This window comes from Acinonyx jubatus, chromosome E2 (assembly GCF_027475565.1).
Source record: "Acinonyx jubatus isolate Ajub_Pintada_27869175 chromosome E2, VMU_Ajub_asm_v1.0, whole genome shotgun sequence".
Taxonomy (NCBI): Eukaryota; Metazoa; Chordata; class Mammalia; order Carnivora; family Felidae; genus Acinonyx; species Acinonyx jubatus.
This window is the reverse complement of record NC_069396.1, coordinates 42,221,473-42,351,118: the sequence shown is the minus strand read 5'-3', so window position 1 is coordinate 42,351,118 and position 129,646 is coordinate 42,221,473. Positions and strand designations below refer to the sequence as shown.

Here is a 129,646-nt window from a genome sequence, read left to right as displayed (position 1 = left end):
GCACATACCACTATTTGTTCTATTGTTGCTAAATATTGGAATTATTTCCAGGTTTTGGCTATTAGGATTACTATGAACATTCCTGTCTGTTGGACATAAGCCAATCACTGCTATTGGGAAAATACCCAACAATGAAACTGATGGATCATAACTACATATAATATATACATATGGCTTTAGTAGACACTATACATTAGTTTTGTGGTTGTACCAATTTACACTCCCACCATTAAAGCGTGTCCATCCTACCTCCTCCACTTCCTCACCAACACTTGACATTATGGTCTTCAAAAAGTTTGTCAGTTTTGTGGGAGTAGAATGGTATCTCACTACAGTTTTAATTTGCATTTCTTTGATGACAAAATGTCAAGAATGTTTTCACATGTTCATTAGATCTGAATATTCTTACTGTCTGTTCAAAATGTTAAAAATTGAATTGTTGGGTTTAAAGAAAAATTTTTTTTAATGTTTAGTTTTGAGAGAGACAGAGACAGAGTGTGAGTGGGGGAGGGGCAGAGAGAGGAAGACACAGAATCCGAAGCAGGCTCCAGGCTCCAAGCTGCCAGCGCAGACTGATGCGGGGCTCGAACCCACGAACCACAAGATCATGACCTGAGCCAAAGTCAGACGTTCAACAACTGAGCCACCCAGGTGCCCTGAATTGTTGGTTTTTAAAAAATAAAACTGACTTGTACTTCTTCATATATTCTGGATTATGAGCCCTTTGATGGCTAATATTACATAATGTTAAGTATCTTCTCCCAGGCTGTGGCCCCCATTTTCACACTCTTTCAGTAGTTTTTACTCTTAATGAAGTCGTTTATCAACATCTTTTATTTTCATTTTTTGTTTGGTATCTTCTTTGCCTACCCAGTTCAAGGTCTTAAAGATATGATCCTATTTTTTTCTCAGAAATATTTTGTAGTTTTCAGTGTAGAGGTCTTACACATCTTTCGTCAGATTGTTAGGTATTTAGTTGTTTTGGTAGGGTACTATTATAAATGGTAATATTTTAACTTATTTTATAATTAGTTGGTGATTGTTTATAAAAACAAATGATTTTTGTATATGTTAATAATAATTTTTTTAAGTTTCTTTTTTTTTTTTAAAGTAATCGCTATACCCAACATGGGGCTTGAACTCACAACCCGAGATTTAGAGTTCCATGCTCTTCCTACTGAGCCAGCTAGGTACCCTGATAATTCACTTATTAATTGTAGTAGTTTGTATACAGGTTTGTTATATCCCATCATGTCATGTTACAAATGATAGTTTTTTCTTTTTCCCAATCTTTCTACCTTTATTTCTTTTTCATGCCTTATTGCACTAGCCAGGATGGCCAACACAATGCTAAATGTAAGTGGTATTTGATACCAGTCTTAAGATGAGAGTGCAATATTTCACCATTATGTGTGATATTGCCTAACATTTTTGGTAAATATCCTTTATTAGATTAAGTAACTTTCTATCTATTCCTAATTTGCTGAGTAAAAAAAAAAATCTTTCTTTTTGAAAGGCCAAAGACCATGTGCACATCCAATTTATTCATGGTGGAAGAGTGGGGAATCAAATGTGAAAAGATGTCAGCCTGTTCCAGAAGGCACCCTGGGTCTCTTGCCAGCAATTGTTGGGGGGTACTGCCAGTCTTTCCACCAACAGTGTGGGCTCATCATTGCCAGGTCATCTGTAGCTGGCTGTCGTTTTTTGGTAGTTGGCTGTGAAAGACATTACTTGTACTAATATGTGGTTCTATATTTCCCTACCTCCTTAAGTTAAGTGAGATCAAGGTAAGTTCAAGTTGGGATACTGCAAAAATGAACATTTCTGACAGCTCCTTTCCATTCCCTGGAAAAGAAAAAGCAGCCATCTTTTGATTGCTAGGGATAGACAGTGGACCATCTCAGTTCTGGGGAAGTCTGAAGTCTACAGGATTTCCAGATTTAAATCAAGTAGCAGCTGGAAGAGAAAAATTAAGTCAGCCCAGACTAGGTATGTTTTGAGCATAAGTCATCATCTGGATTGATGAAAGCTGCAGAGCAAACCCACTGACTCTGGAAACCAAACAGGCATCTGACACAGGGACACATCCAGGGAGATGTTAAAGTATGGGCTAGCCTGGCATTTTGTCAACCATCCCTTTAAATAATTATATGTATATATATATACATATAATATATGTATTATATAAATATATAAAAATATATAAATATAATATAAATATATTATAATAAATATATATAATAAATGTAAATATATATAAAATATATATATTTTTAAAATGTTTAATTATTTCAAGAGACAGAGCATGAACAGGGGAGGGGCAGAGAGACAGAGACACAGAATCTGAAGCAGGCTCCAGGCTCTGAGCTCTCAGCACAGGGCCTGATGCAGGACTCGAACTCACAAACCGTGAGATCACGACCTGAGCCGAAGTCAGATGCTTTAACCGACTAAGCCACCCGCGTGCCCCAAGAATCCCTTTAGACACTTGCAGACAATAGGCACGAGGTTCTGATCACTTACAACTTCAAGATAAGCCCAGTGCCAGGTTATGGGCAGCTTGAGGCCTAGTCCCTGGGGGAGCTGAGCCGGATCTCCAGGCTGTTTGGAGCAGTAGCAGAGTTGGACATAGGGACGTGCTGCTGAACACCAGCTAGTCACAGAACAGAGGTGTGCAGATGCCCTGCTAGCTCACAGCCTTGTGCCTTATTTTTAGATCTGTGATTCAGAGTCCTAAACCAGGACAGAGGCCTTGGGGAGAGAAGAGGCCCCGCTCAGGGGCTGGCTCTGGTGAGTAGTGTGGGCCTGTCTGTGTGACATGACAACCACATCCATATCAGACCATCACTGCAGTGACAGAATTTCCTCTAGGACACAATCTCTTGAGGTCTCTATATTAGATGTGTTCTCGAAGACACGTGATATAATTTGACGATCAGATTTGAGTTCCCTAAAATTCATTCCGGTTGCTGCATAGAAAATGAACTGGAGGAGTGCAGTACGGATGGAGGGGGACCAGTGAAGAAGTTACTGCGGTAACACATGCAAGAGTTAACGGTGCTTCACACTAGAGTAGAGGCAAACGGATTTCTGGTTCAAGATAGTAAACCAACTATAAATGTTTTTCCTTTGAGATGACACTAAAATGCCATTAAATGGATAAAAAACGATTTCTAATATAAATAGAACTGGGCGGAAAGGAATCTGTGAGGTATTTTTCAACAAATCTCTAGACTGAGTAGAACATATGGGGGGTGCCTGGGTGGCTCAGTCGGTTGAGCGTCCGACTTCGCTCAGGTCACGATCTCACGGTCCGTGAGTTCGAGCCCCGCATCAGGCTCTGTGCTGACAGCTCAGAGCCTGGAGCCTGCTTCAGATTCTGTGTCTCCCTCTCTCTCTGGCCCTCCCCCCATTCATGCTCTGTCTCTCTCTGTCTCAAAAAATAAATAAATGTTAAAAAAAAAAAAAAAAAAAAAGAACATATGGAATAAGTCTGGTGGCCCAGGGCACAGCAGAGGGGTGCTGCCACCTGGACCATGCCTGGTGGTGCTGCTGTGCAGGAGGAGCCAACTGTCTGAACTCTGAAATGCTTCAGACTCTGAGGCAGCAGGTATGACAGACGGCAAGAGTGAGAAGGAGGTCTGAAAACAGAAAAACTAACTTCAGGTCTGTCTGCACAATAAGCAGGGGGAATAATCCTCTGCTGCAATGAGAATGACCTATAATTAGGCAACAAATTGCTAGGAAAAACATACAAATAAAAGGAAGATTCTTCTCTGCAGCTATCCATGGGATCTGTGAATATCAACACCTCTGAACAAAGCCTTCTGGAATTCAGAGATCTGAGGATAAAGAGCACTACCTTAAAGCAAACCCTACCAGATGACAATTCTGGCTACAAAAAGAGCTCCTGGCAACAATTCTGCCTCCTATTCTAATGAGACACAGCCAAGAATCCTCAGATATTTGAAGAAAGTATGTTATAGGAAGGAAACCAAGACTGACAATCAAGATAAGGAAAGAATATATAAGAAAAAAATCGATGACACACGATCAATCTGAAGCTCTTATATCTGAATAAGAGAGAGATTTAGTGAAAGAGGTGGCATTAAAGAAATTACCTAAGAAGTAATAAGAAAAAGAATTAAAGGAAAAGCACAAATCTTTAAATCAAGAGTCTACTGTTCAGCATAATGATGGGCTAAAACAAAAAAGACCCAGAGAAGTCCTCATACGATTTCTTAACACAAAGGTCACTGCTAAGTTTCCAGAGTTTTTTGGAAAAAACCCACCATCTACAAAGAAAATGAATCAGATTCGCATTGGACTTAACACCACTGCACATTAGATCAAGGGTCAGCAATTGAGCTAAGAATGGTTTTTATATTTTTAAAGGGCTGTTAGATTTTAAAAAGATGATGTGACAGAGACCGTACTATCTGGCCCTTTGTATACACTTTCTTAGAAAGCTCTCTAAGGAAGAATTATAGCAAATAAGGGAATGGAAAACATGGCATCCATGAAACTCTCTCACCTAGGAGAGCAATGAAGAAAAATCCCACAATCATCACTTTGCTGAAGATCTCGAAAGCAATGCTGGGATTTTAGCAGGACAGCAGAAAGCTATAGAACAACCTCTAGGAAAAAAGACGAGTTCACAGACCAAATCAAAAAGATAGTACGGCCGAGGGCTTAGAAAAACTTTATATGGAAAAGCAACAAATACAGGCTAAGAAGAACATTCACCAACTCCAGCAAAAACAAATAGCTGTAGAGAAAGTAATCATCCAAGGAAAAACTGTCTAAATTATATTAGAAGACTGGTGGACTCAGGAATGAAGTAGATTCCAAGTAATAGAGAATACAAGAGAAGAGAAAACTAGGTAAGAGACAGAGAGCGAGTGTGTGTGTGCAAACATGTGCAAAAGCCAACCAAAAATGTTAGAGATAAACATTGTAAACATAACCCAAACCAAGATAATACATATAAAATTCAGAACAGTGATTTCCTTTTGTGTGAAGCACAAATGGAATAGGGGAACTGTAATACATAGATGCAGGTTGTTGATAACACTAGTTCTTGGGCCAAATAACAGATTCACGGTTCCTCATCATATCATGGTGACATATTCCTTTGTAGATCTTAAATGTGACAAGGGAAAAAGATAAAGGAAAAACAATTAGAAAAAGTTTTCTTAATATTTATTTATTTTTGAGAAGGGGGGTAGGGGAGGGGCAGAGAGAGAGGGAGACACAGAATCCAAAGCAGGCTCCAGGCTCTGAGCTGTCAGTACAGAGCTCAATGTAGAGCTCAAACCCATGAATGAAGATCATGACCTGAGCCAAAGTCAGATGCTCAACCGACTGGGCCACCCAGGTGCCCCAGAAAAACAATTAAAAAAAATGTTTTTTAAATGTTTTTGAGAGTGCATGCACGTGCACACACACATACACACGTGCAAGTGCACACATGGGAGAAGAGCATAGAGAGGGAGACAGAGAATCTCAAACAGGCTCTCTGCTGACAGCAGAAAGCCCAATGGGGGGCTTGAACTCATGAACCGTGAGATCATGACCTAAGCTGAAGTCGGACATTTAACCGACAGAGCCACTCAGGTGGAAAAACAATTTAAAAATTGGAGGAAGGCAAAGTCCAATCATGAAGCAAAATTAAAATGTGGATGATTTTAAGAAATTGGTGGAATCGAAGAAAAGACAACCTATTTAATCTTGATCATAGTAATACATTTTTTTGAAAGGTACAGTATTTATGAAACTAGAATGGTGGTAGGGAAGGCATACCACCCACTTGGCTCTGTGCTGAGAAATTCTTATGAAATCATACCAGGACACTGTTTATTCATTTTTAGCTTTTAAAGTCAACCAACGGGGCACCCGAATGGTTCAGTCGGTTAAGCACCTGACTTTGGCTCAGGTCATGATCTCATGGTCTGTGAGTTTGAGTCCTGTGTGGGGTGAGCTTGAGCCCCACTTCTCTCTCTCTCTGCCCCTCATGGGATTCTGTCTCTGCCCTTGTTCACTTGCACCCTCTCTCTCTCAAAAAAATAAAATAAAATAAAGTCAACCAATATGTGAAAATAAGGCAATTTTTAGTGCCAGGAGGAATAAAGCATTTCTACGAAAAGAAATACAGATGAGGTTCATACACTTGGCTCATTCATGAATGATATTTACTTAGTTGTTGTATTATGTATTAGTCTTTATCAAGTATTATGATAAATATATTCAAGGTACTGAGCAAGGATGCGTGAATCTCTGCGTGAAGGGTTAAATCTTCCTATCAGGAGGTCTGCAGTTGGTAAAAAAGGTGAAAAAAAAAACCAGTAAAAAATAGTTAACGTAGGCTTTTCCTACTGATATATTAATAAAAGGGGGGACGTGGGTAGTGTGTACACACACATATACATACACACAAATTTGAAGAGGGACACTATTTAGAAGAAAACAGATAAACAGTATTTGCCTTTAAGGAAGAAAAGTAGACTTCTTATATACTGTTTTGTTTCTTTTGTAGTAAATACATACAGGTATACAAAGAATCTTTTTTTAAAGAATAACCTCTTTTTTCCTAGTAAAAAAGAACTCCTGGGGTGCCTGGGCGGCTTAGTCGGTTGAGCACCCAACTCCTCATTTTGCCTCGGGTCATGATCTCACGGTTTGTGGGCTCCAGACCCCAAGTTGGGCTCTGTGCTCACAATGCTGAGCCTACTTGGGAATCTCTCTGCCCCTCCCCCACTCATATTCACTCTTTCATAATAAACATTAAAAAAAAAAAGAGCTCCTGTAAATAAAAAAAAGCCTAACATCTGAAGAGAAAAATAATTAAACAGTTCACTGAAAAGGAAGTACTAATAACTTACTTATGACAAAATATCCAACCACACTCCAAATAAAATGCATGGGGTACTGGGATAACATTTTTCACTTATCAGGCAAAGATTTCCAACGTGTGGCAAAGACTGGCAAAGATTTCCAAAAGTGTGGTAACACTGTACTGGTGACCATATGGGTAACAGGCAGCCTCAAAAACTGGTTGACGTGTAAACTGCAATAATCTCATATTGAGAGAGGATGCAGGAATATTTATTAGAATTACAAAGCTATGTCTCCTATTATCCAGAATTTCCAGTTACGGATTTACCTTACAGATAAATTCACCTATTTATGAAATAATTCATGGAGGTCCTTCATTGCAGGACTATCTGCAAAAACTGGAAACAACCTAGCTCCTTGTGGAGAGATGGTAAGTTTTAAGTCAGAGACAACAGAAGAGGAAAACTTCTGACTGTAAATCCTCTTAATCTGTTTTTGAACTGTGCGAATATGTACATTAAAGCCTTGGTCAGAGAAACAATCTGCTGAGGATACCATGCTGGCCACATGGCCTCTGCAGCAGATTCAGGGCTGGAAGTCTAGGCTGCAGGTTCCGAATGCCCAGGAGCAGGGAGAACACCCGGTCCGCCCTGGCCTCCTAACTGGTCTTCCTGCTTCTTACCCCACTAAGTTTATTCTGAACACAGTAGCCAGAGGTTCTCTTTAACTGTAAGTCAGATTGCCACTCTTTTTTTAAATTTTAAAATTTTATTTTTTTAAATTTTATTGTACTTAAAAAATTTGTTTTCAATTTTTAAAAATTTACATCCAAGTTAGCATATAGTGCAATAATGATTTCAGGAGTAGAATCCAGTGGTTCATTACATACATATAACACTCAGTGCCCATCCCAACAAGTGCCCTCCTCAATGCCCCTTGCCCATTTTGTTTAGCATACTACACTCTAGTTCCATCCACATTGTTGCAAATGGCAAGATTCCATTCTTTTTTATTGCCGAGTAATATTCCATTGTGCGCGTGCACGCATGTGTGTGTATATATATATACGTATATACATATGTATATATATATATACATATATATACATATGTATATACGTATATATATATACACACACACACACCACATCTTCTTTATCCACTCATTTGGGCTCTTTCCATACTTTGGCTATTGTTGATAGCGCTGCTATAAACATTGGGGTGGACGTGCCCCTTCAAAACAGCACTGCTGTATTCTTTGGATAAATACTTTGTAGTCCAATTGCTGGGTTGTAGTGTAGTTCTATTTTTATTGTGAGGAACCTCCATACTGTTTTCCAGAGTGGCTGCACCAGTTTGTATTTCCACAGATTGTTTCTTCTGTTCAAAACCCTACAACTGCTTCTACCTCACAATAAATGACAATCATTACACCACACTCTGCTGCTTCTTCTCTACCTGGCCTCCACTTACTCTCTATCATATTCTACTACTCTCCTCCTTTGCTCCACCCCAGTCATACAAGGTTCACTCCTGCTTCAGGGTCTTTGCAGCTACAATTTCTTCTCCTTGAGTATCTAATCACCTTCTTGACTCATCTCTCAAATGTCAGCTTCCCTAACCTATTTATTTACTTAAAAGATTTTTTTTTTTTTTGAGACAGAGACAGAGTGTGAGTGGGGGAGGTGCAGAGAGAGAGAGGGAGACACAGAATCCGAAGCAGGCTCCAGGCTCCGAGCTGTCAGCACGGAGCCTGATGTGGGGCTCGAACCCACGGACAGTGAGATCATGACCCGAGCCAAAGTTGGACACCCAACCGACTGAGCCATCCAGGCGCCCCTTAAAAGATTTTTTTTAAAGTTTATTCATTTTGAGAGAGAGAGAGAGAGAATGAGTGCGTGGAGGAGAAGAGAGAGAGAAGCCTAAGCAGGTTCTGCGCCATCACCATGGAGCCTGATGCAGGGCTTGAACTCATGATCTGTGAGACCATGACCTGAGCTGAAGTCGGATGCTTAACTGGCCAGGGGCCCCATATCTACTTAAAAGACTTTTAATTAATCTCTACACCCAATGTGGGGCTCAAACTCACAACCCTGATATCAAGAGTTGCATGTTCCATTGACTAGGCCAGCCAGGCACCCCCCCCCCCCCAACCTATTTTAAATTGGAAGCAGCAATGCCTCCTCTAGTCCATGTACCTTTTCTTAGCTCTTTTCTTCATAGCACTTAATCATCTTAACATATTACATATTTTATTCATTTATTCTGTCTTTTCACAATAGAAAACAAGCCCCAATAAGGGCCAGGTTTGTTTTGTTCACTGCTGCTTACTCTGCAATTGCAACTGTATCTCTTCCACAGTAAGGACTCAATAAATATTTGTTGAATAAACAAATTCTTTCCCATTTTCCATAGAAAATCAGCAAAACTAAAAACAGAAGACCAGAGGTAGGAAGGCATAAGACTGTGAGCATGATTACTGCCTTTCATTAAAATCCTTTCTGATTTAAACCAAAACACATACGTGTGCACGCGCATGCACACACACCCATACCTCTTATCAAAACAATTTTTTTTTTAAAGAGGTATTAGGAAGTAGAGTTGACAGGACTTGGTAATGGGTGTGATGGTGGTACAGAACTGAAGGAAAATGGGAGTGTCAAAGATGACTGCCAGATTTCTGGCATGCAGGTTAGTAGCTGGCACTGCTACATACTGGGATCAAGAACACTGGAAGAAAAGTAGAGGGGAGATCACTTCGGTTTGGGGACACTGAATGTGACAGGCTATTATTAAGACCTTCAAGTACAGGTAACAAGAAGTCTGATCTAGACTCAGAAAAGAGATCTATACCAGGTATGTGAATCTGAGAATAACTTCATATAAAGGCCATAGAAGCTGAGGCCAGAGAGAATGCAGCTTAAAAAACAGAAAAAAGGCAAAGTAAAACTCTAAGGAGCACTGTTATTTCAAAATGGGGTGGTGGAGGATCCGGTAAGAGACTGAGGAGTAGCCACTGAAGAAGGTAGGAGGAGCAGATAATATGGCAGCCAGGAAGATAAGAATACTTCAAGAAGGAAGAGTTCAGGTGTACACAACACTTCTGTAAAGCAAGTATGAAAGGAAAACTGGAAAGGCTCACTAGAGATCAATGGTGATCTTACCAAAAACTGTTTTAGTGGAGTAGATCAAGTGGGTTAAGTGAAAGGGAGATTGGGCATCTTGTCAGTTAAAGAAGTAGGTAGGGGCTGGGTGGATGTAGAATTCAAGTATAAATTTATTTTCTTTCTTTCTATTTATTTTTATTTTTTAATATAATTTATTGTCAAGTTGGCTAACATAGTGCATACAGTGTGCTCTTGGTTTTGGGGGTAGAGTCCTGTGATTCATCGCTTACATACAACACCCAGTACTCATCCCCACAAGTGCCCTCCTCAATGCCCATCACCCATTCCCCTCACCCCCACCCCCCCCAACTCTGTTTATTCTCTGTATTTAAGATTCTCTTATTGTCTGCCTCCCTCCCTCTCTGTTTGTAACTATTTCCCCCCTTCCTTTCCCCCATGGTCTTCTGTTAAGTTCCTCAAGTTCCACGTGAGTGAAAACATGTATCTGTCTTTCTCTGACTTATTTCACTTAGCATAATACCCTTCAGTTCCATCCACGTTCAAGCATCAATTTCTTTAAAAAAAGGAGTAACAATAAATATGCTACATATTCACAATTATATATTAATATATATGAATATTAACACATTAATAGGATATAGTATGCTAATACAATTAAATACAAATGAAAGGAGCCCTTATCAAGAAAGATGTTGAAGATACAGGCAGAGAAAGAAGTAAGGTAAATCAATATTTTATGTCTGGAATGATAGGAGTTAGGGAGCCAGAGCACATGCAGTTTGTTGATAGGTGTTTTTTGTTTTTTCTTTTTTTATAGGGCCGCCAGGAAAAGACTGGATACAGATGGAGTTGGTTGAGAGTGTGGTAAGTATCTGGAGTAGTTTCCATCATGTCCTCTAATTTCTCTTTGAAATAGATGGCAAGGCCTTTTGTTGACTGTAAAAAGGTGATTAAAGAAAAGTACCCCGTTTTGCTGGCAATGCTGAGAGCCCAGTAGAAAGTGGTAATGAGATTTACAGTGGCACTAATTTACTCAATTGTGATTCTCTTCCGCAGGACTCAACCCTCTGGGTGAATACTAACAATGTTAAAGATGGATGCTTTCAGAGTAGAAGTTCCTTTAGGCAGGACCATAAGAAGCTCAGGAAAGGAGGAGGGAAATTTAGGGTATTTGCAAGATAAATGATGGATCGTGGAGTCTAGGCTGGCTGGAGATGGTGGTGGGGAAAGCAAAAGAAAGGAGGGAGCTATATGAATCCAAAGTAGAAAGATCTTGGACCTGGACATTTGCACCAGCCTAAGAACAGTTACTGAGCAAGGGAGTGGTTAGGTCACTGTATATATATTTTTTAATTTTTTATTAAATATTTTATTTTTTTAAGTAATCTCTACACCCCATGTGGGGCTCTAACTCACAACTCTGAGATCAACAGTCACATGATGGCTGACTGAACCAGCCAGGTGCCCCTACAGTTATTTCCTGACTAAGCCAGTTGGAAGATCAGTGTGGTTGTCTAAATCCATGATTCAGAAGTGACGCAACTGATGTTGATGTACAAGGTCCGGGTTTGTCCACAGCTTTGGGTGGGAGATGGAGGATAAGAGGAAAAGGTCACAGGTCAAGGAACAGGAACCAGCGTGTGGGATGGGCCCAGGAGAGTTAACATAGCAGGCCTGACTGCTATCCTTTATAAGGCCTGCTTACAAGTTGGCCCTTCACTGATACATGGAAACTGGAAACTTGGATTTCAGGAGGGTTTCCACCATTCCCAGAACTGGTAAGAGTAGCTCACCGTGCCTAAACTGTGTGGACAATCAATATGGTTTAATTGTGCTTTACTTCTGGCATTCTGGGACTTGGGTATGTGCCAAGCAGATGGTGCTTACATAGCCAGTCCCCAATCAAAATCATGGACACCAAGTCTCTAATGAGCTTCCCTGATACATTCCTCACGTGTTCTAACAACTTGTTGCTGGGGGAATGAAATACATCCTGTGTGATTTCAGTTCAAAATCCCCTCTGAAAGTTTGAGCCTGGTTTCCTCCAGACTTTGCCTATGTGTCTTTTCCCTTTGCTAATTTTGCTTTGCATCCTTTTGATGTTAAGAAATCACAGCCATGATTATGATTATCCTGGGGTCTCTCAATACAGATGGGTAAACCACACTGAAGCTGGTCACTTGGAAGGAGAGAAATGTAGAGGAAGGGGAAGACAAGTGACAGATTTTTCAAGAGAATGGGTAGTAATCAGACGGTGAGATGATCACATAAGCCTCAATAAAATAAGGAGGGGTTTCAACCAGGAGTGGAAGAACAAGGACACCAAGATCACATCCTGAACACTGGTTTGCAGGGCAAGAAATACTCTAGTGTCCCCATGGGAAGGTTGCTTTGGGAAGCAGTGTCCTTAACGGACAAAGGCTATGCACAGAGGAGGATAAACCCTGCATCTGCTCTAATATAAACATCTATCTATGTCTACATCTATAGTACATCAGGGTTTTCTGGTACTTTATGGTTAGTAACAAATCAGTGTGCTGGTGTGGAGTGGCACCATAGCTGGGCACTACCATCTTTCATCATACTCTAAGTCCACTAGAAGGTAAATCAGTGCTCCACTCACCTACTCCAGCTCTGCCTTCTCTTGCAGAGGAAAAGCAGTGCTAGCATTATTTTAACAATCAAAAGCTAGAAATCACCCAAATGTAGTATCAATGGTAGAATGGCTAAACAGTGGTCTGTTAACACAATGGAGTATCATGCTGCAATGAAAACCTCACAGCCAAATGCAACAATATGGACTAATCCCACAATGTTGAGCAAAGAAGCTAAGCACAAAAAGAGTATACATACTGTATAATTCCATTTATATAAAGAACACAAAAAAGCAAAAGCCATCTATGCTGGTAGAAGTCAGGATAGTAGTTACTCCTGAGGGGGCAAGGGGCTACTGGAAGGGAGCTGTAGGGGGGCTTATGGGGAAATATTAATACTCTGAATCTTGAGCTGGGTGCAATTTACAATTACTGATACATATACTATTCTGTGTGTATATTATACTTCAAAACTAAAACAGTACTGCTCAATATATTAAGTGACAACAGCAAGTTTCACCATAGTACGTACACTATGAATCCATTTTTGCTGAAAAGCACATGGCTGTAGAATAATGCCAGGCAGAACATGCCCAAATAGTGTTGATGATGGTTAGCTCTGGGTGGTGGGACTGTAAATTTTCTTTTCTTCTTTTCCTTTACCTATTTTTAGAAACCATTTCCATACTGCCTGCATTCTTTCTTTTTTTATTTTTTTAAGTAAGCCCAGCACGGGGCTTGAACTCACAACCCCAAGTTCAAGAGTTGCATGCTCTACCAACTGAGCCAGCCAGGTGCCCCATACTGCCTACAATCTTTTTAAATGTATTACTTTTATAGACATAAAACAAAACAACACCTAATTCCATTTTATAAACTGCAACCTGCAAGGTTCCACATACCCACCCTGGACAAAGCAATGCTACTAAACACTGGGGAGGGAGCAAGTGATAACCAACACCCAACTAACCCATAAAGAAAAAAATTTACAAAACAATTTCGGCACAAGCAAAACCCTGAACTGCAATGTTGGGATCTGCATTCTCATCAGCAATCCTATGTGAGGCTAGCACTGGAGGATTACCCGGATTAGGTGAGCACTAGGATTACAGGGGCACACTCCAGACATCTAGTAAACATGTTCCTGTCCTCTGTACCGGGAGGACTGAAAACCATTCACTGGAATTCATCACAATGTCGCCTGGGCCCAAGTTTCTCACACTCCCTCAAGACTGGTATTCTTTGCTCTTTCCTTGCACTCTCAGACTACTCTTCAGTCTGGGGGCAAAAGCAAGACTTCCTAAACGGGAGAGTCACTTTAAGAAAGCCTTATTATTGAACTGAAATATGCTTTTGCCTCATAGTGCTACTTTGTTTCTTTATAAACCACAACATGGACATCAGTGCACATTAAAGCATTTCCTTAAAATCAACATTCATTATGAACTAGAATTAGATTCAGGTCTATTCTGATCCGTTTGTGAGCTAAACCTGAAAACATTTTAATCAGTCAGCCAAGTTCGTTAAATATGAACCGACCTGAAATTTAAAGGACACCCACACCACTGGCTCATAGCTCTGCACCATCACTGAGAACAGAAACCACATTAGATTCATAGTCTCACCACGTGCTCCTGAAGCCAGATTTATAAATGTCTCAAAACCACAAACTTGCTTTTACTAACACTGGCTCTGAAAAATACAGGAAGAACCTTTGCCATCACACCTCCTCAGAAGTTTGGGATTACCCCAAGAGCAATGCCTGGGACCTGCACCTCTAGCTACCCAGTGCACACACTACCTGGCTGCCTGGCTGCCACGGGCCGCCAAGCCCCTGCTGCTCAAAGCTACACCTCCCTTGCTTCCCTAACTTGACCAACTCCTTGCTAGTCAGGGAATACCTCTTCCAAGAAGTTATCCCTGTGTCTCCATCTTGGGAGAAGCTAGGGCAGTCTGCTCTGAGCAAAGCCTGATTTAGTATCTTAGATTCACAGATTAATGGTGCTACTTTACTTCCCTATTGGCTTCCAATGTACAAATAAAACCTGTTGTCTTTTAAAAACACAGTCAAGGGGCTCCTGGGTGGTTCAGTTGGTTAAGCATCCAACTTCAGCTCAGGTCATGATCTCACGGCTCATGAGTTCGAGCCCTGCGTCGGGCTCTGTGCTGACAGCTCAGAGCCTGGAGCCTGCTTCGGATTCTGTTTCTCTCTCTCTCTGCTCTTCCCCCACTCCTGCGTGTGTTCTCTCTCTCTCTCAAAAATAATTAAAAAACAAAAAACAAACCCACAGTCAAAATGGTTTAAGTAAGCAAATTGGTGACACGTAAGGCCCTAAAGAGAGATCACTCACCTTGCTTACTCTATCCTGTGACCTCTCCCCACAGTCACAAATTAAACCAGCTCTGAACTAATAATAGGGCAGGGGGATCCTAGAATCTGGACATAATTAGATCTGAGTGATTAGCATGGCCTTGCGAAAGGTGCAGCTTCTCTTTCAGACAGATAACCCACAGAGACAGGGACAACAGCCATGTAAAACTGAGACACAGAAACAACCCACACCCTTTTCCTGTATGCTAGGAATAAAAAACCAAGTCTCAGCACTCAAATCAGCCAAACCCATAGGAAACTTGAGTCTCTGTCTCCCTGTTTTTCCCTGGATTCTGTCCTGCAGAAATGCTCCCTCCTGACTCTTAGTCCTTCCCCCCTCTTCCTGCCCCAGTTACAACCAAGATGTACTAGATTTGAGAGGATGGAGAAATGGTAAAATAATCCTACTGTGAAAACTTTACCAAGGCCCTTTAAGGAGGGGGCTGGATTAGATGAGCTGTGCTGTGTGCATATGTGTGTGAGTATGTGTGCGAGTAAATATATATATATATTTGTTTGTTTGTTTGTTTGGTTTTTTAATTAAGTAGGCTCCACACCCAGTGCAAAAGCCCAACATGGGGCTTGAACTTATGACCCTGAGATCAAGACCTGAACCAAGATCAAGACTTGGACACTCAACTGAATGAGCTACCCAGGTAGGTGCCTCTGGCTGTGCTGTTTTAAAGCTGTTTTTCTAATCCTGTGATCAGAACTACCTGGGGGACATAGCCTGATGCCCAGGCTCCTCTGTAGAACTTCGGACTCAGACTCTCCAGATGTGGGCATGGGAATTTGTACTTTAAAATGTTCCTCAGCTGATTTGGAGAAGAGATTTGTGAACATTTCTTGAAAGAGACCAGGATGAAGTGGTAATTCCTGTGATAATGGGTTTCCAAAACATTGTGCCACTGGAAGTAAGGTCCCTTTATACCTCGATCTTTCATAGTCCATGTGAAGACCATGTTTTCAGTAAACGTTTTTAAAGATTTTGGGGAAGGGAGAAGAATGAATTCCCTACTCACTGTCTTTTCATGTGGAGGGAACTCAGCCAGTGTTTCTCAGAATGGAAGGGTCACCGTTGGACTTTGGGCTGGATAGCTGACTATGTGGCATTGTCCAGTATGGTGTAGGATTTTGCAATCCTTGGCCCTTGCTCTTAAATGCCAGTGGTGGTCCCTGGTCACTGTGACAACCAAAACACATCCCCTCATACTCCTCTAAATGCTCTCTGGTTATCAGTTCAATCCGTGATTAAGAGCCACTGAGCTGGATTAACATTCCTGACCTCTCTCCCTACCCCCTACAATAAGTCCTGCTTTTCGGGGGGAAGAAATGGTCTATCCAACAAATGAGTTTAGGAGTCAGCCTTCCCTCTCTTCTCTTTCACACTTGCCTGCCCACAGAGGAAGCATTTTAGCCTGAGGCTTCCAGCCTGGCCTGTGCCTGGCTGGCTTAGTCTTCTCAAGATAGGGACTGTAACTCAAGAACACTCCACACTCTAGTGGGGGAGAACAGAGCTTCTAGCTTTACCTATAACAATAAATTAGTCTTAGGAAAAGTGTTGGAAATTAATTTAGTTATTTTAGAGAATATAAACATAACCATAACTCCATTCTTATACTTAAAAGATGTCTTTCATTGTTTCTCTCTATTATGACATTATTATTTTAAGAGAAAGAACTTTGACGAACATTTTTTATTTACCAGTTTTATTCTGTCTTAGAATAAAAACCTTGCTTTAATATTGTGAGGTGCACTGCAGGTATGCCATGCGGCCAGTTTTTACTGGGGCAAAAAATGCCTTAGTCAGTGACCCAGAGGCCTTGGAAAACACACGAATGCATACTTTCAAAGCATGTAGAGCTGGTATTTACAGCTTTTCTTGGAATTGGCCCGGGACATCTCAAACAATCTACATAGGTACTGTCATAGCATTTGCTTTGATGTTCAGAATGCTTCAGAAATGTGTTCAATATCATGATTTGTGGGTCCTCCAAAAGGTTTTGTTGTTAACATGCAAGCAAACAGTATTAAGCAATATTACCTAAACTATGGCTGGCAAGAACTGGACCTCAGTAACGAAACCAAATTACAAAACATTTCCGTGTAGCTATACAAAAGATATAAAATTAAAATTAAAAATATCAACCATCTTTAATATTCCAATTCCCCTACAGTGCAGTTTTCCACATCTTTATCACTATTGAATACTTTAAGGACAAAGTTAACAAAAATCAAAATAGATAAAAATATTTAAATCTTTGGATCCCTTTATTCTATGGCCTTCATAAAAACACAAAAATGGCCATATTTTTTCCCCCACTATAGCTTAAAATATCAAAAAGATTTACTAGTGATTTATAATTAGCAATGAACTCTATTACTGAGTCATTTGTGGGCCACGGGCCCAAGGACCAGTGTTAGGATATCTTACAGGTTGCCAAAATAATATCTAACACTCTGAATCCTCTTGAAATATAATGGAATGAATCAAGGTATTACAATAAAATTCCAGGCATATCTGGAAGAACAGGTTAATTGATGCCCAGTTTTATTGTCTTAAAAAAGGGGAGGGTGCTTATTTGAAAATACAGCTAAGTACATTCTTATCTATGATTATTTACATTCATATACTGAAAATATTTATTATTTGGACAAATCCTGTGATATGCCATTTGTTATAAAATGAAGTTCTTACAATGAGTATGAGCAATTTATCCTTTTCAGGTAATGGAAGAAATGTATCAAATCTTCATTTGTGTTCCAAACATTAAAAAAAAAAAAAAAAAAATCAAAATCAGAAATCTCAAGCCTGGAAAACTATGAAAAAAGACCCACCACCCATAGCTCTGCTCCTCAGCACATCAACTTCTGCAAGGACACAGTATGTTTGCTGACTTTAAAATGTTTATTCTTTAAAAAATTAGTTGCTTTTTATACAGCTATACAAAGTTCTTAATGTTTCTTTGGCAATGGAATATAATGGAATTTTACAACTATATAAAAAAGTTACCTTTGCCTAAGAAACAGTATTTACTGTGTTTACATAGTTGACTGACAAAATTCTCTACCATCCAGCACCCTAATTAATTGACGAAATAAGCTACCTCAAAAGGGATATTACAGGATTTCCAAAAAGAAAGAAACAAAGAGAGAAAGATACACACACACACACACACACACACACACACACACACACACACACACAACCTTCTGTGGCTCAAAACACAGTATCACGGCCCTATCTGCAGGCAACTTACAATCATTGCCAAATACAATTTAGTGATAAGAAAAATCCTTTCAGTGATGAAAAAATACTTATAAGTCCCACTGAAGTACTGTTGTAGTTTAACTATACATAAGAAATTACTTAACCTTCTGCTATTCCAAATATATTTAATGCTCATTTTTTAAGATGAGCCTTCCCGCCCCCTCCCTCCCCCCCAAAGTAAATGCATTGGATCTTTGAAATTAAGCAGAAAAAAACACACAAACAAACACCCAGTGCTGGTGACAAATATACAGCGGATTCACCTCTTCCTTCTTCTCAAAGACCGGAACCAATTCTCAGGACCATGAAGAGCTAGAAATTCACCTACTTTCAAAGACTTGTCTGTAGACTATGCAGCAACTTTGTTGTCTTTCTAAAAAGGAAAAAAAAAATTAGCTCATGTTTCACATGATTGGTTTATTAGTATTTCTTTCTAATTTACTTAAGTATATTTCCCATTACTTTTAAATATACCCTCCTTTTCCTTTCATGTATAAATCTTTTCACTAATTTCCAGAAAACATTTTATAACTTCCACACACCCAGCAGTAGCTCATTATTTGTTAACTGCATTTTCCAGTTAGTGGAGGTTAAAGCAGTCATGGTGTGGGCTGGTTCCAGCAAGAAGGCCCCCTAAGATATAGGCATACCTTACTATCTTTGTTTGCATCCTAATTATTTTTAAACACAATGATAGAACTTAAACTTTCAACACAGTTAGCCAAGGTCATCGAATATAACTGACAACGTACTCTGGAAAAAGATTAATAAAATCCCTAAGTCTCTGATGTCCTTACTAAGCAATAAAATATCCAGACAGTAAAATAACATTTCTCTCCAAAGTTTCATGCAAGGAGAAAGCAATGATTTAGAAATTCATTTTAAAACGGTAACTTTTAAATTTCAAATAAGTTCTGCAAATCAGCAAGCTGACAGGGTAATTTTTAAAAAGTAACCATGGAAAAAACAAAAATGTCAGTCTCTAGCTTCCTAGTGAGACGAATCCTAATCTAAAGTCTTGTATATAACATCAGAGCCAGGGGTCTGTTTTCCTCAGGACTAGTTGTTACCACATACCTGATTTTAACTGCTGATTTTCATCCTGTTAGAAATACACTATTTCCTATGTTAAAGATTTAACTTTATCTGTGTATACGGGCACCAAACCATTTGTACAACGTCATTAAACTGGAATACATATGGCATGGTGTAAACTGGTACAGAAAGAAATAAACTGAAGATAATCCCACCCCACTGTCCCCCACCAAAGCCAACCTTCACACGCCCCCATTTTTTTTTTTTACCTTTCAGAAAGCTGTACGATCAATCCAGACCTATTTTAGGGTCCAAAAGCTGTGGTTTTCTGAAAGGTAAAAAAAAAAGAAAGCAAAAGAGAGAGAGAGAGAGAGAGAAGGGAAGAGGAGGGGGATACAGAGAAATAGAGGGAGGGAGGGGAGAAAATAAAAGGGGGGAAGGGAGAGAGAGTACCATGCTGAGTCATTTTGGTTACCTCTTTGTCTCTGGACCCTATCTGAAAAAACAGACTCAAACGGAAAGTAATCTGTCTTACCTGCCATGGTGGCTTAACCATCTTAGAAGCAGCATATAAAATAAGAGCAGACTATACTCTTATTACACCCAACCTGATCTCCTTGCCCTCCACCCCCACAAAGCATCAAAGGACCAAGCTCAGCACAAGTTTATGTTTCTAACATTATCCTTGAGGAAAACTGGGCTAGAAGTCAACGAGAGGAAGTTTTGGCTTTATTAGCTTGTATCCATATCAAGAGAGTTAACCTTGGGGCGCCTGGGTGGCTCAGTCCGTTAAGCGACTGACTTCAGCTCAGGTCATGATCTTACAGTTTGTGAGTTCGAGCTCCGTGTCGGGCTCTGTGCTGACAGCTCGGAGCCTGGAGCCAGCTTCAGATTCTGTGTCTCCCTCTCTCTCTGCCCCTCTCCAACTTGTCCTCTGTCTCTCAAAAATAAACATTAAAAACATAAAAAAAAAAAAAAAAGTTAACCTCTCTGGGTCCTTGGTTTCCTAACTATCTGTTGGGGGTAGGGTGAGAGAGAGCCTACAGTTCAGCTGATACTTTAAGGGAGTTCTAAAAATCTACAATTCTGCTTTGCCCATGTTTTCATTAAACAACCACTTGCTTATGTACACCTCAAAACTAATGATTCATGCCAATAGAGCACAAAGAACAAAGCCAACCCATTACATAAAGGCTGCTGCAAATGCCACTGACATCCATTTATGAGAAGTATTAGATGTTGTTTTAGAAACAAGTTTAATCCTTGAAAGTAAATCTCCTTTATGTAATAGTGATCACTATTTCTGCCACGTGATATGATTTAGAAGGCATAGAATGCAGAGAAGGTCACTGCTCTAGTGGCAGACATAAGGGTCATGCAACTTTGGAATGGGCAATCAAGGGCTAGCCACACTGATGGACCTTCTACCTTACTGAAGGCTGAAATAGTGTATTCCTAACCAGCATGCTGAGCATTTACTTCAAGCCCACTATGGTTCCATGTCCATTGGTGGAAATGAAAGTAAAATACATATTCACTAATTGCCAAGAGACTCCCATCTAGCTGGCGATGCAGAACAAAACACATGAAATATGGAAAATGAGTGTTAAAATGTGTGCCAATGAAAGCAGATACCACAAGAGGTCAGAAAAGGAAGAAATCTGTGGAGGAAGGAAGAGAAGTTTCCGAAGACAGAGCATACCTTGGACAAGACTGTGAAGGGTGTGAAAGGGACCCCTTGACTTTCAGCTGTGTCTATCTCTACATTGGACTAAAACACAAGAAGGCTAGGGCTGCATCTGTTTTGCTTACACTAACATCCAGGCTAGTGCACGGCATATATGAATTCAATGTATTTGGTCAAGGAATGAGGTCAGTGTTGGAATCAAGGACAGTGTATACAAGTGATGACCACGAGTCAAACTGCTTGAACCAGACAGCTTGAAGGGTAATGAGAAATGGGGCTGGATACATTAGCAGGATCCTCACAGAGTACGAAGAGCAGACAGTACAAGGTCACATTTGAACCTTCTTGTCATCAGGGCAATACCTAGGGTCCGGTCAATCTATCACCCCTTGAAACACTCAAGCAGAGGCTGGACTATTTGTCAAGGATACACTAATGTGGATAAAGACTCATGCAGATAACTTCTACAGTGCATTCTAATTCTGCAATGTATGTGACAGGGGATTTAACTGAAGGCTCAAAGTGACCAAAGAGTGAGACAGAGCTTCAAAAAATGTTTGTATTCATAAATGTATGTACTGTGCACCCAGCAGTTAATCAACAGTTTATGGATGACTGTTCAGATAAAGGGAAATAATAGTTCAATCTTACAGACAACATGACAGCTCTTTTTTCAAATATCTGCCAAATTATTAGGACAATTATGTATATTCTGTACTTTTACAAGGGTAGAGTTAAACTAACAGGGTGAGGATACAGGGGAAAAAAATCTTCACTCACATTGTAAAATTGTAACAATTAAGACCATTCCTGAGGTAGGATGGATGCTCTTAGAAAAAGTAAGCTGCCAGCTCCTTAACAGGGATACTTCAGGACTCATGGCTTGGCCAAGAGCTCAGACCTCTCAAATCTTTTCCAACTCTGAAACTTTAATGATCTTTAGAAGGTGTATAGGAGATAAAACTGTGTTAACTCTCTTTCCACAATGTGAAAACTGAGGGCCTGAAAGGTTTGACGACTCAACTGAGGTCACACTAGCAACAATCACTAAAATCCTCATTGGGATCCAAGTTTAATTTAAATGTACTTTTTCTCAAACCAAGCTGACTCAATGTGGTCTTCAACAAGAAGGTGTCATAGGTTCTTCAACAGGTAACTGACATGCCTGAAGTGAGGTAAAGAAGAGACTGAATGTCTGAAGACCAATCAGTGAGTTGTTATGGTAGCTGGCAGGGACAGCTCACAGGAATGAATGTGGTAATGCGGACATGGGCTATACTGCCTGGGAGATGAAAAGAGTGACACACCATTAGCCAATGCAGACACTGGGAGGAGGCTGTGCGGAGACGATGGAAAGGCTAGAAGATGATAAGGGCATTTGAGGAAGGTTAAGTTTAAGTTGGTCACAGGACATAAAGCACATAAAGACAGAGAAATGCAGGTAGAAGCACAGAAAGTCCTAGGTGAAAAACCAATTAAAAGCGATGAATCAACACGTTCACAAAGGAGAGGAGGAAAGAAAGGGGAAGGGAGAGGAAAAAGAAAGAAGGGAGAGGAAGCAGGAGCCCAAGCATGAGCACAAATGCTTACAAGGAGCAAACTGAACATTCTGGGCAGAAGGAATGGGTGAAAAGGTCCTGAGATAGTTGTAAGTTTGGCACTGAACAAGAGCAAGAAGGTCCACATATCTGCAGCAGAGTGAATAAAGAAAAGGTGAGTCCCACTGGCAAAAAAGACCAGAGCCAGTATAAGACTTATGACCTGAAGAAGCAGTCAGATCATGAAGTGCCTGGCTGTGGTGAGGAACACGTTATTATTATTTTCTAAAGATTTTATTAAATAATATTTTATTTTTAAGTAATAGCTACACTTGGGGTGCCTGGGTGGCTCAGTCGGTTAAGCGTCCGACTTCAGCTCAGGTCATGATCTCCCGGTTCGTGAGTTCGAGCTCCACGTCAGGCCGTGTGCTGCCAGATCAGAGCCTGGAGCCTGCTTCAGATTCTGTGTCTCCTTCTCTCTGCCCCTTCCCCGCTCATGCTCTGTCTCTGTCTCTCTCTCTGTCTCTTTCTCAAAAAATAAACATTAAAAAAATTTTTTTTTACATTGTATTCCATTTTAAAACGAAAACTTGCCTCAATGCTTATAATCTTTTCTGAGTAAGATATTGAAAAGCAAAAAAAAAAAAAAAAAAAATTGTTTTTAAAGATTAAAACAAAAAGAAAAAAGTAGTATCTACACTCGATGTAGGGCTTAAATTCACAACCCCGAGGTCAAGACTCATACTCCACTGACTGACCAGCCAGGTGCCCTGGAATATGTGTTATTTTTTAAAAAGAAAAAAAACAAATCAAAAAGACCCCAAATAACAGTATTTAAAAAAAAAACTAGGAAGAAAGTTTCTAAGTTGGGTCAGTGGTTGTCAGTGTCAAATATTGCAGAGGAGTTCAGGGCAAATATTTGTGAAAAGGCTACTGACCTCTGTAAGCAAAAGGTCACTGGCAAGAACCTTAATAGTGACAAGCAAATGGCATTCTATAACTCCTAAGACACAGTCTCCCCAGCCAGAACGGCAACTTTCCAAGTTACAAGTCCTGTAGCTGCACCAGGTTACCAGTGCTGGATAGCCTGAGCTAATGAACTGAGGCTAATTTTCAGCAGTCTTGGCTGGATGATACAGTATCAGAGGTGTCAAAGTTAACAGACCAGACCCAAAAGCCACTAACACTGATCCTTCAAGAAGGATCTCAACAATGTCCAGTTCAAATAATGGACAGTGAAACTCCTGCCAGTAAGTCTTTTTGTTTCCAGCTGTCCTGTGCAACTCTTAGATCTCTTTATAAGGTGATTTTGATCCCTTCTGTGATTATATAAAGTTCCTCTCTACTAAACCTAAAAATCAATAAACTAGGAAGCGACACTGACTTAATTGACAGACTCCTTTAAATAAATTAATTATATATATAAACAATACTATACAGAGCTATATAGTTTTCTAGCAGCAGTTTGCAAATACCAACATATCACAGTATTTTCAAGACCAAGGTAAAATAAGAAAACCAGGGAAAACATAGTTGAATTTTCCACAAAACTAAATTAAGGGTACTGACTCAGAAACAAACTTACAAGGCTTGAGACCCTGAAGCATCACTTACTAGCTGAACTTGGACAAGGTATTTACTATCTCAATACCTATTTCTTCATCTGTAAAATGGCGGTAAGAATAGTACTATCTTACAGAGTTCATGTGAGGTTTAAGTGAGTTAATACACAAAAAACATTTAGAACAATGCCTAGTACATGTAAAATTCTATATAAATGTTGGCTGCTATGAATGCTTTCCACTCTGGAGTATGTGCTTCCTAGACTCTTTTGATGTTAAAGCACACTCCATAATATGAAATTAAGGTGACATTATACAGTCTTTTTTTGGTATAATTTCTTTAGCAATCCCCCATGCCTCCAAAAAAAAAAAAAAAAAAATCCTAAGCCTATCTCTAATACATTTTTTATTTTGGGGGGGAAATTTTACTATCCATGAAATCTAAAACCATGGTTCTATAATAAAAAAGACCCCTCCACCCCAATCTCATTTCTATCTTTTGCTTCCTCCAAATGGAAACAGTTAAAAAAAACTTGGACTCATTAGCCAAGAAATTACTGCTCCTTATAATTATATAAACAACCTCATCCCCCACTGAAGAGTCAAAATGGAAGTATACAATGTCTTAAAAATATTCACCCAATATAAAGTAAAAACATTCCAAATTTCATAAAACTGCCTGCCAACCCCAAAGCAGACAATACTTACTCTGTATTCAAAATCTGCAAACTCCCTGCCCCCACGACCTCCTCTGAATCCACCACGAAATCCTCGAGGGGTAGTGAAGGTACCACCTCTGCCACCACCACGCCCTCGGCCACCACGGAAACCAAGACCTCCTCTGCCTCTGTAACCGCCACGGCCACGGTTTGGACGAAGTGGGATTCCAAATGTTTCGGCATTTAATCTTCTTTCCTCAGCCCAGGTTGGTCTCCGTTCTCTGTTATAAGAATAAACTCTACTGTATCAGGTCGTAAGAGCATTTTCCGGCAAAACTATGTGACACTAATTCCCAAATTACGGATAAGTAATTCCTAAAGATCAAATAAAAATAAGCACCTTATCTGCGCTGACAGTGTGGAGTCTGCTTGGGATTCTGTCTCCTCTCTCTGCCCCTCCCCTGTGCACTCTCAAAAATAAACATTAAAAAAATAAAAAATAAAAAACCAAGCACCTTATCTAAGTCATCACAAGCCATCCATGGCAAAATGTCCTCATGATATTCTCTTAAATTTCATGTGCAAATATGACCAGTATTAGTTTTTTCCAAATACAGTATATAAAACAAACATGGTAATAGCCCCCAATATAATGGGAATTCAAATATAGGATTGGCAACTGACTCCACTCTCCCTTTGGCCCAATGCAAGAGAGGGCAAAGCCAGGAAAGGGGACTCTGTCTCAGGAAGCTGGAAGAAGGAAGCTAAGTCCCCAAGTTCCTAGTATGCTCCTGGCCCAGTCCCTGGACCTGGTGTCTGAAGCAAGTGTTTAAATTGCTACTGCTGCAGGGGTGCCTGGGTGGCTCAGTCAGTTAAGTGTCCAACTCTTGGCGTCAGCTCAGGTCATGATCTCATGGTTCGTGGGATCGAGCCCTGCATCAGGCTCTGCTCCGACAGTGTGGAACCTGCTTGGGATTCTCTCTCCCTCTCTCTGTCCCTCCTCTGCTCATGCTCGCTCTCTGTCTCACTCTCAAAATAAATAAATAAACAAAAAAAATTAAATTGCTACTGCTGTTGTAGTAAATTGCTCCAGCCCAGACAATCGCAGGACTTTGATCACAACATCTCCATCCGTGTTTACACTGAAGTAGACAACTGCCACCAGGTGGCACCAAACTATAGTCAGGAGAATGAAAATGTGGCTTGGGTAGCAGAAACTCTGGAACTAGTGATGCTGGATCTTTCAATTAACCTGACAATTTTCTGGATCCACATTTGCTGTGATATGACAAAGTTTTACTGTATCAACAAACTTCAAAGTAACATTAGTGCTTTTGGCCCTGGCTTCATTTGAACCACACTGAAGAGGAGTAAAATAAAAGGTCTTACTTCGATGTCAGATGTTAGCTTTTGGTTTAATTACCAATTTTCAAATGTGAATGCATCCCTAAACAAAAGTATATGGTTATTTCTTCTTCACAAGAGGTAATATCACTGAAAATTTTAGTATGGATTATTTTCTTCTAGCAAAATAAAACATTAAAAAATTATAGTCATTAGATATCTTTAAGTATTCATTAAAGTTTGTGAATTTCTAAGAAATCATTTCATATTTCAAGCTAAGAATATAAGAGCAGCTTAAAAGACTGTACCTATTATCATCACAAGAAATATTATCAAAGAAGGATTTGGTTTTATCATAGTAGCAATTAGGTCCAAGTGGATCTTCTTCATCTGCATTTCCTTCACTGTTTTGGGTATCAACTCCTGAGTCTCCTTTATCTTCACCATTTACAGGCTTTTCCTGCTTCTCAAGTTTATCTTCTAAAGAAAAACAAGCACATACCAGAAAGTCAAGACTTCTATTAAACATCCATGATTCACAAGTCAAATCAGAACATTTTCTGAATAGAAAAACGAAAACTCACCTTTCAATTTAAGTTTATTATGAAACTCTCTGTCAATTTCCTCCTTGTTAAATTGTGCATTCGCACTTTCAAAGTCAAAGTCTTTCTCAAACTTCATTGGACCATCTCGTCGGATACCAAATCGTCCCCTGCCACCTCGATGACCCCCACGTCCTCTTCTTGGAGCTGAAGGAGCACCTGGAACTAGGTCAATAAAGAAAGAATAAGCTGGTTTAGGACAGAAACTATTATTATAGTCAACAACAAAAATGCTTACAAGTCTCTATATACTTCACTGTACTTGTAGTTTTTATCTATAAAAAAAAGGAGTTTCACTAACACTTAATATATAGTAGGCTGAGAACCACGCACATGAAATTTATTTTTATGGGGTCCACACTCATATATGTTATTTACAGAGTGTACAACCAAACAATTTTGGAGGCTCCTGTACCAAATTACTCTAATACTCTTTGAGGGAGGGGCTTTGCTCTGCTTATAGTTTTAATTCCTACGATGTGCCAAACGTATAGTGAATTCTCAAAATTTAGGAAGTCTTCTATGAAAGGATCATAAGAATCAACATTTAGAATGAGAAAAATAAATGAACACTAATAAACACAAATTGCAAGGTAGGAGGTATTCTTTCCACATCACAGATCACAAAAGAAGCACCAGGTCTCAACCACTCCAACCACTTCCTCTTTCACCTTTCTTTTCTCCCTCTAAATGTCTTCATATTATTCAAGTCTTCTAGCACCTATTCTTTCTCTATTATAACAGGATTTATGAGATATGATAATGAAATACCAAAGTAGCATAAATGACAGTGAAAAGTTGAGAACCCAAATATACAACACAAGAGGAAAAGTTAAGAAAAAATAAAAGAGGAATATGGAGCAGTAATTGATGTGAGTTAACAGAAACAACATAAAGCAGTATGAATTCAATGATTATAATTATGTGAAATGTTTAATACTGACAAAGATCAGAAAGTGGCTGCACAGTAATAGGTTTGTGATCAGTGTTTGCTGAAGTTTGGCAAATTGCCCATGTTTGAGAAAACAAACCACAAAAAGCCACAGCGGCATATCCAGACACTTAGATCTAGATAAGCAGGATGTTTAAAACATTCAACTTCACTATTAAAAACACTTTGGCCACAAGCCAGGAAGTAAGTATAGCACAATCTTTCTGTGTTAAAAAAAGTTTAAGTGTAGTCTGTTTGTAAAACCGTAAGAAAAACAATCTGAAAGAATATTCACTGTTCTGTTAATGAACCTTTGAGGGATGAATTTAAGGGCAGTAAAAGGTCCTTTTATTTATTACTTTATATGATTTTTAAATGATGGTAGTGTGGCAATTATCTTCTTTTTTTCTTTTATTTAGATTTATTTATTTATTTTTGAGAAAGAGAACACATGAGTGGGGGAGGGACAGAGCAAGAATCCCAAGCAGACCCTGCACTGTCAGTGCAGAGCCCAGAGCCCGACGCAGGTCTCAAACTCACAAACTATGAATTTATGACCTGACCCGAAGTTGCACCGTGGCATTTATCTTATTTTGAGAGAGAAGTTCTCTCTCTTTCAAGATAAAAAAAAAAGTGAAATGTAGTAAATCAAACCAAAACTTCTGTATTCTATGGCACATAGCACATACAAAAATACATACAGCAACGTACAAGAGAAATACAGTATACGTTTTCTGAAGTGAAAAATCACTTTCTTATTATTATCTAAACAAGGTGGTTAAAACTTGCCTTTTATTTTTTAATTTGGACATTTAAAATAATACTTTATCTTCTAATAGTATATTTGAAAGTATTAATAAAATGAATGAATCTGGGGTAAATGTTATAGATTACAAAACAGAAGAGTACAATCATATGAAGTCAAAAATCATGAAAGAAAATTAAAGTTCTTCAACAATTATAGAAAAAAAGCTCAGGGCTTAAATAATTATATTAAGAAAGCCTCAAACCTTCAAGGTACAGATAATTTTACTCCTAACAGCATAGAAAACACTGAAAATAATTTTATAATGCTAATGTGAAACTGACACAAAAATGTAAAAAAAGAATACAAAAGTACAAATGAGGAAACCATACAACAATGTAAGTATACAAATCTTACTGACTGATAAAGTCAATATACTTTAAGACAACTGCCTACCATCCAGTAGAGTTTATTCCAGAAATATAATGGTCATTAAAAAAAAAAACAACTTGTAATTTAAAACAATTAGACACAAAAAAATTGAAAATATAGTCTCCCATCTAATGGTAAAATCTTATTTAACTATTTTACTTTACAAAAACCAGGAAACTGACCCTGGCACAATATAATTATACTACCAATCTCACTCCGATTTCAACAGTTTTTTGTGCATACTCACTTTTTGGTGTATCTTTATAATTCTATAACATTCTGCTACATGAATACATCTGCACAACTAGTGCCCTAATCAAGATTAAGAAATGTTTTGTTTCCCCAATAAAACTCCCCAGTGCTACTCCTTCATAGTCACCAACTCAGGCTTTCATTTTTTAAAAGTAATTATGCATCAAATGTTCCTTCTAACTGAGCAGCACAGAATATGGCTTTCAGAATAAAGTAACTTACCGATTTGTCTCTTGCTATCATTTCTGAGTTGCTCATTTTCTGGTCTTGAAACTTTGTGTACTTCAGCTACAAAAGATATACAAAGTCACAAATCAGCTCAGTACACAAAATCAAACACTTCTGTAAAGTTCAAAAATGGGAAAAACAAAGAAACCCAAAACAAAAAGCAAAAAATCTATACCCCCACCACCATCACTACTTTGAGTCAAATTTGAAAGACTGAACATCTATCAAGTTCAGTTTAAACCTTCTAGGATCATTTGTATAAAGTAAATCTTTTTAATGAAAAATAAGGTGAATGGAAAATGTGGATCAGTCAATTAATGAATAGTAAATAGCTAAAGTTCTACCTCGCCTGTGCTCTTGATTCTCTATTGCTTTTTGGCTGGTAGATGGTAAAGGCCTGGTTGATACAGGGCTCCTCCTCCCAACAGGTGCTGGAGCAGGTAAGTGGGCCGAGGCGGTCTGTACTGCTTGTTCCATGGTTGGGCTTTTTCTCAAAGGGTCTAACTGAGGGCTTGAACGACCTAAAACGTAACCAAAAGATAAGAAACTACCCTATCCTCTGGGGATTTCAAAATAATCTAGACCCTCAACAAAAATGTCTACAGTTTTATTTCTACCAATTTAAATCTTTAGCACAAATTTGAATTCACCTACTTATTAGACCAGAGTTTAAACCTGGTTATCTTTAGTGGGCTGGTCACTAGGCTAGTAAAGAAACATTGAAAAAACAAAACAAAACAAAAAAACAAAACCACCCAACGACCGACCAACCAACCAACCTTTGGAACTTTATTTGTATTTTAACTGGTGGAGTAAGATTTAAGTAAGTTTTTAAAAAAGTACTGCCTGGGCAAGATTTCTGAAGAATACTATCAAAGATCATGTTGTAGGCAGTCAGATGCAGGCTTTCCCGAGTAATGACAGCCACAAGATTATACTGACACCTCAGCCATTATTTCCAAAGGCTGTAACCTAAGGTTTTATATCTCCATTACAATCCATTATAAAGGAAGTAAAGGATTAGAAAATTAGACAGGTCAAGTCCTCTAATACCTTAGGTAAATTATACATCAATACTCAGGCCAGCAACAGATACAACCTTCAGATAATTACACAGCAGCTGTATTCATTTCTGGTCATTTGAAACATCTCTTGGAAGTTTTTGTTTAATATGGGTTTTATACTTACAACTTCCATTTTTCCTTTTATGAGGTCAGAGTCTGGTCACAGTATGAACAGAAGACTTTAACATCAGATGCTCCCACCATGCTTTTTGTCCCTATAATGTTGTCTATAAATCTCTGCTCCAGGTGCCCTCATATCCCATGATATTGCACCAAAATGTTCTAAGGAAATTATGCTCATTTCATGTAAAAAAAAAAAAAATTCCAAGTATGCTGCACATGTTACTACCCACCTGTGCATATCTGCATAGGCTCCAACCACTGGTAAACTGCGGTGAGTGCTGACAATGCACTGGTTACTGTGTACCAGATACTTCAGGGACCGTTTATTAGTAACACTTCCCAAGTTTATGGTTATCTAAAGTATGCATTCACAAATATGTATCACCATTTCCAGCCATTAATGCCAAAGTTTACCATTAAGAGGAACAGTACAATGTTCCCACTGATTATAATGGGAAACCATGGCAGTCTGTGTAAGTTTTGGCCTGTGAGAAAACATTCTATAATCACTTACCACCTTACAAAGGGCTTTATTTACAAAACAAGTGCTAAGGTTTTTTTGAAAAGCCTATTGTTTAATTTTACAATACTAAATTAAATAATCTTATAAATATACAAGACTTGTCTCATCAAGGCTTTTGAGAAAAAAATCCTGTGACTCCCAAGTGTTACAGAACTACAAGTGATGGGGCAATCAAAGCAATCAAGTCTAGTCTTCTAGTCACAGCAATTTCGTTATCGGAGGGAAAGACACGTAATGCTGGACATACCATGAGGAATAAGATCAGAAGGTGGTTTTAGCATAGTAAAAACACACCCCTTCACCTAGCGTCACATTCTTATCAGTTCAAAGAATATTCTTGGTATTTTAATTTTGTAAAATTCAGAAGTTTTAATTGATGAAACTTAATAATGCAGAATCCCAGGCTTTCTCCATCACTGCTTTATAGAAATACATCCCTCTCTTCTAATAAATATGTACTTGAAAAAAATCTTAAAATACATTAATCTATTTAAAATTTATTTTCTAAGCATGCAAGAAAGAATCTAGATTTATTTCTCCCAAATGATCAGGCAGTTGTCTCTCCCAACATCACTTACTGGATAGCCAGTTTTCCTCTACTAATTAAAAAATATTTTTATCATATATTAATCACTTATTTATATTTAGAACAGTATCTTTTTTTTTTTAAATGTTAATTCCTTTTTTTTTTTTTGAGGGAGAGAGACAGAGCATGAGTGGGGGAGGGACAGAGAGAGCGGGAGACACAGAATCTGAAGCAGGCTCTAGGCTCTGAACTGTCAGCACAGAGCCCGACACAGGGCTCGAACCCATGAACCATAAGATCATGACCTGAGCCGAAGTCGGACGTCCAACTGCCTGAGCCACCCAGGTGCCCCAATATTTGGAACTATTTCTGACTTTTATTCCTGCATTGCTTTATTTTAGGTGTACTATTATCAATTAGGTAAGCCCATGTCATTACTTTTATTCTAAAAATATGTCTAATTATACTTCCATGTTTATTTTAAGACTGTGTATGTTTTATTAAGTTCTACTATTTTATTTAGATTTATTAGAAGTATCATAAATTTAATTATATGAGACATAAAGTCTTTCTAATACTACATCTTTCTATCTAGGAACAAGATCTGTTTCTTCAATTATATGTACATTTTATATTTTCTACAGAAATTGGCCATATTTATTATGTATTTTATATATAATTTTTATTTCTCATTATTGTGAACACCTTTTATCTCCATTACATAATCAGTGGGTAGGTTTTAGGACCACTGTTCGTTTTTCACACGTCTGACTTTACAGCTGACCTCGAATTTAGTCCTTTATTAGTTCTAGGTTTTTCAGTGAATTCTCAATTCCAAGTACAAAGTCACAACACTGTCAAATAATACTAATTCTCATCATTTATGCTTATTTCTTTTTCATGTGTTCCTGATTTGGCTAAAGCTTCTAGAACAATGCTGAGTAGCAGTGGTAACAGGCTTCCTTATTTATGATTTTAATAAATGCTTCAATATTAAGGTTAATGTTCGCTATTAAGATCTTTAACATCTAAGCACACTATGTGTTAGGCACTATGCTAAAGGCACTGCACACGTTTTAAGAAATGTAATTCTCATGATAAATGTTAGTTACCAAGGAAGTCCATTTTAATTTTTTTTAAACTTTATTTCTGACAGAGAAAGAGTGAATGGGGGAGAGACACAGAGAGAGGGAGAGAGAAAGAATCCCAAACAGGCTCTGCACTGTCACTGTGGGAGCCTGAAGTGGGGATCAAATCCACAAACTGAGATCATGATATGAGCCGAAATCAAGAGCCAGATGCTTAACGGTCTGAGTCACGCAGGTGCCCATTTTAAATTTTTAAAAAGATTTTATTTTTAAGTAATTAATGTCTACACCCCATGGGGGGCTTGAATTCACAATCCGGAGATCAAGAGTTGCATCTTCTACTGACTGAGCCAGCCACGTGCCCCCTAAAGTCCCATTTTATAGTTTAGAAAACTAATGCTTAAAAACATGAAGTATTTTATCTAAGAAAGAATTCTTAAAAACAACCATTTTAGCTACAGATAAAAATAGATACAGAATCTTGGGACCACCGAAGATTTTAAGACTGGCTGGTGGCAAAACAGATTAAATGGGAATGCAAGCTGGTGCAGCCATTCTGGAAAACAGTATGGAGGTTCCTCAAAAAACTAAAAATAGAACTACCCTATGACCCAGCAATTGCACTACTAGGCATTTATCCACAGGATACAGGTGTGCTGTTTCGAAGGGACACGTGCACCCCCATGTTTATAGCAGCACTATCAACAATAGACAAAGTATGGAAAGAGCCCAAATGTCCATCGATGGATGAATGGATAAAGAAGATGTGGTATATATATACAATGGAGTATTACTCGGCAATCAAAAAGAAGGAAATCTTGCCATTTGCAACTATGTGGATGGAACTGGAGGGTATTATGCTAAGTGAAATTAGTCAGAGAAAGACAAAAATCGTATGACTTCACTCATATGAAGACTTTAAGAGACAAAACAGATGAACATAAGGGAAGGGAAACAAAAATAATATAAAAAACAGGGAGGGGGACAAAACAGAAGAGACTCATAAATATGGAGAACAAACTGAGGGTTACTGGAAGGGTTGTGGGAGGGGGGATGGGCTAAATGGGTAAGGGGCACTAAGGTATCTACTCCTGAAATCACTGTTGCACTATATGCTAATTTGGATGTAAATTGAAAAAAATAAAAAGCAAAATAAAAAGATAAAGATTAAAAACAATAGATTAAAAAAAAATTAAAAGATCTTTTAAGATGCTAATTAGAATGCACATCCCCAAACTCCAAGGAGTCTAATACAGCAGTTTTCAGGATCTACATATACTTTTTAAAGTTATTCTTTTCTTTCTCTTTTTTTTTTCAGGATCTACATTTTTTTAAGTTTTTAAAATTTATTTATTTAGAGAGAGAGAGAGAGAGCGAGTGCATGCAAATGTGGGCAGAGGAGGGGTATGAGAGAGAGACAGAGAATCTCAAGCAGGCTTCATGCTATCAGTGCAGAGCCCAGCAGGGGGCCACCCAGGCGTCCCTTAGCATCTACATCTTCAAGAAGCACTCCAGGGGTGCCTGGGTGGCTCTGTCGTTGTCCGTTAGGTGTCCAATTTCAGCTCAGGTCATGATCTCACGATATGTGGGTTCAAGCCCCACATCAGGATCTGTGCTGACAGCTCAAAGCTTGGAGCCTGCTTTAGATTCTGTGTTTCCTCTTCTCTCTGCCCCTCCCCTACTCGTGCTGTCTCACTAGGTCTCTCAAAAATAAATAAATGTTAAAAAAAAAAAAAAAAAAAAAAGCACTCCAGATGATTTGGTTGTGTGTGGTCTACACTGAGAACCACTGCTTTAGATCCTGTGAGGATGCTAAGACCCAACAGCATAAAGCAAAGCTTGCCTTTTTTTTTTTTTTTAAGGTATTTCTTTTTGTTGTTGTTAATGTTTATTATTTTTGAGAGAGTGCAGGCGGGGGAGGGGTAAAGAGAGAGAGGGGGACAGAGGATCCTAAGCAGGCTCTGTAATGACAGCAGAGAGCCCGACACAGGGCTCGAACTCACGAACCGTGAGATCATGACCTGAGCCAAAGTCATATGTTCAACTGACTGAGGCAACCCAGGCTTCCCTTAGCTGCTATTTCAAATTCATTAAGAATAGTTCATCTTCAATGGTGAGTCCGGGACTAATTTAATATATTTAAGTATTATATACAAGTTATATAATTGCCTTGCAAAAAAAAGTGTCAAATTTAGAGAGTGTTCACTGGTTCACAGTTTTATGATCTAAGAATTGTAGAGTATAAATGGTGGATGCCATTCAATAATACACCTATTGCAAGAGCAAGCAGGAGAAAAATTAAAAAAAAAAATTACACATGTGATTTGCAAGCTGCAAAAGCTCTTACATTCAGAGAAAGACAAAAACCACTATAGATGTTAGGAATGGAAACATATGAAGAAAAAAAACCCCAGCTTACCTTGAGATAACTGTGTTTTTAGAGATCTTGTATCCTGTGTAAAGGCAGAACCAACTGCACTACTTTGGGATAGGGTACCACTGTTTGATGTTTCTGTTCCAAAGGATGTCAAAGAGCTTCCAGCTTTAAGAGATTTTTTTAATGACAAAAAAAAAAAAAATGTATTAATTTAAACTTTTCAATTATATAAAGCAATATTCCATTTTAATGATGATAACTGTTGCCACCCTTCCCCTTTTAGAACACTTGTGCAAATTAATAATCGTGAAAAATTAATGGAAGTGCATCAAAAATAATTTGAGAAATCTTTCACACTATATGAAAAAAGCAAGCCAACACATACATACTCCAGCATCCTTGGATGCAAACAATTTTTATTTTTATTTTTAAAGTTTTATTTTAAGAGAGAGAGTGTGAGCAGGGGAGGGACAGAGAGAAGGAGAGAGAATCTCAGGTAGGCCCCCCATTGCCAGTGCAGAGCCTGACACAGGACTTGAACTCACAAACCATGAGATCATGACATGAGCTGAAACCAAGAGTGGGACACTCAACCAACTCAAGCCACACAGGCGCCCCCAAACAATTTTTGTAACAGCAACACTGTCCTAGGCAGTTACATGTATGGGACAGCAAGGACCCATGTCAGACAGAGGAGTAGCAGGAAAAGGCACATTCTACACCAATATTAAGATTTAATTACTTTAATACCAAGTATCTGCACAAATAGCCAAACGGGCAGTCAGGTCTATGAAGAGCTTGTCCAGCATTTCTAAGGCAACAGCCAGTTGGCTCCTGATTTTAATGCTTTCCCCCAGGATGGCACTGAGGGGCTGCATTCTGCCTAAAGCAACCACAAAAAGTTCTGCTTTTGTGATGTGAATAACAAAATCCTAGAAAGAACCCAAATTCTTTGCTATACAAGGTTATATAAGTTTCTACAGCACTTGTGGATCATTTAATTTTCACATGCTATGTTCTCTTCTGGTAGTGCCCCCAATCTGTCTGATATTAATTTGTCTAACATAGTTTTGTTATTAGTGTTTGTATGGTACATCATGCTGTTTCTTATTCTTTTACCTCTTTCAGGATATTTCTTATAGACATCATATAGTTGGATCTTGCTTTTTTTTTTTAAATTCATTTTGATGCTCTCTGCTTTTTAACTGGAATGTTTAATTCCTTTCACTTTACCGAAGTGGATCCTTAACAATCCTTACTTAGCCTGTCAGTCCCAACGTATGAAATGCTCACTATAAAGTTCATAAGCATGCCTTCTAATGTTCATCAAACTCAGTGATTAAAAATTAATCTGTATGAAACACTGGAGACATAAGAGAATCATTGTCTAATATGGTTTGACTACTTAACCAGCTAAAATGTATCCATTTGTCTGTCTCTTCAGCCAGTACCCCTCCATCCTCTCCACAAAGGTACTGTGAGACTTAGCTTGCCATGGCTGTTCTGCTGCTTCCTTTATCGTGGGATCATTATTTTTTCCTAAGGATCCACTCATTAAAGTGAATAAAGACTGAAAATCTTTGCACATAAGAATTACTTTAGCATCAGTTTAAAAAAAAGAGTGCTTTAATTCTGTCTGGTGCATCACCCCTTTCAATGTTATCTGTTTCCCCACTATCTTATAAAGATAGTATAGATATACTCAAACTTTTGGGTTTTTGCCAAATTGATAGTGAGAAACGATGCCTCAGTGCAGATTTAACTTTTATATCTATTATAAGCAAAATTTAAGCATTTTCCCATGTTTAGGGGACATTCGTATTCCTTTTTGAAAAAGGCAAAGTAGTTCCTAACACCTGCCTCTTTTTCTGTAGGGTTGTAGGTCCTCATTTCTGGAAGCCCTATAGATGTTATGGATATTAATTCTTCATGATATAAATTCCAAATAAAACTGTAGACTATAATATATAAAAATTAAAAATGAAAAAATTTCCCCAAAATAGCAATAGTGTTTTCCTGATTTATTTAAACCTTTTTTTTTTTTTTTTAAAGTAGGCTTCATGCCCAGTGCGGAGCCTAACGTGAGGCTTGAACTCATGACCCTGAGATCAAGACCCAGGCTGAAATCAATAGTCCAATAATTAACTGACTGAACCACCTAGGCATCCCTAACCTTCCTTTTTAAGTCAGAATACTGTACTATATTCTGACAATAAGCTGGAGAAAAGAAAATGTTATTAACAAAATCACATGGTAGAAAAAATACATTTAGTACTGTATTTATCAGGAAAAAACCCACGTTTAAGTGGACTTATGCAGTTCAAACCCATATTGTTCAAGGGTCAATTGCACTAGGAATTGAAAATGAAAACAAGAGGTTTAGATTAAAATGACTTCGTTGGTGCCAACACAAACCATATTTGAGTTAATTCTTTTTCCAAAAAATGCCTGCCACCTTAATCAATGCTACAATTTTCCTCTTCCTCATTTTACAACTTCTAAACATTATTATAACTCTCTAGCCACTCCATAAATTATCCTACAAATACAGAAATCAAAAAATCAAAAATAATCTGCAAAAATTACTCAACTGACATAGAAAATACAAACAACACCCTCTACCTTCGTGACACCCAAAGAACATTGAACTAGCAACTCCCAGTAATATTAAAGCTAGACAAAAGCATTTATAAGGAAGAGATATTTCACCACCACAAAATATTTCTTGGTTAGAAGACCAGGCTCTGAAGAATGGTAGAAGCAGTATTTACTATGTAACACCATGTGCTAGACCCTATTCAAATGCTTTATACATATTAAATCATACAAACATCACAGTAATGTAGGAGGTAAGTACAATAAAAATCTGTGTTAGCCAACTATTCAATTTAATCAAAGGAATCTCAAAAGGCTAATTTGCAACCGTCCCTTATTTAAAACCTCAGAATAGGATTCTAACAGTTATAGCTAACAGAGTAAATCTTGATTTACCTCCTCCCTATATCATCACATTAGGAGACATTTAATTAGTTAACTATGGCAATGCCAAACTATATGACTTGATTAAAATGGTGAGCATCAGATCTCTCCCTTACAAAGGCACGATGTCTTCCCTCTGTAATTAATAAGTTAACTCTGAGATGATACTTTAGGACCATTTTAATATTCTGCCCAGCACTGTTCACCCAATGATTTTAGCATCCACTAATAATCCTTGCTAATTAGTATACTGGAGATTACAAAAATGATGATTTTCTACATCTACCATTCCTTCTATTTATTAGCTAGCATTTTTTGGTAAAAAAAAAAAAAAGTAAATAAAATAAAGAACTTTTATTTTATTTACTGTTGGGGTGCCTAGCTGGCTCAGTTGGAAGCATATGCAACTCTTGATCTTGGGGTCATTAGTTCAAGCCCCATGCTGGGTGTAGAGATTACTTAAACAAACAAACAAACAAACAAACTTAAAAAGAAAAAAGAGCATTGTTTCCCCATCTTCTTTTTTCAAGGGTTCCAGTTCCTTTTAGTGGGGAACAGTATTTAGAAACCAATTTCAGGTGTACCTTGAAACTCACTAATCTACACATATTCTCTGCCACTGGGCATCATTGCTTCTAGGCCCTTTCTATGAACAGAATCAAGAAATAACCAGTTTAAAAAAAATAAGTTCACATTCATACTTCCAATTCATATTCAACACCACAGGGTTCTGCATCATCCCTATATTTCTATCTCCCTTCTCCATGGAAAGAACAGCATTTGCCAACAATATTAATATACTAGTCATTTGCCCTATCCTGTAATACATACAAAATAGTTTAAAAATTAACATCAATACCACTACCAATTACAAACCCTAAGTCAAGGTTTTTTTACATTGCTATTTATTCTTACAATATATCCCTACTACAAGTGTAAAAGTTACTTGAATTCTTGTTTTTCTCTGTGGTTATATTATCAATTTGATATACACTTAGCACCAGTTGTGGATACCAGTTGTATCCATTCAACTTTAGGATTTATTTTTTCCCATCCTTTTTGATTTTGTGAAAGCCAAACATTCAACATACTTGAAATCACAACTATATAAAAAAGTATATTTATAAAAAGAAATTAATTTTAATAAAACCTGTTAACATACTGATGAGTTTTAAGATACATCTGAAACTGGATTTGTGATTCAGAGAAACAAGGTAAACTGATAAATGGTTATTTCAATTGAACGAACAAAAATTAAGGGCTAGAATTTGAGATTTAAAAAGTTATTCCTTACTGTGGGAATTTCAGTAAAGGTGTAGAGCTAAACAGCTATAAAAACAAAACAACACTGAGCTGATCTGATTATATCTAGCTTTCTCCTTACAGTGTTAATGTTTCTAAAACATTGTTACAATAAACAAAGCACCACACCCTCGAAACATGCTATATAGGAGTATCTTTTCACATTCTGCATAATATAAATACTCCTTACTGGCATTATCATTCCCTAATAATTACAGCATTATCTCTAATCCCTTTCTGAAAACCCAACCTGCTGGGAATAAATGGTTATTTTACTATTATTTTTATTTTTTAAAGTTTATTTATTTAATTTTAGTAATCTCCACATCCAACGTGGGGCTCGAACATACAACCCTGAGATCAAGAGTCACATATTCTTCTGACTGAGCCAGCCAGGCACCCCAGAAAAAAAATGCTTATTTTAAACGGATATAGCTTATATAAATTTAAAATAACATTCAATGAAAATTGGTACTTGGATATATGTAGGTTTAAAAACAAATGTGACTATTCTGGGCGATGACCTTCACAGAACCACTAGTCAGTCATCGAGGGCATTAAATAAAGCCTTTAAAATAACAGGTTACAGAAAGAACAACAAACAACATGTCTGCAAATTTGTGGTAAAGGCAGGTAAATTAAAAAAAAGAAAGAAAGAAACAAAAGAAAGAAAGAAAAGAAAGAAAAGAAAAGAAAAGAAAGAGAAAGGAAGAAAGAAAAAGCAAAAGCACAACATACCAACACCAACAGCACCAAACTGCTGCCCCACTAATGAACTTGGACTGAACTGACTGTATGTCGACATCCTGCCAAAAGGTCCATAGGAACCCACTGACTGGAATGAAGAAGTAGATGAGCCTAGTGAAGACTGAAGAAAGACCGGGGTTATTTTTCCAGGCTCTACACAACATGTATAGAATGAAAAAATTTGAGTATTTACACTTTTAAGAAAACTTTAATTATAATTACTAGATACAAAACCAATTATAACAACTTACAACATGCATTTAATATCAAAACAGTTTAATACCCTTCTGATTTCAATATTTGCAGATAATGTGCCAATTACACTGGATGTGATTTATAAATAATTTTTTTCTGCAATAAACTCCTACTTTGAGTTAAGAGTTTTATAGCAGATTTAGGAAAGAAAAGTTACTTGAGTAAGTAACTCTGCTTGAAGAAAAAAATATGGGAAAAATTACATTTGGTTATACTGTGTTTCAGTCTGGTGCTGACAAAAATAAGACAACTCACTTTTGATTTTGCTCATATTTTCAATCATTCGAGATGCACTATTAAATTTACAGGAAAGAGATGAAGAAACAAACTATCTCGCATAAGACCATTTACATTTTTAAATATATTTATCATTACGTTAAAGGTCATTTTCTAAAAACTTTAACTTACTAAACCTAAAATAATTATAATATGTAAGTATGCATGCTATACAGTAATTTATCTTAATATATAAAATATCTCATAATACAAATATGAAGTGTACTAATGACCAAAAGAATATAAGCTCACTGATGGCAGGACTTTGTGTGTTTACTGCTACTATGAGGAACATGGCAGGTACTCTCTAAATACTACTGAATATTTCAATCAAAAGATCAAAAGTGAAAATTTATGGTGGCTGGAAGAAATTCAACACCAGTTTAACTTGTGTTCTTTTGGTTCTTCTTATTCCATAAAGCTGATTACTTAAGTAACTATTTCCCTGGAGAATTATCAGAAGATATATATACAAAAGACAATCAGCTAACACCACTATTTGGTGAGGGCTAGCTCTATTAAAATGTGTCTCTTCTCCCTCCATTAAAAAAAATCACATTTTTGGGGTGTCTGGCTGGCCTAGTCAATAGAGTTTGTAACTCAATCTCAGGGCCATGAGTTCAAGCCCTGCACTGGGAGTGGAGCCTACTTAAAAGAAAAAAAAATTTCTTTTAAGGATTTTCTCAGGATTCCTTCAGACTACTTCCTCAAAAGTTAAGACTTAAAAAGGAGCGGGGGGTGGAAGGGGAGATGAGAGTAGAGAATTTCTCCAGTTTATGTATATTACAAGAATAAATTTAACTATTTCTTATTAAAAAGCTTATACTCAGGGGTGCCTAGTAGCTTGGTCAATTGAACATCCGACTTTTGATTTAGGCTCAGGTCATATCCCAGGGTCATGGGACTGAGCCCTGTGTCAGGCTTCATGATGGAGCCTGCTTAACATTCTCTCAAAACAAAAACAAAAACAAACAAACAAAAAAAAACAGAGAGAGATTCTCTCTCTCTCCCCCATGCTTGCATATGCTTTCTCTCTAAAATAAAAAAAAATTGTTTTAAAGCTTATATTCAGGAAAAATAAATACTAAATAAATGTTAAAAGGTACTTTCTCTATTTTCCTTTTTTTTTTTTTAACTAATTTCTATACCCAATGCGGGGCTTGAACCTACAACCCTGAGATCATACACCCCATCCACTGAGCAAGACAGGCACCCCTCTTTTTTTTCCATTTTAATTTTATATACCACTTACTATTTTCTTCAGAAGAGTTTATCAGGTATTTTCTTTTAATAGCTGGAAGACAAACCTTATGCAAGATAATATTTATTCTAAGAATCTGTTTTGTGGAAAACTAAGATTTTATCACGTACAGCATTAAAAAGGGGAAGTTAATTTTTAAAAATCTAAAAGTATAACCTTAAAAAAAGTCAACAAGCATATTTTAGTGCAAATGACCAAAAATTCTGACAAGAAAAAAGGCTGAGAAGAAAATGGGTCCAGGAGAAAAACCTAGGGGGTCATAAACTTTTAATCAGCTATGCCCTAAAATGAAAATATTCCTATATGAAATCTGCTTCCTCTGCTGTTATAACTAAATTCAGGCAGTTTCTATACACGTCCAATTAACATGGAAACAAGTACTGAAAGGAACAACCTTTTTAATTCATAATTTACAATCTCTTAGATATGTTATATCTATTTCTAATAAATTACAAATTTTTTATTTCTTTTACTGAGAATACTTAGGGTCTTCTTTTTTCATACCTTTTTAGAAGTATACATAAAATCCTTTTATGTTTTTGTGCTATCTTATTATATAACACTGCATGCATATTATGTAATATACATATATAAAGTACCAATGTGATTTATCACTTTTTTTCACTGAACTTAATTATCTTAACCTAAGAGTAGCCATTACCACCCTGGTTTATAATATGAACCAAATGTGAATAATACAGTGAGTGGCATGGATTCTGGATTCCAGAGCCAGACTGCTTGGTCTGTCCAAATTGTGCCTCTATATTAATTTATTCACTTGTAAAAATGAGAAATATAAAAACAAGATTATAGTACCAAGCTCAGAGAGTATTGTGAGGATTGATTTATTCTATGTGCAGTGGTTTGAATAGTGCTTCTCATACAGTTAGACTTCAATAAATATAAGCTATTTTAACTATTGCTGAAATTAGAAAATATTTTATGATAAAAATAAATTCCTCTGCTATCGCTTACTTTATTTAGTCCCAACTTATGATCTAAAGAATAAAACCTGGGTGAAAACATTATCCAGGTATTTTAGGTATCTAGGTGACCAGGAAATGGTAAGTACACGAACATTCAACTGAGAAAATTAAAAAAAAAAAAAAAAAAAAGCCAAAATCCAAGAGATGTACAAGCTAAGGCTAGCCGTGTACTTGCAGTTTTCTTGCACTCTTAAGACAAATTTACTATCCGTTACCTGAACGATAGCTGGGTCCTGAGGCAAAGAACATTGTGGTTTTGGTGGCTCACAAACAGTGAGGTCTTTAATATCACTCCCACGGAATATGATGTATTCAAAGACTTCATCACGAGGTGGTATTGGACGATCTGTTGGTCTGTCTTCTGTACCAAAGGATCGAACTGGTGAGAAAAGAGAGGATATGAGATATATGTCTACTCATCATATTCAGGTAGGGACTGTCAGAAGTATACTCTTCCAAGTACAGTTCCAATAAACTGCTGTTCCAATACAGCAGTTCTTAAATGTCAGCTGTGAGAAAATATCTATTAATCTGTAACTAAAGAAATTTTGTTTAAAAAAAGAGGAAAACAGAGTGGGCTTTGCCTAGAGCTCAATGTACTCAATTTAAAAAACAATCTGTATCATGAGGTCGTGTTCTTCCTACATCTTTATTTATTTATATCTTTGGTGATTATGGTGAGAGGAGGTGTTAAAAATGTCCTTTCATTGTTGATTTATTTTGAATGTCATCATTCAGCAACATAGAAAACTGGCAAGCCTACGTGAGATTTCTTGTTGGGAGTGGCAAGTGAAGACGTCCCTGTCCACAAAATACCAAATTGAACTTTTGGATTAAAAGAAGACAATGAAGGGAACATCTATCCTGGTGAGTAGTAGGTCCTCTAGAAGCCAAGCCAAGCGGCTGTCAGGTATTCACCCCAGGGGACAGCCTGAAATGACCTAGTTACCTAAAATATTTTTCTCATTAATTAAATATGATTTCAACACTTAAGACAGCATGACTCAAAGTTAAACTGTAGACCACCTGCACAATGGTAAGCTGGCTAAAAAGATTTCTGGAATCCTATTCAAATCCATTGAATCAGACTTTGAGGAGAGTCTAGAAATCTATATTTTAAACCAATTCCTTAAGAGTTTCTTATGAACACTAAAGTTTCAGGTTTACTGTCTTACACCGCTGAAAATATCTGCATCCATACGTAAGTTCCAAATAAGAAAGTTTGAAAGATCATATATTATCCACTTAAAGACTAACCTAAAGGGAGTAAACGCTTTAACACTGTGCAATATTTTGAATGTATGCATTTTTCTGCAAAACTGATTCAGGGCTAGATTAAATATGAATGCTATTTCCTTTTAAATAATGACCCACCCATCCTAAAAATTCTATTACTTATGCTGCTTCCAGGAAAGATGGTGGCATAGATGTAGGCTTGCAGAAGAATATCCCTCCCTAAAATTAAAGAAAATGAAAAGTTAAAATACCCCTATTGAGAAGATCTCAAATTCATACCATAACTTTTATTAAAAAGTATCACTCAGCTACTGAATTTGTTAGTCCAAACTGGAAGGCGAGTCTGAGAATCCACATGCGGCATGCCCTGAGAAATTTTCACTGGCACCTCCATATTGGTAGATGGGGACAGAAACACTGATGTGGTAAGGGCAAAGATGCAGAATGCCCTAGTTGAAGTTCTTCTTTCCCTAATGGCCAAAGAATACTTTATAAGGAGAGGAGTAAGTGACAAGGTTCTATATTTTGTCCTGTATCCAAAAGGAAGGGTAAAGAGTTAGAAAAATCAGGATTAAGAAAATTGCATATAAATCAGTATCATCCCTAACCTCAGTAACAGCAGCACCACCACAACCACCACACAATGTATAAAGTCCCAGGCCTCAGAAGTAATAGACTAGTTCATCTGAAGCAGAGGGAGGAAAAGTTCAAAGTCTTCCTTAGACAAAAATGACGGACAAGCCCCATCAGCTTTTCCAAGGCCTAACAAAACCATTCAAACTATACCCACGTAGCCATCAGACAGATGAAAAATCCATGCAGGATTAATATTTGTCCCAGGAAATAGAAGAAAATTTCAGGAACATACTGCTTTACCTTTTGAAAAAATTAAAACTCTTATGATCAAAATGATACTGAGGGGCGGCTGGGTGGCTAGGTCGGTTAAGCGTCTGACTCTTGATTTTGGCTCTGGTCATGATCTGTTTGTATGTTCAAGCTCCTTGTTGGGCTCTGCATTGACAGCTCAAAGCCTGCTTGGGATTCTTTCTCTCTCCCCCTCTCTCTCTGCTCCTCCCCTGCTCACGCACACACGCTCTCTCAAAATAAATAAACTTAAAAAAAAAAAAAAAGATGCTGAAAAGGTAGCATACAGAGTTAAAGAAAAAATAGATAAGACAAATATAATATAGAACATAATATAGAGTTATTAGCAGAATAATTACATCAACAGATCAAAGCAGTAAAGCCAAGTCATTAATAGAGAATAATTTTGAGAAAAAGCAAGTAAAGAAAAACTACAGCAATAAAATGGTTGGAGGTGATTATTCTTGCAGACCCAACAGTTAACTGATGCTGGTTAGAAAGACAACAAAATGAGGGGCGCCTGCGTGGCGCAGTCGGTTAAGCGTCCGACTTCAGCCAGGTCATGATCTTGCGGCACGTGAGTTCGAGCACCGCGTCGGGCTCTGGGCTGATGGCTCAGAGCCTGGAGCCTGTTTCCGATTCTGTGTCTCCCTCTCTCTCTGCCCCTCCCCCGTTCATGCTCTGTCTCTCTCTGTCCCAAAAATAAATAAACGTTGAAAAAAATAAATTTAAAAAAAAATTTAAAAAAAGAAAGACAACAAAATGAGAAAATATACTTAAATATATAACAGAAATTTCGTGAATGAAGCTCTAAATTTGATCAAAAGGTTCCACTGTATTTCCAGAAAAAGACTTAGTGCTCTATAAGCCATAGCGACTTATCCTTTGCTGTATCAAAATAAGGAACTCACAGAAAAGTGGTATCAAATAAAAGACAAGAGATGAAAAATAAATTCATTTAAGCACATAAATGTGTATGACAATTTACTATGGTCTTAGAACAGAATGTGTTGAATAGTTGTCAAAAAAGCTACAAAGTTACACACTGACAAAATCAGTCAGGACAGTGTATCACATAGTATTCTAACAAAAATTGGAAGATGAAGATGAGTGGAAACAGGAAAACACAAAAGGAAACACATAAATTAATACTCTCCCTTTTTATAACAGGGAATCACTTGACAAAATTTTGGAGAAAGTTGATAAATTAATATATGTAGGCTTAAAATTGTGTTATTTGAGGTTCTAAAGGTAGCCAATAATACAGTTTAAAGCTTAGGGCATATTTTCCAAAATGTGGTGTGAAGAAAATCTCTTATCATAGAGGAAAATGAAAATAGAGACCATGGAGAATGAATTGCACACACCAAGAGTATGGGAAACACGCTCTAATGATAGAAACTGATTTGATTAGATTTAATGTTTCTAACAGACAACTCTTGTACCATTATAAAGAACAAATTAAAAGACATCAGAAGGACACACATGGCTGGAAGATGATACAAATAACCTGGGCACTGTGAGTGGAAAGAAAGGAACGGTAAGCACAGAAAAGGTAGAATGTCACCACTGCCATTCAGCTGCAACACAATTCAACACATGAATTAGCTCATGTACACGTACAACTTGTAAGCAGGGGAATTACGTCAATGCACTAAGAAATCACACTGGTTCACCCCAGTTTATCCTGTTATTTAATTTTTGCACTTGGAGGTAACAGCAGCTAAACACAACAAACCATGGAAGAATAGTATATGATACCCACTCACCCCAAGTTTCCTCTTGGCTCAATCTGGTTATGCAAAGAAGACTTAAAAGTGCTTATTGTATGGTTCTCCCTGATCTTTATGCACTCGTCTCCAGCAACAAGCCTGAATTCTTTATCTTCTTCTATTAGGCTTTCAATTTTTTCTTTAAAGCTGACAACTTTATTAGGTATACGTCACCAGCATTTTTGTTAATGCTATCATTTTGATTTTTTTAAAAACTGCAGTAAGAACACATGAAATCTACCCTCTTAACAAAATTTTAAGCATACAGTACAGTATCTGCATAACAAAATGTTGTAGAGATCTAGAACTCTATCATCTTTTTTTTTTAATTTTAATGTTTATTTTTTATTTTTGAGAGAGAGAGAGAGAGAGAGCGCGAGCGAGTGAGCACGAGCGGGGAAGGGGCAGGGACAGAGAGGGAGACAGACTCTGAAAGAGGCTCCAGGCTCTGAGCTGTCAGCACAGAGCATGACGTGGGGCTCGAACTCAGAAACGTTGAGATCATGACCTGAGTCGAAGTCAGACGCTTAGGCCACCCAGGTGGCCCTAGAACTCTATCATCTTGCTGAACTAAAACTTTATACTCACAGAACCACGATTCTTCATTTCCCCTGCTCTTAGCCCCTGGCAACCACTATTATATGTCCTTCTGTGACCGTGAAAACAAAGTGAAAATAGAAACAAGACCAGTTTGGAATTTACCAGGCAAGTAATGGTGAACAGGAACTTAAAAGAAAGGGGCCAGTCTTAAAGAGACTCAAGCTTGGGGTGCCTGGGTGACTCAGTGAGTTAAGCATCCAGCTCTTAATCTCGGCTCAGGTCTAGGTCATGATCTGCTGTGCTGCCGGCGGGGAGCTTTTGGGATTCTCTCTCTGACCCTCCCCTGCTCACACATGCTCTCTCTCAAAATAAATAAATATACTTAAAAAAAAGAGAGACTCAAACTCACCAAAATAATATGATTTGTTGAATGCAATTTCTTAGAATTCTACAATTCTGATCATTATTTTTTTCAAAATAGATAGGTATATTATTTGTAGCATTAAAAAATCAGGTAAATATATAGTAACATTAAACATCTTATATAGGCAGATTATAAAACTGTAATTTTCAAGAGATTACAACTACCTAAAATAAAAACACAGATGCAACTGCTATAATGAAAGATGGCAAAGTAGGAAGATCCAGGATTCAGTCCCTACACCAAAACAACTATTTAGTTGGCACATAACATCTGAATAAACCATTTTGGAACTGTGACGTCTACTCATACACTTGTAGCATCTGTGGGAGTACCTGATGAAGAAAGAGGCTGTTAACTTGAGGTAAATTTTAGCATTTTGTGTAGTGGCTGGCTGTACCATTCATTAACTCCCAACTCCACAAAAGGCAGCTACGGGGATGGCGGCTCATGTTCCTGGTGCAGCTTTGCTAGTGATAGAGGGACAACAGGAAGCATATCCTATAAAAATTGGGGTTGTATGATTTGAAACTACCTGGCAATTCATTGAGAGACCACTGTTTCAACCCTCAAGGGCCAAAAGCACTTCCCCATAGTGTCTTTAAAGTATTTAAAAGCAACAGATTATGCCCCTACGCCCCACCACCAACAGCAGAATACACATTATTCTCAATTGCACATGGAACATTCTTCAGGAAAGACCACATGTTAGGTCAAATTCAACTCTCAATAGATTGAAAAAAATTGAGATTTACAAAATATCTTCTCTGACCACAGTGGAATAAAGCTGGAAACAATAATAAAAAGAAAACTGGAAAGGTCACAAGTACCTGGAAATCAAATAACACACTCTTAACCAATGAGTCAAAGAAATCACTAAGGAAATTAAGAAAAATTGAGACAAATGAAAAAGAAAAAACAACATGCCAAAACTAAGGGATATAAAGAATGATGAACTCAAAAGGGAAATTTATAGCTATAATCACACTAAAAAAAATCTCGTATCAATTTTACATCTTAAAAATCTAGAATAAGAGCAAACTAAACCCAAATCCAGCAGAAAGAAGGAAATAAGAGAGATTAGAGCTGAGATTAAAAACACAGAACAAAAAAATAGAACTAACAAAACCAAAAGTAGGTTCTTGGAGAAGACCAACAAAATTGACAAGATTTTAGCTAGAATGACTAACGGAAAAAGGTGAGAAGATGCAAATAACTAAAATCAAAAAGGAAAGCAAGGACACTGCTACCAACCTTATGGAACTTAAAAGGCTTATAAGAAAAAACTACAATTGTATGCCAACTAACTAGAAAATCTGGATGAAATAGAAAAATCTCCAGAAATACCAAATTACCAAAACTGACTCAGGCAGGAACAGAAAATCTTAACAAACCTATATAACAAGCAAAGAGACTGGACCAGTAATCAAAAACCTCCAAAGAATTAGGACCAGATGGTTAAAATTCACTGGTGAATTTTACCAAACATTTAAAGAAGAAACAACACCAATCCTACTCAAACTCCTCCAAAAAAGAGAAAAGGGAACACTTCCTAATAGACTCTTTGAGGCCAATGTTACTCAAGTAATACTAAAGTCAGACAAAGATACCATAAGAAAACTAAAGACCAGTATCTCTTATGAATACAGATATGTAAGTCCTCAACAAAAAAACAGTAAAGAGAATCCAAAAGTATATTAAGAGGATTATATATCACAACCAATGGGGATTTTATTCTAAGAAGGTATGGGTAGTTGAACAACAACAAAAAAAAGTCCGGGGTGCTTGGGTGACTCAGTTTAAGTGTCCAACTCTTGATTTCAGCTCAGGTCACAATCTCACGGTTTGAGGGATCCAGCCCCATGTTGGGCTCCACACTGTCAGCATGGAGCCTGCTTAGGATTCTCTCTCTCCCTCTCCCTGCTCGCACACATGCTCTCTCTCTCTCTCTTTCAAAGTAAATAAACTTAAAAAAATCCAATGTAATACACATTAATAAATCAAAGGGGAAAAATACCCCACACGATCATTTCAATATATGCAAAAAAACCAAAACAAAACAAAACCACATGTGATAAAATTTAACACCCTTTCCTGATAAAAACACTTAGCAAACAAGGAATAGAAGTTATTTCCCCAACAGGATAAATGGCATATATGAAAAACCAAGAGCTAACATCATATTTACTGGTAAAAGACTGAAAACTTTCCCTTAAGAAACAAGACAAAGATGTACACTTTCACCACTGCTATTCAATGTACTAGAAGTTCCAGACAGTACAATTAGCAAGAAAAAGAAATAAAAGGCATCCAAACTGGAGAAGAAGTAACTCTTTTCTTGCAGATGATATGATTCCATATGGGAATTCTACATATACAGAATCCATTAAAAAACTAGTGTTAATAAATGAATTAAGCAAAATTACAGGTACAATATCAAAATACAAAAATCTGGGGGTGCCTGAGTGGCTCAGTTGGTTGAGCATCTGATTTCAGCTCAGGTCATGGTCTTGCGGTTTGTGAGTTCAAGCCCTGTATCAGGCTCTGCTGACAGCTCGGAGCCTGGAGATTGCTTCAGATTCTGTGTCCCCCTCTCTCTCCGCCCCTCCCCTGGGTGCACTCTGGCTCTCTCTCTCTCAAAGATAAATAAACATTAAAAAATTTTTTTAAAAAGTAAAAACAAAACAAAACAAACAAAAAAAAAACAATCTCACTTACAGTACCATCCAAATGAATAAAGTACCTAAGAATAAATTTAACAAAGGAGGTAAATGAATTGTACACTGACAAACTACAAAACATTGCTGAAATAAATTAAAAAGCAGCTGAATAAATGGAAAGTCATCCCATGTTCATGGACTGGAAGACTTAAGTATTAAGATTACAGTGCTCCCCAGAGTGAGCTAAGATTCAGTGCAATCCCTATTGAAAATGCAATTCCCCCACCCTGCAAAAAAGGTAAAGCCAAACTTCAAATTGATAGGAAACTTCGAGGGAACGTGAATAGCCTGAAAAGGTTGGAAGACTCATACTTCCCAATTTCAAAAGTTACTACTAAGTTACAGTAGTCAAAACAACGTGGTAGACCTATAAGGGGAGACATATAGATTTATGGAATGGAACAGAGTCCAGAAATAAACCCAAACATCTCTGGCCAATTGATTTTAGATAAGGGTCCAAGGATATCCAACAGGGAAAAAGAATGGTCTCTTCAAACAATGGTTTTGGGACAACTGAATGACCATACACAAAAGAATGAGACTAGAACTCCATCTTTTTTTTTTTTTTTTAATTTTTTTTTCAACATTTATTTATTTTTGGGACAGAGAGAGACAGAGCATGAACGGGGGAGGGGCAGAGAGAGAGGGAGACACAGAATCGGAAACAGGCTCCAGGCTCTGAGCCATCAGCCCAGAGCCCGACGCGGGGCTCAAACCCACGGACCGCGAGATCGTGACCTGGCTGAAGTCGGACGCTTAACCGACTGTGCCACCCAGGCGCCCCTAGAACTCCATCTTATTCCAAAACAAAATTTAACTCAAAGCAGGTATGATGCTGTAATATAATAAACAATATATATTTGGTCTCTGTCTGCAGCTCCCGGCCAGAACTCCTAAAACCTTTGCATCTCCTAAGAGATAAAGGTACTAAGAGCATCTTTTTTTTTTTTCTTAAAGATTTACTCTTAAGTAATCTCTATACCCAACATGGCGCTTGAACTCACAACTCCAAGATCAAGAGTCTCACGCTCTTCCGACTGAACCAGCAAGGCGCACCGATCATCTTTTGTTCTAATATTTGGTTCCTAATACAGAGCTCCCAAATCTCTTGGAATTTCCTGGGCAGTAAGAGCATCTTTTGTTCTAATAAAGAGACTCTTGGTGGGCTCCTGGACAGCTTCAGAAAAGGGGCTGGTCACCAGAAAGCCCATCCTCTGGGGAGGAGAAAGGGCTGGAGACTGAGTTGATAACCATGCCCACGTGATGAAACGTCCAAAAAAATCCCTGAACTATGGGGTTTAGAGAGCTCCTGGGTTGGTGAACACGTGGAGGTGCTGGGAGATCGACTCACCTGGAAAAAACACAGGATCTCTGTATTCCTTCCCACATATCTTGCCCTATATATCTGTTCTATCTGGATGTTCCTGAGTTGTATTCCGTTATAATAAACCAATAATCTAATAAGTAAGCTGATTTCCTGAGTTTTGTAAGCTATTCTATCAAATGACCAAACCAAAGAGGGGGTCATGGGAACCCCCAAATTATAGCCAGGTGGTTAGAAATACAGTTCACAAGTTGTGACTGGAGACTGGCATGTGAAGTAGGCGGGATGGGTCATCTTGTAGGACTGAGCCCTTAACCTATGGGTTCTGACATCAACTTCAGACAGTATCAGAAAACGAATTAAATTGTAGGATACCCAGTTGGTGTCTAGGGAGTTGGGAAAATTGGTTGATGACTTGACACATGTGGTGGTAGCCAGAACTACTGAGTAAACTGGTAAGTAGAGGAAAAGCAGTTTTTCTTTTAGTGAGTCAACAATATAAACCAAAACTATAAAACTATTAAGAGAATACAGGAGTAGGGGTGCCCGGGTGGCTCAGTTGGTTAAGTGTCCAACTATTTCGGCTCAAGTCATGATCTCACAGTTCATCAGAGCCCTGCATCTGCACTGTCAGTGCAGAGCCTGTTCGGGATTCTCTCTCTCAAAATAAATAAATAACTTAAAAAAAAAAAAAAAGAATGTAATCAATTCCCTATTTCTGGCTACAAATGATTTATTCAGAAATATGTGTCGGGGAGCCTGGGTGGCTCAGTCGGTTGAGCGTCTGACTTTGGCTCAGGTCATGATCTTGCAGTCTGTGAGTTCGAGCCCCGTGTCGGGTTCTGTGCTGACAGCTTGGAGCATGGAGCCTGCTTCGGATTCTGTGTCTCCCTCTCTCTCTGCCCCTCCCCTGGCTCATGCTCTGCCTCTCTCTCTGTCAAAAATAAATAAACATTAAAAAAAAAAAAAAGAAATATGTGTCCCATGATTGTCTTTAAAAAAAAAAAAATAATAGAAGTGACCAGGTGGCTCAGTTGGTTGAGTGTCCAATTTTGGCTCACGTCATGATCTCACGGTTTTTGAGTTTGAGCCCCTCATTGAGCTCACTACTGTCAGCACGGAGCCCACTTTGGATCCTCTGTATCTGTCTCTCTGCCTCTCCCTGACTTGTCTGCACTCTCTCTCTCTCTCTCAAAAATAAACAAACATTAAAACAAAAAACATAAATAGCGTCAAGGTTCTGTCAAAATCACTTACCTAAAAAAAAAAAATCTCTATTTCTAATAGATCAAGTTCAAACATCACACTAATGTCAAATCTAGTTACCAGTATATTAATACCTCCACATACAGTCATAGTACATGCATAGAGGGAAGAGCTATAGTGACCGACTTCCCAATACAATATCTCTATTATAAAATACCAAAGCTTGATAAACATATACATAGTTAAATATAGTCAATATGCCAAAATGACATCATTAGTATTTTCCAAAGACTTCATCTTTGGATACAAACTAAAAATTATAAATTAGGCTCTAATACCAATTTGATAAGGAAGAAACACAAGTCTGTTGAATACCAAAATGTGAGAGCAATAAACAAAAGACTGAATTATTCAAGTTAAGTTAGAAATCTAAGACTAAGTTCAAATGGAAGTCTAGAATAAGATTTCTCATGTAGTCTCAAAGTTAAAACTGTAGTCAAGTATCAGTTGAAGATCTGGTCCCAACCCACTTACAGAATCTTAAGTTCCAACCAAGCTCATTATTCTCAATGCACAGAGCAGTTCTGTACTCTACCACAGCTTCTCCCCACATTCAACCCATCCTAAATTTCAGCTTATATACTACTTGTATTCATCAGGTTTCTCAGAGAAACAGAACCAACAGGATGTGTTTGTGTGTGTGCATGCACACACACATTTATTTACATTAAGGAACTGGTTCATGTGAAAATCCAAAATCTTCAGAGTAGGTTGGCAGGCTGAAATTGAGGGAAGAGCCACAATCTGAAGTCCAAAAGTGGTCTGGTGGTAAAATTCCTTCTTGCTCAAAGTCACTCTTTGTTCTACTAAGGCCTTCATATGATTGGATGAGGCCCACTCACATCATGGAAGGTAATCTGCTTTACTTAAAGTCTACTGATCTAAAAATTAATATCATCGAAAAAACATCTTCACAGAAACATCCAGAATATGTTACCAAATATCTGGGCACCTGGCCCAGCCAAAGTGACACAACTCTATCCGTAGTATTTCCAGGTGGAAGTAACAAATTCTCCCTCTAAAAATGACAGTGCATTCTACCCCTGTCTATAGCTCCCCCTTCCTAGAATTGAAAGATCTTCAGAAAGATCTGTATTAAAGTAATCTTTGCAACTCCCCCAGTATCCAACGCAGTGCCTTACATACTGCTGACATCTGAATACTTCCTGAATAAATTCCACAGTGGAAAAAGCTATTAAGTAGGCAATTTCCAAAATTACTGGATGACTACATCAAAAAGAAATGACAATTAGAAATCAATAGGATGGGAAAACAGAAAAACAGCATTATTTAAAAAACAGCATATATGGAAAAGCATCGAACCAAGGGAAAAAAAGTGAAAAGTTGCACTTGGTATTTTTCTCCTCTGATAGTTATCCAGAAGTACAGTTCTTGTTGCACATCCAGTATCATACACTAACTCTTGTCAAAAGCATATGAAATACTGAATATTTATTACCTGTTATATATGGTTTAATTATTTAAAATACTAAAAGAGTAGTGTAGAAGAGAAGCCATCTCTTCTACAATGTAGTATCCTTGTACAAACACTGAAAACATGCTCTTCATTTTTTATTTGGGAGGGACACAGGCCTGCTTGTGAATCCCATCACAAACTGCCTCCACAAAGCTTCACTTTCCACATATCTGCACTTTGGCCCCTTCTTCATTCTCGCCCACACTACTTTGTGTCAGCAAGTATTACTACACTGAGTGAAAACATCAGTCTCTGGCCTCTATCATCTCTCTCCTGTATGTATATGCAGCTATAGACATGTCACTCCTAATAGACTTTACTACCAATCTTTGTCTGCAATATTCTGAAATCTCCTCAGCACTTATCACATGCCAATCACTGGTGATCCGAAGACAAAAAAAACCCACCTCCACCTCCAGAGTTCACAACCCAGATGACTTTCCCCTCACCTTTCAAACATTCTTAGAACCAACTCCTTACTACTTTACCTCTAAAGGATGGGGAGCCTGTATGGCTCAGTTGGTTAAGTGCCCGACTCGATTTCAGCTCAGGTCATGGTCTCACGGCTTGTGAGTTTGAGCCCCTCATCGGGCTCCACAGTAGCAGTGTGGAGCCTTCTTGGGATTCTATCTCCCTTTCTCCCTCTCTCTCAAAATACATAAACTTAAGAAAAAAATAGGGGTACTTTGGGTGGCTCAGCTGATTAAGCATCTGACTCTGGGTTTTGGCTCAGGTCATGATCTCGCAGTTCCTGAGTTCAAGTCCCACATCAGGCTCCTCTGCACTGACAGCGTGAAGCCTGCTTGGGCTTCTCTCTCTCTCTCCCTCTCTCAAAATAAAAGACTTTTGAAAAAAGAAATTTTAAATAAATAAATAACTGCTAAAGTAAAAAAACTTGTCCTTTTCATCAATACATTTCATCATCTTCACTGATTTTCTTCCCTCTTGCTTGCACACTTGGGGGGGAAGAAAGACCCTTACATTTCCTTTAACCTAAAGTCATCTCCCACAGTTACAGGTTTGAGACCTTGCTCAGTTAACTAGCTCCTCTCATTTGCAACTTCACTTCTTATGCAAGACTCTTTCCCTCAAATTACTAATATATGCAGATTTACTCAGATGCATCTTTCCTCAAACATAATTTCAGACTAAGCGTAAGGGAAGAATGACTTGTGAGAATAAGAATTTGGGGAGAGTGGCATGCAGAGAGAATGGTAAAACCAAAAAGCAATTAAAAAATTTAGATGGTGAGGCAATAACAAGACAACAGTAATAACACTAAACGCATTTACGAGGACCTTTTTGAAACTGTAAATAGGAGACTCTGAAACATTTCTATCAGGCACAGGATGGCAAAAGAAATGAGTTATACTCATTAACCTGAGAGTAAAATATCTTTAATAGTGTCTTCATTTATCACACTGTCTTTTCCTATTAAATATCAAGCTGTTCAACTACACGTTTTCCAACGAAGGAAAATTTTCAGATTAATAACCCTTCATATGACCAACAAAGAGTTAATAGTTAATTTGCTATGTACGAGGGACATAAGGGGGACAAGATGCTGAGGTCTAGTAGTGAAATATAATAAGAAAGGCGCAATAAGCACAAGAAAATAAAAGACAAAAAGAGAACACAGAAGGTACACCTAACATTTCCTGACTTATGGGAATTAGGGAAGGCTTTGCGGGGTGATGACACTCAAGCAGAATCTAGAAGGATATACCTGATTCCCTCCTGATCCACTCCTAATTTGTTGACAGAAACCACTATATGTACTATCACTTAATTCCTCCCTGCTCCTTGCCCAGTCAACTTTTGAAAAGCCACGTCATTCTTCTCATTTCTCATGTATCTGTTCCTCCTTCTCTATTTTAACTAGTTTAGGTCTGTATTTCCTCTTTTCCAAACTCTTAAAAATACTCCAACTGACCTCACTACTATCAGCCTCTCCTCTCACCCCCCATCAATCTTTGCACAGAGTTGCAGCATAAGCTTCCTAAAGCTGGACTCGGACATGCCACTTTACTGGTTAAAAAACTCTCAATGGCTCCCTACAATCTACCAACAAAATTCAGACTTGTCAGCCTGTCATTCAGATGACAAACTGAATATATTAAGATAAATTTAGCAGTGGAAGCAAAATAAAAGGGGAGGGGAGAGTGCCTGAGCCTGTTATTTGACACATCTTCGCTGTCACTTAAGCTTCCAGAGCTGTTAGTTCTTTTCTTTCCACTGTGACTTCTTAATCTGGTGCGTTGTTCATTTCTTCAACAACAGCCATATAAGGGGAGTAGGGAAAGAGAATTCCAATTCAAGGGAAGCTTGTGAAAAGGCCCCAAATCTGAAGGAACTTGACTGAGTTGAGGACCTGAATGACCCCTAGTATAATCCTTAGTGAGCTGCAAGGTGTTATAAGTCAGGATGAAAGTTTCAGACTCTAGTTGCTTTTGTGTTTGCTTCCCTGGTAGACTGCAAACTCCCTGTGGCTTGGAACCAGACACTTACTTCCTCCCAGATATCCTCTTCCTGTGGCTAACTGTGATTATCTGTCAGGCTGCACCTTAAGACACTGTGTTCTCAAGAATCTTGTCTGTAAGCTCTCTTTTGTTTCCTAGCACCTAGTATACTACCTAGTAAGCACTCAGTAATTCTCCTGAATGAAATAATAAGCACCAGGGGTGCCTGGGTGGCTCAGTCGATTGAGCGTCTGAGTCTTGATTTCGGGTCAGGTCATGATCCCAGGGTCATGGGATGGAACCCCGTGTTGAGCTCTGCTCTGAGCACGGAGCCTGCTTAAGATTCATTCTCTCTCTCTCTCTCTCTCTCTCTGCCCCTCTCCCCTGCACTTGTTCTCTCTCTCATAAATGAATGAATGAATGAATGAATGAATGAATACACCAGGCATATGCAAGCTTCTTCTATGCCCCATTTGCTCCAAACTGTTCTTAGTGTGGTAGTAGGTACCTATGTTCCCAACTGTGCCTGGGTTTCCCCAGAAGCTCTATTTTACCCTCTCCAGAGAGTACCAGGGTTGGAGAAGAGTACCTATCCAGGTTGTGTGAAATGCAAAAGGGGATTTGGAAATCTGACCACTGCTGAAACAAATTATGAGTTACTCTTCTAGTTTTTAGCTCCATCTTCACTCCTAATTACTTCATAGCCTTCTAGTTTCCCTGCACCTGGTGATGGTCAACTGCTGAGCCTTTTAGGAGTTTGGGTGTAAATCAGGCTTTACCTACTGTCTACTTAGGTTGCAGCTTTCTCAATTCTTCTAAGTCATTTAAATTCACCCATTTGCTTTTCAGACTGTTGCTGTTGTCTCCTTTCCAAATCTACCTTGTCCTTTATGGGTTTATGCCTAAAACAATAAAAAAGTCCCTCTCACACAGTTTTAGTAGGATTTATCAGCAGGAAGTAAAAGTAAAAGCTTGTCCAATTTGCAGTCTAAATTTAATCTTCACCCTGTAAGCTGCTTTCAGTTGTGCATTCTTCGTTATAGTTAGTTTTATATCTTAATCTCCCAAACTATCAAACCAAGAGACAGAGATATGAAAATATAAGAACAAATACACACACACACACACACAAAATTGCATCCAAAAGGAATTAAAACAAAACAAAAAACAAACAAAACAAAACAAAACATGGATGAGGAAGGGAGGAACAGAAACAAAACTGTCTAATCTGAGATAGACACAGAATTTATTAGGTTAAAGAGACTTTGAGTCTTCAGATTTGTAAGGTCTACAGAGAAACCATTCAGGAATCAGTGTGGTAACATTTCTCAACTCTTAAGAACAAAAGCTTCCAGAGAGAAAAGTGACTGAGAATCAGACTGACATCAGTAATCAGAATGTTAGAACACAACAAACCCATACCCTCAAAGTTCTACAGAAAAAGATTCTAAATTTAGAATCATACAGTCAAGTGATTAAGAAAAACATAGGCTCACTAAAAAAACTTGCTACCCACACATTCCATGTTGTTTTAATGGTAAAGATACACTCAAACAGTACTGAGGGTGAAAAGAGAATCAAATAAGAGGCCGACACTGAAATAGGAACCCCTGAGTGTCTCTGAATAATCTAGTGAAAGATAATAAACCAAAGTAGAGCAGTAGAGGCAGTAAGAGGTCAAATTTTGGATATATTTTCAAAATAGAGGTGATAGGATCCAAAACGCATATGAGGTGTGCAAGAACAGAGGAATTAAGGATGACTCAAAGGTTTTTGGTCTTACCAACTAAAAGAATGAATTGTCATTCAAATAGATGGAGAAGGCTGAATGAGAAATAGGTATATGCAAGATCCCTACTAGATATCCCTCCAGGTGGCAGTGTTAGGGAGGCAGGTGGTATATACATCAGGAGTTCAAAGAGGTCCAGGATGGAGACAGGAGTCAGTAATGTACAGAGAGTATTCAAAGGTAGGTATTGCAGGAGATTATCAAGAGAAAAGTGCAGATGGTAAAATAAAGTAAATTTTTAAAAGACAGAAACAGTGGGGAGCTTGGGTGGCTCAGTTGGTTGAGCTTTGGACTTTGGCTCAGGTCATGATCTTGCAGTTCGTGAGTTCAAGCCCCACACTGGACACACTGATGTCAGTGCAGAACCCACTTCGGATCCTCTGTCCCCCTGCTCCTTGCCCCTTACCAGCTTGTGCTCTCTCTCAAAAATAACTAAACATTAAAAAAATAAATAAATAAAGAGTGAAAGACACATACACACAGAAACAAGAGAGAATGAGACCCTGGAGCTGGCCAACATATGGAGGTTTGTAGAAGAATCAACAAAAGAGACTGAGATGCAACCCATGAGGTATGAGAGAAAACCAGGATAAGTCAAGTGAAGAAAGTATTTCAAGGAGAACAGACCAACTATGCCATATATTGGTGATGGGTCAAGTAGACTGAGGATAAGCACCAACCACTAGATTCAGCAACATGGAAGTTTTTGGGGACCTTGATTAGTTTGTCATCTGTGCAAATAAAAAACCTAAATAAAATGGGTTCAAAAATTAACAGATAAGTGATGTAGACAATTCCTTCAAGGGGTTTTGGTGTAAAGGAAAGGACAGAAACGGGGTGATAGAAAAGAGGAAACAGTTAAGAGTAGTAGTGTTTTCTTGTTGCTGTTTTTAAGATGGGTGAAATAGCATCATATCTCTTAGACAGGAAAGATCTGGTAGAGAAGGAAAAACTGAATACACAGAAGAGAGAGTACAGAATCACTAAAAGAAATACCTTCAAATCAAGAGAAGATGAAATCTGCACAAGGGGAAGGGTGGTCTGACAGAGAAGAAAGAACACTTTATCTACACTGACCAGAGAAATGGTAGAGGTGTGGAACACAGATGTGAGGAACTGGGTACATGTGGGATACGTTAATCAAAAATTTCTATTTGCTATTCTTTCCTCAATTAAATAGGAAGCAAGGCTCACAGGCTAAAAGTGAAGATGGGAAGGAGGTGTTGGAGGTTGGAGGAAAACAAGGAATAAAAGAGTCATTAGGAAAAATGGAACAAATAGACTATGGAAATGCATTAAGACTGCTGGGAAGTAACTATGACTGATGAGGTTAGTGAATGAAGATTTAGAGTGAAACTGGTCACCATGTCTGTGTTAATATAATCGGGACGGTGGTTTCTCTAAGCTTGTGCAAGAAAGCAGAAGGGCAGGGGGGGTTAGAGTTTATGCTAAGTACTGATTGTAACAACTGCTCATGGAATTTAAACAGGATAAAGAAGGAAGTAAAGTCATGAGGGGGATGTGGGACAGTGAAAGGTAGTAAGATCAACAGACTGTAGAATACAGGAGGTCTGAATGACTTATGGAGTTCAGGTACTAGAGAGACACAGATGGAGATGGTAGCTAGAAATAACAACGAGATAGTTACTCTCTATTAAGCACCTACAGTAAACTAGTTACGTTTGACATTATCTCATTTAATTTTCAGAATGACTGAAAGATGGGCATTATTATCTATATTTAAAAGATGCAGAAGTTAAAAGCTAAGGGTTCAATAACTTGTCCAAGGTGAAAGAGCTCCTAGGCATTCCAACTGGCCTTTTGGGTCACATTTTCTTCCAGAAACAAACACCTCACAAAACTAGAATAAGATCCCTGTGAATAAAATATTTTACAAATGAACTCACACTTTATTCATTAAAAAACTTACCTCAGTGATACCTAGCTTTTAATACAGCTAAGTAAAGTATCGTAGAGAAAGTAAAAGGTAAACTGTTCCTGTAGAAGGCATCTTCTACCACGGAGTAATAAATTGAAGCTAAACCATCTGCAGTTACTGCTATTATTACTTTGGCACTGAGTTTATTATTATAAAAACTCTTGCTATGTGTCAAGAACAGATAATATTTCTTTATTCTTCCTACTTCCGTCTTTCTACTACTACTATTATTATTATTATTTCGGGGGGGGGGCTTTCTGCTGTTTTCTCTACTTCTGATTCAGAAGGCCACAGCTTATCTCACTCTGCTGGAAAGTGCAGTTGGTTTCTGGCATCTGACTTCAGACTCCCAAAATTACTAAATATTTCTGTGGACTGTACAGCAACAATACCCAGTTCTGGCAACCTCACTAAACAGAGGAACCAAAAGAAACTACTGCTTTAAGTGTTACTAGATCCTTGACATTCTAAGTAGTGACTTTGTGAACTGCTAGATTTAGGTCCCCAACTCATGTGAGAATGGAAGAAATCAATAAAGTACTTTACAAGTATTTCATCCACCATACAAAGCTCTCCTACTTGCTCACTAGAGTCTATGAGTACTTCGCTAATTAACAATCAAGAAGTGGGTAAGATACACCAATGGGCAAGACTTAGCAGATGATTTAAGGAAATAATTCATTACCAACTTTTATATTCCCTCTACCAAAGCCCTGATTTTAAGGACAAATCATTTTAAAAGCAGCTAGCTTGGGGCGCCTAAGTGGCTCAGTTGGTTAAGCATCTGACTTTGGCTTAGGCCATGATCTTGCCCTTCCTGAGTTCGAGTCCCGGGTGGGGCTCTGTGCTAACAGCTCAGAGCCTGGAGCCTGCTTCCGATTCTGTGTCTCCCTCTCTCCCTGCCCCTCCCCTGCTCGCACTGTCTCTCTCTTTCTCTCTCTCAAAAATAAATAAACATTAAAAAAATTTTTTTAATCAATAAAAGCAGCTGGCTTATCATTCTTCTTTACAAAGTCTCTTTTCCTAATGCAGCAGCAACCTGGTTTTCATTAGAGTAGTGTATTATCCAGGTAATATGACTTAATATGTTAGATAAGAATTTTGCTCTTTTTAGGGGCACCTGGGTGGCTTAGTCGGTTAAATGTCTAACTCTTGATTTCAGCTGGGGTCTTGATCTCACAGTTCCAGGGATCAAGCTCACTAAGCAATCTGCGCTGGAGCCTATCTGGGACTCTTTCCCTCCCCCTCTCTCTAACCCTCCTCCGCACTCCCTCTCAAAAATAAACAAAAAAGAACTTTACTTATTTTAGCCCATTTTATTTAAATAGTGTAAAAGTCTACATATATGATGCTTATAGTAAATGTGTACTTTCTCCAACTTTGAAATTCCCATAATTAGAAACCTTCAGTAACTACAAGTATCCTTTCATTTATTCAAATATTTACCAAGGGCGTGCTATGTGCCAGGCACTGTTCTAGGCACTGAGGATACAGCAGTGAAGGAGGCAAAAATCCTGCATTCACGAAACTTCCATAATGTGGGCAATCTCTTGGCATCCAGGATCTAGTATGTGCTTGAGCATCATGTTCACAAGACACAGGTGTGAATATACAGTAAACTGAAAACATGCCACCACTTTGTAATTCTCTCAAACATCTTGAACTAATTCTTCCCTTAAATTTTAAATGAAAATTATAATTGAGCTTGAGTCATAAGGTAAAACTCTGTCTTCCTAACAGTGTCAATTGTGTTATAAGATTTTTTTTATCCTCTTGTATCCCTATTCTCCAAAATCTCTCACTGTTGGGGGGGGGGGGCGGGGGACGACAACATATCTTAGGCATTGTAACTTTAGGGAGATATACAATTGTGAACATGGAAAGCATTATTTGGAGATACCCCAAGAAACTTCTACAAGATTAATAAACAAAAATGCTAAATCATTTTCACTTATTCATTAAATAAACATTCGTTCTTCCAGGAGCTCAGACTATGGTGGGGAGGGAAGGTGACAATAAACACATGCAAATAAAGCAAAGCAGATTACGTGCAGATCATAATCAGTGTTAGGAAGAAAAACTCAGAGATGTGACAAAGACTCCAAGAGACAAACTACAGACAGATGATCTATTAGCATACTTAGGAAACTGACATCAAGGTTGCCTTTATGACTTCTTGACATTCATACAGAAGATCCTGTGTATCAAAGCCCATCAAACTTACTTCTATTTTACCTTCACGGAACTAGAGCTAATCTGTGAAATCTCTAGTAGAAAATAAAGGACATCACTCACTTAGTTATGATCTCTGAGATTGGGCTTTTGATTATATTTAGTGTGACCATATAATTTATTACCCAAACTGGAACATTTTCAAGAAAATAAAGGGATACTTTAATAATCATGCCAGAACAACAGGCACAAACAAGGACCTTCCATCAGGGCAAAACAAGCCATACGGTCACCCTAATTATATACCACATCAAACATAACGAATCCAAAATTTTAAGAGCATTGTATAATTCCACATGAATTTAAATTATAAGTAACATCCAAGTAAGGGACATAAATTTTAATCTGGACCATATAAACCAAGTGAATCTCTTACTAAACTTAAGTGAAAAGTGAAACAAAAAGTTTTGTAAAAGTAATCAAAGTACCTCCATGACCTTGGGGTAGGGAAAAATTCCTTAAAAAAAAAAAAAGAAAAGAAAAACACTAGCCATAAATAAAAGTGATAAACATGTCTACATTAAAATGAACTTCTGTTCACCAAAAGAAACCATTAAATGGAGAAAGATGTTTACAACATATATTCCCAGCAAAGGATTCATACTCAAAATGCTGAACTCTAGAAAGAGACATGCATTTCAGTAGTAAAATGGGCACAAGATTTCAAAGGCATTTCATGAAAGATGAAATCCAAATGAGTAAGATATGAAAAAGTGTTCACCTCATTAGCAATCAGGAAGATTAAAGCCAGGTACAATCACACTCACCAGATTGGAGAGAATTAAAATATCTGATACTAAGTATTACTGTTAGTAAAGGATGTGGAACTACAATTCTCATATACTAGTAACTGAAATCAAAACTAGTAAACAACCACTTTGGAAACTGCTTGGCATTTCCTAATAAAGACGAACTTTCCCCATGATCCTCCAATTCAAGTATATACCCTCAAGAGAGGTACACAGGCCATCAGTGTACTTAAACACAAATATTTATAAAGGCATTGTTCGTAATAGCAAAAAACTGTAAACAATTTAATAAACACTAACTGTAGAATATCAAAAACAAATGCAGAATAAAGCTGTGTTATACTCATGATGGAATACTATGCCACAACAAAAGCCAAAATCAAAAATATACAAGATGGTTCCATTTATATAAAGTTCAAAAAAGGACAAACATAAACACTATTACTTAGGGATGTAAACTTAAGTGATAAATCTACAAATGTGAGAATAATGTTTCTATCTAGCTTAAGAGTGTAGTAGTGATAATGGGAAGATGCAGGGGGTGGGAAGCTTCTGAGATTCTGCAATGTCTTTCTTGCCCTGGGTGGTAGTTACACGGAGGTTTGTTTATAAATATTTCATTTCTATGCACGCATCTTTTCAAATGTGTGATTATTTCACAATAACAAACGGGGAAAAAACTCTTCCCAGAGGGGAAAAAATTAACATCCAAAAGAGAATTCTAAGAATGTCACTTGAAGAGATTAACTCAATTGATAGTTTACAAAGATAAGGGATCTCTAAATCCAAAAAATATTGTATTCTAAACTCCATAAATAAACTTTAGGCTTTTATCTGTTAGACTGCCATTCTTCAACCAAATTTTCAAAAAGGTGGAAGTGGAATATCAGATATCAAATTACTCACAAGGCATGTAAATTGTAAAATCTGAAGACCAAACACCCCACTTCTAATTTTAAAATTTGAATTAAGTGCCCAGGGTTGACTAGACAGCTATATAGTAGTTCTAGATTAGATACTGCTAAGTAGAAGAAGCTACCAAAATTTGATAACTTCAGTTTTTACAAACACAATTAACTTCCCAAACCTGTCACACATTAAATAACTCCTACTGCTTAAGAAAAAGCATATATTTTGTGTCGTGAGATTATCAAAGCCGTAAGTACAGATATAAATTCAATGATTAAAAAAATCTTTTCACTGTTGTACTATTTATGAAGTCATGACTGATACAAGGAACAAACTGGCATATGAATTATTACAGAATAATAAAATTTTAGTTTATGGACTCTAGAAGCTGTTGAAAATAAAAGTTTTTTAAAATGTTGGTCATTAACAAAATAAAGATTTTTTAGTTTTCCTGCATAAAAGAACATATTCAAAGATTTTTAAAAGACTTTTTGAAATCTTACGTATGTACGTATTTTTTTTCACTGTGAAGAATAAAGGCACAGCCAATTCAACAATAAGTCACTAGGCTGGCAACACACCTTAAATAAAAAATTATTAAACGCCCTTAATGAAAAGTACTGTATAAGGCTCTCATTGAGAACTTTAGGAAGCCTTTTTTATAATTTCATAAAGCCGTAAAAACTAAGACAACATACAGCTAAATATCCATGGGGGGAGAGCGGGGTGGCAAGGAACCTAAGATAAAAAAATTTAAGACCTCTTACTCAGGTAATAAAATTTGTTCCAACCCAAGTGTTATTAAAAAGGACACAAAAAACGTCACTAAAACGTTTGCTTGATATTGTGAAACGACTCTCCTGTAAGTTATACGTTAATTTTCTTTTATTTTCCTTTTACAGATTTAGATGATTTCTTCCTAGCCCTTGGCCCTCTGTCTCTACCACGGTATTCATTCTGTAACTCCACCAGATGTGCTGGGAAAGCTACCTTGGTTATCTTGCTACCCTCTCCTAAGTATTCTTAACTTGCGAGATTTCTTTCTAGAGAATGAGCTAGTTTATTTTCTTCCTGGTTTTCTGGCGGAGCGAAGGCACAGGACGTGTGAACGGAAAGAAAACCCACTCAGCCTGTGCGACCCTTTAATTACATACTCTACTACGGGTAGGGCACTATCCTCAACACCCAGAATCCGCCGGCCCAGGGAGGCTGCCCGACGATCGGTCAGCGCCCAATGACCACTCCGGTTAAGGGTACTCCGCACCGGCTTTCCAGAAACAGGGTCGATGCGACAACAGCAAGCAGCTTTAAAGAGGTGGTTGCACAACAGCCTTGGAGAAGGATTCCGGTTTAACAGGTAAACACCACGTATGAGACAAGTGGGATGCGATCTGCTGGATGGTACCGATGGCACTTCGAGAACGTCTGCGTCGCTGAGCAAACCCAAAGTTTTGCACATTACTTACAGTTCACCTGATGAATTCCGTAACGAATTGAAATTAAGAACGTGAGAAAATAGGTGCCTCAGATTCAACAAATCAGCACTAAACTCAAGCTAGGCGGAAAAATTCTTTGAATACTTAGGCTTTGTTTTGCGGTAAGACGACAGAACCACCGAATTTCGGAGTTGGAAGACACGTCTCTCCGTGTTCTCCGGCCCGTTCTCGGACTTCAGGGCCGCCCCGCCCGCCCCGCTCACCGTCCTGTAGTTCCCGGATTGAAGGCGCGGACCTTCGGGGTGGGAGCCGGGAAGCCCGGGGAGGCCGCGGCCCAGCCCGAGACGCCGGGGCCCGGAGGGAGGGAAGGGAGCGGCCTCGACGACGGAGGGGGCAGGGAGGGAGCGAGGAGGCCGCGGGCCGAGAGCGGGGCGCAGCACCCCACCCCGAGGCCCGCCCCGGCGTACCTTTGGCGAGAGCTACGGTGGAGTTCTCGGTGTCGATGGTGTAGAGGATGCCCTCGTAGCGGATCTCCGCCTTGGAGATAAGGCTGATCTTGCTGCCGATGTAAGGGGTGCCCCCGCTCATGGCGCCGCCGCCGCCGCCGCTCCCGGCCGCTCGCAGAGAGGCAGATCCCACGTCGCTGTCGCCGCTCCTCAAGTCCGCTCGCTCCGTCGGCGCCTACAGCAGCCGCCTCAGACCCAACATGGCGGCGGCGCCGGCTCCGCTACCCTCCCCCAGCCTCCCGCCCTCAAGCCGCGGCGCGGCGGCGGCGGCGGCGGCAGCGGCGGCGGCGCGGGGCATGCTGGGCTGGCGAGGCCGCGCTCTCGCGAGAGTCGGCCGGTTTCGAGCGGCTCAGCTCTCCGCGGCGTGCGGCCTCGGTGGTCCAGACAGCGCCGCTTGGCGAAGCCCAGGGCTGCCGTGTCCGCGCGGGCGGAGAGGCGACTCAGGGAGAGACGAAGTACCTCGTGGCTCTCGGACGCCGTGGGCTGGAGTGGAAGTGCGCGCGGCGCTCTTAACCTCACCTGCGGCCTCCGCCATTTCCAGACCCGTCGTGTCTTGTCCTAACTCCTGTGTCTTTGCTAATGCGGATACCTCAGCCTGGAAATCCGCCTCCAAGCTGCTGGCGAGCCCCTCTATGACCGGGTCCTTTCCCCTTTGAGACTATTATGCCCCTTTTGAAGCTCTCAAGGCCCCATTACAGCATCCATTAGCCAACTATCCCGCCCCCCCGTTCTCTCTTTCGCAGCTGCTGGAGCTGGGACTCTGTCCAATACTTTCAGATGGTCTCATCTAGACTCATGGCTTTCAATACCACTGTACACAGACCAATCCCAAGCATTTGTCTGCAGCTTTGACCGGTTCTGTGAACTCTGGATTCATATAAGCCATAGTCTTCTCAACCTCTCTAGTTGGATGTCTAATCAGCATCTAATTAACTTTGTGTATCCAAAGCAATACTCCCGATTTTCCCTCTAAAGTTAACCTTTGCTCATTATTTACCGCTGAGGTAACTGGTATCATTAATTCACCTGCTCATCCTTGGAGTCATCCTTGACTTCTCTCTCACCCCCACATCTGTTCTCACTGCAAATCCTGTCCATTCCACCTATAAAATATACCCTGATCACTTCTCGCCATTTCCATCCCTACTCTTAGCACAACAAACCCCACTTACCCTGCCCAGCATTATTGTAATAGCCTCCTAAAACATCCCTCTACCTCTCTTCTTGCCCCTGGTAGTTAATTGTGGACACAGCAGCCAGAGGGAACATGTCAAAACCTAAGTCAGATCATGTCCTTCCTGTACTCAAAACTCTCCACGGTTATCCCGTCACACAGGAGTGAAAGCCAGACTCCTTACTTAGGCTTATAAAAAATATATGATTTAGCTTCTTGTTACCTCATTTCACCATTCTGTTCTAGCCCCCCTTTCTTCACCCAGAACTTTTGCACTTCATTCAGATCTCAAATGTGACTTCTAGAGATGACTTTCCTTATTGTCTTCATTAAAATAGGACAGCCCCATCACTATATGCTCTATATGCTTACTTTTTCTTCATAGCATTTATCTCTCCCCTGTGTGTCTTTTTAATTGTGTGTGTGTGTATGTCTCCTTCGCTAGAATGTAAACATTTTGAGGCAGGGATGTTTTGGTCACTGCAGTATGGTCAGGACCTAACATAGCTCCTGGCACAGGGTGGCTTCTCAGTAAATTTGCTATGTGAACGAGCAGTTGGATGAGGGCCGGGCACAGACACGATGTCTGGTGAGCTAAGTGAACAAATGGCGAGAAGCTTGACAATGCAGAGAGGGAAAGGCAGGAGACAAGACTAGAGGTTGTTTTGGGTCTGATGCACAATGGCTTCAAAGGAAGGCTATGAAATACCTGCTTCAGTACAAGCTTCCTGCCGGGGAGTTGAGCTCTTACTCCTGTTCATTCCTTTCCCTTTGAACCCTGGAACCTAGCTTGGCTTCTCATGCTTCCTGAGTGAGCTCATCTTTTTTCCATCTCAAAGCTGATGATTCCCAAATTTACATCTTCATTCCTGATCTCCTGACTTCCAGGTCATACAAACTATGTACTTTCTAGATGCAATTGCTTGGGGCGTATCTCACAGGCACTTCCAACTCAACATGTTCAAAATTATCTGCATCTATACCCTTCCTTCCCCAAAATAAAACTGCCCTTTATCCATGCTCCTCATTCCCATCACTGGCAGGACTCCCCCAGGTATCCCATACTGAAACCAAGAGTACTCATCTAGCTAGGCCCAATCAATCACCAATCTTTGTTGCTTTTACTTAATGTTTTGCAACTCATGGTTTCCTGTACTCTGTGGCATTATCAACTATGCTGATCAGTGTGATAGCCCATAGTATATTATGCACATGAATTTCCAACTTATGTGCTAGAAAATGGTTGAGAACTGTGACACATTTCATTACTGTGGCTTCCAAAAACCCAAATCCCATGTTGCTCCCCTGCTTAAGAGCTACAAGATCCCGATTCTTTTTTTCTTTTTTAAATTTTTTTTATGTTTATTTATTTTTGAGAGAGAGACAGAGTGCGAGCAGGAGAGGGGCAGAGAGATGGGGCGCCTGGGTGGCTCAGTCGGTTAAGCGACCGACTTCGGCTCAGGTCATGATCTTGCGGTCCGTGAGTTCGAGCCCCGCGTCGGGCTCTGTGCTGACAGCTCAGAGCCTGGAGCCCGTTTCAGATTCTGTGTCTCCCTCTCTCTGACCCTCCCCCATTCATGCTCTGTCTCTCTCTGTCTCAAAAATAAATAAACATTAAAAAAAAAAAATTTAAAAAAAAAAAAGGAGAGGGGCAGAGAGGGAGACACAGAATCCAAAGCAGGCTCCAGGCTCTGAGCTGTCAGCACAGAGCCTGATGCAGGGCTGCGAACCACAAGGCGTGAGATCGTGACCTGAGCTAACGTTGGACACTCAAACAACTGAGCCACCCAGGTGCCCCAACAAGATCCCAATTCTAATGTGTGTGGGGAGATTCCCATGTAATCCCTGGACACCAGCTGTGGTGTCCTACAATTCAACTTAATTTTGACACTGTTTACCCAGATTCCACAGGTTGAGGGCTCAGTCCTACAAGACTGCCCTACCCCCTTCAGATGCCAATCATAAGCCCAGGTTATTACCAGTGCCTCTGACCAACCAACTACAGACTGGGGGGCTCCAGTGATTCCCTCCTTGGACATCAGACCCAGTCCCAAGTACAGGTTACCATACTTCTGACAAACTGACTATATCAGAGGTTCCTACAACCCCCTTTCTTGGGTTCAATTAATTTGCTAGAGCAGCTCACAGAACCCAGAGAAATATTTTACCTACTAGATCACTGGATTATTATAAAAGGATAGAACTCAAGGGTGAGTGGGTGGCTCAAGGGGTTAAGCGTCGGACTTCGGCTCAGGTCATGATCTCACAGCTCGTGAGTTCGAGCCCCGCGTCGGGCTCTATGCTGACAGCTCAGAGCCTGGAGCCTGCTTCAGATTCTGTGTCTCCCTCTCTCTCTGCCCCTAACCCACTCGTATCCTGTCTCTGTCTCTCTCAAAAATAAATAAACATTAAAAAAAAAAAAAAAAAACCTCAGGAACAGCCAGAGGGAAGAGATGCACAGGACAAGCTATGTTGAAAGGGGTGTGGAGCTCCTATGCTCTCTCTAGGTGTGCTGCCATCCCCAAATCTCCACATCTTCACCAGCCTGGAAATTCTCAGAACCCCTTCATTTTGGATTTTTATATAAGTTTCATTACACGGACATGATTGGCCATTGGCAATTGATTCAATCTCCAGCCCCTCTTGACTCCCAGAAGTTGGGAGTGGGGGTTGTAGAGGGTGAGAGAGTGGGACTGAAAGTTCTAACCTGTAATTACCCTGTCCACTGCACTGGCAACCAGCCGCAATTCTTAGGTACTTTCTAAAAGTTACCCCATTAACAACAACAAAAAAAGCAAGAATAAACAAACAAGGTTCCTTTATCACTATCATTACTTAGGAAAGTTCAAGGATTTTAAGAGCGCTCTTCCAGAAACAGGATGAAGACCAAACATGTATTTTTTTATTATAAATGACAATATAACAAGTTCACCTGGGCTTCAAATGCCTTGAGGGCAAGATATGATCTATGTGTCTTACAGGCTTCCCCTTCTATTAGGACTTGGGCCCCAAACTTTGGGAGATGATGGAACTGTCTTTCAGTTCAGGCCCCAGCCTTCTGCACTGTCACACATTTAACCCAAGAGGAGGATTGGCTCTGTGTTCTGAATGTTCATGTATTCTTGTCTGTTGCTTTAGCCCATAGGGATGTTTAAAGTATCACTGGTTTCTTCTTGGCCAAGCAAAGCCCTCTGACTGGTGGCAGGCCCCATCATTTGCCTGCCCCCATGGCAAATGGCCACTAATCTCTTCTCATCTATAAAGTCTTGTTCCCCTTCTCCACAATGTACTTTCTGTAGACTACTTTGTGATATCTGTAAAAATATTTTTACTTTACTCATTTCCCCCTAACCCCCCCCCCGTTAATACAGGGGAAATGGTCATCCATTGTGACCTTTTCAACCTCATTGGAAGTGGAATTTGGAAGATTTTTTTTTTTTGCCATATGTACCCATTAGGGATATGCCCATTTTATCCCTAGAGAGGCCCTCCCCGTCAGTGTTTCCTCTAGATTTGGGATAGACTGTTGTTACTTCAGTTAAATAACCTATGACATTGTTGGCCTGCATTTAAGGCCTGTGTTTTGGGAAAATATGTTCCTTCAGACATCAGAACCACTCTCAGTGCAGTGAGATGCTCATTCTATGAGACATGCAATAAACAGATTAATTGATGGTGCTGTGGAGGTGCTATGTCCCGTGTTTGCTCTGTGGTGCAGACACAAAGTGAAATTGTTACTTATTTCTCTCTTACTCTTTCCTTTCAGAGCATGATCACTGAATTTACGTAGGTAAATGCACAGATGATACAATTTCATTGTTTGCTGCCTTTCGATGAATAGTAGCTCTGAGTAACATGTTTTTATTTCTAATTTTTAAATGAGGAAACTGAGGCTCAGAGATGTCAAGTAACTTAGATCCAACATTAAGGTGGGAAATCACGAATTTCAACCACATCTGTATGATTCCATTAATGTGTGTGCTTTATACCATTCTAGGATGGCAAATTGAACTTTTCATCAAGTGACAACTGAAGTAGATAGCACTGTTTGCCTGGAGGTTTGTGTTGCAAGTTCTGAGGATGTGTCTGAAACCATCAGGACCTTGTGCCATGATCGATTATCAGTATCTTCCATGGACAGGAGGTGGAAGAATGGTGATGCCAGGAAATCTCCGCCTATACCACCTTCTGTGAGAGTGCATATGATAAAGTGCTTTGTAAACTTAATAGCACTCTGTAATTAGTTACAATATTCTTATCATCATGCAAATATCTGTCCAAAGACCTTAACAACAAACAACAGAAATGGGTAAGAAGTGTGTGATTGGAAAGTAAACAAAGCAATAAAAATCAGTCTATAATGAATTTATCTGAGGAAAAGCTTTCTCTTTTTTAAAAATTTACTTATTTGAAAGAGAGCAAGTGCGAGGGGGAGGGGCAGAGAGAGAGACAGAGAGACAGAGAGACAGAGAGAGAATGAGAAGCAGCTGACAGTGCACGGAGCCAGATGTGGGGCTCGATCTCACGAACCTCAAGATCATGACCTGAGCTGAAATCAAGAGTATGACGCTTAACCACACCCCAAGGAAAAAATTTATAAAATGCAAATCTTAGGGTGTGAGATCTGGCCCTCAAACCTTACCTCAAAAAACCTTCAATGACTCCTGTGGCTCTGTGACCTTAGAATAACCTGGGGTCTGTTTACAAAACCCTGTGTGAACTGGCTCTTGAAGTCTCCTGTCTCAACTTTTTTTTTTTTTTTTAATATTTAGTTATTTTTTATTTTAAGAGAGAAGGACAGAGTGTGAGCAGGGGAGGAGCAGAGAGAGAGACACACAGAATCCGAAGCAGGCTCCAAGCCATCAGCACAGAGCCCGATGCAGGGCTCGAACTCACTAATGGTGAGATCATGACTTGAGCCAAAGTCAGACGCTCAACTGACAGAGCCACCCAGGTGCCCCTCCTGTCTCAACTCTTATTACTCCCCTTTACTGTCCCACATTCTTGTTGCTGGGTACAGTTGGTGCAGCAGCACCGGCGAGGGGCAGGGGTGGGGGTGGGGCGGTGGGGTGGAGTGTGGCAAGTCCCCAACAGATCAAGTCGAGCCGCTTGCTGCTGACAAAATCCAAAGGCAGAGAAATGAGTGGAGGTGAAACAAGAAAGGAATTTATTTCAGGGAGGCCAACACCAGGAAGACAGTAGACTGGTGTCTCAATGGTCTCCAAAGTGTAGAAAATACTTCCAGGTTTTTAAAAGAAAGTGTGGTCTGTGCACCTGGGCAGTAAAGATCAGGTCAATCCATGTCTCGGACTCAATCACTGGCAGGGTCTTGCTGGCTCAGAGCAGTCCTTGTTGCTTGAGGGGGTAGGTTCAGGTCCCATCACGGGATGCTTTGCCCTCAGGGTCTTCATCTGAGCCACGAACCAAGCTGGAAAAAGGAACCCAACTAGGAAGTTTGAGATCAAAATTGGAAGCAGCCCAAGTCCTCTTTCATTCTCACCACCCTCCAGGCTTTGTCCTCCATTCCAGAAGCCACGTAAATCTTCTCTCTGAATCCCCCTCTGGAGCCTTCTCACTGCAGCTCTAAGTCTAGATATCACTCCAGTCCAAGGGCCTTCTCATTGCTGTCCTGAGAGCAGCTGTTGAGATAGTTGCTCTGTCCAAGCGATCCTATCCAACCTTCCTATCCAACCTGTGCTAACTCTGCCGTTGAGCTAATCACATTGTGGTGAATTGCCTGTATATGTATCCATTTTCAACATTAGTTCACAAGTTGTGCCGAGAGCAGGGACTGTATATGTGCCTTTTCACCACTGCATTCTCAAGTACTGACTCAGGACCATGTGCAGACCTGCAAAATATCGGTCGGTCTCTCTCTGTCAAGAGACCAATGATTTTTTGGCATTTTGTAAACTTTCAAGAAAGATACAGTGAAGGTGACCTTTTTTATTTTATTTTTTATTTTTTTATTTTTAGGAGACAGAGCATGAGGGGCAGAGGGAGAGAGAATCTTTAACCAGGCTCCATGCTCAGCATGGAGCCCAAATCGTGGCTCGATCCCATGCCCCTGGGATCATGACCCGAGCCAAAATCAAGAGTCGGATGCTTAACCCACTGAACCACCCAGGTGCCCCAGAAGGTGACCTTTTTAAAAAATAGGAGATACAGAAGGGACGACTTCCAGCTTTACAGATTCTATTTTAATACGTGAGGCCTTAAAATGAGTGGTGTAGGAGCTTCATTATGGCACCTGTGTTCTATGTTTGGTTTTTTTTTTTTTAAAGTGAAATGTTTTGCCTCCAATCCAGGCATTTTTATTCATTTCTTGTTGTGTACTAAGTTAACATGCAAATTTCAATTGCCAGTTGAGTAGTTCTGGGTGATGTTTTCTTGTTACTATATGGCAGACACCCATGGCTTTCTCATTCACCCCATCTGGGCCTCCAGTGTGGTCTAATTATCCTGAAAAGCCAAGATGTGTTAGAGCTGAGCTTGATTACTCTAATGGCACACAGTGTTTTTACAAACCTCCCGATTCCTGAATAATTATCATTATCATATGTATGTGTTTAGCCAAAAGCTTAATTGGAAAATTCCAGAATGAAACAATGCTACATGAGGAAAAAAAAAACAACAAAACTTCCAGTCATTTTCTTAAAAAAAAAAAAATTAAAAAAATCAAAGTACTGCTAATACATGCACAAGGTTAAACCATCAAATCATGCAGACGGGTTTCTATCGCAGGGCAATTATTCCCAGCCTATGTCTCCCCCGCCGTGGTCCTACGGAGGCAGCCACTTTTAACTCATTCGGCTGTTTCTCTTGGTGGTTTCTCTAAATAATATGCTTACATCACCAGTTCTTGATTCATCCATTTTAGACATTATCTTAATTTCTAGCTATGTTAAATGAAGGTTTATCTTACAGGGGTAGTACTTAGGGATATTTTAAAGTTCTTTTCCATTCCCTAGTTGCCTTTATTTCCTTCATGCGGGACTGAGGTCCAGGCTGTATGCATTGTAAGGTGGGCTTGTCATGTCTGGGTGGTGCCTGTTCTGACCATGCACAGCCTTTGCCCTACCCATAGTTCCATGGTATGAGGATGGCCCTCGCCTCTTGGTGCTATGTTTTGTTTTGCTTATCTTAGTGTGACTCTTCCTTTTGGAGGCTTTCCTCAAAGTCTGGTGACTATTGGAGCACATATGAGAACAGGATCATAGGGAATCTCTGGATGGGACCTCTGGGCTTGCAGGGGGCTCACAAATTGAAGGAATTCACTTAGGGTGATCAGGTGGGAAGCCACTCTCTTAATTAGCTGGTGAACCTCTAGATGACAGATTGTGGAAGTTTGGGGATGTTCGATTCTCTTTTAGAGAAGAACCTTTGCCCTATTTCTGGGGATGGTGTATGTCAAGCCAGCACGTGGCTGCTCGTTCCGAGTGGTGGGGAGTGGGCAAGGTTCAGCCCCTTGTCTTACTCCTACCCTTTGTTATACTGGGTATTTATATGACACAAGCCACTTGGGAGTCCAAAGGGATGATTTGCTCTCTGCTTGGCTGCTGTTTCCTTCCCCGCCATGTGCATTCCAGTCCTTGGCCTCCTGTACTTGCCTTTACCAGTTGCCTCCATTCTCGGTTTTTGTGTGTATGTCTGGCAAAATAGACATAAAATTGATCATTTTCACCATTTTTGCGTGTAAGGTTTGATGGCATTAACTACAATCACAGTGTTGTGCAACCATCACCACCATCTACCTTCAGAACTTTCCCATCTACTCAAACTGAAACTCTGTACCTGGTAAACAATACCCCCCTGTTCTCCCCTCCCCGCAGCCCCTGGCAACCACTATTCTACCCTCGGTCTCTATGATTTGACTACTCCAGGAACCTCATATCAGGGGAATCATACAATATATGTTCTTTGTGTCCACCCTCCATTTTACATCAGTAAGGCTGTTGAAATTTCTTATCTCCGATTTCTACTGAAGTTCCCAGCTCTGGTTGTGGATTTGCACCTTTTACCTCTTTTACTGTTCTTTCAGTAGGGTAGTGGGAAGGCACGGAGATAAAAATGTGAGGTTAAACAGCCATTTAACCAGAGTTTACTTATTTGGAAGAGGGGGGCATTCCAACAAAAGGACAGATATTGTTTGATTGCACTTGTATGAGGTACCTGGAATAGCCAAATTCACAGAGACAGAAAGTAGCATGGTGGTTACCAGGGGCTGGTGGCAGGGGTCGTGGGGAGTTATTGTTTAATGAGTACAGAGTTTTCAGTTTGGGGAGAGGTGGTGGTGATGGTTGTACAACAGTCTGAATACACTCAAAGCCACCAAACTATACATTTAAAAATGGTGAAATTGGTCAATTTTATGTTATGTATACTTTATCACAACAAAAGCTTTTTTAAAGAAAGGAAATAATTGAGACTTCTATCTTCACTGCATTTAATTCTATTACAATTGAGCGTCAGAGGAAAGGTAGCTCCTTTAAAATGTGACAGAAGGGGGGGGTGCCTGGGTGGCTCGGTCCGTTAAGCGTCCCACTTCGGCTTCGGCCATAATCTCTCGGTTTGTGAGTTCAAGCCCTACATGGAGCTTGCTTCGGGCTCTCTGCTGTCAGTGCAGAGCCTGCTTTGGATCCTCTGCCTCCTCCCCACTTGCCTTCTCTCTCTCTCTCTCTCTCAAAAATAATACATAAACATTTTTTTAAAAAAAATGCTATGGAAGGTGGGGTTTTAATTCTGGAAATGACAGTATCTTGTATTGGACCCACTTACTTGTTTATAACGATTACTAACCCTAGAAGAAAAACATTTTTTAATGTTATTGCTTGAAGGCACTGGTAAACAATCTAGAGCAGGCAGGAATTGAAGGGAACATGAGTCTTGTAAGAAGGGAAGGAAATAGGTTTAGTGCCAATTTATTAGGCTTTTCCTCTGAGGACATTCCGCCTTTCAGCAACACACGGCACCTTGTAGAGTAGGGTTAAGATATAAAGAGGTGGTTTTAGTAGCTGAAGAGACTGAGCTTAGATTTTGGGGCTGCCAAAACAGTTGGGAATTGAGGGGTGACCTCCCAGGAAGGAGTCATACCACAAAATGTGCATATAAATTCCCGCAAATCTCTGGCTGACTCCTAAAGGGAACATGCACAGGGCAGGACCTCAGGGACCCCAGTGAAAGTTTTAGGTAGAATTTTAGGCAGATATTTCTGTACTAGTTTGAAGTTCAAGTCCTGACAAGTAGGAAGGGCTCGAGGAACTCCCAAATCTTTTTATAGAAAACCAAAAGTAAGCCCAGAGTTGAATTTATCAGAAATCAAAGACATCCTTGGGGTGGCCTAATGGCAGACTGGATACAAGAGAGTCAAGTTGAAGACAAGTCAGTAGAAATTATTCAAATGAAGATTTGAATAGGGAGAAAATGATGGAAGATGAGTAAGAGTCTCTGTGACTTTTGGGAAAATATCAAAATGGTCTATTAGATGTGCATTTGGAGTCCCAAAAGGAGAGGAAAAAAAGAATGGGGTAGAAAAAAATATTCCAAATACCAGTGTTCAAAATTCCCCAAATCTGGTGAGGTACATCAACCCCAGGTCCAAGACTGAAAAGAGAATCTGTAACACAGCTTCATAGCTGCTTTTGTTTTGTTTTGTTTTGTTTTCTTTTGTTTTCCTGAAGTGTATGTATAGATGTAAAGTTTGATGAGAGGGGAGACTTAGTCCATGGGCAGCCACAAGATGGGACATGAAGTTAAAATCCAATGACTTCTAGGCCCACGGTTAGCTTGATGTAAAGGAATGCAGAAGGCCAGCCCCTCTGTGATGGAGCTTCAATAACCAGGGCACAATAGGCCAGGAAACAATGACAATGCTTATTCCTGTATCTGTGGGCTTTGTAAGTATCTCTCCCAGGGTACCAGGGCCACGGCAAGGGTGAAGCAAGGCAGGTACCTAACATGCAAAATTTAAGAAGGCCCTCATTCCCAAGATAGAGTTCCAATAAAGAGACAGAGGGCTGCTCCAGCACATGATCTGTTCGGATGACATCTGTCAAAGGAACACAATGCCACCACAGCATTAGGGATCATGATCCCATGAACAGCCTTGGCATGCCGTGAAATGATACCGACCAGCCCATTAAGGTACTGCTAATAAAGCATTTATCATTTGATCTTCCTATGACTTGCATTGCAGAGCAGAGAACCAGCATTATCATGCTCCTCTCTTTACACTGGGAAGAAAACTAAGGGCCAGAGAAGGTGGTGGCTTTGACCTCAGGGGGTCAATGGCTGAGCCAAAACCAGCACTTGAGGCTTTTCAGTCCAAACCTCAGCTTTTTCTATTGCAGCTAGAAGAGAAGGGAATCCACTCAATAACTGATTCAGCCCTATATGTTTGTGTGCAAAATTCCCGTGTTTGTTCTGTCTCATATCTTGCCTAATTATGTGTTTTGACAGTGACTTGAGTTATTGAGGGTATAAATAAGTAAATTATGATAAGTATAGGCATAACTATTGGCAAATAAAAATGATAGAGTAACTCATCAATATAGTATTGCAAAGCACTTTCATAAAAATGGCCTTCTCCCGGTGATTCAAAGCATCATAAAGAGAAAACAAATTACAGTGGAACAACTTTTAGAGTTTATAGAACACGATTTTAGGACAAAAGTAAAAAAATAGAGCAAAATAATGAAAAGAAGAGTAAACTATATAACAGCAAATTATATGTTACTAGAGTCTAGTAATTATGTAAATTACATAGCAGTATATTCTTAGATTTAGATGTTATTGGATGCCTTGCCAAAAGTATTACTTTATTGAAAATGATATTTAGACCAATACTCATCACTTACCTCTAAAAAAGTTAGAAGTACTTCATGGGGTAACATTTTAGAGAATCGATCGTCTTTCCCAATACACTGCACTGCTTACAAGATCTGGGCACCATACTGGTGTTTGCGTAGGTAGCTAGTTGGAGTTTCAAAGTCTCTTGGACACGAGTATGCACTAGTGTTGGCAAGATGGCGACCCCCTACAACGTCTTCTGGGTTTGGAGTGTTCTGAGTGACGGAAATGTGACTTATAGGCTCTGCGGTGAGCACAGAGGAAGTGGTGGCAGTGTGGTGATGGCAGAGGTGGCGGTAGTCATGGTGATGGTGGCAGTCATGGCGGTGGCAGCGGGGGTCATGATGAGGGTGACAGTGGTGGCGGTGATGATCGTGGTGATGGTGATGGTGGTGGCAGCGGTGGTGACGACAGAGGTGGTAGTCATCATGGTAGGGATAGTATGTTAAATGAATGATAAAGGAGACAAAAAGCAACCTTCAGAGGTCTTACATCTGCCACAAAGGAATGTGTTGTTCAAACATCAAGAGGTTCAAAGAAAGTAGTTAGATAAACTAGAAAGAAAAGACGTTCCAGAAGTATCTGATAGGAGGAATGAGGAACTGGCCAGTTGGTGTCATCCTTGTTCTGTCACTGAGAACATGAGCACTGAGCGTGGGGCCTGCAGCCAAGCCGAGGAGCTGAAGGCGAGGGAGGCTGCGCGGCTTGCCACAGGTCTCTCCAGACTCTCCCGGAGCGATGTGGAGATAGGAGCCAGCTCGCAGATTCCCTTTGCAGATGAGCGCCTGTGGGGACCCGTTCAGCTGGCTGAGGCTGTTCTGAGAAGTGTTTGTGCTTTTGCACAGGTTGCCCTTTGCATTCTGGGGCAAGGGCAAAATATAAATGGAGACCACATACCATATGTCTGAATGTTTAAAAGTTATAATTCAAGCAACAAATGGTTGAATAAAATATGCTAAGTGCTTTTTTCTCTGGACAAAGTATACCTTCAGACCAAGCTGAAGGCCAGGTTCAAATGTAGACTTTTAGACTCCTTGGAGTCCCACACTGGAACGTGGGAAGTGGAAGAGAGGCCCACACAGGCCAGTCCTGTGTAGGGGGCATGAGGCTGTTGGGGCATGGCATTGTGGATCTTTGGGTAGCCACGGCATGGATTAGAAAATTGGTTAGTAAGCTATGCTCCTGGGCCAAATCGAGGCCCTCTGTCTGATTTTGTAAATAAAATGCTATTGGAATCCCAGCCACACTTCTTCATTTACATATCATCTGTGGCTGCTTTCTTGTTACACAATGGCACAGCTGAGGAGTTAGAGCAGACATCTTCAGGGCTACAAAGCCTAAAATATTTATTCTCTGTTCCTTTATTAGTTTTTTTCTAATGCTTATTTATTTGTTTTTGAGAAAGAGAGAGTGCACAAGCAGGGAAGGGACAGAAAGAGAGAGAGACACACAGAATCTGAAGCAGACTCCAGGCTCCGAGCTGTCAGCTCAGAGCCTGATGCGGGGCTTGAGCCCACAAACTGTGAGATCACGACCTGAGTTGAAGTCGGTTGCCTAACTGACTGAGCCATCCAGGTGCCCCTATCTTCTGTTCCTTTAAAGAAAAAGTTTGCTGACCTTTGGTCTGGAAGGAAGTGGGCAGGTTCCCATGGGCTTGCCTTCTTGAATCTAGACTTGGGAGATGCAGGTAGAGGAGGGCCAGAGTGGATTTCCCGAAAGTGTGGGGCCCCAAACCTGGATCTGAGCATGAGGGAGCAAGACCTATACTCTTCAAACTTCCTGTGCCATGAAAGACAAACAAACAAACAAACAAACGAACAAACAAAAAAGGGGCTAAGGAGCTATTCCCAGCTAAAGAGGAATAGAAGTACAAGACAAACACAAGCAATGGGATGACTAAAAGATGGGATCTGGGACCAGGAAAACATATGCTCTAAAGTACAATATTGGAAAAATCGGTGAAATTTTCATAGGTCTGTCAATTAGGTAATAGCTTTGTATTAATGTGATTTCCCACCTTGAGTGTTATACTGTGGTTATGCAAGTAGATGTCTTATTTTTAGAATATTCACAATAAAGTATTTAAGAGTAAAGGGATATGATGGCTGCAACTTGCTCCCAAATGATAATAATAATAATAATAATAATAATAATAATAATAAAATAATAGTAATAATAAATGTAGAGGGAAAATAAAAATAAAATAAAGCAAACGTGGCAAAATGTTAGCAGTGAATCCCTGTGAAGTCTTTCTAGGAGTTCTTCAGCCACTGAACCCCTTTCCCTCACTATTATATTCATTATAATTCAACAAATTATAACAAATTACAAATGAAAAGGAAATGAATACGGTTAAGGAAAGGAAACGGAAAAAAAAGTCATTTGGGTGGCTGATGTAATTACCTATGCAAGGCCCATCAGGGGTGATGTTAGGCTGACTCAGGCTCACAAGGTGACCATGGGCCACACTCAACTTATTAAGAAGGATACAGGGCAAGAACTGCAGCAGTCAGCAGGGAAGATCTGGAACTCTTTCCAGTGAGTGTGCCTGTCATAGTTCACTCAGTAGGTGCAAGGAGGTGAGGGGCACATCTGGCCTTTACCAGAGCAGCTCTGATTTCAATGTGCATGCCTCCCGGGAGGCAATCTCACAGTAATTCTGGAGGCATAGCTTCCAGGGCCTCTGCAAGGGACATGCGCAGTTACAAGGGTTCCACACTCAGGAAACCCAAAACAGTGGTTTCCTTATCAGGTATTTATAAGTCTGTCAGTCCAGATGCAATTTACCAATGATCATTTTTACTGTAAGCAACGTTGTCTAGCAACATAGTTGACGCATACTCTCAGGGAAAGAAACCTAGGATCAGATTCTCATGCAGAAGTGTTTTGTTAAACCTTTGCCAGTCATTTACCCCCATGAGTTTGTTGAACACTTTTAACAAAGAAAAGGACAAGTAGGCACATCTTTTGATCACCAGAATTTATATTACCCAGGGGGGTAAGGATGTCCCCTCCATATCTTATGCAACTGGACTGGTCTTTGGCCATCTGTCCTTACAGGACCTACAGTACCCTTTTTATTCTGGGAATTCTAGGAATTTTACATCAGACAATATTACATGCTAGTTTGTAACAAACAACATACTACAGTGAAATTTATTTAAACTTTTTAGAAAAATCATCTCCCCACACCATATGCTGTTAAATCAAGAATTTTATCTAGTCTGAAAGTACAGCGTGGGTCCTTAAAATAACCAATTGTGGCTTTAAAAAAATGTCTGAACTGTAGAAAATCTTTTCATTCCCATCTATTTTCACTAGGTGGCAGCAGAGGACACTGGTCGGGCTCTAGTGTGGCACTAAATTCACTCAAGGCCTCAGTCCATAGTTTTTGTCAGACTTTGGGGTTGACCTGGGGTTACCCCTTTCGACACACAGACAACTTTCTTTCATTGGTGACCCCAGTCCTGTTGTTACTGTAGTCCTGCTTGCTCCTGCTGGACACCACTCAGCCATGTGTCTTTCGCTCTTTGCTCCCTTGTGTGCTCTCGAACATTCCTCCATGCAGATAAAAGTTTGAATGGAGTTGGAGTCAACTTGGAGGTAACACCTAGTTTATCACAAGTATGGGGTCTTCAAGTTCATTCTCTTGTCTTCGTGGTCCCCCTCAACACCCACCCAGCCAGACATGAATCCATCCCCGTAGCCGCCCTTTCTGGCCAGGTTTCCGGGTTTCTGGCCAGGTCCCTTTTGTGGACAATGAACAGTTTCTCCTCTCTGTATGAATTTGGTTTTACTCCAACCTGCAACTGCCCCACAGGGATTTGTCTTCTGTCATATGTCTCAGAGTTTTCTACATCAGAGAAGGGGTAAAAGTACTTTTTCACCCAGACACTCAGTGCTTTGTTAGCATTTCCTTTCCAATTCCTTTATCTTGTAGTCCATCGGTTGAAGTAAATTGAGCATTTGAGGGTCTTAGCCTACTGTTGCCATTACCCTGTGATGCCCATGGGTAGGTCTTCTTAGATTCCGCCTAACTTTCAGACTCCTAAGGCTAATGGAGGTCACACACGACACTATTCAGAAAATATAGGAGACTATTCAGAAAATATAGGACAGGAACCTCACATGCCACCAAGGCAGTGTCAGATATTTCCAGCCGTGGGAATCTTTGAAGCAGTTCACTCAGCAGATGGCTCAGGAGCAAGAAGACAAGATCTACATTGGGCAGGTGTACAAGTTGCCCTGATTTCATGCCCCCTAGCAAACAATATCTCTGGAAACAACTTTAAGGCATGGCCTTCAGGGTCCCCACAGGGGACTTGCAGGTTAGAAAAGGACCCCCAAGGCTACAGTGACTCCAAGTCCAGATAAAAGTTACAAACCAAGCAATGTTGCCAAGTAACATAGTTGACACATACCATCTTTACCTGTTTCCAAGAAAACGTAGAAAATTAACCAAAAATCAGACTCTCATATAATGTAGAAAAGATTTGATACTTTATACCTGGAAGTTAAAAAAGTCCAATGAAGAAAAACTATAATACTTTGTTCAATGAAAATGAAGAAGCTCATCAAAGTGGCCAGATCTATCTATCCATCATCCATCCATCCATCCATCCATCCATCTATTATCTATCTATCTAGCTGGATATTTTTTATTTGAGAGAGAAAAAGGGAATGGAGGGGCAGAGGGAGGGAGAGAGAATCCCAAGCAGGCTCCCCCGAGTATGGAGCCTGACGTAGGGCCCAATCCCATGACCCCGGGACCATGACCTGAGCTGAAATCAAGAGTCAGATGCTCTATCACTTAGCCACCCAGGTGCCCCAGATACATAATTTTTAAAAGCCTTTTCATGTACCATCAATGATTACAGAATGTAATAGGATAAATATTTCTTGTATAATAGCAGCAGAAATAATAATTACTTAATACATATCATGTACATAATAATATACCAAAAATATTCAAGCATTACCTGAAAAATACCTTAAAACTTGACTGAATTCCTGAATAAATGAACCATGTTAATTGGATGGAAAGAGTCAATATTGTAGAGATTTAAGTGCTCTCCAAATAAAGTACAGATATGGCATAATTCCAATGAAAATCCTAACAGGTTTTTTCTGAGGAATTTGAAAAATTGATCCCAAAGTTCACCTGGAAGCATACATGTGCAGGAAATTTTTGAAAGAAAAACAGGCTTATTTTTCAGACATCAAACCTCCTAGGAAGTTATAGCATTAAGAGTGCAACTTTGGCTCAGAAATAGATACATATCAGTAGAATTGCATTATGTTCAGAAACCAATACTTTATTTAGTTGTCTTTTATGTTAATAAAACTTATGTACATAAAACAAATACATCTTATGTGTAGAGCACAGTGTATTTTCACATGTGTATATCTCTGTTTAGCCACCACACAAAGATACAGATCATTTCCGGTACCCCAATAAGTTTGCTTGTACTTGTCCCAGTGGTTATCAGTCCCCACCCCCAACAAAAATAACCATGGGTTAGTCTGGCCTCTTTGTGAACTTCATATAAATAGAATCATACAGATGTAATATTTTGTGGCTAGGTTGTTTTGATTGGCATTATATTTGTGATATTCATCCATATGCTTGCATGCAGCAGTGGTTTGTTCTTCTTCATTATTGTATTCCACAGCATACGGTAGTATTTCAATTTATGAGTAAAACAAAATGTGGTTGCGCATTCTACTGTTGATGGAATTGGGCTTGTTTCTAGTTTCAGCCATTAGAAATAAAGCTTCCATGAACATTCCTCTACATGTCTTTCTCTGGACATAAGCATTCATTTGTATTGGGCATATATCCAGAAATGGAGCTACTAGGTCATAGGGCATATATGTATATTTAGCTTTAATAATGCTTCCAGGGGCGCCTGGGTGGCGCAGTCGGTTAAGCGTCCGACTTCAGCCAGGTCACGATCTCGCGGTCCGTGAGTTCGAGCCCCACGTCAGGCTCTGGGCTGATGGCTCAGAGCCTGGAGCCTGTTTCCGATTCTGTGTCTCCCTCTCTCTCTGCCCCTCCCCCGTTCATGCTCTGTCTCTCTCTGTCCCAAAAATAAATAAACGTTGAAAAAAAAAATAATGCTTCCAGTTTTCCAGACTGGTTGCAGTATGGTGGGAGGTTGAGAGTTTTGATTTATAGTGGTAAATCAATTGTGGTTTTAATTTGCATTTCCTTGTTGACCTAATGATGTTGAATGCCTTTTCATCTGCTTGGATCTTCATCCATTTGTATCTTCTTCTTTGTGAAGGTCAGTGCAAGTCTTCTGCCTTTCCCCTTCCCTAAAATTAATCCAGAGATTTTCTTATTAATTTATAGGAGCGCTTTGTCAGATATATGTTTTACAAACGTCTCCTGCTGGCCTGTCACTTACCTTTTCACTCTCTTAATGGTGTCTTTTGATGAGTAGAAATTTTATTAACTGATGTAGAAGTTAAGCTTATTTAATTTATAAATTAAATTGAATTAGTGTATCAGTCTTCTATGGTTACAGCTATTTGTGTCCCATGAAGGAAATATTTGCCCGCTGTTACCCATTAACATGGTCTCTTATCTTTCATCTCTTACCTTTCATATGCTTCTCAAATTGATTTTTGTGTATGGTGTGTGGTGGAGGCCAAGGTTCATGTTTTTTTTTATTAAAATTTTTTTATATGTATTGATTTTTTGAGAGAGAGAGAGCGAGAGAGCACATGCACACGAACAAGAAGGGGACAGAGGATCTGAAGAGGGCTCTGTGCTGACAGCAGATGGCCTGATGTAGGCTCTAACCCACAAACTTCGAGATCATGACCTGGACCGAAGTTGGATGCTTAACCGACTGAGCCACCCAGGTACCCCTCATGTTTCCTTATATAAATATTCAACTGACCTAGCCATATTTACATTGAAAAGACTACCCATTCCCCATTAAATGCTACTGGAGGTTCTAGCTAGTGCAGTAAGGTACGAAAAAGAAGTAAAAGTCATCCAGGTTAGAAAGGAAGAACAAAATGGTCATTATTCATTGATGAAATGACTGTCTATACAGAAAATCTTTTGGTATGTATAAAAAACTACCTAAACTAATAAGTGAGTGTACTAAGTTTTCAGGATACAAGATAAGTATACAAAAATCATTTGTATTTCTATATATTAGCAATAAACTATTAAAAATATAAAAATAATACCATTTATAATAACACTAGAACTATGAAAACTTAGACATAAATCTGTCAAAAGATACGCAAGGCCTATACACTGAAAAATACAAACATTTCTGAGAGAAATTACAGAATACCTGTGTACATGGAGATGTATACCATATTCATAGATTGGAAGACTCAATATTTTTAAGGTTTGATGTAGATTGATCTATAGATCCCTTACAATTCCAGTCAAAATCTCAGCAGGCTTTGTTTTTTGTTTTTGTTGAAATTGACAAACTGATTCTAAAATTCATTTGGAAATGCAAAGCATATAGCAAAGACCACTTTGAGAAAAAAGAACAAAGTTGGAGGATTTAAATTATCTGATTTTAAGCTTATTATAAAGCTATGGTAATCAGGACTATGTGGTATCAATGTCATGATAGATAAATCAATGAATAGAATAGATTCCATAAATAAGCCCACATTTATATAATCAACTGATTTCCCACTAAGTGGCAAAGGCAGTTCAATGGAGAAAATATAATCTTTTCAACAAATGGCTGAAAAAAATGGATAGCTATAGCAAAAAATTAACTTTAACTCATCGCTTGCAATATATATAAAAATTAATGTAGCATAGATCATCATCATAAGTTTAAATTTTAGAACTATGAAACTTATAGAGAAAAAGTAGACAAAATCTGTAGGACCTTGGGTTAGGCAAAGATTTCTTAGATATGACACTAAAAACAAATAAAAATAGCTAAGTTAAACTTTGTCAAAAATAAGAATCTCTGCTTTTGAAACATGCTTTTAAGTCAATGAAAAGATTCCAGCCACAGATTGGAAGAAAATATTCACAAATCACATATCTGAAAAGACACATCCAAAGTATGTAAAAAACTTGAAACACTTATTAGTAAGAGAATGAGAAACCCAATTTTTAAAAATGGGCAAAAGATTTGAATTGACACTTTACTAAAAAAATACATGGATGACATATGCTTATGAAAGGATGTTCAACTTCATTAGTCATTAGACAAAAGCAAATTAACCTACATGAGATCTTTTAGATCTCTAGAATGTCTTTTAGATATTTAGAATGTCCAATAAGTTTTGGTGAGAATATGGAGAATCTAGAACTTTCACTCACTGTTGGTGGGAATGTAAAGTGGAACAACCACTTTGAAAAACAATTTGTCAGTTTTCTTAAAAAGTTAAATATAGATCTATCATAATGAGAGCCATTTGCTCGTAGGTATTAATCGAAACAAAAGCGTATGCCCATACAAAGGCTTGCACAACTATGTCGATAGCTTCGATATAGCCAGAAACTGGAAACAACCTAAAAGTCCAACAACGTGTGAATGGATAAACACATGGTGCAATATCCACATAATGGACTACTACTCAGTAATAAAAAAGGAATGAACTATTGATACACTCAGCAACATGGATGAATCCAGAAATGATTAAGCTGGATTTCTAACCCCCTCCAAAGCACATAGTATATGATTACGTTTATATACAACTCCATAAAGTGCAAACTAATCTATAGTGACCAAAAGCAGATCTATGGTTATGTAAGGAATAGTTACAGTAGACTGCCTGTCAAGAGGGATTACCAACGGGCCGAAGGAAATTTTTGGGGGTGAGGGCTATGTTCACTCTTGATTGGGGTTTGAGGACTGAGAAGGCCGGACACTCAGATGGCCGGCACAGGTGATGAGGACGTGGCTAAGGCTAGAGCAGCGCAACAAGCAACTTGCCAGCGCACCAACCACCAGGCCATCGCTACCTCTCAGCCTGCCCCGCGTTATCAGGCGCAGGCGCAGAGAGGTGGGCGGAGGAAGGGTCTGGCCCCAAGGGCCTGTGGGTGTGATTTGGCTCTCAACCCCGCCCCGGCCGTGGCCACACCCCTCTCCCCGCCTCCTGGCTCGGGACGCCCCAGGCGAGGTGCTGCTGCGGTCTGTTGGGCCGCTTTTTGGTGGCAGGTGAGTGAGGTGCAGCGTCGGCGCCCGGCGTTATTTGCACCGGCTTGTCTGCCGGAGGGGAAGGCGGGAAGTTGTGGGTACCGAGTGGGTTGATCTTCCCCCGTTCCTCTGCTCTCTTAGGACAAGAGTCCTGTCGGGAGTGGGACGACTACCCAGGGGACGCTCCCTGCATCCTCGCGTGGGCTTCAGGGGCACTGTTGCAAAACAGATGCAGCACCTGAGTGGTTTTCTTCCTGGGAGGGGAGTTTTCGGTTTAAATACGGCTTCCTTCCCGAGCTTTCTTTAAAAATAAAAAGAAAGTCCTCAGCCCCGTCTAGTAATGAGAGTTCTTAGGGGCGGCCCCATTAGATGGCCAAAATAAAGGTGTGTTTTCGAAGTTTTTCGTGATGCAAAACAAAATAAAATATATTTTTATAAAAATATTGTTCTACTCAGTTTCATTCGTGAAGACCTCCTTAAAATGTAATATATGCGTGCCAATATAGTATGTGAGTGCTTGAGGCAACTGAGGCACAGATAGGCAATTTTGCCTCCTAAAGATTTCACACCTATTACTTGGCAGAGTCAAGATCAGAATCTCATTATTCTGGCTTCAGAGCTTGTGCTCTTGACTATATGATATTGCCCCCTGGCCACTTTCTTGTCAAACTGTGGGTAGGTATTTACTTCAATTGCCTTTTTCTTTTCTATTTTTTTTTTTTTTTAAAGAATAAAATGGCTAGATCCTGGATACTGATTTGCCTCACTAATAAGTGGGGCAAAAGTTACCCAGGGAGGGGTGCCTGGGTGGCTCAGTCTGTTAAGCCTCTGACTCTTGGTTTCAGCTCAAGTCATGATCTCAGGGTTCATGAGTTCAAGTGCCTAGTCCGGCTCCGCACTGTCCGTGAGAGCCTGCTTGGGATTCTGTCTCTCTCTCGCTCTCTCTCTGCCCCTCCCCCACTTGCTCTGTCTCTTATTAATTAATTAATTAATTAAACTTAAAAAAATTAAAAATAACATTAAAAAAAAGTTACCCAGGATAATCTGATGTGTCCCATTCATACCTGAACTTGAATGACATCAGTTAGGAAATTGTTATTTTACTCATAATCAAGTTATGAAAAACATATTTATGACTCAAAACACTCCTTGTTTCATTTTAGTCTCAAAGTAATCGAATCTATATGGGAGAACACCTGCGGTTTTATAATTTCCATTCTTTAGAGATACAGTGTCTCCCCTTAATGAGGAGGGCCATCTTCACTTCTGCTGGCCCCTCAGTCCTCTCCTGGGCTGCACAGTAGCTGCTAGTCAGCTGAATAGACTCAAAAGCAGCCATGACTCACGAGTGCTTGGCAGGCTGCTAATTTTTGTTTTCCTACCATAGCAATTGTTAAACACACAGGAACAAGAATAAAAACTCAATAGATGACAAACCAAAGCACAGATTTCCCTTACAAAATGGCAGTGCAGCTTTTCTTCTGTGTAGGCAAAACATTTTAAGTGGACTTTAGAGGTTGTGGTTATGTGGCTCTCAGTGGTACATGTTCTGCATAAATAGATGTACAGTTTTACAGGTGACATTTCTCTTTCCTTCCTGTCTGGTCATTTAATGGTTTCGTAGTTGCCATCACATGTCCTCTGTCTGCCTCCAGCCCGGAATGAGATCTTCTTATGATACTTGGCTGCCCTTGTTCTGTGATCATATTGGGGAATCTTGGATCCAGCTTGGGTTGAATCCTCTGTTCTTCACCTCCCCAGACCCACAGCCTTCTGTGAAGACAGGGCACCCAGCCCCAATTGGCAGCTGTCTTTTTCAACTTCCTTTTCTTTTCTTTTTTTTTTTTTTTGTTTCAGTCTGCAGAATTTTTTTTTTCATAATTTAACTTTATTTTTTATTTTTATTTTTATTTATTTATTTATTTTTAATTTACATCCAAATTAGTTAGTATAAGTGAAGCAATGATTTCAGGAGTAGATTCCTTAATGCCCCTTACCCATTTAGCCCACCCCCCCCCACACAACCCCTCCAGCAACCCTCAGTTTGTTCTCCATATTTATGAGTCTCTTTTGTTTTGTCCCCCTCCCTGTTTTTATATTATTTTTGTTTTCCTTCCCTTATGTTCATCTGTTTTGTCTCTTAGAGTCCTCATATGAGTGAGCTCATATGATTTTTGTCTTTCTCTGACTGACTAATTTCACTTAGCATAATACCCTCCAGTTCCATCCACATAGTTGCAAATGGCAAGATTTCCTTCTTTTTGATTGCCAAGTAATACTCCATTGTATATATATACCACTTTTTCTTTATCCATTCATCCATCGGTGGACATTTGGGCTCTTTCCATACTTGGGCTATTGTCGATAGTGCTACCATAAACATGGGGGTGCATGTGTCCCTTCGAAACAGCACACCTGTATCCCTGGATAAATACCTAGTAATGCAATTGCTGGGTCGTAGGGTAGTTCTATTTTTAGTTTTTTTGAGGAACCTCCATACTGTTTTCCAGAGTGGCTGCACCAGCTTGCATTCCCGCCAACAATGCAAAAGAGATACTCTTTCTCCGCATCCCCGCCAACATCTGTTGTTACCTGAGTTGTTAATGTTAGCCGTTCTGACAGGTGTGAGGTGGTATCTTATTGTGATTTTGATTTGTATTTCCCCGATGATGAGTGATGTTGAGCATTTTTTTCAGCTTCTTTTTAAGAAAAAGAGCTTTCTTGCAGAAAGCAAGACTCCTTTGTCCCAAAGGAACTGAATTCCTGGTTGCCAGTGCTGGGACCTGTCCCTAATCCAGTAGGCCTGGGGCTGCCCTCTTGCCACCACTGTGTATATCTGTACCTTGTCCACTGAGATGACTTTCTTATTCTTGAGCCTAACTGGCTTACTGTTTTTCTCTTTTTATATTTTATCACTCACTCTAGGCTCTCAGAGGAGAGGAACTGTCCGTTTCGTTCATCACTGTATCTTTAGCATTCAGAATGGAACCTGACACATGGTAGGTATCCAGTAAATATTCATTGAATAAATAGATGAACAAAATGCTTTGTTTTGGAAAAGGATGTGTTAAAGTGTAAACTTAGGAGTCATCCAGAAGTGGAATTTGACATGTTCTCCTGGATATGCATTCTGAAGAGCAAAATATGGCAGTGTTCCAATATTAATCTCTAGTTGTCTTCGTCTCTCATTTAAAACCACATACAAACTTTCTAGTCTTATCTTTGTTTCATATCTAATAGCTTTACTTTATAATTTCATCAAGACATGAAAAGAATAATTAGATCATTTTCATTAGCAACATATTTCTGTAGAATGGAGAATTCTATTTAAAGCTGCTAATTTTATCAGGTCTTTATTGTACTAGTTATCAATTTCTGGGTAACAAATTACCCCACAGCTCAGTGAGTTAAAACAACAGTCATTTTCTCATAGTTTTGTGGGACAGGAATTCAGACAGAACACAGTAAGGAAGATTTATTTATACTTATTTTTATGTGAGACCTCATCTGGGGGCTGGCTGGGCATGTCTGTCCTCTCGTGCGGTCTCAGGACCTCCCTACATGTGTCTCCAGCAAGGGGGCCTTAGGGTAGTTGGAATTCTTACATGGTGGCTGACGGCTCCAAGAGAGGCTGTTTCAAGACTCAAGAAACGGAAGCTGCTTGTTTCTTAAGGTCCGGGCCTATGACTGGCATAGCATCACTCTTGTGTTCTGCTGGTCAGAGCAGTTAGAGAACTTGGCCAAATTTAAGGGACAGTGACACCTCTAATGGTAGCAGTACCCCTTTCTGGCCATCTTTAGTCCAACACATTGACTACAGAAAAAAATATCTTTGTCATAAGGCATCTCATAACCTGCCATGCTCTGGACCTTTCTTTTGTAAATAGCATCCCCAACAAAAGCAGTTCAATTTTTGCTCAAACATATTCAATGAGGTGAAAATAAGCCTTTGTTTTGATCTTAAACCAGCCGCTAACGTCAGCTTTGAGATCAAGTGAATCATAAAAATGGACAGTTGATTTGACCACTAAGAGCCCTCATTTTATAGCTAATCTTTTTTTTAAAAAATTTTTTTTCAATGTTTATTTATTTTTGGGACAGAGAGAGACAGAGTATGAACGGGGGAGGGGCAGAGAGAGAGGGAGACACAGAATCGGAAACAGGCTCCAGGCTCTGAGCCATCAGCCCAGAGCCTGACGCGGGGCTCGAACTCACGGACCGCGAGATAGTGACCTGGCTGAAGTCGGACGCTCAACCGACTGCGCCACCCAGGCGCCCCTTTATAGCTAATCTTTTTGAAGTGTGTACAGAACCTCAGTTAAAGCAACAGTTATGGTGATACCCAGGGAAAGTGGGAATCTCCGGGATGCTGAAAATCCAAACCATGCATGATGCCAATGTGTTGGATGTAAATCCTCCAAGTTGCATTTGAAGTAGAGAAAACCAGCTAAGAGGCAACAGCTCTAATCTGTGGAGAGGAGACATGGTCCTGACATTATAACAAGGCAGCTAGTTAGCAGCAGTGGGTGCTGTTGCGGCTGAATGGACAGGACTTTTGCACCTGGGTGTGGGAGAGGAAGTGACTATCTGGTACCTCCACATGTTGAGTCTTGGTGGCTGGAGATGGGGACTCCTCTCCCTGAGGCAGGGAGGGAGGATGAGCATGTGTTACTGAACTGAGATGATTATGAAGTCCAAGATATCCCTCTTGAACCGGAAACATGAATACATAGTTCGCAGATAGGAAACCAGAATGGTCAGGCCTCTGTTTGGGGACTAGATGACTTCATTTTTTAAAAATTTTATTTTTGAGACAGACAGAGAGAGAGAGAGAGCACACACAAGTGGGGGAGGGACAGAGAGAGTGAGGGAGACACAGAATCCGAAGCAGGCTGTAGGCTCTGAGATGTCAGCACAGAGCCCAACATGGGGCTTGAACCCATGAACCATGAGATGATGACCTGAGCCGAAGTCTGACGGTTAACCGACTGAGCCACCCAGACGCCCCAGGGACTAGATGACTTCAGACATTACATTCCCTGGGTGTGTTCCTAGACTAGACCAGGTAGCACTTGGCCTATTGTTCCGCTAGGAGTTTAGATATTCTTTTACAGGTAGCATAAATCTATCAAAGAGCGTTTAATGAGGGAGTGAATTTTAGGAAGGGTTATGAATTTTAGGAAGGTTACTCTTTTGGCATTGTAGAGAAATAATTAAGAAATGGTAAGTCCAGTTATAAATCTATTTCACCAGTCCAGGGGTATGAACTAAGCCTGGGTCATTAGTAGTGAATATGAAGGGGCAGATTTGAGAGCGTGAAACTCTCAAGGTAATAGAGCAGATGAAGAGGAAGAGGGAAGTCTAGAATGGGTTGGACTTGAAGACTTAAATAAATGGTGATGTGCTAACTAAGATAAAAAATAGGAGGAAAAGGGAAAGAAGAATGAGGCTTGATTATTTATGTTAATCAGGGTATAATTTACATATAGTGAAATGCATAGATCTCAAGCGTACAGTTCAACCGATTGGACAAATGCATGTATCTGTGTAAGTCATAGCTCTGTCAAGATATAAGACATTTCCATCACCCCCAAAGAGTTTCCTGTTGCCTCTTCCCAGTGAGTCCCCTGTCCAGAAGCAACCGTTCCTCTGATTTCTCTCATCAAAGGTATGAGTTTTGCCCATACCTTCTAGGTACTACTCTGTGTCTCGCTTTTCTCACTGAGTGTAATGTTGCTGAGATCACTCTGTTTTTATGTGTATCAGTAATTCATTCCACTTTGTTGCTGGGTAGTTTTCTCTTATGTGACTATGCTACGGTTTATCTCTTTGCCTATGGACACCGGGGCCATTTTGAATTTTGTCACTGATATAAATAAAACCCCTATGAACATTCTCGTACAAGGCTTTCCGTCGACATATGTTTTTATTTTTCCTTGGATAAATACCTAGGAGTGGGATTGCTGAGTTTTAAGTTAAGAAAGTGCCTAGGAGTGTTTGTGTGCCATTTTACACTCTACCAGCAGAATGTCAGAGTTCTGGTTGTTTCTCATATTCACCAATGCTTGGTATTGTGGGTCTTTTTGCATATCATCCCTGCAACAGGGGCCATGCTGCTCTTTTCTGTATTGTTCCAGTTTTAGCACATGTGCTGCCAAGGCGAGCACGTCAGCCTTCTTCATATTAACTATTCTGATGGGTGTATGGAGGTATCTCATTGTGGTTAATTTGCATTCTGCTGATGATTTATGATGTTGAGACCATTTTTATGTGCTCACTGGCCTTTCATATGTTTTTTGTTAATTGTCTATTCAAGCCCTTTATTACTAACTTGTAGAAGCTCTTTATGTATCCTAGATACAAATCTTTTGTCAGATACATATATGAACTGAGAATATTATCTCCAAACTGCAGCTTTCCAATTAATATTCTTTTAAAAAATATTTTTAATCTGGGGCGCCTGGGTGGCTCGGTTGGTTAAGCATCCGACCACTTCACTCAGGTCATGATCTCATGGTTTGTGGGTTCAGGCCCCGCATCGGGCTCTGTGCTGACAGCTCAGAGCCTGGAGCCTGCTTTGGATTCTGTGTCTCCCTCTCTCTCTGCCCCTTCCCTGCTCATGCTCTGTCTCTCTCTGTCTCAAAAATGAATAAACACTAAAAAAAAAATTAATTTTAGAGGGGGGGTGGTGTAGAGAGAGACAGGGAGAGAATCCCAAGCAGGCTCCACACTCCGTGCAGAGCCTGACGTGGGGCTCAGTCCCATAACCCTGAGATCATGGCCTGAGCCGAAATCAAGAGTCAGACACTCAACCAACTGAGCCACCCAGGTACCCACTTAGTAGTATTTAGGCACCCCGGCAATTAATATTCTTAGTAGAGTATTAAATCCTGTGTCCTGGGAAGGTGATTGTAAGTGGATAAACTCTCCCTTCTTCAATTTATATATTCTAGTCCTCTTGATCAAACAAACACTCTAGAATCCAATCTTATAGGTGCTCTTCTGGCTTTTGCTGGCACATGCTAGCTCCCTTTGGGGTACAGTCCCTTTCCTTCCTTATCAGGCCCTATGGGTTATATTGTGGGTCAATCCTAATTTTAAGATTCAGTCACCATTTGGAGATTAAACTCCTGGTGGTTAGGAAGGACAGGTCCTGAGGGTCCACATCCCTGCAGAGATGGGAGTGGGTGGGTGAGTGTTGTCTTGTGGGGGAGCAGCCTCTGTGTGATCTCCACAAGGGGGAGATGAGAGGTTAGCTCTTAATGGGAGGGGGTGAGCTCCTTCTGTAGGCTCAAAGGGCTCAGAGGAATCTGGGTATTCAAGTTTTTCAAGGACATCAATCCAGATAATTCATTCCATTTCTTCTCACTGGGCCCTGACCTAGGTGCAGCAGACCTCCTTCATTGGGAATGTATCTTTCCGTGGAGTTTGGCTCCTGTGACCATTAAGTCTTGGGACTGGTCCCCGGCTCCTCTGCCTTCCCACAGAGCAGATGAGAGCCTGTTTGTTTACTCTTAAGGAGGCCGTGGTGGTTTTGATATATGTCTACACGTTCTTTGATACTCTTCCCTTCAGGAGGTGGGGCCAAACTGAATAACCTGCTTGCCAGTTTCTCTTTTAAGTAAAAATGACATTCTATCAAAAGAGCGGCTAGGTCCACTTAGAACTCAAATGATCACACACGTGCTTTTCCTCAAGATAACCATTGTACTTCAGTATGTCACAGAAGTGCTTCCCGCATACCTCATACGTCATCTCATAGTATGTATTATATTAAAATGGTTTTTTAAAAGATTTTATTTTTATTTTTTTAAAAATGTTTATTTTTGAGAGAGAGAGAGAGGGAGAGAGCATGTGCGTGCATGTGTGCACACGCAGGGGAAGGACAGAGAGAGAATCCCAAGCAGGCTCCCTGCTGTCAGCTGGGAGGCCAGCATGGGGCTCACGAACCATGAGATCAAGACCTGAGCCTAAATCAAGAGTCAGTTGCTTGGGGCGCCCGAGTGACTCAGTTGGTTAGGACTCTGACTTTGGCTCAGGTCATGATCTTGTGGTTCATGAGTTCGAGCCCCACATAGGACTCTGTGCTGACAGCTCAGAGCCTAGAGCCTGCTTTGGATTCTTTGTCTCCCTCTGTCTCTACCCCTCCCTCACCTTCTCTCTCTCTCTTTCTGTCTGTCTCAAAAAAATGAATAAACATTAAAAAAAAAAAAAGTCAGACACTTAACTGACTGAGCCACCCAGGCACCCCTTATATTAAAATGTTAAGATTTATATTCAAGGGCAAGATTTAGGAGCATTAGTAATATTTACTGCTTCATCAAGACAGGCGCCTCTTATATTAAAATGTTAAGAAGATGTATATTCAAGAGCAAGATTTAGGAACATTAATAATATTTACTGTTTCATCAAGAACATTCTTGATGAGTAAAACTGGCCCTGCCTCCCAGGCCCCATTGTGAGGGCAGGGCTGTGAAGAATACAATGACTCTGACAGTTTGATGCTGCAGCCTTGATTTGTGCTAGGACATCAGCTTGCCTCTGGTCACATCTGCTCCCTGGGGGAGCAGATAACTGCTATCCTAACTTCTCATGTGCTAGATAAAGTTTTGCCTGCTTTTGAACTTCATATAAATGAAACCACAGAATACGTACTTTTTCGTGCCCAGCTTCTTTTGCTCAACATTATGTTTGTGAGATTCATATGTGTGTGTTGTTGCAGTTTATCCATTCTTATTACTATTTATAATTTCCTCGTATAAATCTTTGTCCCTTCTGTGACCATCGTTCCACTTGGGGTGAGCAAAGCATAATGTGTAGAGAAGGTGAATCACTATGTTGTGCACCTGCAACTAATGCAACATTGTATACCAACTATACTCAAATAAAAAAATTAAAGAATACATGCATGTTTCTGTTGGTATTTACCCAGGAGTAGAATGGCTAGGTTGTAAAACACGTGTAAATTCAGCTTCAGCAACTGCTGGTTGCTTTCCTATCATGTTCTTTTTTTTTTTTTCTTTTTGAAATAATAAAATTAGATTGGAGAAACAACTTTGATTTATGTATAACAAAATAAGAGCTGTGAAAATGTGTATTAGGTTGGGGAGGCAGTTTGGGGCTACATTGTTCAGAGCCTGAAAGCCATGTGAAGGTCAGGTGCGCTGGGAAGTACAATGAAGAAGGGGCTGGGTTTCAATCCTGGGTCCACTGCTTACACTCTATATCACCTTGGCCAAGTGACTTAACCTTCTTCAACCTTAGTTTCCTCATCTGTAAAATGGGGATAGTACTCACATACAAGGGTTGTTTTGAAGAGTAAATGAATAATGTATGAAAACTTTTTTTAATGTTTTGATTTATTTTTGAGAGTGCAAGTAGGGGAGGGGCAGAGAGGGGGGCAGAGGATCCAAAGAGGGCTCTGTGCTGATGGCAGCGAGCTCAATGTGGGGCTCTAACTCAGGAACTGTGAAATCATGATCTGAGCCGAAGTCCTGTGCTCAACTGACTGAGCCACCCAGGTGCCCCTATGAACATTTCTTAGAAGAGGGCCTGGTACCTAAGACACCCCACAAATATTAGTTTCTTTCCTTTCATTAGTTTCTTACCTTTTATTTGAAGGTATTAGGAGATTGATAATATTTGAGCAGGAAGATATATCCTTAACTGTATATCCTTTAAAGCGTTTAAGAAAATAAAGGTAAGTCTGAGACTGAACCATTAGAGGCACAATCTTGTAGTTTTCTGCTGGTGGGTATATTTTATGCCAAGCACAGAAAGGGAGTGAGTGTTTCTCAGCTTCTTTTTCAAGATGCTGCTTTGCAGAATACACAGACTCACCCGCGTATTTACAGTGCTTTGAAGAGTAGAGACAACTCACTGCCCTCACCTGACAACAGAATCTATCACAGAGGATGAAGCCCTACAAGGTAAAGAGTAGAGACCAAGATGCAAATAATTGGTCTTTGTCTCAGCTGCAAAGACATGACCATTGCCATCACAGCGCCCCCCCACCCAAAAAGGCAAAAAGTAAAGGGATCTGAAGCCTCAAAGTCCGAGCACCTAACATTGTGAACGTTGATGTCGGGTACAAGAGAGGGTAGGGAACAGCATCAGGATCTTACGTTATACTCACAGATGTTGTAAAAGAATAAGCAGATGGACCTGACTGGAACAAAATGAGGTGACCTAGTAATGCAGGTGTTTTGTCTGGAGGTAAGGGAGGAGTAAGCCAACTAGAGGGCGTCTCCTGCTTGCCCAGTGGCTATGGGCTGAGTAAAGACTTATCTTCTTTAACCTCATTGAGACACAGAGCTTGAATAAGTCGGCCTGCAGTTTGGTTATCTGTGATCTCTTCCAACTAAACAAGGTACGTGCAGCAGTGAACATCCTGGAGATATCCATCCAGGCGCTGTTGTTTGGGGGGTAACTTCGTTCTCAAAGCTTATGTTAAAAAATGGAAAATTCCCTACAGGGAAGGCTGAGTGGATTAGCGACAGTTTCCTCTCATCCTTCAGTCTCCTACCTTGCCAGAATAATCTTCCTAAAATACCACATTGATCATAGGAAGGCCCTCCATTAAACCTTGAAGTAGCTCTCATTGGCTGTAAAATAAATCTCATCCTGGCATTAATGGTCCTCAATGAGTTGAGTCCATTCTGCTCTGAGCCTTCTTTCTGATTACTCACTAAACCACACTCTCTTCTTTAGCAAAATGAGATTATTGGAGCTTTCACGACTTTTTCAGTTTTTGTGCTTTAATGAATCCTACTCATTCTTCAAGGGCTAATTCACATTCATTTTCTGTCTTCTCTGATGTTTTTTCTTTCCAGTCCAACTTCAAGTGTTTTCCTTCCTGAGAATTTCTATAGCAAATAATTTGTTCATATTTAACAGCTAATCTTGTGGCACCATGTGATGGTAGTTTATGTTAGGCTGTTATTTATATTTTTCTGTTTACTTCTTTATTATTATTTTCTAACTCCATTCAATTTGTGAACTCCTGTCCCTGGTATGAAGTTACATTAAAAAAAAAAAAAAAACTGAAAGGGCATCTGGGTGGCTCAGTCAGTTAAGCGACCAACTCTTGATTTTGGCTCAGGTCACGATCTCAGGGTAATGAGATGGGGCCATGAGTCGGGCTCTGCATTGAGCTTGGAGCCTGCTTGGGATTCTCCCTCTCCTCCTCTCTGCCCCTCCCCCTCAAAATAAATAAATAAAGCTAAAAATAGTTTTTAAACAATTAAGTTGCTTTTTATGTAAGCAAAATGATTTTATATGAAGCAAATGATTTGCAAGTACTAGGCCCTTAATAAGGGTGTGTGTGTGTGTGTGTGTGTGTGTGTGTGTGTGTGTGTGTGTGTTTGAATACAAGTATAAATGAAGATAAAGAAAACTATATACCATAAAACATCAAGGATATCTTACAAAACAAGATTTTCATAAGCAGAAAATAGAACGGGGTTTTCCTGGGGCCAGACATGATGTGGTGATGCACAGAACTGAGGATACTATGTCTTCTGGAAGACCAGTCTTCTAGGAAAACTGTAACATTGGGTAGATTTCTTGATCCAACCAGGAGTCTCAAAGGTGTATTGCTTTCTCATGCCCCCTAGGACTGTAAGTCCTACACATGCTATAAGTTTTAAGACTTTTGAATAAGTCTTGTGCCCAAGAAATCCTTCATTTCATTTCATTTTTATGGCATGCCTGCTACGTTCCAGACACTGAAGCAGGTGTTGGTGACAAGACGGACAAAGTCCCTACCCTTGTAGAACATGTGTTATGGAAGATGTGTTCAACATGAATGTATGTCTATTTCGTTAGGTATCGAGGGAGGAAGAAGGAGACAGTATATAAAATAATTTTGGAGGGAAATGATAGGATGATGGGATAGTAACCGGGTGGGGTGGAGTAGGGATAGTGGCCATGAGTTTACTTTAGGGATAGGGTGGTCAACTACTTTTGTCAAATAAATGTGAGGTGAAGAGCCCCCCTGAATTTAGAGCCAAGAAGACCCGGACTCTATCCGGCTCTGCACTTATGACTTCACATAAGACCTTCAGTATCTCTGAACTTTAGTACCTCACTTGTAAAATGAAGATATCGATAATTGCCTTACAGTGTTGTGCAAATTAAGTGAGATATTGCCTATGGAATGTTATATATATATTATACACACACACACACACACATACACACACACAGTGTGCGTGTGTTTTGGTATAACAGTATAAATATATGTATGTATTTTTTTCATATGTATATATGATAAAACTAAAATATGATGTTATTCTATTTCTCAAATGACTTCTTGGATTTCATGCAGTGATGATGATTGTGTACCAACCCTTTGGTGGGAACTTGAAGCAGAGACGTGGGCCATATGAGCTCTGGACCGCTTGGATCTTCTGCTTCTCTCATATCTAAACAAGTATTACTGTTAAAAGCTCATGAACTCATACGTAGTTTAGGCAAACTCAATAGTAAGAAGAAAAGTATGAATGAATATTAACAGTGTTTGAAATTTATAAACTAAATTGTATCCACTCCTAGAATTTTCACTTTTGATTCCTGATTATTTTTGATGTTTGAAAGATGACAGCAGTGTGACTTCCATTTGTAGCAGGCAGGTGCTGCCATCTAGTTTTAGATGTTTGACTGTTGTCTTTGCTCACAGTTGGAACAATGTTTCTGGAGAAACTTTCTGAAATACTAAATAGTGGTTAACATATAGGGTAAAGCTCATTTTTCATTTGTAGCTTGTTACAACCTCGTAGGGTTGATTTACCATTATTTTAATTATGTGGCATGTTTTTCTTTTTAATTTTATTTGTTTATTTTGAGAGAGAGAGTGAGAGCAGGGGAGGGGCAGAGAGAGGGGGAGAGAGAGAGAATGCCAAGCAGGCTCCATGCTGTCAGCGCAGAGCCTGATGCAGGGCTCGAACGCACAAACTGTGAGACCGTGACCTGAGCCAAAACCAAGAGTCAGACGCTTAACTGACTGGGCCACCCAGGTGCCCTAATTGTGTGACATATTTAATATCTTTGGTTTAACTTCTGACTCAACTATTCTAGAACACGGGAAAGTCTGTTTTAGGACAGGAAGGTGTGTGGTGGACTGAATATAGATAGAGTTGTTCACAAAGTGCGCTGTTTTGGCCATGGTGATATTACAGACAACTCCAAACACCCAATTTTCAAGTATTTAAAGACCATTTTTAGTTGTGGCTCAGGATGGAAAGGGCAGTTATTGGAGTGGATTAAGTTTTGATCAGAGGCAAGCTTATGAATGACATTCCAGGGTTCCAGAGTGGCCAGCAAGCTCTGGTGGTGGTTTTCTTTTCTTTTCTTTTTTTTTTTTTTTTAATTTGTTTTTTAATGTTTATTTATGTTTGAGACAAAGAGAGAGAGACAGAGTACGAGCGGGGGAGGGATAGAGAGAGAGAGGGAGACACAGAATCCGAAGCAGGTTCCAGGCTCTGAGCTGTCAGCACAGAGTGACGCGGGGCTCGAACTCACGGACCGCGAGATCATGACCTGAGCCGAAGTCGGTCGCTTAACCCACCGAGCCACCCAGGCGCCCCACTGGTGGTGGTTTTCTGCCCCTCTGCCTCACATTGTAGGACTTTCTGTTCCGTACTGTTTTCCTTTAGTTTCTGGGTGACACCAATCTCCTTCCTCTAGGTTCGGCATTCATGCCATTTCTTTTGCTGGCAACGTTCTTGCCTCTACTCTGGTTTATTTACTTGTTATTTTTTGGAAATTGAAAATGCACAGCAAGGTCAAAGAAGAAAGCAACAATCATTTACACTCCTACCACTTAGAGGACTAGGTCCTGCTAACGTGTTTGCCTGTTTGCTTTAAATATCACTTTTAAAGTAGAACCACTATCAGTTTATGTGATACTGTGATTTATAAGAAATACCTCTTTTGAAAAAGAAATATGTATTTTGTCATTCAGATAGTCAAATATATATTACTGATACATTTGTTTTTTGTCCATGGTTCCTGGATCACAGCTCCCTAAACACTTGGAATTTCCTAAGTGGTGATAGCTTAAAGGGTTTTCTTATACTATGTTAATAAAGTGACTTTCGGAAAGCACCTAAGGATGAGGGCTGGTTGCCAGAAGAAGCAACTGTGTAATTAAAGGCTTGGGACTTTCAGTCTCACCCCAGCCCTCTAGGGAAGGGAGAGGAGCTAAAGGTTGGATCAGTTGCCGGTGACCAATGATTTCATCAGTCATGCCTATGTAATGAAACCTCCATAAAAACCCAGAAGGATGGGGGCGCCTGGGGCCTAAGTCAGTTAGGCGTCTGACTCTTGGTTTCAGCTCAGGTCATGATCTCGCGGTTTTGTGAGTTCGAGCCCCACGTTGGGCTCTGAGCTGACAGTGTGGAGCCTGCTTGGGATTCTCTGTCTCCTCTCTCTGTGCCTCTCTCCTAGTTGCGCTATCTTTGTCTCTTTCAAAATAAATAAATAAGCTAACAAAAATCCCAGAAGGATGGGAGTCCAAGGAGCTTTACTGTTGATGAACGCATGGAAATTTGGGGGAGAGTGACATGCTTTGAGAGGGCATGGAAGCTCTGTGCCCTGTCCCTGCACCTTGCCCTGTGCATCTCCTCTATCTGGCTATTCCTGAGTTCTACCCTTTTATAATAAACTGGTAATCTAGTAACTAAACTGCTTCTCTGAGTTTTGTGGATTGCCCCAACATATTTATCCACCCAAGGCAGGGGTCATTGGAGCCTCTAATCTATAACCTGTTGGTCAGAAGCCTGGGTGATAAACTGGGTTTGCAACTAGTGTCTGAAATTGGGGGTGAGCTCAGTTCTCCAAGAACTTAACCTGTGGAATCTGGTGCCATCCCCGGGTAGAAAGTATCAGAATTGGGGTGCCCGGCTGGCTCAGTCACTTGGGCATCCGACTTCAGCTCAGGTCATGATCTCATGGTTTGTGAATTTGAGCCCCTCATCAGGCTTTGTGCTGACAGCTCAGAGCCTGGAGCCTGCTTCAGATTCCGTCTCCATCTCTCTGCCCCTCCCCTGTTCACGCTCGCTCACGCTCTCTCAAATATAAAATAAAATAAAAAAAAAAATAAAGAAAGTATCAGAATAGAGTTGAATTGTGGGACATCCTGCTGGTGTTCCAGAAATTGGTGCCGTAAAGGAATCCCACTCCCACTACAGTGGAAATTGGGTCCCAGAACCTTTTAATTTGATAACAATGTTTGTTTATTCTACAGAGTTCAAATAATACAGAAAATGGCAATGATAAAACTAAAAAAAATATATAACCCTTTCCATTGCCCATCAGCCAGAAATAACCACCATTAAATAAGCATTAAATAAACATTGTTTATTAACATTAAGCTTCTTTTTTTAATTAAAAAATTTTTTTAATTTTTTTTTTTGACAGAAAGAGACAGAGTGCAACTGGGGGAGGGGCAGAGAGAGAGGGAGACACAGAATGTGAAGCAGGATCCAGGCTCTGAGCTGTCAGCACAGAGCCCCACGCGGGGCTCGAACTCACGGACCGTGAGATCACGACCCGAGCTGAAGTCGGACATTCAGCCAACTGAGTCACCCAAGTGCCCCTCTTGTGTTTTTTCTTTGAAAACCTCTTTTCCATTTGCTGGGTTTTCACAGCAGGGTCACCAATCATCCTATCCCCTAACCTCCATAGCCATCTGTTTCTCTCTAATTGCTTTAATTTCTTTTACTTTTGAGTCTTTGTTCACTGCCATTTCTATAAACCCCCTTTCTCCCATCTGTCATAAATGTGATATTGGCTGTGTTCTAGTTTGTTGCCATTTCTATTGTATTGACTTGTTCTGTAATGTTTTGGTCCTCAGTTTTAGTAAGCCTGCAATCTTTCTTTTCATACCATTCTGTTGTTTTTCATCTTGTCCTTGAGCATTATTGAATTCTTGTTCTTTCCGACTTGGATTGTGAGAAGCAGCGTGGGGAAGTGTTCCTCTGTTCCTTGAGTTCATTTTCTTCAGGGTGAGTTTTGTAGGCTAAGTTCCTGGGAGTGTGTTTGCGTATTGCATGCTGTTCCCGTTCAACCTGCTCCTGCTTGGGTGACTCTGCACATGCGCAGGCCGGCCCCTCTGCTCCTGAGGTCACTCGGTGAGGTGACTGTTTGACAGTCTTTCTATAGCATCTGGGCAATTTGTTTGCCCCAGGAGCCGCAGAGTGAGAGCTGGACATTTCCTGTGATGTCCAGTTGTTTCTGTGCCTTGAAGGAGTGGTGGATGAAGCTGGTGTGGGGTTTGAGGGGGTGGGGTTTGCTCAGGTGAGGGCTTGACCTGTAAACGTAGTAGAGATGTTATTACTCCCCAGAATGACCTGTAGGGTTAATTCAATTCCTATTAAAATCCCAGCACAGTTTTCTTTCTAGATGTAGATAAGCTTATTCTAAAACTTTCATGGAAAGTCACAGGCTCAAGAAGAGCTAAAATGATTTTTTAAACATTTTTTTAATGTTTATTCATTTTTGAGAGAGAGAGAGAGAGCAAGAGAGAGTGAGTAGGGGAGACAGAGAGAGAGTGGGGGACAAAGGATCCAAAACAGGCTCTGTGCTGAGAGCAGCAAGCCTGATGTGGGTCTCGAACTCACAAACTGTGAGATCATGACCTGAGCCGAAGTCAGATGCTCAACTGACTGAGCCACCCAGGCACCCTAAAATGTTTTTTAAAAAGAAGAATAATGAGAGCCCCGCATCGGGCTCTGTGCTGACAGCTCAGAGCCTGGAGCCTGTTCCGGATTCTGTCTCCCTTTCTCTCTGCCCCTCCCCTGCTCACACTCTGTCTCTGTCTCTCTCAAAAATAAATACACATTAAAAAAAATTTTTTTTAAAAAGAAGAATAATGAAGGAACCACTCTAACCCAATCTTAAGGCCTACTATACAGCTACAGTAAATAAGACAATGTGGAATTGGAGGAGGGATGGACACATAGGTCAGTGGGACAGAATACATAATCCAGAAATAGACCCAAACAAACATACTCAATTTGTTTTTGACAAAAGTGCAAAATCAGTTCAATAGAGGAGGCACAGTGTTTCCACAAACAGTGTAGGAACAATTGGACATTCATAGGCAAAAGAAATGAGTCTTGACCTGTAACTCAAAATGGAAAATGCAAAACTATAAAGCTTTTAGGAAAAAGCCACGGGAGAAAATCCTTAGGGTCTAGAACAAGGCAGAAAGTTTCTTAGACTTGTTACCAGAAGCACAATCCATAGAAGGAAAAATTGACAAATTGTACTTCATCAAAATTAAAAACATTTGCTCTGCTAAAGCCCATGTGAAGGGACATGAAAAGACAAGCTGCAGACTAGGGAAAGATATCCAGCAAAGCACTGGTATTTACAATATATAAAGAACCCTCAAAACTAATGTTAAAAAAAAAACAAAACAAAAACCAACAACTCTCAGGGCACCTGGCTCAGTCAGTGGAGCGTGTGACTCTTGATCTTGGGATCATGAGTTTGAGCCCCATGTTGGGTGTAGAGTTTACTTAAAAATAAAATCTTTAAAAAAATCTATTATTTTCTGCAACTTCATGTGAACCTACAATTGCCTTAAAATGAGAAGTTTAATTGAAAAAAAAAAAAGAAACTTCATGTCTCCAGAGCATCCTTTTTTTCTGATCCTTCCAACTAAGGATCTTAGGTCTTATTGGACCCTGAACTTTTCCTTTGGAGCATTTGTCATGGTTTTGTACTTATTTGAGGGGTTATTAGTTTAATGTCTTGTTTCTCTCACCAGGCTGTGAGCTCTATGCCACTGTATCTCCAGTGCTAAAACAATGCCTGATACATATTTATTAAATAAATAAGAGTTAATGCCTTGCAGAATTATTGAAGGGCTTTGTATTTGGAAAACACTTTATTTTGAATTTTAATTTTTTAAAAGTAATCTCTATGCCCAATGTGGGGCTTGAACTCATGACCTTGAGATCAGGAGTCACATGCTCTACCAACTGAGCCAGCCAAAAACCCCTGGAAAATATTTTAAATCCATGCCTCCCCAACTTTTCGTTTGAAAAAATGAACACGCATCCTTTTTCCAGGACACTCCTCATACTTTGAGGTTCCTGGCTCAGCCCTGCATCGTCAGCAGCCTCTGTACAACATCTGCCATTTCTCCGAATTCTCCAAGTTGGACAGCTGCCGAGAAAATCCACCCTTTTGGCCTCCTCAGGGCTGAGTTTACCCAGTAATTGGTCTCATTATTCTATGTTGGAGTTTTAGAAAGACAGCATGATGCTGTCATTATTCAATGAATAACAACATCTAAATTGATCCAAGGCTCCATGAAAATGACATTTCTAGGCTTATTTATAACAACCTATTCAAACGTTTTGACTTATTACTAAAACAATTCAAGTGACTTCAACTTCCCAAATGACAAGGTATCTTCAGAAAGTATATGGAGGGGAATCTCTGTGACAGGTAAGACCTTGTAACAAAGTGACTAACTTGACAGTTTCAGAATTCTCTTTGAATTCCAAGCAGTGTTTGCCTGAGAAAGAGGCAGTTTTGGAGGTTACAGGCTGGTGGCATTCTTGTTTGCTGTTCTTGGGCCAGTCTGGTTGTGAAGTCCGCAGGATTTTCTTATGTGGTCTGACTTGTCGCAGCATTTTTGAAGCATATATATATATATATATATATATATATATATATGTGCATATATATATACATACACACACATATACATATATATGTGTGTGTGTATATATACATATACATATATATGTATATATATATATAGATATATATATCTACACTCAAGACAACAGAGAAATCCCCCTTTATGACTACAGAAATATATACTCAATGCAGAAGACTTAGAAAAGAGTAAAATACAGGGGCACCTGGGTGGCTCAGTCACTTGAGCAACTGACTCTTGATTTTGGCTCTTGTGGTTTATGAGATCAAGCCCTGGGTCAGGCTCCGTGCTGAGCATGGAGCCTGCTTGGGATTCTCTGTCTCCCTCTCTTTCTGCTCCTCCCCCACTCACACGAGCTTGTGCATGCTCTCTCTCAAAATAAGCTTTAAAAAATGTAAAAAATAAATTTCTTCAAATATCACCACCAAGAGATTATCATTCTTTTTAAGTTTTAATTTTGAACTAATTTTAGCCTTGGAGACAAGTTGCAAATATACTTGTGGGAAAGTGGACCCCCCCCCCCCAATATCCATGCCCTACTCTCAGAATCCTCTGAATATATTATGGTGATGGCCATGGAGACTTTGCAGATGTATTTAAGGTCACAAACCTTAAAATAGGGAGAGTAGCCTGGAATGTCCAGGTGGGTCCAATTTAACCAGAGCTCTTAAAAGCGGAGAACGTTCTCTGGCTGAAGTCAGAGAGATTCAGAGCATGAACACACTTTTGCTAGCTGTGAGTTGGAGGGGGCTCCCTGCATAGACCAGAGGGAGGCCTCTAGAAGATAAGGGTGGCCCCTGGCTGACACACAACAAGGAAATGGAACGTCCTCCTGTAACTGCAAGGAATTCAATCCTGCCAACAACCTGAGTGAGCTTGCAAGAGGATCCTGGGTCTCAGGTGAGAATCATGACCTCCATGGATATCTGAATTTTAGCCTGGTGAGACCCTGAGCAGAGTATCTAGCGATGCTGCTGCAGGTTTCTGACTCTGTGGATCTGTGAGATAATAAACGAGTAAGGTGGACGCTTAACCCACTGAGCCACCCAGGTGCCCCCCTAAGGGTGGTTTTCTTGAAAGTTGAACCTGCTGGCTCAAAAGATTTGTACACTATTTAAAAAAGCTTTTTAAATGGTGATTTCTTTTTTAAAGAAAGAGACAGAAAGTGAGTGGGGGAGGGGCAGAGAGATACACAGAATGTGAAGCAGGCTCCAGGTTCTGAGCTGTCAGCACAGAGCCCAATGTGGGGCTGAAACTCACGCACCATGAGTCCGTGACCTGAGCTGAAGTCAGAAGCCTAACTGACTGAGCCACCCAGGTGCCCCGATTTGGACACATTTGATATGCATTGTAAACTCCCTCTCTCTGACCCAAAATGCAGTGTGTGGCAGATTCTCTCATTCATCCTATTCCTAACAGCGTTTTACATCAGGATTTTCAGCATTCTTGCTCATGGTATAATCATTTAATAAGAATTCTATTCCCGCAAAGCCAGCTTTCTGTTTTCACAACCCATGGCTTTTAGGGGAGACACAGACCACTGCAGAACCAGCCTGTGGTGTTCTGGGGGTGAGCGGGAGGCCCAGCTCAGCCTGGAGCTAGGAGTCTTCTCTGTGTAGGCACAAGCTCATGGTTAGTGGGCTACCCTGTGGCACAGGCTGCTGTGGTGGTCCTCAGAGTTTGGTGGTATCAGAATTATTTGGGAGGTTTATTAAAAGGTAAATTTCTGGATTCAGATCCAGGCCTTAAAGATTGGAATCGTTGGTGGACCATCCCAGGCATTTGTATTTTAAACAATCCCATCAAGGGTGTAAAAATGAGGTGGCCCTTGGGGCCGTACTTTGAGAAACACCAGTTTTGGCTTTAAGCCATTTTAAGAGATTATTCTTTGGAATAATCTGTGAGAAATAAACATAACAGGGGAATCAATGCCTTAATTTTCACCATGTGCAAAGACAGGTTTTTCTCTCACCTTCCTCTCTCAATTACCCACTTTTTAGTTAGTCCTTTTTTTTTTTTTTTTTTTCTGTCCAGGCTCTCTTTCCAGCATGCAGCTTTCCCAAAATAGAAACATTTTCTTTGTATCAATAAATGGTCTTGTCACTCCCACCCTTTCAGGTCTCCTTCAGCCTCTCTTGCTTTGATGAACATTTTGTAATATGCCCATACTTCACGTATGTGATTTCACATATGTGAAATCTCACGTATGGATCCTACACACGCATTAGGATCCTAATGACAGCCCTTCATGGGAAGGGGTGCTGGTATTAGGAGCCATTGCATTTGTAAATATAGGAAATAGGATTAGAGAAGTTAAGTAATAGTAATAATAATTGCATTCATTGAGTCTCTGTTGTGTCCCAGCACCTCTGCAGTGTGGAAACTCATAGTATTAGGCCCAAAATGGTCAAGAGACTGATCTAAGTGAGCTGGTTAGAAACCGAGTCAAAATTCACATCACAGCCTGGTCCAGAGCAGATCCTCACTGTAGCTGATCAAGCCCTTGTTCCCTGGGTGTGTGTGTGTGTGTGTGTGTGTGTGTGTGTGTGTGTGTGTGTGTAGTGAGGGATGGGATCCAAGTTCTGGGATCTTGGTTCTCGGTCTAAAGCAGTTTCTGTCTGCAGTATATTTACTTACAATCTTAGCGTGTGTATGGGGCACCTGGGTGGCTCAGTTGATTAAGCATCTGACTCTTGGTTTCGGCTCAGGTCATGATCTTGCGGTTTGTGGATTTGAGCCCCCACATCAGGTTCTGTGCTGGCAGCACAAAGCCTGCTTGGGATTTGCTCTCTCACCCTCTCTCTGCACCTCCCCTGCTCTCTCTTTCTCTCTCTCTCTCTCAAAATAAATAAACAAACATTAAAAAAAACACGATCTAGCGGTGCCTGGGTGGCTCAGTCGGTTAAGTGCCTGACTTTGGCTCAGGTATCTGCTCCTGAACTTCCATGGTGCTATATAGTTGTTTATGTGAACAGGATGCATTTTAAGGTGTAATATTTGAAACATTTGGAATCAAATCATAGTTCTGCTCTTAACATTTTTTATGGAGAAGTTGGGACATGGTTTCATTCATACAGATTATTCATTTAGATTATTAGGCTCATCTCCTTAACAGAGTCTAGCTTCTTAAAGTAATGGGTTTGATGTGTACAAGGATAATTTTTGTATAAGTAGCTCTTAAACTATGCAGTTGAGAGCAGAGACAGTGGGGAGCACAGTGTAATTGTTTTCTGTAAGGAATGTTCATCACTTCTGTTAGCTCATGCTAAAGATTAGGTATAAATACATAAGACCTTTTTACATTAGATAGTGTATTGACAGAAGCAGGTCCTTAAAATAGCTCAGTTTCTCTGGATTCAAAGCTGAGGGAAGAAGGCAATGGATTTCACCTGGATGACCCTTTACCAACTTCTTTTCCTGAAACCTCATATCCCTTCTCTCCCATTCTCACTTCCAACAATCAGTGAGAACCTGTGGACCTCCCATCACCATGTCTACACGGCAGCCATGTCCCTCTGTGTGAGCTTTGCCTTCCCTCCTGTGACTTTGACTACCACCATCCTTTGCCTTCTCAAGCATCTGGCTCCAGCAGTTTTTCCCTGTTCTGTATCTTCACATTTTCCCCATCTACCGGATCATTCCCATCAACATCTACATTTGCTATAATATCACCTATTGTAAGATTAAAAAAAAAAAAAGCTTCCTTACCCTGTATCCTTCCCTAGTGATGACTTATTTCTCTTTTCCCTTTAGAGCAAAACTCCTTGAAAGAGTCGTCATATTCTCTCTTGAATGCACACAGGCTTTCGGGCCCTCGTTCCCTGCCACTGAAGGTCACCAAAGACCCTGTGTTGTTAAATCCGGTGGTCATTTCTCAGACCTTTCTTGACCAGCCTGCAGCATCTGAAGCAGTCACTCCTTCCTTCTTCAAACTCTTTGTAAACCCTTGGCTTCAGAGAACACACAGTCTTGGCTCACTTTCTGCATCACCGTTCACTCTTCTGCAATTTCCTTTGCTGGCTTTTCCTCATCTCCCCAACGTCTAAATTTTGAGTACTCTAGGACTCAGTCTTTGAGCCTCTTCTCTGTATTCCCATTCCTTACACTACCACTTCTGAAGCTTTCTCACACCAGAGCCCCCACAAGAAAATAACCACTCATTTAGTCACACTGGGGTCATTAAGGCTCTTGGTTTGCGATGACCAGTCGGGAGGCTCTTGTAGCCCCCGGCTGCCATATCTTGGCTCACCCATCACCCTTTTATATGCAGAGAAATCTCTTTACTAGAAATCTCTTTACTGGATGATCTGCTTTCTGTTATAAAGTTTAAAAAATTTTTAATGTTTATTTATTTTTGAGGGGGGTGGAGGGGCAGAGAAAGAGAGAGAGACACAGAATCTGAAACAGGCTCCAGGCTCCGAGCTGTCAGCACAGAGCCCAACGCAGGACTCGAACCCACTAACTGCGAGATCATGACCTGAACCAAAGTCAGATGTTTGACTGAGCCACCCGGGCACCCCATGTTATAGACTTTAAATAGCATCCATACTTTGATCTCCAAATTTGTTTCTTTAGCCTAGATCTCTCCCTAAACCTTCCCTAAACCTATCCAACTGCCTCCTGCAGTCTCCATTTGGACATCACTTTCCATCTGCTCTCAGTTCTTTTTCAGGAGGAATTTCTCTATAAATAGGTATAGATTTGGTGTGTCTGTGGAGGAGGTGAGTTCAAGGTCTTCCTACATTGCCATTAACAAGGGAACCCTTAACAAGGGTGGAGAGGGGGAGAGAGAGAGAGAGAGAGAGAGAGAGAGAGAAGGAAACATAGAGAATCAGGGCGAAAATCAGTTCATGAGGTTTAACATTCAAATGAGAGGAGTTCCAGAAAGTGAAATCAGAAAGAGCTGAGGAAGGATATAATTAGTTAATTCAGGAAACCAAAATCTCTAAATTAAAATGACCCATCTCAGTACTCATCTCGATGGATAATTAAAAAAAAAAAAGACTCACACCAAGTCATGAAAGGTTAGACTTCTGGGGATAAAGAGAAAATCATAATAGGTTATAGAGAGGAAAAAATAACACACAAAAAGATTAAGCATCAGAATGACTGCTTGTCAATACTGTGAAGTAGAAGAGGCAATGCTGTAACATTTTTTTTAGTATAAAAATATTGGAATGAAAACAAAAACTATCATTGTTTGTAGATACTATGATTGTTTTTCCTAAAAAAAAATCCATGACAACTGAAAAATATAGTCGTCAGAACTAGCGAGATGGCTGGGTACAATATCAACATGAAAAATCAGTAGGAATTTTATGCCTGTCAATCTCTCAAACTCATTAGGTTTTAACTAAACTCATCTTTCCCTCCAAACAATGTATCCTGGATATTCATATTTCGGTGAATTTTATCATTACTCTTTCAGTTAGCCTACACACCTTAGGGTTATCCTTTCCTTCTCCCTCCACATCTAAACAGCCACTTTATATTATAGATTATCCCCAGACAGTGCCTTTGAATACATCTCTTCTGATACTACCAATACAACACTCATATATTTCCATTTCACACAACACTGAGTCCAACTCCCTTCTCCCTGACCTTGCTCTGCAGTAGAGGCTGGAAATATGGAAATGTTAGAATTCCCAGCTTTCAAGCCATGGGTGACCATTTGACACAGGTCAGGCCAATGAGCCGTTAAGTAGAGGTCCCTGGGAAGACTTCTGGTTTTTCAACAGAAACTGAGAAACACCAAGACAATGGATAACATCTTTAAAGTGCTGGAAAAAACCAACAACCTATATTCACACATCCAGTAAAAATATCCTTCAAAGACATTTTTGAAGTGAAATTAAGGGAGTTCCTTAGGCTAAAGGAAAATGGCCTTAGACAGAAGCATGCAATGCAGAAAGGAAGATCACCAGAAACAAAAAATACGTGATCAATACAAAGGAGCATTTCTTATTTAGAAAGCAATAATGATAGTATTTTATAAAATTTGTAATATATACAAAAGTATTAAGAAATTTTTTTTAATGTGTATTTACTTTTGAGAGAGAGACAGACAGAGTGTGAGCAGGGGAGGGGCAGAGAGAGACACAGAATATGAAGCAGGCTCCAGGCTCTGAACCATCAGCACAGAGTCAGATGCAGGGCTTGAACCCACAAACTGTGAGATCATGACCTGAGCCAAAGTCAGACACCGAACTGACTGAGCCACCCAGGTGCCCCATGTAATATACACAGAAGTAGAACGTATGACAACAATATATAGGAAAAAAAGGCAAGAGCGTATTAAAAATGGAGCTGAGTTTCTTGTATTATTTAGAAAGTGATAAAGGCACTAATTTAAAGAAGTCTACAACAACTATTTTTTTTAAAGTTTATTTTCAGAGAGAGAGAGCAAGCAAGCACAAGTGAGAGAGGAACAGAGAGAGAGAGGGAGAGAGAGGGAACACCAAGAAGCCTCCATACCATCAGCTCAGAGCCTGATGTGGGGCTCAAACCCACGAACCACGAGATAATGACCTGAGCTGAAATCAAGAGTGGGACGCTTAACCGACTGAGCCACCCAGGCGCCCCATCCAACAACTATTTTTAAGTAAGCATACATACAGTGATTACTAATGAAAAGATTACTGTAAGAATGTTTATAAGGATAATATAGGAGAAAAATAGTTGAGACTTGGATTAATCCAGAGAGGGCAAAACAGAAGGACTGAATCCAGTTTCTCAACTCGGGGTTTGTGAGACCCTAGGGTTCCAACAAGATGTTGCCTAGAAATTATGATTGAAGGGAAACAAAAACATTGAATTTTAACTTTGCACACCATGCTGAGACTCCTAGGGATGAGCAGTGATGAAACAAGCCCTTTAACAATTTGGTTAGTGATCTTTCAGCCCCTATGGTGGTGCACAGTATGACCTTGTTCATTCATTAAGCCCAGTGTCTGTTCTGATGTAAGAAAAGAGTAACATATGAGAGTCAGAAAGATAGGAGGGAGCCAGATTCTGTAGGCCACTGTAAAGACTTGACTCTAAGATCGGAAATCCTTGGTGGGTTCTGAACACAGGAGTGACCTGATTTGACTTCTATTTTAAAATAATAATTCTGAGTGCTGTATTGCAAATGGCTAGCAGGAGTGCAAAACCTAAAGCAAAGAGGCTGGCCTGGACACTGTTGTACTAAACCAACAAGACGATGAAGGAACTTGGTACATTTTGAAGTGACACCAACAGTTTTTTTTCTGATGGATTGGAGGTAGGGTGTTGGACAAAAAATAAGCCAAGCAACTGGAAGAAAACCTGCCATGTATAGATATGAGGAAGATGATGTGATAAGCAGTTGAGACTAAGATCAAGAGATCAGTTTCAGATGTGTTATTTCTCTCTCTCTCTCTCTCTTCTGGAAAATTTTCCTGACTTTTTAAAAAATCTCTTCTACGGAATCTTTGAATTGTTGATTTTTTTTTTTTGAGTGTCCATTTTCTAGAATTCCTAATCTTATTTCCTGGATGAAATATCTTTTCTCTCCAAAAACATTAATTACAATTTAAAAGTTTTTTTTCCTGCCCCATGAGGTATCTTTTTTTACTGGGTTCCTTTATTTACTGGGTTTCATTTGTTTATAATTTTTATTCAAAGTTGGTAATCCTGCAAGGTTCACTGTAGAAACCAGCATCATCTGTCCCCTCTCCCTTTGTTCATTTTGCCACTTCCCCTCCCCCCGGGAAAACACAAGTCTTCTAGCTGATATTTCTAAATAGCATACTTGTATTGCTACTTCTTGAGTTTTCAGTTCCAGCCACTATCTTTTTCATTGGAGAATGAGAATTGACCCCTCCTTTTTATCTCTGCTGCTATAAGCATGCTCTGTTGTCATCCCTCCATGCTTCCAACATTATTAGGTAATTACTGAGTGTGCACACTATTATTCTTAGCTCATTGCAATTGTTTTTTTTTTTTTTTTTTAGTTTTTAAAAATATTTTATTTTTAAGTCATGTCTACACCCACGGTGGGCAAACTCAAAAGCTGGAGACCAAGAGTCGTGTGTTTTACCCACTGAGCCAGCCAGGTCCCCCTGGTTTGTAGGAGTTATTTATATAGCTAGGCTATTAACTATCCTCTATTAGTTGTATGTATTGCAGAAAGCCCTCCTTCGTAGCCTTGTCTTTTCACTTTGTTGATGGTGCTTCTGTAATGTAATCACATGCAACAGTATTTTCTTTATGGTTTGTGGTTTCCCCCCTCTTGTTAAAGAAAATTACCTTGAGATCATGAATCTATTTTCCTATATTTCCTTCTGAAAATTTAAAGTCTTGCTTTTCACATTCAGAACTTTAATTCACCTGCAAAATCATTTTTTTGTGTGTGATACGAGGTAGGGATACACCTGTCATTATTTTCCACGAAGGTGATGAGTGATCCCAACTCCCTTTATTAAAGAGCTTCTGTGGGACTTGATTGGCTGAGCCATGGAGATGGCGGCTGCAGCCAAGGGGGCGGCCAGAAAGCAGCTGTAGAGTCTAATAGACTTGCACTGTCTTCGGCTTTTGGTTTCAGCCTAGCGCTCTGAACTGAAGGTTTTACATCTTGTTCTCCACTCCTAGGGCATCACATCCTCTCTTGACCTGTTGCTGCCACTGGAGCCCACTTGAAGGGCATGGCTGGGATGGAGGGTTGGAGCCTGGGGGACTGGGGGGCTAAGCACCTCCAGTAGGCGCTTAGCCCAAGACTGGCCCTATGACCTCTGGGAGGAACATGTGGCTCTGGCATCAGAAAGAGTGGGAGAAGTGATAAACAAGGGGGGATAAAAAGCAGCAGTGGGTGGAATCCCCTGCTGTAAAAATCTCTTGCTCCTGCTCAGATTGCTGGTACTGTATGCAGTGATGGAATGCTGTAAGTCTGTCCCAGGCGGATGGGAAAGAGTTGTGAAGCAAAGGTGGTCAGGGAAGACAGCAGGAAGATTCAATGGATATTTTATCAGCCCACAAGGACTGACGTTGAGATCCGAAAGTTCACTTGCTAATTATCTTCACATAAATGGAGAGACTTCTCTTATGCTGGAAGAGTTTGATTTTACTGTACTTTCTACAAGGAGCATCAAGTCCAGATATAAAGACTACAGCATAGCACTTCTGACATCCCAAATGCAAAATGAAAGTATCACTTCAAACCAGAACATCAGGACATGGGGCTGGTGGAAAAAAAGATGTCTTTCCCCTGCCAAGTGGTAGTTTGGAAGGGCAAACTAGCACAGGACTATCTAACTTTATTTTTTAAATTTTTTTATTAAAAAAAGTTTTTTAACGTTTATTCATTTTTGAGAGACAGAGAGAGACAGAGAATGAGCAGGGAAGGGGCAGAGAGAGACACACACACAGAATCCAAAGCAGGCTCCAGGCTCTGAGCTGTCAGCACAGAGCCTGACGCAGGGCTCGAACTCACAAACCGTGAGATCATGACCTGAGCTGATGAAGTCAGACACTTAACTGACTGCGCCACCCAGGTGCCCCAGGACTATCTGACTTTATTACTTATTTATTTTTAAATGTTTCATTTATTCTTTTTTTTTAAATTTTTTTTCAATGTTTATTTATTTTTGGGACAGAGAGAGACAGAGCATGAACGGGGGAGGGGCAGAGAGAGAGGGAGACACAGAATCGGAAACAGGCTCCAGGCTCTGAGCCATCAGCCCAGAGCCTGACGCGGGGCTCGAACTTACGGACTGCGAGATCGTGACCTGGCTGAAGTCGGACGCTTAACGGACTGCGCCACCCAGGCGCCCCAATGTTTCATTTATTCTTGAGAGAGAATAGATAGAGTGTGAGTGAGGGAGGGACAGAGACAGAGAGAGGGAGACACAGAATCCAAAGCAGCCTCCAGGCTCTGAGCTGTCAGCACAGAGCCCAATGTAGGGCTCAAACTCATGAACTGTGAGATCATGACCTGAACTGAAGTCAGACGCTTAACTGACTGAGCCACCCAGGTGCCCCAGGACTTTCTAACTTTAAAGAAGATGAGGGTGTCAATGATGTTGACTCCAGAAAGGTTAGAAAGTCCAAAGGAAAGATGACTATTTTGAAAGGAATTCAAATTAAAGAAACTAAAACAGGATGTTGGAAGGGTTTTCCAGATTCTGCTCACAGTAATAGGAAAAGAGAATCTGAGTATAATAAGGCAGCTGCTAAAAGTGAACCATTGTCGCTTGATAAAACTTCCTCCGTTTCTGAATCTGGAGTGAACAACAAGAACCTCAGTGTAACCAATGAAGAAAAGAGACTTGTAGAAGAAAAATCATTGAGTTCCGGATCAAATTTTTGTTTTGAACAAATAACTTCTGGCATCATAAACAAATTATGTTCAGCTGAAGAAGCAGAACACAACGAGAAGTGGGAAGAAACCTTTTTAGAAGCCAAGGAAATAAAAACAAAACTAGAAGTCAGGGAAAGGAAGGAACATTTGCATACTGACATTTAAAAATGTGGCTCTGAAATGGACAACTGCTCATGAAACCGAGAAAGACTATTTATGTGAAAATATGTCAAGAAGATACCATTCCACAGACACAAATAGAAAAAAGGAGGGGCGCCTGGGCGGCTCAGTCGTTTAAGCATCCGACTCTTGGTTTCAGCTCAGGTCAAGGTCTCGCGGTTTGTGAGCTCAAGCCTGGAGCCTGCTTGGGATTCTCTCTCCCTCGCTGCCCCTCCCCTACTTGTGCACGCTCATGCTCTCTCTCTCTCTCTCTATCAAAAATAAAATAAAGTTAAGGAAAAAGGAAAACAAACATATATTTTTCCAACAAATACTACAAAGAAGCTCTTAGCCCCCCAGACGTAAAACCTTTAGGAAGTGGACACCTTCTCGGTCACCTTTTAATCTTGTCCAAGAAATACTTTTCCATGATCGACAGAAGCTCCTCATTGCTACTATATCTCTCAATCAGACCTCAGGCAAAGTGGCAACACCTGAGCTTTCGGAGTTTCTGGAGAAGTATCCTTCAGCTGAGGTAGCAAGAACTGCAGACTGAAGAGATGTGTCAGAACTTTTATTTTTTTTCCAAAAAATATTAATGTTTATTTATTTTTGAGAGACACAGAGAGACAGAGCATGAATGGGGGAAGGAGAGAGAGAGGGAGACACTGAATCTAGAACAGGCTCCAGGCTCTGAGTGGCAGCCCAGAGCTTGATGTGGGGCTCGAACCCAGGAACGGCGAGATCATGACCTAGGCAGAAGTCAGATGTTCAACTCACTGAGCCACCCAAGTGTCCCATGAAGTGTCAGAACTTCTTAAACCTCTTTTTCTCTACAATCTTTGAGCCAAAGCCATTATCAAGTTCTCAGATGAATATCTGGCAAAACAGTGGAGGTAGCTGATTGAGTTTCATGGGATGGACAAATAGGGCAATGACTCTTACTGAATTTTTTGCATCAATGAATGGAAGCAGGTGCATGCTGAAGACCATAAGTTAAATATCGTGACTGGCTTTGGAAAACTCATGAAAAATTAAGTCTGTCTTAAAATTCTTCAAAGTTTTCAAACCCATCTTTTATATATTACTCTGTACTTGATTCTCAAGAGCTCCATTAAGCACAACCAACTGCCTTTACAGGCATATAGATTTTAATCAGTACAACTAGAACCACAATGTAGGTTATGTTTTTTGTGTGTTTCAGATTTTTATTTAAGTTCTAGTTAGTTAACATAGTGTAATATTGGTTTCAGGAGTAGAATTTAGTGATTCATCACTTACATATAACACCCAGTGCTCATCACAAGTGCCCTTCTTAATACCCATCACCCATTTAGCCCATCCCCCGCCCACTTCCCCCCTCTAGCAACCCTCAGTTTGTTCCCTATAGTTAATAGTCTGTTATGGTTTGCCTCCTCTATTTTTTTCTTCTTTCCCCTATGTTCATCTGTTTTGTTTCTTAAATTCCACGAGTGAAATCATATGGTATTTGTCTTTCTCTGACTGACTTATTTCACTTAGCATAATATACTCTAGCTCCACTGAAGTTGTCACAAATGGCAAGATATCACTCTTTTTGAAGGCTGAGTAATATTCCATTGTATATATATACACCACATCTTCTTTATCCATTCATCAGTCAGTACACATCTGGGCTCTTTCCTAAGTATTGTTGATAGTGCTGCTATAAACATTGGTGTGCATGTGCCCCATCAGATCAGTATTTTTGTATCATGTGGCTAAATACCTAGTAGTGCAATTGCTGGGTCATAGGGTAATTCTATTTTTAACTTAAAAAAGGTTTATTTATTTATTTTGAGAGAGAGAGCATGAGAGGGAGAGCATGAGCAGGAGAGGGGCAGAGAGAAAATCCCAAGCAGGCTCCTCACTGTCAGCATGGGGCCCCACGTGGGGCTTGATCTCATGAACTGTGAGATCATGACCTGAGCCAAAATCAAGAGTTGGATGCTTAACTGACTGAGACACCCAGATGCCCCTATTTTTAACCTTTTGAGGAACCTCCATACTGCTTTTCAGAGTGGCTGCACCAATTTGTATTCCCACCAACAGTGTAAGAGGCTTCCCCTTTCTCCGCATCCTCGTCAACATCTGTTGTTGCCTGAGTTGTTAATGTTAGCCATTCTAACAGGTGTCAGGTGGTATCTCATTGTGGTTTTGGTTTGTATTTCCCTGAGGATGAGGGATGTAGGTTTTCTTCATGTGTGAAACACTGGTACATCTTTGCTACTGAATGTGCTAGAACATGTTTTGAGTTAAAAAAAATGTTATTTGACAACAATCCCAAAAATGTATTTTCCAATAGTAAAATATGATTTGAAGTTGAAAAATAAAAGAGCTTCTGTTCTCCACTGATGTTTTTTAACGCCCCCTCTGTCATTTGTGAAATCAACACATATGTTTAAGTCTTGCATTTTTAAAAAAATTTCTTTAATGTTTATTTAGTTTTGAGACAGAGAGAGACAGAGCATGAATGGGGGAGGGTCAGAGAGAGAGGGAGACACAGAATCCGAAACAGGATCCAGGCTCTGAGCTGTCAGCACAGAGCCCGACACGGGGCTCAAACTCACGGACCATGAGATCATGACCTGAGCCGAAGTCGGATGCTCAACTGACTGAGCCACCCAGGTGCCCCAAGTCTTGCATTTTTCGTATGCATTTATGTATGTTCTTTTTGTGTGTTCCACTGGTCTACTGAGTCAATAATACAATGTCTTAATTATTATAGTTTGACTATAAGTCTTTGATATCTGGATGTTCTTGTTCTTCTTCAATAATTTCTTGGCTATTCTTGGCCTTTGCTGTTCCATTTAAATTTTAGGATCAGCTTATCAAGTTCCATGAAAATCCCTTTTGGGATTTTGATTTACGGTTGCATTGCATTTATATGTTAGATTGAAGAATAGTCTTATTTTGGTTATGGTATTAAGTATTCCTTTCCATGAACATGGTGTATATTTTCCAGTTTTCTTTAATGTCTTTCAATGACATCTTATACCTTTCTCCATTAGAAGGCATGCATATATTTTGTTAGATGTATTTATTTATATTTTTTATTATAATTATAAAGTGATCTTTTTAAGAGAAAATGTCTGATTATCATAGGCGCATAGGGATGAAATTACTTTTTGTATACTTATTACATATATAGCACAACTTTGCTGAATTCTTATTATAATTTATTAGTAGATTTTCTTGGGTTTACTATCTAGACAATTTTATCACATGATTAATGATAATTTTGACTATTCTCTTCCATTCTTTATTCCTCTTATTTATCTGACACGTTTTACTCTGCTAATATCTCTAGTACAATGTTGAACAGAAATGAGGATGCATGTATCTTCGTTGCTGATTATTAAGGGAGTTCTAATATTTCAGTTGTAGTATTACATTTGCATAAGATATTGGTAGATTTATTTTCTATTCCCAGCTTGCTAAAGAGTTTTTGTTGTAAAAGGATTTTGAATTTTACCAGACGCTTGTGTGTGTGCAGTGTACGTGTGCCTGTGAGCTTGCACGATCTTTGGAAGAATCGTGCTTTTCATCCTTCAGTTTGTTATGTGGTGAGTTACATGACTCTAGTTAATTTTTATTTTAAGAAATATATTTTGGATTTGGCTTGCTAGTATTTTGTGAGATTGGCCCATGATTTTTCTTACTGCTTTCTCTTGGGTTGGTATCAAAATTATGTTAGTTTCATAAAATGGGTTAAGTGATATTTCCTCTTTTTTTACTGCTGTTTATTTATTTTATTTTATTTTATTTTATTTTATTTTATTTTATTTTATTTTATTTTATTTTTTCAACAAAAAGCAAGCTTTATAAAATTAGAATAATCAGTTCCTTGATTGGATGAATTTACCTTCAAACCTGTTTTGGACATTTTTTTCTTTTTCCCTTGTGAGTTTACTTTTAATGACTGATTAGATTTTCTTAATCAGTTTAGAACTATATGAATTTTCTTTTTCTTTCTGGGTAAGTTAAGTTTCCCTGTGAAATTATCTATTTTATGTAATGTCCAGATATATTGCATTAAATTGTAGATAGTAATCTCTTCCAATTAAAAAAATTTTTTTAATGTTTATTTACTTTTGAGAGAGAGAGAGAGAGAGAGAGAGCGAGCTAGTGGGGGAGGAGCAGGGAGAGAGGGAGACACAGAATCCAAGGCAGGCTCCAGGGTCCCAACTGTCAGCATAGAGACCATTGTGGGGCTCGATCTCAAGAACCGCGAGATCTTGACGTGAGCCAAAGTTGGATGCTTAACTGACTGAGCCATCCAGTCACCCCTCCAATTTTTAAAATCTCTAATTTATTTCAACTTCATACTTTAGAGATATTCTCTCTGGATATTGAATTGTGGCTTGGCAGCCTTTTTTTTTTTTTTTCTTCTTTTAGCCCTTTAAAGGCACTGTCTCCCTGTCTTCTGACTCTGTAGTTTCTGATGAGAAGGAAACAGTAATTTGAATTATTGTTCCACTTTTTCTGTGGCTGCTTTCAAGATTTTTCCTTTTATTATTGGTTTTACCAGTTTGACTAGGATAGGTGTAGGGTTTTTGTTTGTTTTGGTTTTCTACTTGTGATTTGCTGAACTTCTTAAATATGTGAATTTATATATTTTTTAATGTGTATTTATTTTTAATTTTTTTTAATCTTTATTTATTTTTGAGAGAGAGAGAGAGAGAACGAGTGGGGGAGAGGCAGAGTGAGAGGGAGACACAGAATCCAAAGCAGGCTCCAGGCTCTGAGTTGGCAGCATAGAGCCTGACGCTGGGTTTGGACCCGCAAACCGTGAGATCATGACCTGAGCTGACATCAGATGCTTAACTGACCGAGCCACCCAGGCGCCCCTAAAAATTTTAGCTGTTCTCATGGAAGGGGTGGTGGTATCTCACTGTGGTTTTGAGTTGCCCTTCCTTAATGAGTAATACTGTTAAGCATCTTCTCATGTGCTCACGGGCCATTTGTGTATCTTCTTTTGCAAAACATCTTATGTTTTGGAGGAGGTCATGGAGACGACACGACCTCTGGTTGACCCTTTAGCTGAACAGGGGCAATTGGAGGCTCCTCATCCCCTCCTCTGTCCCTGGAATGTACATCGCCCACCATTCCACAACTGGCGCCATTTCAAGGACGTAGCCTGGAGAGAGCAAGGTGTTGAGGTCAGCTCGGTGGTTTATGTTATTGAACCCTGTTAACGCCTCTATGTAAACCTTTAAGATTCTGGCAGGTGGGTGCGGGGATCTACTGGTCTTGCAGCCTCCCAAGACAAGCCTCGTATGTCAATTCGCTTGCCTATTAAACCTGCCACACCTCAATCTGGAGTGGCTTCTTTTCCCTTCCATCTCTCCCTGCCCTCTGTGTATGGGGGCTGGTTTGCAAACCCACGCTATTTATTTTTTTGCCCATTTTTTCACTTGGGTCGTTTGTCTTCTTAATTTCAATATGGAGAAGTCCTTTCATGTATCTTCTGGATAGAAATCCTTTGTTGGATACATGTGTTATGAGTTTTTGCTTCTAGTCTGTGGCTTGCTTTTTCTTTCCCTTAATGTGCCTTTTGGAGAGCAGACGTTACTCATTTTGATGATACCCAGTTTATCAAGAATTTTATTTTATGTTTTCAGTGTCCTTTTAAGAAATCTCTGCATAGCCCAAGTTTGCCAAGATAGTCTCTTATTGCTCCTAGAAGCTTTATAGTTACAGCTTTCTCATTTTGTTCTGTAACTGGCCTATTTTATCTGAAAATGCCTTTATTTCAACTTCATACTTTAGAGATATTCTCTCTGGATATTGAATTGTGGCTTACCAGCCTTTTTTTCTTCTTTTAGCCCTTTAAAGGCACTGTCTCCCTGTCTTCTGACTCTGTAGTTTCTGATGAGAAGGAAACAGTAATTTGAATTATTGTTCCACTTTTTCTCTGGCTGCTTTCAAGATTTTTCTTTTTATTATTGGTTTTACCAGTTTGACTAGGATATGTGTAGGGTTTTTGTTTGTTTGTTTTGGTTTTTGTATTTATTCTACTTGTGATTTGCTCAACTTCTTAAATATGTGAATTTATATATTTTTTAATGTGTATTTATTTTTGAGAGAGAGAGAGAGAGAGAGAGAAAGAGAGAGAGAGAGAGAGACAGTGCAAGTGGGGGAGGGGCAGAGAGAGAGGGAGACACAGGATCCAAAGCAGGCTCCAGAGTCTGAGCTGTCAACATAGAGCCTGAGGGGGGCTTGAACTCCTGAACTGTGAGATCATGACCTGAGCCGAAGTCTGATGCTTAACTGAGTGAGCCACCCAGGCACCCCTCTTTTTTTTAAACCAGATTTGGGAAAGTTTCAGCCATTATTTCTTCAAAGATTTATTTTGGCTTTTTCTCCTTATCCTTGCCTCCTGTAGTATAATTACACCTATGCTAGACATTTTTTAATTGTTCCACAGGCCCCAAGGCCTCACACATATGCCTCAGAGTAGGCAGTGTCTGGTGATCCTCCTGTCCTGTGTCCAATTTTTCTTTTTTTTCTTTTAAAAAAAAATTTTTTTTTAATGTTTATTTATTTTTGAGACAGAGAGAGACAGCACATGAACGGGGGAGGGGCAGAGAGAGAGGGAGACACAGAATCGGAAGCAGGCTCCAGGCTCTGAGCCATCAGCCCAGAGCCTGATGCGGGGCTCGAACTCACGGACCGCGAGATCGTGACCTGAGCTGAAGTCGGACGCTTAACCGACTGAGCCACCCAGGCGCCCCCAATTTTTCTTACACATACTTGGTAAAGGCCCATGGAGTAAGTTGGTCATAGGTACAGATTCTTTGTGTATGGGCGCTATTAGGGATTCTCACCTGTCATGCTAACTTTTAAAAATTAAAAAAAAAAAAAATTTATTTTTGAGAGAGAGAGAGATCGCCCGTGGGGGAGAGGCAGAGAGAGGGGTACAGAGGATCCAAAGTGGCTCTGCACTGACAGCAGAAAGCCTGATGTGGGGCTTGAACTCATGAACCACGAGATCATGACTTGAGCTGAAGTTGGACGTTCAACTGACTCAGCTGCCCCAGCACCCTATATCATGCTAACCTTTGCTGAATCTCTAGAAATTTATTAAAAGTTCAGTGCTTTTCTAATCCATCTGTGGCCCCCTCCTCTGCTGTACCAAAGATGAAGGCAGCCATGGTTGTCCGTTTTGGGATTTTATTTCGTGAGGTTTCATTGCAACCTCAGCTCTGTGATGTACTTGAGAAGACTATGATTTTGTGGTTAACCACCTTCACCTTGTTAGAGCTAGAGCAACTTTCTTCTTTTTTTTTTTTTTAATTTTTTTTTTTTAACGTTTATTTATTTTTGAGACAGAGAGAGACAGCGCATGAACAGGGGAGGGGCAGAGAGAGAGAGGGAGACACAGAATCGGAAGCAGGCTCCAGGCTCTGAGCTGTCAGCACAGAGCCCGACGCGGGGCTCGAACTCACGGGACCACGAGATCATGACCTGAGCCGAAGTTGGACGCTTAACCGATCAAGCCACCCAGGCGCCCCAACTTTCTTTTTTTAAAACATATTTTTATTTATTTTTGAGAGAGAGAGAGAGAGAGACAGCATGAGTGGGGGAGGGGCAGAGAGAGAGGGCAGGCTGCAGGCTGCAGGCTCCGAGCTGTCAGCACAGAGCCCCATGTGGGGCTGGAACTGGTGAACTGCAAATCATGACCTGAGTCAAAGTCAGATGCTTACCCAACTGAGTCACCTACGTGCCCCTGTTGCAACTGGGTTTGACATGCTAGATTTAAATTAAAAAAAATTTTCCATTCTACATCCTTTCTAATTTCTGTGACAATGTGTTTCCTCTGACTTTTGTGTATTTTTTGTATTTAAAAATTTCCAAATATACAGATTTTTTTAGAAGTTAATTATTTTTACTACTGATTCCTAATTTAATTACATTTTAATGAGATTGAGGCAGGTATGCTTTGGAGTGTTTGTTTGTTATGATTTGCCTTATAGCTTTGAATAGTCAGGTTTTTAAAAAAAGTTTTATTTATTTCAGTAATCTCTACACCCAACCTGGGGCTTGAACTCATAACCCCGAGATCAAGTGTCCCATGCTCTCCTGACTGAGCCAGCCAGGCGCCCCTGAATGGTCAGTTTTTATGAGTGCTGCATCTGAATGAAAACAGTGTTTTTTCTTTAGTTATTCATTCATTGGATCAAGCTGTCGTTCAAATGGTTCTTTCTAAATCTTTATTAATTTGTGTCCCCTGGACTGTAAACTTGCTGAGAGAGCCATGTTCACATTACCTACTATGATTGTGGATTCACCAATTCTTTCTTGTAATTCTTTAATTTTTGCCTTATATGTCGTGAGCCACAGGATCGTGTACCTTATGTACCTTTCATGATTGTGTGGTGGCCCCTTTAATCACGTAGGCTGGGTATTTGCCTTTAAGGCTATTCAGCTTTAGTCTATGCTCCTCACTCTTGTTTCCTCTGAATCTCTGGGATGTAAGCATTTCCATCTTTTTTTTTCTGTTGAACTTCATTACAGCTTAAACTTCCTCTTCCCGTTTTGTCTAACATGTTAGTGTGCACGTGTGTAAGTGTGCATGCATGCGTGTGTGCATGTGAATGTGTGTGTGCTGTAGATACAGGCTTGCTGCGTGAAGTCTATTGGCTCTCTGGCACCTACAGTCCATCAGTCCTCCTTCATCATGACCTTTAACCTTCTTCTCTCATCACGAAGTGCTTTGTTTCCATGTCCTCACTCACATTCCTCCGCAAGAGACACTGATTAGCCTTGCTTATGATTTTGCTCTAGGTCCCAGCATAGGAGACGGGCCTGCATATGAGTTAGCTGCCCTTGGGACGCATGCTCATCCCTGATGCAGAGCTGGGTCCGCGTGCCAGCCAGTGTCCCATACAGAGCGCTGTGGAAGGGCAAACTGGCCAATTTGGTCCTTCTGTATGTGGGCTGTCAGTGAAGTTATCCTCGTTTGGTTGTCTGCCTCAGCTTCTGTCCAGAATCTGCTGCTGCATTGCAGAGACCCCTTTGGAAGCCGGGGGCTGTTGCTAGGCTCCGAGGAAGGCTCGAGAGTCACATCTTGGGAGTGCTGATCAGTGCCTTTGCCTCTCAGGCCAGCTCAGAGTTCATATCAGGCCTTCTCCCCCATCACTGCAGTCACCTGACCAAAAGTTCCCTCTATCACAGATGGAGACTATTAGGTCATGGTCTTGAATCGGTTGCTGGGCAAAGTCTTATAGAGCAGAGCAGTACTTAAAAAAATTTTTTTAAATTCATTTTAGAAAGAGGGAGTGCATGAGCAGGGGAAATGGGAAGAGAAAGAGAGAGAGAGAGAGAGAGAGAGAGAGAGAGAATCCCAAGCAGGCTCCACCCTGTCAGCATGGAGCTCCATGTGTGGCTTATTCCCACGAACCATGAAATTATGACCTGAGCCAAAACCAAGAGTCAGACTTGTAACCAACTGAGCCACCCAGGTGCCCCTCTTAGTACTCTTTATGTAAGAGGAGTCTTCCCTGTCTGAGAGCAGTGAGGTCCGATTTTATAGCTATTCTGATCTTGAGGACTTGTCCAAGTATGGGAAGTTTTCCCCCTTTGAAACAGTCGGATCTGTTATATATTTCAACTCTAAGAAGCTCTGGGAGCAAATCTTGGGTATTCATCTCATTTAACCTATTCATCAGCATCCTCCGTGAGTGATACAGGAGGTTCAGTAACCGTAAATCACAGAGCGATAGCTTATCAGAGCTGGAAGGAATCTCCGGAATCTCCTCCAACCTTCTTACTTTACCACGCCACCACAGAGCTCCACAGAAAGGAAGGGGCTGCTCAAAGTCCCACATCAGCAGGTGGCAGAGGGACAAGGACCCTGGTGCCTCTACCCTCTGGTCCAGGGCCTTCTTCCTCAATGGCGGCGCACAAAGTCACACTTGAAGTTTTAACATTGTTTTGTCAGAGTGAATTGAGGATCTGCAGTGACAGGGAATGTCTAGAAATTAAAGTAAAGGAAGAGCTGTGTCCCTTGATGTGTAATTGAAGACAGGGGTAAATGGCTTGAGTGGGGGCGGGATTCGTGCACAGGGCCTCTGGGCTGTGCGGGAATTAATGAGTGCTTCTCTGAGCCTTGTGTTGTCGTGTCTGCCCAGAGCCTGGACAGCATCACCCCACGTCTCGTTTCCAATGTCATGGGTTTTCCTTTTCCTTCCTTCTTCAGTCTGTTTCCTGCCTTCTTCCCTTCTTCCACCGCTTTCCTATATACCATTAACCCCTCGTTTCTGTAATCTTTGTTTCTTTCTCTCCTAACCTCTGACATGAAGTATTAATTTTTGGCATTTTTTCCCTTTTCTTTGAAGTGCTCCTTCTGGCTACAAAAACTTCCAATTAAGTTTTTAAATAAAAGATAGAAGTTAAAAGCAACGGCTGCCTCGGGTTAGCAGGATGGAAACTTGTAGTTGCTTGAAGCTGTACTTCAAAAAGAGAAAACTCAATTTTAAAAGTGTAGAAGTTTATTCATAAAATACATTGTGTTAAAAAAAATGACTGGATTCTGTGGGCTGCAGAGGAGTCAAGCTGTAGGTCAGTTGTTCCGTTGTATTTATTTACAGAATATTCTTTTTCTATGTAGTGTTGTTTTTTTTTTTTTTAAACAAAAGTAAAGAGACAGTTTCGAGCATCTGGATCGTTGTTCTGTTCTTGGGCAATGTTAAGTAACTTAATATTGAGATTCTCATCTTTACTAACAGAGGAACTTTTACAAAGTTCTTATATGTATTTCCTTTTGTGTGCTATTGATACATACAAAAAAAGTATTTGCATGCATCTCAGACTTTTGCTTTCTTAGCCATTTCCCTTATTTCCATTTTTTAAAAAAGATTTTATCTTTTAAGTAATCCCTACACTCAACGTGGGACTCAGACTCACAACCCTGAGATCAAGAGTTGCGTGCTCTACTGACTGAGCCAGCCAGGTGCCCCATCAATTTCTCTTATTTCTAAATTCTACTTAGACTCCCTAGAAAGTGTGCAGGTATTCTGAGAGGAATCAAAGGGGTGAGGAGGCAGTGGCTGGGTTTATAAAGTCCTATGCAGGGAGGCAGGTTTCTAGGGTTCTGTGAGCCTCTTGATTGCCAGGAGGGGACACCCACCCAGGCGTCTCTTTTCCTCTGGAGGGGAAAGTTCCAGAGAAAACACTCCCCTTTCGGGACACCTGAGTGGCTCAGTCAGTTGAGCCTTGGACTTCGGCTCAGGTCATGATCCCAAGGTTCATGAGTTTGAGCCCCACGTTGGGCTCTGTGCTGACAGCTCGGAGCCTAGAGCCTGTTTCAGATTCTGTGTCTCCCTCTCTCTCTGCCCCTCCCCTGCTCATGCTCTGTCTCTCTCCCAAAGATAAATAATAAATAATAAACATTAAAAAAATTTGCAAAATCACTCCCCTTTCATTTTCATCCTAAATCCAAAGCAATAATCAAGAAGAAAAAGAAACAATCCTCACTAAATGTAGTGTTTTTCAAATTGCCAGCTGTGCCCATTGGTGAATTATGAAATCAATTCAAAGGCTTATGATCTACCTTAAAAAAGAGGAATAGAAAATCCAAACACATGGCTCAGTGAAGGTAAATACTATTTTAATGACTCTTTGTACACGTGTCCGTATGTGTGTATCTACATATACACGGACACACGCGCACGCATACACACACACACACACACACACACACCCCACACACCCACACACCCACCCACACACACACCCACACACCCACACACCCCTGATATACAATGTATTTCTTCCTAGGGGTTGACTGGAAAGGAGTCTCAGGAAGCAGATTGCTTTAAATGGTGCAGAGCTTCTCTGATGTGCCAAGCCCTCCCCTTTGGGTCAGACTTCCATGTTTACCACAGAAGCCCCTCTTTTTACCTGTGGTCTGCAGGCCCTACTGATCTTATGCTTTTTGAGGGACACTATCATCTTTTCTTAATTTCTTTATCTGTGTGCTAAATATTACCATTTTTTTTAATGGATATGCTTCTGGAGCTCCAAGCCCACCCACCTTTCTCTGAGCCCACATCCCCTCTTTCTAGTCAAGCTGTTGTCGTCTGTCATTTGGGGGATGGCCTCCTTCAGGGAGTTGGGGGGATTTGGGGACCGAGCAAAGGAAACAACATGGCCACAAGGTGGCAGTAGCACATACTGGCTTTATCGGGCGATGCTTTCATTATTTCCCAGCTGTGGAAATCCCTCTCAGCTGCTACAGTGTGTGTGTGTGTGTGTGTGTGTGTGTGTGTGTGTGTGTGTGTGTTGGGTGGGGAGAAGGGGATTCCCTGGGGAGAGGGAGATTTATATGTTTAGCTGGTGGCCCTCAGTAGCACAGTGGGCAGTCTCTGGGTCTCTGAAGGATGGTAGCTGCTTGAAGTCTTGTAACCATAATGCTCTGTCTTATCAATGGCCTTCAGATGCTGGGTGAGTGTTGCAGACTGTGCAAGGCAGGAAGGCCCTACATGTCTAAAAATCTGTTTGTTTGGACTATTTGTAAATGACTGTATGTGTAAAAGTTTGAGCTTGGTGCCAGTGGGCTTCTGATCTAACTCACTCAGCCTGCAGTGGAAAAATGACCAAGGGGCCATATGCAAAGGCCATCTTTGGCTCATTTATATCACACCCTCTCAATCCCTTCTGCACACGGAAACCTGCGCCATTTTTTTAAAATGCAAATCAGGACATGTTACTGCCCTGCTTTCTTAGGGTTTCCGTTCGCCTGTAACACTTTCGCCCACCCCTTTATTTTGGCAAGAAAGTGATGCCAGGGAGCAAGATGCTGAGTATCTGTGGCCAGGGGGCAGGGTGGGATGAATCTAGAAAGGTATACAAAGGCCAGGTGTAGAGTCTGGTGTGTGAAGTTGTGGAGCGGGCTCTGCAAAGGGGGTAGAACCATGAGGACCCTGCCCAGCATCTTGTATGTGGT

The 129,646-nt window shown here is 40.1% G+C and overlaps 1 protein-coding gene, 1 non-coding gene and 1 pseudogene across 5 annotated transcripts; 1 reads left to right on the top strand and 2 right to left on the bottom strand.

Annotated features, from left to right (window-relative positions):
- Window positions 1–8,709: 8,709 nt before the first annotated feature.
- Window positions 8,710–66,628, bottom strand: LSM14A (LSM14A mRNA processing body assembly factor). Of its 4 annotated transcripts, XM_027044922.2 has the most exons (11): window positions 66,320–66,626; window positions 42,935–43,098; window positions 39,933–40,062; window positions 34,956–35,078; window positions 29,557–29,733; window positions 29,207–29,272; window positions 26,607–26,789; window positions 26,331–26,502; window positions 24,728–24,959; window positions 19,502–19,560; window positions 8,710–18,570 (listed from the first exon to the last, which is right to left on the bottom strand). In XM_027044922.2, the coding sequence occupies exons 1-10, from the start codon at window positions 66,438–66,440 to the stop codon at window positions 19,537–19,539; spliced, it is 1,392 nt and encodes a 463-aa protein (XP_026900723.1). In that variant the 5' UTR covers window positions 66,441–66,626; the 3' UTR covers window positions 8,710–18,570; window positions 19,502–19,536. The 4 variants fall into 4 exon arrangements, with proteins under 4 accessions (XP_026900723.1, XP_053067118.1, XP_026900722.1 ...); XM_053211143.1 differs by lacking the exon at window positions 29,557–29,733 and having other exon boundaries at window positions 66,320–66,628; XM_027044921.2 differs by lacking the exon at window positions 19,502–19,560 and having other exon boundaries at window positions 66,320–66,625.
- A 26,951-nt stretch (window positions 66,629–93,579) lies between these two features.
- Window positions 93,580–93,687, bottom strand: LOC113595379 (U6 spliceosomal RNA). Its single transcript, XR_003415882.1, has one exon. It is a non-coding gene; the product is annotated as a U6 spliceosomal RNA (small nuclear RNA).
- A 21,178-nt stretch (window positions 93,688–114,865) lies between these two features.
- On the top strand, window positions 114,866–117,725 carry LOC106975756 (methyl-CpG-binding domain protein 4-like; annotated as a pseudogene).
- The last annotated feature ends 11,921 nt before the right edge of the window (window positions 117,726–129,646 follow it).

Excerpts from the sequence above, each read along its gene's own strand:
- LSM14A (XM_027044922.2), bottom strand. The coding sequence starts at position 66,440 with ATGAGCGGGGGCACCCCTTACATCGGCAGCAAGATCAGCCTTATCTCC. Across the intron at positions 40,063-42,934 it reads AGGACCCAGCTATCGTTCAG|TCTTCACTAGGCTCATCTAC; the intron begins GTAACGGATAGT and ends GTCTTTCTTCAG. Across the intron at positions 26,790-29,206 it reads TGATAGCAAGAGACAAATCG|TTCCAGGTGCTCCTTCAGCT; the intron begins GTAAGTTACTTT and ends TTATTGACCTAG.